General features: G+C 33.9%; 16 protein-coding genes and 1 long non-coding RNA gene across 22 annotated transcripts in view; 9 read left to right on the forward strand and 8 right to left on the reverse strand.

Moving 5' to 3' along the window:
* LOC133693378 (probable WRKY transcription factor 21) overlaps positions 1 to 28 on the reverse strand; it is a 2,463-nt gene extending 2,435 nt beyond the window's left edge. For both annotated transcript variants that reach the window (XM_062114584.1, XM_062114583.1), the window contains exon 1: positions 1 to 28. This exon is cut by the window's left edge. The gene's annotated coding sequence lies outside the window, so the exon portion shown is untranslated.
* An 8,720-nt stretch (positions 29 to 8,748) lies between these two features.
* LOC133693658 (signal recognition particle 9 kDa protein-like) lies at positions 8,749 to 12,030 on the reverse strand. The gene is made up of 4 exons (XM_062114919.1): positions 11,809 to 12,030; positions 11,414 to 11,482; positions 9,250 to 9,343; positions 8,749 to 9,078 (listed from the first exon to the last, which is right to left on the reverse strand). Exons 1-4 carry the CDS (start codon positions 11,878 to 11,880, stop codon positions 9,002 to 9,004), a joined length of 312 nt encoding a protein of 103 aa, XP_061970903.1. The 5' UTR covers positions 11,881 to 12,030; the 3' UTR covers positions 8,749 to 9,001.
* Positions 12,031 to 15,124: 3,094 nt separating this feature from the next.
* On the forward strand, positions 15,125 to 19,007 carry LOC133694120 (GABA transporter 1-like). Its single transcript, XM_062115568.1, has 7 exons — positions 15,125 to 16,366; positions 16,457 to 16,579; positions 16,747 to 16,841; positions 16,959 to 17,145; positions 17,260 to 17,390; positions 17,487 to 17,702; positions 18,351 to 19,007. The coding sequence occupies exons 1-7, from the start codon at positions 16,159 to 16,161 to the stop codon at positions 18,744 to 18,746; spliced, it is 1,356 nt and encodes a 451-aa protein (XP_061971552.1). The 5' UTR covers positions 15,125 to 16,158; the 3' UTR covers positions 18,747 to 19,007.
* A 711-nt stretch (positions 19,008 to 19,718) lies between these two features.
* Positions 19,719 to 22,023, forward strand: LOC133694271 (uncharacterized). Its single transcript, XM_062115761.1, has 9 exons — positions 19,719 to 19,734; positions 19,826 to 19,888; positions 20,022 to 20,192; positions 20,405 to 20,536; positions 20,791 to 20,930; positions 21,313 to 21,438; positions 21,525 to 21,677; positions 21,778 to 21,883; positions 22,016 to 22,023. Exons 1-9 carry the CDS (start codon positions 19,719 to 19,721, stop codon positions 22,021 to 22,023), a joined length of 915 nt encoding a protein of 304 aa, XP_061971745.1.
* Positions 22,024 to 22,895, forward strand: LOC133693750 (uncharacterized). The gene is made up of 3 exons (XR_009842177.1): positions 22,024 to 22,213; positions 22,292 to 22,371; positions 22,722 to 22,895. It is a non-coding gene; the product is annotated as an uncharacterized LOC133693750 (long non-coding RNA).
* Positions 22,896 to 23,379: 484 nt separating this feature from the next.
* On the forward strand, positions 23,380 to 24,562 carry LOC133693566 (PRA1 family protein F2-like). The gene has a single exon (XM_062114798.1). The coding sequence runs from the start codon at positions 23,642 to 23,644 to the stop codon at positions 24,239 to 24,241; it is 600 nt and encodes a 199-aa protein (XP_061970782.1). The 5' UTR covers positions 23,380 to 23,641; the 3' UTR covers positions 24,242 to 24,562.
* Positions 24,563 to 27,724: 3,162 nt separating this feature from the next.
* Positions 27,725 to 32,609, reverse strand: LOC133693273 (E3 ubiquitin protein ligase DRIP2-like). The gene is made up of 8 exons (XM_062114459.1): positions 32,383 to 32,609; positions 32,064 to 32,270; positions 31,460 to 31,559; positions 30,685 to 31,021; positions 30,089 to 30,534; positions 29,914 to 29,964; positions 28,908 to 28,980; positions 27,725 to 28,315 (listed from the first exon to the last, which is right to left on the reverse strand). Exons 2-8 carry the CDS (start codon positions 32,191 to 32,193, stop codon positions 28,142 to 28,144), a joined length of 1,311 nt encoding a protein of 436 aa, XP_061970443.1. The 5' UTR covers positions 32,194 to 32,270; positions 32,383 to 32,609; the 3' UTR covers positions 27,725 to 28,141.
* A 12,524-nt stretch (positions 32,610 to 45,133) lies between these two features.
* Positions 45,134 to 50,019, forward strand: LOC133694550 (probable galacturonosyltransferase 6). 4 transcript variants are annotated; one of them, XM_062116097.1, is made up of 9 exons: positions 45,134 to 45,560; positions 45,783 to 45,817; positions 46,091 to 46,132; positions 46,250 to 46,406; positions 46,517 to 46,590; positions 46,815 to 47,047; positions 47,221 to 47,578; positions 48,201 to 48,722; positions 49,451 to 50,019. In XM_062116097.1, the coding sequence occupies exons 1-9, from the start codon at positions 45,473 to 45,475 to the stop codon at positions 49,724 to 49,726; spliced, it is 1,785 nt and encodes a 594-aa protein (XP_061972081.1). In that variant the 5' UTR covers positions 45,134 to 45,472; the 3' UTR covers positions 49,727 to 50,019. The 4 variants fall into 4 exon arrangements, with proteins under 4 accessions (XP_061972081.1, XP_061972078.1, XP_061972079.1 ...); XM_062116094.1 differs by having other exon boundaries at positions 45,135 to 45,560; positions 46,250 to 46,433; positions 46,809 to 47,047; XM_062116095.1 differs by having other exon boundaries at positions 45,135 to 45,560; positions 46,250 to 46,433.
* An 824-nt stretch (positions 50,020 to 50,843) lies between these two features.
* Positions 50,844 to 51,717, forward strand: LOC133694552 (photosystem II reaction center W protein, chloroplastic-like). The gene is made up of 2 exons (XM_062116100.1): positions 50,844 to 51,061; positions 51,289 to 51,717. Exons 1-2 carry the CDS (start codon positions 50,962 to 50,964, stop codon positions 51,591 to 51,593), a joined length of 405 nt encoding a protein of 134 aa, XP_061972084.1. The 5' UTR covers positions 50,844 to 50,961; the 3' UTR covers positions 51,594 to 51,717.
* A 537-nt stretch (positions 51,718 to 52,254) lies between these two features.
* Positions 52,255 to 55,791, reverse strand: LOC133694551 (putative uridine kinase C227.14). Its single transcript, XM_062116099.1, has 12 exons — positions 55,612 to 55,791; positions 55,218 to 55,339; positions 55,056 to 55,099; positions 54,839 to 54,916; positions 54,421 to 54,613; positions 54,304 to 54,334; positions 54,169 to 54,227; positions 53,984 to 54,057; positions 53,777 to 53,863; positions 52,719 to 52,780; positions 52,591 to 52,619; positions 52,255 to 52,463 (listed from the first exon to the last, which is right to left on the reverse strand). The coding sequence occupies exons 1-12, from the start codon at positions 55,664 to 55,666 to the stop codon at positions 52,377 to 52,379; spliced, it is 921 nt and encodes a 306-aa protein (XP_061972083.1). The 5' UTR covers positions 55,667 to 55,791; the 3' UTR covers positions 52,255 to 52,376.
* A 2,362-nt stretch (positions 55,792 to 58,153) lies between these two features.
* On the reverse strand, positions 58,154 to 60,830 carry LOC133694455 (U3 small nucleolar RNA-associated protein 18 homolog). The gene is made up of 2 exons (XM_062115962.1): positions 60,683 to 60,830; positions 58,154 to 60,261 (listed from the first exon to the last, which is right to left on the reverse strand). The coding sequence occupies exon 2, from the start codon at positions 60,241 to 60,243 to the stop codon at positions 58,525 to 58,527; it is 1,719 nt and encodes a 572-aa protein (XP_061971946.1). The 5' UTR covers positions 60,244 to 60,261; positions 60,683 to 60,830; the 3' UTR covers positions 58,154 to 58,524.
* Positions 60,831 to 61,608: 778 nt separating this feature from the next.
* On the reverse strand, positions 61,609 to 65,510 carry LOC133694456 (phospholipase A1-Igamma1, chloroplastic-like). Of its 2 annotated transcripts, none has more exons than XM_062115963.1 (2): positions 63,970 to 65,499; positions 61,609 to 62,012 (listed from the first exon to the last, which is right to left on the reverse strand). In XM_062115963.1, exons 1-2 carry the CDS (start codon positions 65,265 to 65,267, stop codon positions 61,769 to 61,771), a joined length of 1,542 nt encoding a protein of 513 aa, XP_061971947.1. In that variant the 5' UTR covers positions 65,268 to 65,499; the 3' UTR covers positions 61,609 to 61,768. The 2 variants fall into 2 exon arrangements, with proteins under 2 accessions (XP_061971947.1, XP_061971948.1); XM_062115964.1 differs by lacking the exon at positions 61,609 to 62,012 and adding an exon at positions 63,478 to 63,590 and having other exon boundaries at positions 63,970 to 65,510.
* Positions 65,511 to 74,367: 8,857 nt separating this feature from the next.
* Positions 74,368 to 78,976, forward strand: LOC133694020 (F-box/LRR-repeat protein 17-like). The gene is made up of 11 exons (XM_062115435.1): positions 74,368 to 75,071; positions 75,458 to 75,559; positions 76,234 to 76,378; positions 76,574 to 76,758; positions 76,967 to 77,071; positions 77,166 to 77,263; positions 77,378 to 77,598; positions 77,684 to 77,750; positions 77,859 to 77,944; positions 78,284 to 78,382; positions 78,618 to 78,976. The coding sequence occupies exons 1-11, from the start codon at positions 74,479 to 74,481 to the stop codon at positions 78,681 to 78,683; spliced, it is 1,767 nt and encodes a 588-aa protein (XP_061971419.1). The 5' UTR covers positions 74,368 to 74,478; the 3' UTR covers positions 78,684 to 78,976.
* A 2,375-nt stretch (positions 78,977 to 81,351) lies between these two features.
* On the reverse strand, positions 81,352 to 84,695 carry LOC133693548 (auxin-induced protein AUX28-like). The gene is made up of 5 exons (XM_062114780.1): positions 84,193 to 84,695; positions 82,230 to 82,462; positions 82,004 to 82,139; positions 81,771 to 81,832; positions 81,352 to 81,679 (listed from the first exon to the last, which is right to left on the reverse strand). The coding sequence occupies exons 1-5, from the start codon at positions 84,429 to 84,431 to the stop codon at positions 81,636 to 81,638; spliced, it is 714 nt and encodes a 237-aa protein (XP_061970764.1). The 5' UTR covers positions 84,432 to 84,695; the 3' UTR covers positions 81,352 to 81,635.
* Positions 84,696 to 94,667: 9,972 nt separating this feature from the next.
* On the forward strand, positions 94,668 to 96,033 carry LOC133693243 (auxin-induced protein 22D-like). The gene is made up of 4 exons (XM_062114422.1): positions 94,668 to 95,060; positions 95,165 to 95,370; positions 95,501 to 95,600; positions 95,696 to 96,033. Exons 1-4 carry the CDS (start codon positions 94,837 to 94,839, stop codon positions 95,763 to 95,765), a joined length of 600 nt encoding a protein of 199 aa, XP_061970406.1. The 5' UTR covers positions 94,668 to 94,836; the 3' UTR covers positions 95,766 to 96,033.
* A 1,008-nt stretch (positions 96,034 to 97,041) lies between these two features.
* LOC133693242 (protein OSB2, chloroplastic-like) lies at positions 97,042 to 99,667 on the reverse strand. The gene is made up of 6 exons (XM_062114421.1): positions 99,179 to 99,667; positions 98,755 to 98,893; positions 98,592 to 98,673; positions 98,397 to 98,503; positions 97,912 to 98,077; positions 97,042 to 97,244 (listed from the first exon to the last, which is right to left on the reverse strand). Exons 1-6 carry the CDS (start codon positions 99,535 to 99,537, stop codon positions 97,174 to 97,176), a joined length of 924 nt encoding a protein of 307 aa, XP_061970405.1. The 5' UTR covers positions 99,538 to 99,667; the 3' UTR covers positions 97,042 to 97,173.
* Positions 99,668 to 101,913: 2,246 nt separating this feature from the next.
* LOC133694493 (NADH dehydrogenase [ubiquinone] flavoprotein 2, mitochondrial) lies at positions 101,914 to 106,761 on the forward strand. Its single transcript, XM_062116024.1, has 10 exons — positions 101,914 to 102,129; positions 102,225 to 102,257; positions 102,373 to 102,438; positions 103,658 to 103,774; positions 105,016 to 105,093; positions 105,184 to 105,289; positions 105,404 to 105,450; positions 105,983 to 106,060; positions 106,165 to 106,230; positions 106,348 to 106,761. Exons 1-10 carry the CDS (start codon positions 102,064 to 102,066, stop codon positions 106,453 to 106,455), a joined length of 765 nt encoding a protein of 254 aa, XP_061972008.1. The 5' UTR covers positions 101,914 to 102,063; the 3' UTR covers positions 106,456 to 106,761.
* The last annotated feature ends 686 nt before the right edge of the window (positions 106,762 to 107,447 follow it).

The raw sequence follows: 107,447 nt of genomic DNA on the forward strand, positions 1-107,447 counted from the left end.
CTTTTTTCTACGTAGAGAGAGAGTGAGAGAGAAAGGGAAGGGGCATTTAAATAAGAAAATGCAGAAACAAGGAGGGGCTTGAGAAATGAAACTGCCGTCTCTGTCACAGATATGAAGGTGGGTCCCATACCAAAGACCTTGGTTTTATTCCCTTTTCTTCTCCTCGGTTGCTTTTATTATTGTTACTGTTTAACAAGACCATTCACACCTACAGATTTTCAAGTGTTTTTAATTTAAAAATATTTTTTGAAATAGTATATTAAAATAATTTAAAAATATAAAAACAAATTAAAATTTTGAAAAATACAGTTATACCAGACACCGCCTTCACTTCCAGACATGCCATGTCTTTTCTTTTTCTTTTTCTATCCTTTCTCTTTCCTTGCTGTACGTTCTTGCCATTTTCGGTTACAATTTTCAAGCTCCATGCATAGCATGACTGCAGGTTTATTGGTAAATTCAAAATTACTTAAATTAATTTAATAAATTATTAAATCAACTTTGATGCCATGTCAAGTTTAATATTCGCGGTATGAAATGTGCTAAAATTAGAAGTTCTGGGCATGGCCTGTACGAGAATGTGTTCAGAGTTGATTTTTAAAGTATTTTTATTTGAAAATAAATTAAAATAATATTTTTTGATATAGGCATATTAAAATAATTTAAAATATAAAAAAATAAAAAAAACTAAGTTAAATCTCCAAGCGGAACCATAATCAAAAGCAGGAGCAAGATTTCATCCCAAGTAAACAAAATGTATTAGATCCGAGACCAGATGAACAATTACTCCAGAAATATTTGACCTCCCATGCCTGTTCGTCATAAACATGGAAAATCAAAATATTATTATAGATCAGCACAGGATCATTGTAAATGTAAAATAAATAAGATAAAATCTGTAATAATTATACAAATTAGTCAAAGATCTTCACCAATTCAAGCTAGATCTCAAGGCATGTGAGATTTTATACCGAAAGAGGGGTTGTTTCGAATCTACATTGAATATTATAGCCAATGCACTTGTTATTTGTTTGTGTCAAACCATGGTTATTAAGAGCTTTTTTTGAAATGTAGTTACGGTTATTTTTATAATATTTTTCATGTTAAAATGTATTAAAATGATGCTTTTTATTTTTTAAAAAATATTTTTAAGATTAGCGCATCAAAACGATTCAAAACATACCAAATAGATTAATTTTTAATAAAAAAAATTAAATTTTTTAAAAACACGAGTACAACCACGTTTCCAAACGCCCACTAAATCCAGTGTCGCTAGACAGATTTGATCAAGAGAAAATTTGTGATTAAAACACATTCAAGGAAGGGGTTTGTTTGAATTTTTTTTTAAAATTAATTTAACAGATTAATCAAATTGATATAGCTAAATTATATCAGGTGAAATCAGTATAATATTGTTTTAATAAAAAAAAATATTTATCTGTATTAATTCAATGAACAGCTATGAGAGTCATTTTCTAGATCAGATCCGAAGTCAATCTAGGAAATATATCCTGAACTCAATGATTTTTGGAGTTTTCATTAATGTCACTGTGAGTTATATTAAATGCTTTTTTTCTTGATATATATATATATATTATATATATATATATATATATATATATATATATATATTACACAGAAGTCTCGCAAATATATTTGCATTTACATCTTTGAATCACATGAATCATGTCTGCTGTACAGCAATTCAACGTGAAAAACGGAACCATATATATAAAAATAAAGTAAAATTAAAAGTTTATAAATTTCTCTAATCAAATAAATTTATGTCTCTATTATTTTTTATAGTATTTGATATTATAATAGCGATTAATTTTTTTAAAAAAATGTTTAAAAATATATTAATATAATATTTTTTTATTTTTAATATCAACTTAACAAAATTATTTACAAGCATAAAAATAATTAATTTTTTTGAAAACATGGCCTCTACGTGAAAACAAACCGTGCCGCTTGTATCATAATAATACAAACCGGGAGATAGCAAAGATTAATGAAAAGCTCTCACTTTTCAATAAAAACAAATTAGTATAATAATAATAATAATAATAAATAAAACCGAAGAAAGAAGGAAAGAAAGGTGCGTGACTCGGTGGCTGGCTAATTATAAACGAAACGCCAAGCCCGACTAGTTCAGCTACCCCTTGTTTTTTACCTTGCTAATCAACCTTTTTCCTCTCTGTCTGCGCTGCTTATCGATACGTCCGCCACTCGTGGGCCCCTTAAACAAAGCATCCTATATAGCCGTTGTAAAAATATTAACCAGATGGATCATGCCACGTGTGAATCTATGCCCTTAAAACCTGACACGTGCCACAAGGACTGCCTGATGAAAAACCTCCTGTGTGCGCATCGCCTTGCCTTTGCCTTTTTGCTATCCTGCGCCCGGGGAACACGAATTAGGAGTGTTCTCGTGTTCTGTTCGGTGACTGACGGGCGTGGGGCCCGTTTCCGTTGACTTTACAGTAAGCTCTCCCTTCCAAGTTACATCCATTATATTTCCTCTCTATCCTTTGACTACTAATGTTAATATTTTTTAAATTTATTATTATTATTTTTTTATTTATATAAATGTTCAGATCAACTTATATATATTATAATTAATTTAATGATTCACTAATTAGTCTGTGAATCTAATAAGCATGTAAAGCACTATTCTTAATGAGAGGCATGCAAAGTAATATTCAAACCTAGATACAAAGAAAAAAAACAAGCCCCTGTTCCAAGACCTCAATTGCAAGGTGTTTTTATTGATAATGCAATGTGGAGTAATCTTCGCAAGGTGTTTTTTTAATTAGTGGATAGAGCGCGCTCATAATTGAGTTTTGTGACGAGGGTATTTTGGGTATAACATACTTTGGATTGCAAGCCAAGCCACTGCTGTGGCAAACGACTTTTGCAGCTTTTGCACCCCCTGACTGCTTTTAAATGCCAGTATTGCCCTCGTGACAATACGACAGGTTTTAGACACTGTGACTGAGGAACTTGCTCGCTAGCTGGTAGGAGTATACAGGGTTCTTTTTGGAATTAAATGAGCCGGCAGGGACGGAATAATCAGTCACTTTTTTTTTTAAGCGTGTTTGAATGGCCTTTGAAAATACATTTTATTTAAAAAATTATTAAATTAATATATTTTTAATTATTTTGATATATTAATATTAAAAATTAATATATATATATATATATATATTTTAAAAAATATATATATATCACAAGACACCATACACTAAACACCGTAACTTAACTTTTCTATAACAAAAAAATAATAATGTTATAGTTAATTGTCATCATGTATTAAAAAACCATTTCAACCCAATAGCTTAAACTGTTATATAAAGTTACAGATATGATTTATATTATTTTCTAACACACCCCTTAAGTGAAAGCCTTTTGGATTTGAAATTTGCACAAATCCACATTACAATGTGCTTATTTTTTATCAAATAAATAAGAATGGTGAGATTCAAACTTGTAATCGCTTAGTTATTTAGGTTCTGATATTATATTAAAGAATCATCTTAACTCAACAGGTTAAATTATTAGCTAATATTCTAAAATATAATTTATATTATTCTTTAATATCACGGACATGATACATTTTTATGTGTAATGCAGTTAAAGAATTTTTCTTCTTTCAATGCATATTATTTTTTAATAGTATAATTATTTAAAGTACATAAAAATATTCAAAACACAAAAAAAAAAAACTACAAATTGATTTAAACAACACCCATGTTAAAAAAATTAATGTTAAATGACAACAACATCCATCAATTATCATCGGTTTTCGAGGGTAAATTAATTGAGATTGTACTAATGAAATATCCACTGGACATCAAACACATGCACAAGAGCATTTTCAAAACATCTTCGGGTATTCAAATTGCCAGAACAAAATGATTTTTTCCTTTGAAAAATAGTCCTTCAATTCTAATCGTTGTAGGCTCGTAGCCTTTTTATACCTTAAATTACATCGTTGACCATGATTATAAATCATGATTCAAAAAAGGGCATGTTTCTACATTGAATAATTTTACAGTTCAATAATTGAAAGTCACACATTTTCTCAAAACATAAGATCACCAGACACCGCCACAGTGTATTGTTTTCTTATTTAGAAAGAAAATGAAATCCTCAGAGTCTTGATCATGAGTTATATTACTATACAAGTGTCCGAGCAACACCGAATTATTCAGCGATTTCTCTCTAAATAATTGTTTAGTACATCACGAGAAAGAAAAGAAAAGTTGAAAAAGTAAACTCGGAGTGCTGTTATTTCTCTCGGGCACAACTGAGCAGACAAACGAAATTGCAATTTCGTTAGTTAACCTTTGCCCAGTCTACAAAAACCCTGTCCGAGGAGGGACAAAACAATGCAAGGGTCATAGTCCAGGGGTCCTCGACACTAGGATAGGCTAGCTTGTCTTTCCATTCCCGGTCATACTTTGTGTCCTACCATCAGAAATATGGCGCCCGCGCGCGCACGCATCCATCCAAAGTTCTATTTTCACGTGAGAGGAAGATGCAACCATAGGTTTATTAAATAATTCTTCGGTGAATAAACTCGTAGCTAGGATCGAGGGAAAACGTAATTCAACACGGCCCGTCTAAAAAGGACAAGATATTCAACACGGCTTGGAAATGTAAAGACAAAGTAACCGAGCATAGGTCAGATCGTTCTAGGTTTCGGACTAATTTCATGTGGCATGAACTTTCTTTTTCTTCTTTTTTATTCTTAAGTAGAGGTTGGCGTCGACTTTCAAGTCTGTTGATTGAAGGTGTAACAGAGGAAGACAATCTTTTTCAGAGCCTGGAATAAACTATAGCCACATGTCTAGCTTGTAGACTTGCAGTACAAAACTTGTCCAAGCTCCCAAAATTGTCTACCTCCGACTTTCGAGTCCCATCGAACTCTCTCGGCAACGTTCTCACCGCTCAAACTTGGAGGGTTCTATTAGCTTCGGCAATTCCTGGCATGTGCTTTGACCTCGAAATTTTGCTACTCACTCATTGCCCATTCCACTTCCAAGTTCTTTCATTTTTTAAGAAACCTCAAATTAATCCGAAACCTATTCACTAATTCTTAATTGGGTTTAAGATGATAACGTTTTGAATTTGACTTTTGTCAATTGGAAAAATTGAAAAGTTTAGATGGTATCTAATCGAGAAAAACCGGATACATTAGAAATGAAATTGATAAAATTACTTGCTTTGGATGAAATTGAAAACAAGCAATGTGTTTTGGGATGAAAATGATGTTTTCCCTTCTGCTTTATCTTTTGCGAGCATAAATTATATTTTCGTTCCTTCTTTTTTAAGCAAAAAAACCATCTGGAACCCTTTCCTGATGTTGTTTTTTTCCATTCAAACACGGATGACAAATTTTGCGCCATGTCATCCAAGTTATGTTCATCACGTCACTAGCTAGGTTTAGCCCGACAAGGCAAGGAAGCCATGGTGTCAAAGACTTAAATTCCTAAACGCATTAAATTATATATCAACTAATAGCTTCTTTGGAAATATGGCTAGTTTTTAATTTTTTATATTTAAAATTATTTTTTTTATGTTTTTAAATTGTTTTGAGCATTGAGAATAACTTTTTAAAAAATAAAATATTATTTTACTAAGCTCGTACGTGAACAGAAAAAAAAAAAAGGATCTCTTCGTGTGCTTGCAATAGTGGGAGGAAGAAAAATTCAAGTGGAAACATAAAGTTTAATAATTTCTTTCTAACAACGTTTGAATTTGAGTCATGTGTTATTTACTGCCCAAAAGAAAGCATAAAATGGAATAAAAGCAGAACGTAACTTGTTACTTTCTCATAAAGTTGCTGCATAATAATGGGAAAACAACTGTGGCATACAAGCATTAAAGCAGAATTATGCAATCTGGATTCGAGGAGTTTATACTTTATCAACAGTTTATTTCAGGATGAAATCGGAGAGAGAACTTTATCTTTATTCCCAAAAGGCAAAGCTACGAAAGCACGGGATCTTTTATAGCATTAATTGACACACACACGTATGAATATCTGGAGCTAATCATGATTCGGTCACATTGGTCCCCTTTCATAGCGTTGCTGCATGGTGAATTTGCTCGCCTTTTACTCCCACTATTTGTAGCTAGGCAGGCAGCATATTCTTGCTCCGACTCCCTTCTTTATTTCGTCCAAGCAAGTAGCAATCTGTTTTTCGGACTCGGGAAAGCAAGCAAGCTAGGAATACAACGCGCAGCAGCATTTTCCCCTTTCCTTTTGCTATAATTAACAGTCCAGGAATCCTTGGAAGGGCTTCAGTTCTCTTTTGGTCCTTTATTTCTCTTTTGAAACGGTCCGGATCAAAGGAAATAACAGCTACTTGCCCATATGCTCTCATAGGTAAAATAATTCTCTTGCGTCTTGAACGTGGTTTAGATTTGGTTGACTTGTTTTATTGTCAAGTCCAAGCATTTTAGGTCTGGTATGCATGCCAAACCCACGCTATTTTGAATTTGATACATTACTAAATCCAGGCATCTTGGGTTTAGTAGGCGTGCCAGACACATGTTATCGTGGTCATGGATCTTATATATACGTCAAACCGTTTTAAAAAATCAAATAAAATCTAAATAAAAAACTTAATGAAATTGATTTATCACTGTGGGAGGGCTTTAGTTCTCTTTTGGTCCTTTAATTCTCTTTTGAAACGGTCCAGATCAAAGGAAATAACAGATGTATATAGTTAATTTACTATGAAGCTACTTGCCCACATGCTCTCACAGGTATGAACGCAAATAAAGATGGCAGCATAACCCCGAGAGAGTAGCTTCATATCAAGCTGGAGCTTTCTCCTTGCTACTCCCTCTGTTTTTTTAACATGAAATCTGATCATATAAAGGAACAATTCACTTTGTCGTGGCTTATACCCACCAAAAGCATTCTGTCTATCTGTCCCGTTAAATGAAGAATATTTTCTCCAGGGATTTTTGCTTTCATTTCTATCCTGACGGAGGGAAGGGAAAGGGGTCGAATTTCAAAAGATTTCAGGGCACATGGATCAAACACTTTGGCGTTTTTGGGGTCTAAAGCAAAAGAAGAAAGAAAAGGTTGGGATTGCATTGGGATCTGAAATAAATGAGACACTTTAAGCTTAATGAGGTACGGCAATGATATACTGTCTCGAGAGGTCTTTTCATTTTATTGTGTACGCGAAGGATTTGGCGAGGAGACAAGGCATGTTCTATCCTTTATGTGCTGGTGTTGCGATTGGACGGAGCCCTGTAATTTTTAAGCTGATAAAAATTACTTTTTTCCATCTGAAAATCAATTTGCAAAAGCATCTTCAGTCGCCGATCACATCGCAAGAACTTACTCCGACGAACTGTTTTGTAACGTGGTACTGATTATTCAAGTATTTTTATTTAAAAATATATTAAAATAATAATATTTTTTTTCTTTAAAATTTATTTTTAATATTAATACATCAAATTATCAAAAAATAAAAAAAATTAATTTAAAATAAAAAAATAAAAAAAAAATCAAATTTATTTTTAAAACATTAAAACAAGCAAAATCTTGCATTATCCAATTATTTTCGGTTGAATTGAGAGAGGGTGAGCTTCAAATAATAATAAGAAAACACTGCAGGTTTCCATCTATCCTTTCTTCGTAGGAAGGGATGGAGGGGGTAAAGTAAGATTTTCATAAATTTCTTTCATGATTTATTTTTGAGAAATACCAAATAACAAGAAAAGATTTGAAAAAAATTATAAATTATCTGGAATAGTTTTAACGTGGGATCAAGTAATCTAATACTTGATCTATATTCTTTTTTTTTTTTCTTGTATGATCTAGCATCACTCATTGTTTTTGGGCATGCTACAAGGCTGAATTTTAATAAATGAAATGAAAACTAGTTGAGAGATATCACTCGGCTGAAAAACTAAAGGAAAAAAAATAATCGGCCGGTCTTGTACGTTTGTGGCAGGTCAAACACGACATGTGCACTTTAAAAAATGGTGGTCCTCACCTCACGCGCTTCCTTGTGTGCTAATATTCAAATACAGACATGACATCGGGGATACATGCACGGACTCAGCGCACATTAGCCAAGCAAGGATCAATAATTTAAAATGCACGCTGCCGTTTACAGACTATGGGCCTTTAAAATCCAACATGTTTTGGCAACTGGATGATACATGAATTACCAGGGCCGACATTTGATCTCACTCCTGCCTTGTAAGAAATAAGAAGAAACATCCAAAGGAGTGGCGCTTATGCCAGTTGGTAGAGGCCTCACCACCGTAGCTAAACCTGACCTGTCCTGATGGTCCACCTGATAAATGATTAATTTGATTAAAATTTAATTTATTTAATTTATTTTTTAAAAAATAAAATCATTTTTTTAAAGAAAAAATCATAAAATCGTAACCTAGACGTTACTCCGGGACCATCTTTAGATCAAGTTTAATAACAATATCACGCGAGAGCACGCCTGTGGCTTGTAACCAAAGACAGCGTTGCTGATGTTTGTTTCGAAACAGCAAATAACCAATCCCTGATTCCTTTTCAAAATCTCCACAACCAGGCACTCACTGATTGACCTGATCAGGATCTGCTTATGATAGATGTACTTAATAAATACATGCCCGGACTACTTTGTCACGAACAATCATCAAGAAGCATAGATGGAGTCCACTCATCTTTTTTCAAGGATGCAAGAGATGCTGATTGTGGGAAGCAGAAAGCGACCATACAAGAATCAAACAAATGTCAATTGGAAAAAGGGCAAAACAAAGGCACCATAAACAGCAATAGCGAAACATCAATAGACCTGAATTTTAGGAAAAATCATTGCCAGAATAAATGGGATCATCGGAGCGAACAGCAATTTTCCCAGTTTTCCAATGTATGACTGAAGGCACAGAACTCTAAAAACTCGTTTGATTCCCGACAAGTTGTGTAAAATATGTCCAAGTCCTCTTTGTTTAGCAATGGCTAGCTAGGTTATTGTTTCCTTCCCCTCCCTTTCTTCCCTGCCCGTGCTTCTGTCTGCTCTTTCCCTGTAACTTCTGAAACATCCGCTGCATCAAGATAAGAAACACAAGAAACGAGTAAAAACTTGTTAGATCAACTTGGACACATCAAGATCCATCGGTTCCTATCAAATTTAATAAAATAACTGCATTTTAAACTGAAATAGGTACAAAATACAGTGCAATTTGGAAACAAAGAAATTCAGAGATAGATTGTACCATCGGGGCCCCTAGACATCAAAGTAAAGAATAGGTTGTTCAGCTTCTCCATCTTCTTAACATCCTGTGCCTGGTCTGTCTTGAACTTAAGACACTGGCAGAAAAGCACAAACATTAATATAGAGGCATTGCTGAAAAAAATAAATAGAATTCAGATACCATGGCAATTAAAGTGAAAGCTATTTGTGATCAACTTGTTTCCAAAAGCTATGAATTGTGCATAAAGGCAACAAACACTTGAAATTGATTGTTGACAGGCCATGGAAATTATTATTATTAAATAAAAGCATGCTGGAATGTGAACAAGAATGCCATGGAAATAAATAAAAGCAAGCATCCATGGGTCCTCTCTCTCTCTCTCTCTCTCTCTCTCACACACACACACACACAATGTTAAGGTTGGGGAGGGCCGGAAGGGGAGTCGGGCAGCGGGAAAAGGATGCCTGGAATGTGAACAAGAATGCCATGGAAATTAATCATTTGTGAACATAAGAGCTCTTAGTGGGGGGGAATGTCCCTAGGTACCTTAACTATAAGGGGGCCATTTTTCAGATCACTGTCAGCTGTAAAGCGCCCTTCCATTCCAACATCTTCTCTAAGAAAAGAAAGAGCTATAAAAGCCTCTATCATGCTAATGATATGATAAGCACACTAGGTGCATCAAAAGAGAAGGAAATGCCAGATAAACATGATATCCCTTGGTTTCTGGTTAACTTTCTGCTGAGTATGCTGGTCGAGTGCATGTCTGCCTTATTAGTAGAATAATTTCTTCCAAAACTTATCAGCAAGTGCATAGCAAAACCGATATAGGCACATCAAACTCATAAAAAAGGTTGTGAGGTTGCACAGACTACTATTTAATTTGAAGTAAAACAGATGTGAATCCTATTGCACCATTCCATTCACCCAAGAGCATTCTTGATCCTAACATTAGATAAAGCAAGCCTGTCATCATCAGGGCAGCCATGAACTCACCTCAATTAAACTTTGATCTCAAACCAATTAAGGGCAGCCTAATCCAACAAACATAGGTGACAACCTCTGAATCCAATCTGATCCATTAAACAATGTAACATCAAAATTACATTTGACATCAAACTGTAGAAAGAGCCCCTTGTTCTGACACTGCTGAGACCAATATCTCACTGCATGGGTTTATAAAGTTCAAACCTTTTAAATCAGCTTCATGCACATTCTTCAATGTTTTTGATGTAGCATGACTCAACATAGTCATGGCTGAAAACAAACTTCTTAATCAAAACTAAACGCCACCTTAACAATCCACTTTTCCCCTCTCAACCATCGATATTATAAGTAATATACATATTTTACATTCAAAATCATAAAAAAGTCCACAAAATACAAACACTCAGAGTACAGGAACAAGAACCTGCCCAGGAGCCTCCAAGGAGACAGAAATTAGTTCACTGGATCAAGCAAATCAACCCAATCATGCAAAAAAAGAGAACGCTCACTCATGTGATTTATACAAGTAATACGTCAAAAAAATCAAAGCAATGAACAGTCCAACCTAAAAAGAGCTCTCTCCCATTCCATTTACATGCATCTCAAGTTTCCTCAAAAAATATCTTAGGCTTCTTTCTCCAAACTGGTCCGCAAAATTACCAATGGATATAGATTAAAATCTACTTTTTTTCATGTGCTAAATGCTTCATTCTGGTAACCAAGCAGGCCACCTATTCCCCAAAGCAATCCAAGTGAATTTTACATTCATTAAAAGAAAGCATCCTCATGCAAGAATTAAATCCATCCAAATACAGTCAACTTACAAGATAAATTGCAAATGCAAACAAGCACTCAATTAGACTGCGCAACTAGTTCAAGAATTTGCTTGCAATCTCACCAGCCAAGAATGTCATGCATAAAACGGCTAGAGGCCATAAAAACCCCTAACACACACAGACAGAGAGAAAAAAAGAGAAAAAAAACCAGCATACTTTCCGGTCTCACAAAATTACATTCTAAACCATATACAACTCCTCTCAAAACAAACACTCCGATTCTTATATGTTCTACCCTCAAATCCACTGCATTCATCATAGAATACTAACATTGCAATGTTTTATATATAAACTATGGCAAACTCATATAAAATATAAGCACAGATTTGAACATGCCAGCTTAAACTGAAACCGATAAGTACCTCTTTGTTGTCGGTGACCTTGAGAACCAACTTGCCATCACAGTGTCTGTACTTCATTACATACCGCGTCTATATCCCATTTTAATACCACAATATAAACACCCACAAAAATAAATAAATAAATAATATAAAATAAGCAACATAAAATAGCACATTCTTACGGAAAATCCGTATAGTTTGTTAAATAAAGGAGAAAATAGAATTAATTATTTCGATCTTAGAAAAATCAAAAATCAAAACGTCTTCCTCGACTACACTACTACGATGCGTTACTAATACGTCAAGCCAAAATGGGAAATCATGAAATAGGAATAGAAATTGGCTCTGTTTCCTTCAATTTTCTACGCAACCAAACAGAACGCAATCTAAAGAAAAGCAGGGAGAAAGTAACATACAGAATCGGGATCGGCACGGAACAGTTGCACGGATCGGTCAACGAAGTCGTCCCACGAAGTTATGTAAACCATTGCGTTCAGAAAATAATAAAAGTGAGAGAGAAGTGCTTGATTTTCACAAGTGGGGAACTGCCGTCGACACAGTTTTGGTGAAGAAGAAGAAGAAGAAGGCACAGAGAGATTTTGCTGGAATTTAAGGGATGGGCTTTTTCTTTAAAATTCGTGTTTATATTTAGGGCCGCTTTACAAGCCATGTAGACAGAAAGATTTTACATAGGATTTTTTTAAAATATTTTTTATTTAAAAATATAATAAAATAATATATATTTTATTTTTTAAAATTTATTTTTAATATTAATATATCAAAATAATATGAAAATATATAAAAAATAATTTTAAATAAAAATAAAATAAAATAAAAATTTAATCTTTTTTAGAAACAATTTTGAAACACAACAAAATTATTAAAAAGAACTATAAAAAATTAATTTGATGTTTTTTTAAAAAAGATGTATTTTTAAAACTCACACAAATACAATTAGAAATATAATAATATTTATATCTTGAAAAATTAACATTTATATCTTCTTCTTTTTTTAGTTTAATCTTGAATTTTATAGATGTGCTAGTGTTTAATATTACGTAGTAAAAAATCAATTAAAAAGGGCTGATTATTTATAGGACTATTATTTTTTATTCGATGACTAGGAAGCTTTGCAATATTAATATTATAACTTTGTTATCTAATTAAGTTTATATTACAAAAAAAATATAAAAATCCTCATGAAATTACCATATACCTACTCACGTATTATTTTCTTTAGAATAATATGACCACGGATTTTCCATTTATGATAAAACATTTGAAATATATGTCAGGGTAATTCATCTTTTTACTGATATACAATTATTTTCAAATTATGTGATGATATATTAGTCTTTTTATATTTTTTATAGTAAAATAATTTCATGACATTTAAAAATAAAAAATAAAAAATAGACTTGCATCCAGGGACTTTTTAGACTTGTCAATTTTTTTAGTGTAGCAAAACAAACAACTTAATTACATTTAAAAGTAAAATCTACTAAACTATAAAACTTGTTGACCTGGGTTATTATTAAGTTGATCTAGGAATTTTTTTTAATAAATATTATAAAAAAAAAACTTGTTAATATATGTATTTGGGTGGGGCATGCTTTTTAGACACTGAATGTATTGTCATTCGATAACCAAATGTTTCTTTTCACGATGATGTTTGAATCGTCTCGATAACCCTTTAATGATACTAAGATGTATGTCATCAACTTGGATCTGGTTTGGCGTCAATAATTTTTTCTTTTCTTTTTTTATTTTATCTCTCTTCCTTGATTTATGCACTAACCATTTAAATTTTCAAAGCATTCATTCAATTTGTTTTTTTTTTAGATTCAATCCCTTTTTTATTATTATTTATTTTATTTGGAATGATTTATAAAATTTAATTATTTTTTTAAATTTCATCCTCCTTTAATTTTTTTCATGTTTCAAATTCAATCCCTATTCTTTTGATTGCTACTTGTTTTACTTGAGATAAATTTTTATTTTTATTTTGTTTGCAATACATTCTTTGTATGTTTTTTTTTCTATTAGATTTGATCCTTATTATGTTGATTATTATTTTTTATTACCTTGATGAAAAATTTAAATTGAATTTTTTTTATAATTTCATCCTTCAATATTAAATTGATTGAAAATTAAGATTATTAATTGAGCCCAAGTCTAAAAGTTCACATATTGTGTGTTTTAGAGATTAACCAAAGTTTAAGAAGTTTGATAGGGTTTTTTTTAAAAAAAACTCATGTTTTTTTTTATTCCATCATCCAACATTTATTCAATTAGATTTTAGGCTATGTTATTTTTATTTATTCGCTTTCTGTAGATTTGTTTCATAAAAATAGGTGGAGGATTAACCCAATATAATCCGATCGAAAATCTAAGTTGACATGTGACCCAATCAACCTTAGAAAAATCCAATTAAAACCCATGGAATTTTTTATATTTAATTTTTAATTTTTTCCTCACAATAATGTCATTTTCACTTTTTTTATAAAATAAAAAAAATTGGTTGACGCAAGTTAACCGTGGTTAACTCATCTAACCTGGGACATGAATCTTGCCCTAGGTTCACCTCCCGTTCGGTTAGAAAAACTATGGAATTTTTCACTAATTTTAAAAATGATCAGGTTATCTTGGGTCTTTTTATTTGTTGTTAATTGTTGAATTTTCTTTGGCTATTTTTTAAAGTTGATGTTTTTTTTCCCCTGATTTCACCTTCAATATTAATTTAGTTAAGAATTGAGCCTTTTGATTTAGTTTGAGTCTATAATTTTATAAGTTGCAAGTTTTAGAGGTTAGTTTGGGTTTAGGAGGTTAGGTTTGCTTATCCTCCTCTTTTTTTTTTCAGGCTTATGTTTTTGTTGTTCTTCCATTAATATTTATTCAATTGAAGATTGGACTCTTAATTTTTTTCATTTGCTTTATTTATAATTTTTCATTAATTTTGAAAATAACCTGGGTTATTTTGAGTTTTTTATTTATTGTTTTATTTTTTCAATTTAGTTTTCTTTAAATAAATTTAGTTTTTGAGTTAAAGTTGATTAATGGATGAAATTTAAATATTAGATTCACATTTCATGATATTTTGTTTGATTTGATTTCTAAGTCGTTGCTCTAACAATGTGTGTAGTCTTTTTTAATGTTGTCATGCAATCTTTTACAATGATATTAAAATCTTATCGATGAATTTTTTTTAGTGATGAGACAGCAGAGTACCAATGAGTCTTGAATGAATTTTTTTTATTCTTCTTTTAAATATGATACTAACATCTTATTTTTTATATTTTTTCTTCCTTTTCTCTATTGAGTTCAATTTTTTGTTTGCTTTATTTATTTTCAACATATTCTTATAATCATGTTATTATATTAAACATTTATTAAATCCAGTCAATTCAATAAATTTAATCTTAATTTTTTTTCTTCTTTAAAACTGTTGGTGTTACATGTTAGGAAAAAAAAAAGACCTAGCATCTAGCGTAGAACATGCCACTTAGTTGTTCCATGCCTATTAAAGAAAACAATTCTTCTAACGGGTTATTTGGAACCTTGAAATTGAACTCAATTTTATGGATTAAATTAATTTTTGTGAGAAGAATCTATCGAGAATGTTGATTTGAATTTAAAATGAAATTCAAATTATAAAAATAGAGAAAAATAAATTAACTTATTTTTATAAATTATAAATTATATTCCAGCTCCCTTCCAGCAATGGCCTCTCTCTCATGTGGTGAAGAGTTTATTTGTGGAATCACATGCAACAACTCTCAAGCATTTTGCTTTAACTTATCAAATCCGGGTAAAAAGTTTTCCCAGAAAGTGCCCAATACAACTCTTACTCACAAATTGCTTCAGGCAAATAGCATGCTTCTGCCATTAAAGGATCTTACTTTTCTAGTGTAGAATATGGAAACGTGGGTCATTGGAAGTTTAATAAAAACATCATTTGATTCGTTTCAGAAGTCTAATATTGATAGTCTTGTTTTTAGAAGGATTGTTTCTGGTGATGGGTTTAGTTTGCGGCGTTATTAAGGAAGGCGGTGTGGTTTGTTGGGGATCAAGACCAGCTAATCCGGGAGTCTCAGCTGTTTCCGGTGAATCTGAGATTTTAGCCTCGGGAAGGGGTTCTGGTTGTGGTTTGTTCGGGTTTCGCGAGGATAGTCATGAAGTTGAGTGTTAGGGGAATATTGAACTGGCTTCGATTCCAAAGGGCTCGGGGTTTTTGTCTATTGCTTCATCAGATTACGCTACTTCTGGGGTTAGAGAAGTTGACTTTAGTTCTGAGTGTTCATGGGAAGCCCCTGCACTAGATTATAGCCTCCCTTTCCAGTTGTGTATATATGGGCAGTTTAGTCATTTTGTTATATTGGAATTTTTTGCTGACATAAAATGGTTATTTTGCAGATTGCAGCGGTAATAATATAGAATTTGGGGTGTTTTTTTTTTAATTAAAATATCTTTAAAAAAAATTATTTTTTTATATTAACATATAAAAATATCTAAAAATATTTAAAAAGTAACTTAAAATAAAAAAATATTTATTTTTAAACATTTTTAAAACAAAAAAATAATTGGTATCTTGCCTTCTCAAATTGTTCAGAAATTTCAGCGTTCAATTTTCAATGGCTTTGATCTTTCTTTATACAAGAAAGTCAAAAAAAAAGGCCGTCCATTTCACTATCAAATGGACTCCTCACTTGTTGTGCCGTTACTTGCTCCACCGGAACACCACAAAGCTGCAAGAAAAGGTTTAAAAAATGTCACTTAACTCGACAGGGAAAGCTGATGAAGACGAAAGAAGAGAAGATGTAGCTGTAGCTGCAGTAGAAAGACAAGATTCAAGAGAAGTTGATGAAGGCAAAGGCACTTGGAAACACGCAGCGTTCCATGTTGCCACAACAATTGCTACCCCTGCTGCTTATGCTCCTTTACCGTTTGCTCTCGCTTCTCTTGGCTGGCCCCTTGGTTCTCAATCCTTTCTTTAATTAATATTTTGAAGATTGAATTAGAGGGACTGATTTCTGACTTGAAAAAAGATATGTCTTTTGGGTTCAGGGGTGAGTAGTTTGGTAGGTGCAACACTGGCCACCTGGTACTCCAGTCTATTGATTGCGTCTTTGTGGAGATGGAACGGGAAGAAGCAGATCACATATAGGCATCTCGCAGAAAGCATCTTCGGTTATTCTCGCTAATTTCCTCTTCATTAATCCCTGCTAATAATAATAGTACTTGAATTCTATAACTTAACACGCGAGTGCTTTGTACTCATATCGCTTGGTTTGTTTTGTAAATGGGATTCTTTAGTTTTTTATTTGCTTCACTGTTTGTTTTTCTGATTCTTGAAGGATTCTGGGGTTACTGGTCCATTGCATTTTTTCAGCAGGTGGCTTCTTTGGGCAATAACATTGCAATTCAAATTGCTGCCGGCAGCAGCCTCAAGGTTGGTCAATATATAATACCGAGTGATCTTTATTGTGCATCATTTCCGTTAATTTTCTTCTCAATTCGGTCTCGTTTTGTTGTGGGATGGGGAAATGCTGGATTCCTTTCTCGGCAGGCTGTTTACAAGCACTATCACAAAGATGGTACGCTGACCTTGCAGCATTTTATTATCTTCTTTGGAGCCTTTGAACTTTTTCTCTCTCAACTCCCTGATATCCACTCGTTGAGATGGGTCAATGCGTTGTGCACGTTCAGCACGATCGGCTTTGCTGGCACAACAATTGGCGTGACATTGTATAATGGTAGGCTTGGCAAATTTGCATGTCCGTCTTTTTGTATCTGATTTGTCTTCATTTCTCTCGTAAAAATGGTCCTGTTAGTGACTCAAGCAGTTTCATGTTTTCTGCACCATTTAGGTGAGAATATGGATAGAAAATCAGTCAGTTACAGTGTGCAAGGGAGCTCCTCTCTTAAGAGATTTAAAGCCTTCAATGCTTTGGGGGCAATTGCCTTTTCATTTGGAGATGCGATGCTTCCAGAAATACAGGTATCAGACTACCAAATTATTTTCGATTACTCCTTCGGCCGTTTTCATTGGTTCTCTACATTTTCAACATTCATTGAATGACCGTTTTCATGCCAGAACACTGTAAAAGAGCCTGCAAAAAAGAACATGTATAAAGGTGTATCAGCAGCATACACCGTTATTATCTTGACTTACTGGCAATTGGCATTCTGTGGATACTGGGCATTTGGGTCAGAAGTTCAGCCTTACATTTTGGCTTCTCTGACTGTTCCAGAATGGACAATTGTCATGGCAAATCTCTTCGCAGTTATTCAGATATCAGGATGCTATCAGGTTATCTTCATAACTTTGCTATGACCTGGAGGGTTGAATATAGCATATAATTTCTATCATCCAGCATACTTTACCACTAAAGGACATTCTAGTGTCCTGGAAAAATACTCATGTCGGATGATAAATAGAATAAGCTCGGCCCTTCTACCAAAATATAGGACATTTTAGTACTGGCAAAACCCATTACATTACCACTAAACTCTTAATGGTTTTGTGATATGCCATTAGCATTTTTTGATGGATGTCCACGAGACTTTTTTCTTATCAAGAAACATGTTCTGTGAACCTAGGCAAAGTCACTATCTGCATCTCAAAAACACTGCGAAAAAAACTTGAGTTATAGTACTTTTTTAGCGTTGTGTATTTGTGTGTGTTATCGTGAATTTAGTAACCTGTTCTTTAGTCTTTCTGTCTTTTTTTAAAAGATTCATTTTTTTCCCATCTTGATTGCTGTTCTTTCTAACTTTCCCTGTTCCCATACATATTCTATTCAAAACAGGTTCTCACTTCTGGTGGCTGGCTTAAATTCTTTTTTAACCAGTTTAAGATCTTGGGTGATTCCTGGTTGCAGAAAATTTAAAGGACACTGATTTTCTGACCATTCTTCTTATACTATGTAACTGTTCCACTCACACTTTCTTTATTCAGATATATTGCAGGCCAACGTATGCCTACTTCGAGAACAATATGCTGCGGAGCAAGACTGCCAGCTATTTCCCTCTCAAAAACTGCCTGATTCGGCTGGTGTGCACCTCCATTTACATTGTTCTTATCACCCTCATTGCTGCAGCGATGCCCTTTTTTGGTGACTTTGTATCAATATGTGGTGCCATTGGGTTTACCCCGTTGGATTTTGTTTTCCCTGCCATAGCATATTTGAAATCTGGAAGAATGCCGAAAAACATGGAGCTTCGCTTATCAGTGCAGCTCCTTAATTTAGCGATAGCTACCTGGTTCTCAGTTGTTGCAGTATTGGGTTGCATTGGTGCTGTCAGGTTTATTGTGGAAGATATCAAGACCTACAAGTTCTTTCATGACTTGTAAGAATTGATATTGATGCACCGATACAATGTCTCGATATGAATTTTCTTGTACAGGAGCATGAAAGTTAGCCACAGATTATCAAACTATATACATTGTAATCTACACACATTTTTCCTTCTTGCCATCAGTATATCCTGTAAAACCCCTGGTTTGCCTGCTCCCTTTTTATCAAAGATGGCAGCAGATTGTTTAATATGTCTTTTGAATTGTGAACATGATTTGATATTGCTTGGACACAAGATTGATACATTTGATTTCATATTTGATGGTTTGGGACAGATGGAATGGTGATACGGAATCAAATTTTGTTCATTATGAATCGGTTGAAGGGGCTACTTGTGGATAAAAAATCACTATAAAGTGGTTGAAATTTTTCCAGAAACCCTGAAGACATGCTTGTTTGCCATCGTTTTTTGGATTTGCAATTTGAGAAAAAAAAAAAGTCATTTGGATCGATCTTTTGACTGCCTTTGATATAAATCGAATGAGACATGCTTTGGCTAAAACCTCTGTAAGAGTAAACCAAAAACAGGTCCAAACTCATAAAGCATTATGGAGGTGAATATTTTATGCAAAATCCAATCTCCGACTTTGCTTCTCAGTCACAATCCATGCTAAAATTATTCTCGGGGACCAAACAGATCCTCGTGAATTGTCTCTGTACTCGATCTCATATTTTAAGAGGAGCCAAGAAACCAAAAGCCACAGGGGTAATAATTAACCGAGGGACTGAACAGTTTGTTATAAATTTCATTTCAAATCAAGGACATCTATATGCACTGTCCGAGTCTTTTCATTTCCTTGGCGTGTTCTCCTGAATTTTTCTTTATAAAAAGCCTCCCCTTCTATCTGTTTTGCTCCCACTCACTACTCCAAAACAAGTACTTCCCCTGAATTTTTCTTCATAAAAAGCCTCCCCTTCTATCTTTTTTGCTCCCACTCACTTCTCCAAAACAAGTACTTTGTTCTCAAATGGCGTTCCGTCGAGGTTCATCTTTTAAATGATTTGATGTTTCTTTCTGCGTTCATCTGTTTTTATGGGGTTTATCTTAATTTTGTACTTCGTCTTTGGCCTGCAGATTTTGCCAGTAATTACCAGTTTCTTGGCGCTGCATTTAATGGAGACCTCAACCTACTGAAAAGTAAGTAAATATTGATTTTATAATTCTCTTTTTCTCTGTTTTGTGTTTGGGGATATAGTTAACATCGAGGTACATGGGGGGTTTTATCCTAGTTTTGGAAACATATTTCTATCTTTATGAAATGTTGGAGCAGGACAGGCAAATGAACTTGATATGGGAGATGGTTTAGAGGAAACAGTAGCAAACATCAAGGATTTGAATGGTCGAACTGCACTGCATTTTGCTGCAGTAGGAGGAAGGGCTCATGTTTGCCGGTACCTTACGGCAGAAGCTAAACTAGATGTTAATGCGAGAGATGGGAAAGGTATATGGCACAAATTGGATTGTTATAAATTTCAATTTCGAAAGAGATTGTATTTGAACCATATATCATCTCGCAGCTCCATCTTTTCAGTTTTTATCTTCATTTACGATACTGGCAAAAAGTTTGTTTCTCTGCTTTCTAGAGAATATGCTTGTGCAGGTTCTGTGTTTCCGAGAAGTCTGTAATGGAAATGTTCTCTTGCCTCTTTCCAGGTGAAACTCCTTTGCACAATTCTATTACAGCAGATCGTTATCCAACCGCAGTTCATCTTCTTGAGAATGGGGCAAACCCGAATGCAGCAACCGACAGCGGACTCACTCCTCTCCATTACGCTGCAAAGTCAGGTTTTTGTACAAGTTTCACTTTGAAGTTTATAGTTGTGGACTAGTTCTTTGTGCTTTTATGTTTTATTTTTACATGATAACCTTTCTGTTCTGTGTGGTTTTGAAATATCATTGTAGTCACCATTTGATATAGCTGCCATGTATTTATCATCCTTGAAAGTCTTTCAATGATGATAGACACTACTTAAGTCGTGGTAATTGTGCTTGATCCATATATTAGTTTTAGTTTGTGTCATGTACTCTTTTTGTTTCAGGGTTGAAGAAATTTCTATTACTGCTGATTTTGAAAGGTGCTGAAGTGGATGCAAAAGCTGATTCTGGCACGCCATTGAAGTGGGCTGCAATTCATGGTCAGAAAAAAGCTGTTAAAATCTTGTTGGATAATCATGCAGATGTAAGCGTTACTAGTTCCTAAATCTTTCTAGACAATAGATGTGTTAATTGTTTTTAATGAACTGGAAACGTTAGCTTGCAATTTTCTGTTCTTGTCTATCTTGCTGAAACGTTTTCTGATGCTGTCCCGTTCCCTTGTTGCTTTTTATCTATCAGGGGGTTATTTTTTTCCTTTTGGTTTACAAGTGAATAATTTCTTTTACAAATTGCAGCCAAACATGATTTTTTATTTCATTCATTCCCCCTTGGTGGCATCCATTTTGGCTTCGTCATTTGACTGTGTAAAGCTATTGCTTCAGGTATGATTCTGATTTGATTTTCATATCCCATTGCTTTGAGGTTTTTAAATTTTGCCTCATCATTTTACATTGTTTTGTATTTAGGCTGGAGCTGATCCAAACACTTGCTCTCTTGGGATGACACCGTTAGAAGTGGCAGCTTCTAACGGGGAGACACAAGTTATAAGATGCTTGCTGAATGCCGGATCTGATCCAAATGTGACTAATAGTGTGAGAGCTCTTTTCCTCTTATTGAGTTTCAGTAATTTTATCATATGTTTACTTGAATTGAATGCGTACAATTGACTGTCAAACAGCTTGGTTTAACACCAGTTGAAGTTGCTGCTTTAGGTGGTCATATTGAGGATGTCAGAATTCTCTTGCCAGTTACATTTCCTATTCCAAAAGTTACTGACTGGAGCTTTGATGGAATTATGAAGTATGTTAACTCAGAAAAGTTCGAAAGAAAGGTTAGACTCGATAATCTATCTTATGCATAAAGAGCTAATATTCCTGTGCTTAATTTCTAGCTGCATTCAAAATTCTAAGCTGTGCTGAATCTTCTCACAGAGGAAACTCAGAAAATTGGAGCATTTTTTTCTGTCAACATCTAAGGGAGAAGATGCATTCGTGAGAAAGGATTATGTTAACGCCATCCGTTGGTATACGGAGGTGAGCTTTGCTGATTCAATCTATATTTCTCCACACAACTTTCTTCCTGTTCTTTTACTATTATTATTGTTTTACACACGCGCGCGCGCGCGCGCACATATATCTGAATTGTTTAACGTTTTGGTTGAAATTGCAGGCTCTTGACACAGAAGCAGCTCTCTAATCTAATCAAACGTTTTTGGCAGAAGCATTTATTTTAACCAATCGAAGTCTGTGCTGGGCTCACTTGAATGAAGGTGATCTTGCCTTGAGAGATGCTATCGCTAGCCGGATGGTGCTGCCTTCCTTGCCAAAAGCACACTATGCTGAAGGAGTTGCCTGGAATTTATCAAAAGTAAGTAGATCGTCACCTTCATCCGTCTTTCTTTATTACCGTAAAAAATGATTCGTCTCTGACCATTCATCTTCTCAGGATTTCAAGCGTGCAGCAGAATCTTTTCTTACTGGTATGCGGCTCGATCGAAAAAACAGGCAGCTAAATGATCTTTTCAGGTATACTGATTGTTACAGTCACATGGTTGATTTCCTCTTCAAAATTTTCAGCCCCTAAACGCCAGTCTAGTCCTTGTAGACTCAGCCATTTCTCATCAATTTAGTTTGTCCCACAAACCCAAGAGGTTTCCCACAACTCTTTCAATATTGTAAACAAACAGAATACACAACAACAAACAAACACGGCACATTACAGGAAAACTCCCAGGTCAACAAAATTTGCTTGTATTGGGGAAAAAAAAGGAGTTAATATATGAAGGGCAATCCATTTTTCTGATATCTTTGATTGCAGCTCCACCTTTTATGATTGCCTGCTGCTGTTGAATATCTCCTATTGCTCTTTACTGCAGGGATCATAGAGAGATTCTACAAGCTCTTGACATGCCTCCAAATATGTGAAATTTGTACGCGTCCTTTCTTAGTGGTCATGCTGACGCTCAAACAATCTGTGATTCCTGTGGAATCTTTTCTTGATTGACTACAAATCAGAAGTTTACTTAAATGTTCTTTAGAAGTTTATTAATAATTGCCATTTTCTTAATATAATTTTAGTGTTTACAGGTTATTTGCCTAGAAAATTGCCTGGTTATTTGTCTAGAAAATTGGAAGCCGGATTTTTAGATCTTGGGACGTTACAATTTTTAAATTATCAATTTATATTAAACACACACTCTTTTTTTTTCCTCTCCCACGATGCTAAAAAGTTTTTATCTCGAGTCATTTTAGTTTTTTCTTGTATCAGTATATCAAAAATAAATTTAAAATATAAAAACAATCATATATTTCACACCATAATGGTAAAATTTGGGCCATTTTTGTATTGTTTAATGATAATTAGTATTTTAGCCATTATTTTTTAATTTTCTATCTCTTAAAACTTTTTTAATTTTTTTTTAAGAAAAAAGAACAAAAATGAAAAACAGCAAGCGAGGTCAAAGGAATGGAGTCCAGTAAACACGGCAATTCTCTCTATAAAGATTTACAACGTTTGTCTTCATTATTGGGTCCCCAATTTACTCCCCATTCCTTGCTGACCTTTCTAATTGGCTACTTTCCTTGTTGAGCTTTGTCTCGCTCGCACATTATTGCTTAACACGGCGTCGTCTTCACTAGCCCCTGAGCTCTGTCTCGACAAATATCTAACCATTGAAAAACCAAATGCCCTCTAAAGAAATAATACTGATCGGTTGTAGAGATCCACAAGATTGCCACTCTCTGTAACAGCGAATCGATCTCCAATCTCTCCCTCTCTCTCTCGTTCATTTCTTCAATGACTTCTCCATATCCAGCTCCAGCTCCAGCTCCGTACAATTCCCTCCCATCCGCCGCAGCTACATCCACCTTCCTCACCCGCTCCGCCAATACTACAACCAACTTCTTCGCCACGCGCCGTCCATGGCGCGAATTGATTGAATTCTCCTCCTTCACGCGCCCGCCCTCCTTCGGCGAAGCCACAATCCGCGTAAAACGCAACCTCAACTACTTTCGCGTTAATTACACTATGATAATCCTCTTTATTCTCTTTTTAAGCCTCTTATGGCACCCTGTCTCGATGATTGTCTTCTTAATCGTCTTTGTCGCTTGGTTTTTCCTCTACTTCTTTCGTGACCAGCCACTGGTGATTTTCCATCGTCCGATTGATGATCGGGTGGTGCTTGGTTTGCTTTCCGTCGTGACTATTATTGCTTTGATTTTCACTCACGTCTGGTTAAATGTCTTGGTATCGGTTTTGATTGGGGCTGCTGTTGTTGTATTACACGCTGCGTTTAGGGGAACTGAGAATTTGTATTTGGATGAGCATGATTTGGCTGATGAAGGCTTGTTTTCTGTTGTGGGGAGTCCTATGAGAGATGGCTATACTCGCGTTTAAAAGTAAGATTTCTTTCGGAATTTAATTTCACACGCACAAGTCAGGTGGAATTTGGTTTCGGCAGGAGCAGCTGATTTTCTCTCTGGTTAGTTGACCAATCTTGAGTTGAATCGATTTTTTCATAGTTTTTGCTAGCAAGTATTATTTTTTGATGAGATGAGTGTGTTGTAAATGTGGTTGTGGTGAATCAGTATAGATTTTTGTTAAAAAATAGATGGTTTACTACATGGTGTTCTGTGCCTTATTTGAAAGGTGCAGTAGTACTTCTTATGAATGATTTCTTTGAATTTCAATGCAAAATGTGTTCATTTCTTCGTTTTATTGTGTTTGTTTTCCAACTGCTATTGATGATATAAGTTGATTATATATCTATGTACACTTAAATTTGCACCGATTTTGTTAGGTTAAACTGAAGACAGTTCAGTATGTATTATTCATAGAAAAGTAAATGAACGATGGTGTTTTTTTAGATCAAGGGGGTGTGCGTGTTTATCAATCTGGGACTTGAACGAGAACCCTAGCTCGTGTAGTGCAAGAGCCCCAGTGAGGTACTAGCGCATAGGTTTTATTGCTTGTGTTCTTTCTTATGGTGTAAACTTGGCTATGATACACAAGCATCCGGATATAACATGGTTACAAGTTTGGTGCCATGGCGGAAGACCTGGATCTGGAACTTATAAATGCTGGTGGAAGGATTGGGAAGAATCTTTTTTAAAAAAAAGAATTGTTGGAAGGTGGGATTGTCTCTGAATTTCCCTTTTCTTGGCCTTAGAAGTGGCATAAGTGCGTAACGGTCTCCTATTGTCCTCCTTTTTTCATGAAAAGAGACGGTCCAGATGGTTGTTTGCCCATGTGTTAAGAAGCATGAATCTTTCATTATAAGCTATATGGTGTACAGTCTCTCGAAGTTTATCATCAGTATTAAGGCGGAATTTTCCTATAAAGGTGGATCTAATGCATTTTCCCCATGTGAGGAAAAGTTTTTCAATTGAAAAATTGACAAGGGAAAGTTAGCAATGTTGCTGTCACTGGCCATGCAAAATCAGTGCCTTGCCTGTTGTCACAATCCTTGTTTTGGTGACTTTAAAAGCTAGTTTTGGTATGGGTCTCCCTTTCCCCGTAGTTTTTTGAAGAGTTTTTGGTTCCTATCTTGTTTTATGCCAGATTGGAGGAGTGTTTCCATAAAAGCTTCAATTTATATGGGGTCCCGCGAGTGTGTTAGGTCATTTTCCTTTGCAAGTAATGATGGTTTAATGGTGTTATCGCTTGAAGTACGTTAACCATAATATCTGCCTTGTGCTTATGATCATTCCACGGAGTCTTATGTATTTTCTGTGCATGTTGTTATTGCCTTTGCAGCATTAATTCAAGAATGTTATTGCTTAGTGATTTTTTTTAATTATTGTTTATTTGATATTGACAAGGTCTCGTGTGTCTTATCTGTCTTTTTAGCAAGTAAGAAAGGTAGATTATTTGGCTGTTTACTAAATCCTTTCCTATAAAATTGATTCTTTTCGAGTAACAATACAATTGAAGATACCTCGGGATGTCGAACATTGAGTAAAATCCATGGTGAAGATACCTCTGTAGCTCGAGTCATGGAACCTCAGACTATCTTGCAATCCTTCAATCATCACGTTCTCTATTTCCATGTAATATGCTGGCCAAGTTATGCGACTTGCAAGCCACCGTAGAGGTTATCAGAATCCATAATCTTCACAGCATTTGTCTGCTTAGTTTCCTTTTATCCCATCATCCTGAGTGGACTGGTGGTTTTGTTTAGAGTTTGGATAGCTGGCTGGAAGCCTATGGCTACTACAGCTTGTACCGTTGAAATTTCACTCTTGCAAAGATGAAATTTGAAGGTTTAGGACGAGTTCATGCATATTATATTTTCGTTTAAATTCACGTCATGATATGTTGTGCAAGCAAATGTTTTTGGCAGTCTGCTTGTAAGAACTTGTGTGGCTGTATTGTACAATAGACATCCTCATGTCCGAAGCTTTGATTGCATTGTACACTGCAGCAGACATCCTTATTGTAAGGATTATATTCCTTGGCATATTTGGATTATATTTTGGACATATGCTATTCATTAAACAATTTGTATAAAAAGAAATCTTAATAAAATTCGGTCAGTTGTTGAAGTTAATATAAAAAAATAAAAATAAAACACAACATCGGGTTGAATCTAAAATCTCCTTCTTATATTTCTTGTTTAGCTCGAACTTTAAATTAAATTGTATAGAAATTATATTGATGTAATTCCGTTAACTTGACAGATTAAAAAAACTTGGATGGTTAATAAAAACATGGTGGGGGTTCAAAAATATTTTTAATATAATTTCTTTAAAAAATACCGAGATGATGACACATCGGATTAACTTGGGTCAACTTATGTCAACCCACGATTTAAGTTATGATCTTCATGAGTTTAATAATTTTTTTTAAAAAAAATTATTTTTATTTAATTATATGATAAAAAAATCTTTAAAAAAATTATTTTTATTTAATTATATGATAAAAAAATAGGTTTTTGCAAAATCGAGTACCAACTCAAAACTATAATATTTTTCTGAGACTACGATAATCTCATAAAATAATTAAAATAAATTATGAAACTTAATTCTTAATAATTATATTTATTTTTGGAATTATATTTTATTTAATTATATGATAAAAAAAATTCTTAAGAAATAGAGCATCTACTCAATACTAATATATTTTTCTAAAATCACGATAATTTTATATCAAGTAAATCAAAATCATGAAATTTATTTTATAATAATTATGTTTTTTTTAATTATTTTTATTTAACAATATAAAAAAATAAATAATCATAAAACTAAGCATCAATTAAATATCAGAATATTTCTCCAAGATTATAATAATATTATATAAAAAAACTAAAATAAATAATAAATGTCAATATCTAAAAGTGTAATCCCTATAAAAACTTTTTAATTTTGAAATGTAAAAATGAAAAGAAAAAAAACATGTCAGGGGAACAGTGATTTCCCTTAAGCTAATAATAATAATTTATTAGTGATGTCCTTCCAAGCAGTTTGCAAGAAAAATAATTTCTTGATGGACTCAGTCAAGTCTCATGATACCAAAGCTGACCCAAAGAAATTCACTTTCTTTTATCTTTTTTTTCTTTCCGTATAGAGGACGCTAAATAGCGAACTGACCGAGTGGGCAAGAGGACAGGGCGGCCCATCTACTCGATGACTAAATAGATTGAGGCCCGGAACAGTATAAAATCGGACGTTCGAGAGAGCAGCAGCCACCATTACTCAGCTGGGTAGTGCAAAAACTCATGTCAAGATGATCAAAAATAAAATAAAATAAAAAACATGTCAAGTTAGGGCAAAACTAAGATCTCAAATTAACAGAGAAAAAAGGCACCAAATATAAAACGTTCTATTGTGGAGGGCAGTCAACGAGGCAGATCCAACTTTGCATATAACCAACCACAGAAAATGATGGGAACGAAAGTCTTATTGAGCAAATAGTACATCTTCTAGCATGTAAATCGTGCAATATGCATACAAGAAAAAGGGGGATGGTCCCAGTAGAAAGTTTTGCACTAGGTGGTATATAATCATACAATAACTGAAAGAACACCCGTGAACTTGCACCTCATCACAGTCGGCTAACAGCAAGTCATGCCACACTATTGTGCGGATTACCCTGCATTTATATAACCACGAATCAAAGAATTTCTTTTCATCCCCTGTTCCCTGTAGCAGCCTGTTGTGGTTACAGCAAAGGCACTGCAAATATCGTGGAGGAACCAGTCATGAGAGACATGCTCGTGGTATACAAGCCTAGGAGAAACCTCACTTTGTTGCCATGGGGTTCAGAGAATCATATGGACATTATTGAAGAGGAGCATTGTTATGGGTTTGGGACCTTTCGAGCATAGGCCAGCACCATCACAAAATCCTTTGCCGAGGAACCAGCAGACACTGGAACCTGTTCTGGCTTTGGTGCTGCCTGTAGCCACTGATCAACTAAATTACACAATAGTAATGTAGGGATCACTGGTCTTCCCATGCATCTGATCTCAACCTGCAAGAATACCAAACAGTGGAGTAACAAGAATGAGAACTGGACAAGCTTATTTCTATATTGAAATCATTAACGAATGCAAGTTGAGGCAAATTGATAATGAAATCACTATAGGTTCTACTGCTTAATTGAGAATACTTCCTCGTGATTTAAACAAATACTTAGTTCACCCTTTACTAATGGCAGAATAAAATCCAAAACATTTGATTTCCTGAGATAGAAACAATCTCCGATTCATAGTAAATCTGCTCACATTATTGCAGGAACAAATGCAAAATCAAATTTCAACAGGAAATCAGACTTAGAAGACATGAGTAATGAGATCGGTTCATGAGTAATGTGTGTTAATGACAGGTGCAGGACTCAAAAAGTAATAAGAAGATATAAATAAAAGAGCAGGATACGCACTTACTTCAATCGTTGTAACATGACAAAACTAGTGCGCAGGAACATAAAAACATGGTTTTCCAAGGTCAGAGACTCTTTTGTAAATGCATTAAAAAAAACATACTTAACACTAAAATGTTGCAGGTTATTTTTGTTAACCCTAGCCAAAAATGATCTGAACATAAAGCTTGTCAACACATCTCACCTCAACTTCACTAGTGAGGTCTAGCTTCTTCACCAAGTACTTCTGGATGAAAGAAACAGGTACATTTCCATCCCTGCCATAGAGCAAAATAAGTGTAACAAGTCTTCTGGAATTAGCTAATTGCTTCACTTCATTCACCAAAAAAGGTGTTTTTTTCTTATTTCAAACGGTGTTCTAACAATTAAATATTTCCAGGGTGTTTCTGGGAGGATTATTACATAGCTTGAACGCGGAAAAAAACTTGTTAAACAATCCATCACAAGATAAAAGGAAACATATTAACCTGTCAATTAATATATCTACAATGGACCCTGAGTTCTGGTAGGAATTAGTTGTTTATCAGGTTCTTTGCAGCACCTTCTACCAGTTAGGACAGAGAGCAGACCAGCATAGTGTCCAGGTTCAGCTGTAAGTTACAGACTGAAATGGTCTTCACATATGCTCAGATGCGCATAGAATCTATCAAATTAGGCATAGTTGGTCAATTTAGATAACCTGTCCCTTTTGGGACTGGTAGCAAATGTCTTGAGATACACTCTCTGAATTGGATAGATCCGCAGGTTTTTCCTCTCCGCACTTTCCATACTGCAACCTCCAGACCTCTAGCTGGAATAGGTTGTGTAACAAAGAAAGGACGACTTTAGATGAGTCAGATGCATCTACAAAAAGTCATGACTCGAGTTTTCATTGTTTTCACAATCTGCACCACCTCAACGCACATTGTTTGAGGATTTCCCTACATCTTTACATCTCTAAGCCTCCAACCTAAACATGGTTAAAGGTTAATCTCACTCTCTCAGGCAGTGACTGTTGTTCTAGCATATAACCAGCATAACTAAAGCAAAAAAATTTCATTATGCTCCTAGATACCAAGTACCGCAACTTGGAGTAATATCTTTGCAATAAAAAGGCAGGTAGGATTCTTCATAGCAAAAGAAAAATAAAGTATCCAGCAAATGCGATGAAGAGTACATACAAGAATGCAGTGAAGACAAAAGAAACTCACTTTAGCCTTAAATAACTTGAAGGAATTTGTGGCAAAGGTGCATCTCCTTCCCTGGAAAAAAAAAAGAAGTGAAATAACTATATGAACACAATGAAAGAACATTTAAGTAAGCAAACACATTAGACTCCTGGTACAGAAATTTTTCTCTAGTTGAAAAGCTGGGGTTGTTTCTCACTGTTCTTCAGAAGCCAATAGTGAAAACCAAACAGGGCCACTTCTTCTTTCTTGCTTTGCAGCAGCAGTGTGCAGCACTGCTGGGGATGAAATGCCTGAAACGTCATTAAAAGCTGCCTTTTTTCGACGAATCCTGCGCAACCTTTTTGGTTCCACTGTTCCTTCAGAGACATTATCGATATTATTCTTTTCATCCTTTACTTTTGATTTGTCTTTGTTCTCCTTAAATTTGGTTTTATGCACTTGAGGTTCATTGTCACGGACAGGTCGTGATTCTAATTTAGCATCATTAACTTGTGGAATAGACTTGAATGACTTGGTTCTGTTTGCAACTTCAACCAAAAAATTTAAAGGTTGCCAGAGATCTGATTTCCCATCCCTTGGTTCGGCCCCATTCTCTGCTTCATCATCAGGAGCAGGTTGACTAGGTTCGGCAGAGGAAGAATTCTGCAATGGTTAGACAGCACTTCTGAGACTTTTTAATAAAATGGACCATTTCTCAGGATATCATAAATGAAAATGAGTTTATATCAACAGTCAATTAGAATGATATTAGGCATCCACCAAAGTAGAAACTACTATAATGGCTAATATTACCTGCCGTGTATTCTGATTGAACTTTTTCGGAGTTTCAGGTGAACTTGAGCTCTCTGGACTATCTTCAGCATGATCATGTTCCTTTTTAATGGGTTTCTCAATTGAAAAACCTGAACCTCGTAAAGCAGCAGCCTTTCTTGGAAAAGGTTTTGTTCTTCTTCCTGTTGTGGTAGTCTGTGTGGAAACTTTAGGGGTGCTGACCACCAATGATGAGAGTGACCTCTCCTTTCTTCTTATAACTGGTAATGTAACTGACTCTACAACTTCAGGTGCCTCTACCTTTCTTCTTTTGTATGGGAAAATCTTGGACCTCACATCTTGCAAATTGTGATCTGGCCTGTTTATCAATTGCCAGTGATACATATCGATTAGTTACGACTCAAACAACAAAACACTTAATTTTTTACCAAAATTTTATAGTAATCGGGTCTGTTTGTTTTTGCGTTTCAAAAACGCTTTTGAAAAAATTGAAATTTTTTTATATTTTTTGATGTTTTCAGATCATTTTGATGTGCTGATGTCAAAATTAATTTTTTAAAAATAAAAATACATTATTTTGATGCATTTCTGAACAAAAAGCAACCGCAACCACACTCTCAAACACAATGTAACTACATTATGCATGTGCATGTATTTTCAATGAACATAAGAATACTATTATTGCCTCAACAGATTGCTCAAATAGCAATTGCATTTATAGCAGTGTGTGTATGTCCATATATATCAGCTAAGCATCCTCTCAATCTCCCCCAAATAGAAACAGCAAAAATCTTACCTTAATTTTTCCAATGGAATACAACCCAGATTGATATTGCATATTGGGCAGCTATCTAGTCCTTCATCTGATATCCTCTGATATATACACTTCCTGCAAACTGGACGAAATTTGAAAAATGAATAAAAACAAAAATATATTAGAGATTTTTCATCTACCGACTTGACAAACTCAAAAACAATAATCTTCACCAAAATTTAATCTTGCATAAACAATAGAAAATTCATAAACTAGATTAATCTAACTTTTGAACTTGAGAGGATTACATTGTAACAGATAAACTACTCCACCAAGTAGCAGCAGCTAGCCCGACAGAAAGTTAAGATTAGGTTGGAAAAGAGAGTTAAAGACTTTCCAATTAACAAAATTATGCCCAACATTCAACTTTAATTTCATCAAGCAAGGAATCTAACTAGAAAGGGATAGATATCATCAAAGATCCTGGTGCAGAGGGAAGTACTAAATGCCCACATTCTTTAAACACAATTACAGAACTACCAAGTCAGAGCAAGGACAAAACCAAGACAACAAATCCAGATAAACCCAGTAATGACCCAGATTAAGGCAATAGAACAATCAAAAGGATAGAGAAGGAGAGACTGACACGTATGTAGACATTCAGATATGGTAGTGGCATCTCTAAGTAACTTATTGCAGAGAGGACATGTCATGCATGCTTCAATCGTTTCTCTCCTCACTTTCACCACCCGATGCTGATGATTCTGATTTCCCATCAAAACTTTCTCAACTCCTTTCTAATCCTTCCTTCCTCCACGTCCACATCCAGCCGCTGCATGCTATGTTTTACCAGCTGCGAGAAACAACCCCTCAGTACACCTGCTTTAATTGATTCACGTCCATCTCTCTATATCTGCATTCAACCAGAGAATAAGAACGATACATATAGAAGAGAGCTACCATACCAATTAGAGAAGTGCATGAGATTGTTCTGTTGATCGGTGGAGACGCGAGTAGTAGGGAGAGATTTCTCTTTGCTTTTGTGATTTAATTAGACACAGAGAATAAATATTATTATTAAACACAAGGCAGGGTTGGATATTATAACATTTGGGTTATAATGTTGATTTGTGCCGAATGCTCGTGTGGTTTCGGTGGATCGATTTTGAACTTGAAAATTTGACAAAAGGATGTTTATATATATATATATATATATATATATATATATATATATATATATATATATATATATAACCCGTCTAGATCTTGTTGAAAAATAGCATGATGAGTGGACTCGATGTAAGGCTTAGATCACTTGTTTTACAGGCAAAAATCTTCGTTGAAACAATGCTATATTAAAATTAAAAAAAAATCAAAAGAATCATAAATTAACTTATTGAGTAAGTAGATCAAGTGAAATTAGTTTCAAATTAATTTTTTTAGACTCGGCTTGCATTAAAGGCAATTCGTTCGAACCCCAGTTGACCGGGGCGAGTAGGGTTTAAATAACATTAATTGAATCGTGTACTTTTTTATTTATTTAAAAACAATAGAGCGTGAACCTGGTTATTTTAATTAATTAATTAATTATTGTTTGTTTATGTTATTTTCCATGATAGTAGAAAACAGTAAAGGTGTGGGTTTTTTTTTACTTTAGATGGGCAATGTTCACACACTCATAAAACACTGAGTGTTTATCTTTTAATAATTTATTTTTATTCTTAAAATTTTATTTTAGACAATTTGATTCTAATTGAAAATTAATTGTTTTTTATTTTTTAGGCAACGGTGGAATTAAAAGAAGAGAGACTGAAATAAAAAATACGCTAAATATAGACAACGTGCCGGGGATTTTGTAAAAAATACACTTATATCCTTAATATTTAAAAATAACTTGATTTATACAATTTAGATCTTTTTAAATTTTAATTATTTACTTTCGGTACAAAAGGTTCATTTGTGTTATTTTTTAATCCCTTATTAGAGAAGAAGGGTTGTTGAATCCCGGCAATAAAAAAGAAAGTCTTTATTTATGACCACTAAAATTGATTTTTTTTTGTTTCCACATGTTCAATGCTATGGGGTAAGTTTGGTGGTGGTGTTTTAGAGTTTTAATATTACATGAAAAAAAACAAATCTAAGTCAATTAAGATAAATTTAACTCAGTTTGATTTCATGGTTTTAGATTTCTTTTTGTTTTTTTACTGATGAGTTTGTTTGTGGGTATTCCAAGAGTGTTGTTGAGGTTTTTTGAAGTTGAAATAGCTTAAAAATTAGTCTTTTAGGGCAAAAGATACATCAATGTGTTTTTTCAGCCATTACGCTAGTGCCCAAAATCTAGGCTCGCTGACGACACGTCGTTCGCGTATTTTTTTTTTAAACATGTGCGTGGATGATAGATCATTCGCTCCTTTAAAAAATCAAAAATATAAAAATAAAACCAAGTTTAGGTGCATAGGGGCAGACTACCCATGCTAATTTTTTTTTCCCTCTTCTATATATACACGCGCATGCACGCACATACATACATATAAGTTAAGTATAAATTTTTAAAAAAATTATTTAACTTGCTTAAGTACATAGCTTGGATCATTGGTTTGATTAGTTAAACCACAACATCTCGGCTATTATTATGTTTTTCTAATTATTTTTTTCTTAATTAATACTTTTTTAATATGTATTTTTTTAAAAAAATTGTTTTTCAATTAATATCACTTCTTTGTGATTTTGTTTTATTTAACCCTTTTTGGATATAAATTGTTTTAAAATTATTTTGTATGTGTTTAATTTATAAAGAGAATTTTTTGATTCATTTATATTTTTTTTTATCTTCTATGTGGATGGATTTTATTTTTTAAAAAAAATATTTATTTTTAAACAATATTTCTAATACTTGTAATCTTGCATGAATTTCTATTATTTTTAATTGAATAAAAATATTATTCTAATAAAAAGATTTAGCAAACACAACTAGTTAAATGTTTATATTGTGATATTAAATATTTTGATTTATATTTTATTTTATTTTTAAAATTTTATTTTTAATTATTGTTATGACTTTTTATTTTCATTTATTAACACAAATAGGCATTGATTTATTTAAACATATACATGGATAAACTTTTTAATTTGCAATTAAATTTTTTAAAACTACAAAAAACACATAAAAAAAGTCTATATATATATATATATATATATATGATCTGCGACAGAAGGCCGGTGAAATAGATAGTTTTTTATTTATCTTCTTGTATAACGAGTCTTAATATAATGAAACAACGGTAATAATGATTTTTTAAATGTTAAGCCACACAAGCACAGCTAATAGGCTTTATTTAAAATAAAAAAAATTGACCATGTTACAACTAGACAAGTTCCACTGCTTAGTTTTGAGATGGGGAGCAAGGATAGAGTGCGCCAGGGGTGCGTACGCGAGGAAGTTGTGTACTCGGCTTGAGTTGGGTTTCGTGTAAGCGACAGCGAGAATTGCGAGGGTGTTGTGCTATTGTGCGCACAAGTGCATGTTAGCAAGGCCAGCAACACGGATCTATATCCATTATTCAACACTGCAGAAACAGTTGGATTTAACTCAATTTCCCATCTCTATTAATTAATTAATAATCAAATATAAATAACGACAACGTTTCAATCAAGGGGCTTTTACATGTGAAGGAAATTGTATTCATTGATGAGTTAGCTAAAGCACAACAGGATCCCACGCATCCCCACATGAAAAATATTTAATTAGGAGAAAAATGGTTGTTTCACAGTTCTTTTAACACTCTAATTTTTAAAAAAAAGAAAAGAAAAGAAAAGAAAAAAAGGTCGTCGGGTTGCTATTCCATGGTGGCGCGTTGTTGTTTGGAAACTTAATAAGCACGGCATGCTGGTACAAAAAGCTACTGCCAGTACTTAATAAAGGAGCAAATAAGAAGGGAAAGAAGAGTTTTATTTATTTATTTTGATAGTCAATATTATTCCCAGACATATTGTTTGATAATTAAGATTATGTTTTTTTAGATGATTTTAAAAATATAATTTTATATTGGCATGGTGTGTTTAGAGAAAAAATAATTTTAATACACGAATTTAGGAGTCATGAACGGAAGCAAGGTAAGAAATGAATAGTAATTATAAATAAATCCCACTAGAACAAGGTGATAAAAAGAAGAAGGAAGGAGCAAGGTAGAGATGATAGATAGTAACTATTCTACTGGCCCGTTTTTTCATTGTGGATCGAGTCCAGTTCTTTTTAAATGTAAAAACACATTAAGAGCATAATTTTTTTTAAATAATGTTATTAAATTTGACCAAACATGTTATTCTTGAAACCTTCCGATCTATTTCTTTACTTAACTTGAATTTCTAATTAAATTGCATGGTAGCTAGCCCAACTTAAATAAACGAGTTTTATGGATCCAAATGAAACTTTGATGATCATTAAAAAAACATGGTTTAACTTTTAAAAAAACCTTCAAGATGATATTTTTAAAAAATATTGAGACAATGACAAATTTGATCGATTCTAGTCTCTTTGCAATCCGAGTCATAGATTTTATTGGTTTAATAACTTTTTTTATAAATTATTTTTATTTAATCATATAATAAAAATAAATACTCACAAAATTGAGTATCAACCTAAAAATAGATACTTATTTGAGATAATGATAATCATGTAGAAAAAAACAAAAATAAATCATGCAGTCTATTTTCCAACTAATCCAATATTGAAGAATAAAATAAAAACAATCAAGGGACAAAAGAAAACATATTCAGTTAGTAAGTAAACTCGTCAAACACGTGAATCGAGTAACCTAACTAGCAAGCTAAACTTATGAACCAAGCAATGGACTCTATTGAGAGTGTAATTTGTTTTTTTAAAACTATTTTTTTATTTAAATATATGATAAAAAATAAATAATCACAAAATTAAACACTAGCCCAATATTAAGATGCTTTCTTGAGACCATAATAACCTCATAGAAAACAAAATGAAACCAATTATGAAACTAAATTCACGATTAACCTGATATTTATCGATGAAATCTGAAAATAATAACAAAAAAAAGTAAACTCATCGGACCTATGAATTAAGTCAATCAACCACACATGTGAACAAGTTCATGGACTTTATAAAATTTAATAACTTAGCTTTTCTATGGAACTGTTTTTTTAACCACATGAGAAAAAAATAAGAAGATAAAAAAAATCAAGTTCAATTAAAAAAAAACACCGCTCCAAACCTGTAAACCAGGGCAACCAATGTTACCATAACAAACCCGCAAAATCATGCTAACCCTATAGAAAAAAATAAAAATAAACAAATTACGAACCCAAATTCCCAACCACCCCAATATTAAAAGATGAAATTGATAAAAATAAAATTTTAAAAAAATTATAACAAAAATTGAATAAACAAAAGGTAAAAAAGAAGAAGCAAAACATTGTGATCCATAATGCAATGGATGCATGTGAATAGTAGTTTTCTCGCACCCTTTAATTTTTGTTACTTCATAAAATTTAATAATATAAATTTTCTCTTAAACTATTTTTTTAACTATATAAAAAAATAAACTACAAGAAAGTAAGTTTAATTAGAAAATAAAAAAAATCGACACTCCACCAAATTCATAAATCAAGCTAACTTGAGTTATTCTGACAAACCTACAAACTATACTAACCTTATAAAAAAAAATAAACAATTTAGAAAGTTAAAATCTAAACTAATTTAGTATTAACAAAAAATTAACAAAATTTTTTAATTTTTTTTAAAAATCATATCAATTTTTTTATATATATAAATAACGGGGAAATGTATTCCATTCACTCTAGAGTAGTTTGGAAAAGGGCAGGGAAATATTGCAGTTTGGCATCGGAAAGTCAAAAGAGAACGCGGAGTGGCTTCTTGAAAATTAGGCAAGGAAACGCATCACGTATTTAATTGACTTTAACGTGTGACTGAGGATTTTGGAGCCCACTCAGCACTCAGCAACTGTTTCAGAACATATGATTTTACATCCCTTGAAAATATATTTGCAATCTCATACTCCAATCAAATGAATTGCAGGTTCTAAGATTATTTCGAAGATTAATTGTGTGTTAGTTATCTCATGCATTATATTTTTTAAAAAATATTTTTCCCTTCAAAATGCGTGGAATAGTTTTTTTAGATTTTTTTATATTAGTATATCAAGATTATAAAATATTAAAAAAATATTAATTTGAATTTTTTAAGCACGAAATAGTATGAATATATAAAAATTATAAATTTTAAAAAAATATACACTGGAGAGTAATATAAAGTTAGGAATTTGAATTTGAATCTGAAAAGAGAGTTTGTTAGTGAGTCATGGAGTGGCTGTTTCTAACTTTATCAACTTTTCCAACTCAAGTTCCCACGCAAAGACAACCTCAGTCTCAGTAACTAATTATCTCACGCATAGCATCTTAACCGAGTACTTTTTTTTTTTTGAAAAATAGTTTTTTGGTTCTAGAAATTTGTTTTTATACCATGTGAATGTGAATTTCTGAAAATTAAATTATTTTTTAAGATTAATAGTATCATAAAAAATAAATTAAAAAATATTTTTCAGTGTTTAATTATATCATGAAAAATAAATTATTAATATTTTAATTTCTTTTCTTTAAATTTATTAAAAGAAAGAGTATTAGATCTAAGAGATAGAAAAATTAAAGAATGATAAAATTAAAAAAAATTAATTTTATAAATTACTTCAAATAAAGTAAATAATAATTAAAATAATACAATAAAAAAATAAAAACCAAATATGATAGATAAATAAAATATATAAAAATAAAATTTATTATAATCAACAAATAAAAAAATATTTTTAAATTTTTCTTGAAGAATATTTTTCACAGAAAATAAAAAAAACTTTATTAGAAACATAAAAAAAAACATTTTTGACTAAAAAATATTTTTTATTAACTAAATTTTTTTAATAATAAACAAACATATAAAAATTTTGAATACAATTTTTTAAAAACCACTTTCTAACGAACACTTAAAAATTTTAAATATAATTTTTTTAAAACTACTTTTCAGTGATTAACTCTCTTCAATGAAAATCCGCCACGTGTTATAATTCCAGCTTCCGACCCATTTACTTTCAGTCCTTCCATTTCAGACTCCGGCAACGTGAAGACCAGGTTTTATCAACTCAATACAATTTGTTTTGGTGGCTAGCATGTGTGTCGTGTTTACAAGTAGTGGGTCAGTGTGACAGAGGTCCAAGAACGGAGTTCATGGAACCCTAATCAATCGGTACCTGTAGTCTGCGATATTATTTGTTGCTAACTTGTTAATGTCAAATGTGGTACGACACATAATAAATTGAACCCTACCTGCCTATCATACACCGCAATGAATTGCATGTCCTGGATTTAAGGCAGTGCAGCCAGAATTATGAATCCCACTTTCTTCCTAAATTTCATGGCTAATTAGAAGAGGTCCCTTGATCTAATGTTTTCCACGCATTAACAAAACCTAATTCCCCTTTTTTTCAATATATCCTTCAATTTGTCTGTCTATATATAATTTCTTTTAAATAAAATAAAATAATGCAGCTACCAAGGAATGTGTATAGACAGGCAAGTAGTTACAGAGCTCTGATGTTGCTGCTACTGTTGCATGATTGATTTGGTACAGCTACATCATGAATCCACCCCGAAAACTCATTTTCGAGCCCTTCTGCGAATTACCAGACCTTCAGAACCGATCCAAATTGCTGTTCTTGGGGGATTATAACTTTTCTATTGATCTCTTTCCTCAATACTGTTTAGGTTTTGATTATTTCCAGATTTATTGGTAATTTATTGCTTTTCAATCTTGCTTTTTGTTGTTTAAAGCAGCCTATTTAAGCTACATTTGACTTTTAGCCATCGATTATGTTTAGAATATATAATATCTGCAGACTCTCTTCATCTCTACGCAAGGAGTCTAAGACTCCCCTAGGCCCTATCTGCTGCATTTTATATGCAATAGACCTTATAAAAAGAAGAAATGTTGAGCTGTGAATTATGGAGTCTGGTGCTGCAGACCACTGTCAATTTGTTCTACGCGCCACCTGTCTACGTAACAAGCCCGTGGGATGAAAGAGATGCCAGGCATGGATTGGGAGCGCCAGAGCCACTAACTGGCAAAGATCACGGGCCAGCTAACTTTCTTGACGCGAAGGGTCTGCCATATGATCTTTGTCAACAAGAAGGCATCCGAGTTCATCCTGTCTGGGGAACTGAATGCTTAATTTCTAACAGCAAATCTATGCCCTGCAGGGATAGAAAATGGACTTGTATAGCATACTATGATTTATAATCCTGCAAAACTCAACAGCTTGTGCTCTGATCAGCATTGTATACATATAGCAGCTAACTTCAAGTAACTGTCCGGATGCGATGCGTTGCTGTCTGAAATGCATTTCCCACGACGACTATATGTAAGAAAAATAAATAAATCATAATTTGGATAAATAGCAAAAATAAATTTCAACAAGTTAATTTCTGGTATTAGGGTCTACTTGATCACTTTCAAAAAAAATAGGCATAGCCAGTTATATTAGTGCTTAATTATTCACACCTAAACAGATACCTTGCAGCGAAGTTGTTCAACCTCCTTGAGCAACTTTCTTTTGTACACGAGCAATCATATCACAAATGATGGAACGTGTAAACGAAGGAATTTAATGCTCTGCTACGGGAGTCGTACCATAGTCATCAAATTGTGACGACATGTATGATATAAAATAAATTTAATGCAATTATTAGAGTTGTAGTTTAATTAGTTAAATTTTAAATTTATATTTTAAAAATTATCGGTTTAAATTTTACAAATCTAAGGTTATTAAAGGCTTACATAGTTATTCATTTCAGGACCTATGAAATTAGTTGAGGTGCGTCTAAGCTGGCCGGAATATTCACATTAATTAGGTAATGTAAAAAAAATAATGTAATAGAAAGATTTGATGTGTTGCATTCTTTATTTGGTCACTAATATTCTTTGTAATGTAATAAAGATTTTTTTATATATAAATTTTTATTTTGGTCTTTGGATTTTTTAAAAAAATACTTGAGTCTCTATTTTATTTTTATTTGCAAATGGGTTTTTATTTGAAAGGTTTTTTGTCCTTGTATTTTTAAAAAATATAGTTTATTTCTTATCATAAAATTTTTTACAATTAGATCTTTATATGACTACTCTTAATCATATCATATATAGGGTGTCTCGTGCTGGGGGCCGGGATGATTTTTTTAAAAATTTATGTTAATTCAATTATATTATAGAAAAAACGACGGTAAATAGAATGAATTTTTTTTAAAAAAATAATGATGATAACTAGAAGGAAAAGAACACTTGTTAAAAGAAAAATAATAATAACAAAGTCAAATTCCAAGATAACCCGATGATAAAGAACAAAATCAAAAAGAAAAAAAAGACAAATAAAGCATCCCGAGCTAACCCGAACTAGCATATAAATTTGTAACTCGGGTCACGATGTTAGACCATCTTCATAGAAAATAAAATGAAAAAAATAATAATGGTTAATTCCTAACAATATAAATGTAAAAGGCTGGAAAAGAGTCAACAAAGATAAGCCCAAAAAAATTAAATACTCGCGAACTAAGGTAAGACTACCAAATTTCATGAGTCAGATGATGCAAACATGATAATCTAATTAAAAAAACAAAAATATGATGAAGCTTAATTTTAAAAAGAGCCCAATATTAAAGGACAAAATAAAAAAAAATATAAAAAAAAACCCCTGAAGAAATACTTGGATTAACTGGTCAAACCTGTTGCTGAGGCTGTAAGATCGGGATACCCTGATTGAAAGGAAACCATAGAAAATAATAAAATCTATTTTTCAAAACATCGAAGGATAAAATAAAAAAAACCCTAGAATAAGGCGTCATGGCGTTTAGCTGCCTCAAGCGTTGTCTGAAGAGCGCAAATGTTTTCACTTGCTGGTCGTGCGTTGCACATACTGGCCATTTTTTGTTTTTAAATTATATTTTATATTTATTAAAATACTAAATTTTCTCTCAATCGAATCCATTATCAAAATAAAAAACCACTCTCGGGTGCTAGTTAAAGAAATTTTGCTTTTAAGGGTTAGCTGATCATTTTACTATGCTTTGAAAATAAATAAAAAACCAAGCAACCCCAAGCAAATCTGCTTAACCTGAGCTAATTTCTTATAATCCATCCGTGGAATCCTAGATCCGAATTCAATTAAGAAGATCAATTTTTAAACAATTTAATGTTAAAAGATGAAGTCGAAAAAAATATCAATCTAAAAATTATACTAAAATAAAAAAAATAACAATTAAAAGAATAATGATTAAATCTGATAAAAAAATAAAGAAAAATAATTTAAAAAAAAATCTGAAAAATTATCTCAAATAAATAAAAAAAAATTAAAGAAAATCTTACAGGTGAATACATTGAAATATAAGAGTGTAGAAGATACTGTTTTCAGTTAATCACACGGATATGTTTAAACAACAAACACGCTTAAGGTATGAACATTGAGAAATTGCTTCTACTCTTTTGGACGCTGGTGTCGACACCATTTTGCCACGGTACTGGCCTTACCTTCACCCCCCCGTCTCGTGGCATAAACAAGCCACTTTATTAAAGTTTCTCAACATGGGGAATTGCACTGTCGTCTACTGGGTTTGTAATTGGCACGAAAGCACAAATGATTAGTTAAAAATTTAAATTTTTTTATTTTTTTTATTTTAAGTTAATATTTTTAGATTATTTGAATGTGCGGATGTTAAAAATAATTTTTTTAAGATAAAAAAATATTATTTTAGTATATTTTCAAATAAAAAACACTTTAAAAAATAATTATAACTATATTCTCAAACACGCTACAGTTATCATCGTAAACCACCACAAGTAGTAGGCCAAGAAAACATTAAAAGAAAAACAAAAAGGAAATTAAAAAAAGAAAGAAGAAAAAAGTATCTAAAACTTAACTCGCCTATCAGTTTCCAAAGTTTCAAGGATTCTGTGAACCTCTTGAGATCCTATCCTATTGAGAACTGTTTTTATTCCCTTGGATTCATCAACAGGGCTGAATGTTGGAGGATATGAGATAGAGTGGCCATTGTTATCTGCTGGGTCGAGGAATTGGGCGACCATCACTAACCAAAATACGCATATCCAAACTGCTGGCAACCCAACCCATTTGGGTATGGCCCAGATGGTTAAGTGTGCATAGTCGGTTTTTACCTTCAGCTATACTGCAGCTTTTTCCCTCACCATGACTGGTTTGGCACGCGATTCATTAAAAATTCCCACGCTATCTCTGTTTACTGGCCTTGAAAACGTTGTTATTTTATAAGCGAAAGGCACGAGATTTCTTTTCCTTATGGATTACTTACATAGAAAGTTAGAACTGATAGTTACATCTTCCATGAAATTTCTTTTTTTTTAATATGTTTATATTATATCAAAAATAATTTTAAAAAAATAAAAAAATATTTTTAACAAGTCATACTCCATCATCTTTTACACTCAATGATACATGTAAAAGGGATGCCCAACTCTCTACGTCAGAAAAAACTTCTACACTCACTTGTAGTTTTCTGCACTATTAAACATACAAGATTATAGTTATTATATCCGGCTTTAATTGATTTAGAAAAATTAAAAATAAATATTTTAAATTTTAATATTTTATAATAAAAAGTTAATAAATAATTCATATATTATAAATAATAAAGTTTAAAATATTTTTTTATTTTTTTTATCTTTTATTAGAAAATATTGTTTTTTCTTTTTAAGTAGTAGTATTTATATAAAAAATATTTTTTATTAAACATTGAAAAAATATAATTTTTTTATGAAAATAAATTATATATATTAGTGAGATTTCAATACTGTAAAAAATATTTTTTTTTCTAATAATTTTACCAAAAATAACCCAATCCATCATAGTTTTTCTCTGACTTTTAGTCTTTGTGATTTAATAAAACTAATTAATTAATCTTACAAGCTTAGAAACTATATTTTAGTACTTTTATCAATTTCAATTTTCTAATTTTTTTTCTTGAAAAAAGTGAGCGAGGAAAGGAGAATTAGGTAAAATGGGAAATATAAATGCAAAAGATATTATTGAAAAAAAAAACTAAATTAAAGATAGCCAACATCAAATAAGGAATTACTTGATTCTTTTTTATACAGTGACGACTGAAGTTATAAATAACTTGGTATTCATATTGTGTGAGATTTATTACTTTGTGTGGCATTTTATTATGCAATTTTTTCTTCTTATTCTTTATCTTTCTACTATTATTGTTGTTGATAAATTTAGTGTTTTTTTATATTGTTAATAACTTTTTTTAAAAAAACAGAAATAATGATTTTCGACAACAAAGTCACCTACCAAGCAATATTGGACGTATAATCACAAGAAAAAAGAACAATACATGTTTAATTTATAATAAAACATTAATTAAAGTACATTGATATTTTAAAATAAAACAATAAAAATTGAGAGGAAAATTGTAGTTAAGTTTTTTAAAGAACAAGAAGAAAACAAATCATAAATAAGAGAACTGTATAAAACACGTGGGAAAAATTAAGGATTCCTTTCCTCTTTTTTTTCTTAATTAAAAAAAAACCTAAGCTTGATCAACCTTTCATTGTGAGTAAAACTGTAAATCCCTAATTAAAAAATATTAAATATTAATAAATAATTAGGGTAATGGGAAATAAACAAAGTAAAATTTAAAATTTAAAATAAATTATCCTAAACTTGCACATCATTAATTCTAAAATAAACAAAGTAACAACCAACAACCATCATAATTATGGAAAGGAAAAGATGTTTCTTGGTAGAAGAAAAAGAAGACCGATTTTAAGCACCAATTTCACCCAACTTGAAATGTCATTAGAGAATGAATTTGACTTGTACCTCTTATTTGGAAGTATGTTCCAAAGTGAAAGTTTGTAAAAATTTAAATTTGTTTTTGTTTAAAATTAATTTTTATATAGTTTAAAATTATTTTGATGTATTGATATTAAAAATAATTTTTTTAAAAATATATATTTTTAATATATTTATAAATAAAAACATCTTAAAAAATAACTCTTAATATACTTAAAAACAACTTCTAAAATAAATTATAAGCCAGGTTCACCTAACTTAATAATTTAAAGCTAATCAAGAGGTCATCGTGTGTTGTGATCCCAATACCATAGAAAGAAACCGATCTTTGCCACTAAATCAATGGAGAATGTCACAATAGCAACACTTGTTTGCTCCATCATTGCAACCTGGACTAAAACCCAACACTAACAGATTATCAGCCCACCCAAAAAGATCAGGCAGTCCATTGCTTGCCACGTAGCACACTTCGATTTTAACTGCATCGGAGCAATCATTGCCGTGTCCCTTAGTGCGGGTAATTCAAGCCAGATTCACACCTGAAAGCTGAGATCAGTTACTTTTATATTTATTTTTTAAATGTTTCCACGATTAAAAACTCGGGGGTCCAAAAGAATCTGATTGGACCCAAAGACAGTCACTTGGAGATTAACGACGAATGAACTTACTCCTCGTCATTAGTTTCATATGCCCCACCCTAGGCTACCATTACCTGTCACTCATCGTCGTTTTCGCGTCTCGAATCTCAAAGCACAACCCCCGAAAGTATATAAATATGTACTCTATCTGGCAAATTCCAAAATTGACCAAAAAATATAGTTAAAAATATTTTAAAAATAAAAAAGAAACCCTCACCCTCACCCTCACAGAGAGGCAGGCATGGAGCATCAAGCTCTTTAAAACTACCCCCCCCCCTCCTCTCTATATATATATCCCCGTGAAATCACAGCACCAATAAAAAGAAAGCCTGAAACCCTAGCTTTGCTCTTCTTTCTTCTTTTTTCATTGCTCGTTATTGAAGAATAGAATTTGTGCTGATTTGATGACTCTATGAAATGTGCTTTTTGGAGAATGATTGATTTCGATTCAATAAAACCCTAAAAATAGTGAGGATTTAATTTTTTTAATTAAATATAAAATGAAGAAATTCCGTCGGTGGCAGAGGATTTTCTTACTCTCTTTGCTCTGTTTAACTGTCTTGGCTCCCATACTTTTCGTTTCTGTAGGTAAAATATTTATTCACTTTTCTGTTTGTGGTTGTTAAAAATTCAAATTATGTTGATAAGGAAATGGAAAATTCACCGAGGATAGAAATGTTACTGATGATTGATTGAATCTATTGATATTTTTACTGACAATCTACATTAGTAGACTCGTGGTTTGGATGTTGTGATTTGATTGATTATTGATGTGTTTGATTAATTCTTCGTGTGGATTTGTTGTGGCAGGGCGGAAAGAGTTGATTTCGGATTTGTCAACTTTGGTAAGAAGTTTCTGTTTTAACTAGATTTTCAGTTTTCATTCTGTTTGGTTGCTAAGAAAATTTGTGGAAGGGAAAGGGTATGGATCAATGAAAATTTACTTCAAATGAATCAAACAACTAAGTTTAAGTGCGAATATTAGTACAATTAGTTATAATATCTGTTGACTGGTGAAATTTTCGCATGGCGCCTGAAATATTAGAAAGTCAAATTATACTGATAAGTTTGGGTTTTGTAAATAGAGATTTAACATTGATTCTATTTGTGTGGTGCAGAGATATAGGAGAGATTCTGTAAAGCTTAATGCCATTGAGCAGGTAGTTTCATGTTTATTTATTTTTAATGATTTTGTTTTAAAATTTACTGCTTGCTTCTGGTTTTTTGTTTTTCTTTTAGCTAATTATGTGTGTCAACATGGGTGTTTGGTGATTTAGGAAGCAGGTGAAGGTTTGAAAGGGCCAAAACTAGTGGTGTATGATGAGAAGGAAATGGGTTCTAGAGTTGGTTACAGTACTTCGGAAGAGAATAATGATTCTAAGAAATATGGAAATATTGGAGAAATAGATCGAGGTTCAAAGAGATCTCAAAGAGGTGGAAACACGTCAATTCCTTTGGAAAGTAATGCTCAGAAGTGTTCTTTTAGCCTTACTGCTATTCCTTCTATTGTTGATTGTAAACATGTCATCTGTAACCATCTTCAGGAACTAATCATGAAAGTAGAGAAGAAAATCGGCAGATTCCACAGGAAACAGTAACTTCCAGGTCAGAAGCAAAGGTAAGTGTGCATGTCAATATTCTATACTTCACAATGATTCTGGGCCTGCAAGACCAAAATCATTGTTAGTCAGAAGTGGAAGCCAGGGCACTGGTTATGAGAATTTTTTTGGGAAATTATTCATGCTTGTGATTCTGATTTCTGTAACATATATGAGATACAAGCATGGGCTGCTGTTCTTACCATCCATTGCATGTTTTTACAACTTCTGGTTTTAGCTGCAGGGGCAGTCCAATCAAACAACAGTTCGACATGATCAGAACATGCGATCTCCAGTCCGGATATTTACTGATGAGAAGGTAAAGCAGATGAAAGATGATCTGATTAGAGCAAAGGCATACTTGAGCATGACACCACCAGGCAGTAACTCTCACTTAGTAAAAGAGTTGAGATTGCGAATCAAAGAATCTGAACGAGCTGTTAGTGCAGCCAACAAGGACTCAGATTTATCAAGGAGGTATCTTCATCACCAGTACATGTTTTCTTTTGACATTGATTCTTTAAATATGCAGTCATAAATAAAATCTGATGATTGCTTTTGCATGTAGTAGAATTATGAAATGATGTCAGATTTTTTTATCTGGGAGAAGGAAAAATTGGTTTAAAATCTGAGCATCCATTCATTTACAGTGCACTACAGAAAAAGAGATCCTTGGAGGTTACCTTATCAAAAGCCAGTCGTGTTTTCCCGGACTGCTCGGCCATGGCTTTGAAGCTCCGTGCCATGACTTACAATGCTGAAGAACAGGTTCGAGCACAGAAGAATCAAGCAACATATCTTGTTCAGCTTTCTGGAAGGACTACGCCAAAAGGCTTACACTGCCTTTCTATGCGGTTGACAGCTGAATATTTTGCCTTGTCACCTGAGGAAAGAGAGCTCCCTAACCAACAAAGGGTGCATGATGCAGATCTTTATCACTATGCTGTTTTCTCTGATAATGTTCTAGCCTGTGCTGTGGTTGTCAATTCCACTGTCTCCTCTGCCATGGTAAACTGCCTTTTCCCTGTTATTATTGTTTCTTAGCCTTTGTGTACAGAGTTCGCTTCAGGCTTCTGGTGAGGTTATTATAACTTGCATAGCTCACACAGAAAAGCATAATTGGAATAAATTTACGGGGCCATCTCCAGCAAGGGAACAGGCCTCCGTCATGGCTCCTGTGTGCAGACTGAACCTGTTCTCTTTCCAACAGTAAAAAAAAAAGTGTGCAAACATGTCTATCGTATTTTTCATAATATTATACCTTCTGTCTGAGTTGAAACAACACTTTTTGTAAGTCAAAAACTCTAGCAAATTCAATAAGCAAGCTTTTGGCTGTGTGAGCATAGTGCCACTAAGAAAAGAAAAAATCCGTGCTACTTTTCTTGAGTCATGTGGCTTTCTAGTTGTAGCGTTTCTACTATTTCTTGAAATATACCAGTCTTATTCTTGGCCTTATACCATTACAAATCATTAAATAGGGTAGTAGGACTCTGGTACTGATGTCATTCCCTGTTGGTTGGGTTAGATACTTGTGGAAAAAAGTTTTTCAAATTGAGTATTGTGCCATGGCTTTCTTCTACTTGACATGAGCAACAATGCTGATGACTTTTTTTGCTTTAACTACTGACAGGAGCCAGAGAAAATTGTTTTTCACATAGTGACTGATTCTCTCAATCTCCCAACAATCTCAATGTGGTTCTTATTGAATCCTCCTGGCAAAGCTACAATTCAGATCCAGAGCTTAGTCGATTTCAAAGGGTTGTCCGCCAATTACAATTCAACATTGAAGCAACTAAATTCCCGTGATTCAAGATATACTTCTGCACTGAACCATCTTCGTTTCTATCTACCAGATGTCTTCCCCCAGCTGAATAAGATTGTTCTGTTTGACCATGATGTGGTAGTGCAAAAGGATCTAGCTGGCCTTTGGAGTCTTAATATGAAAGGAAAAGTCATTGGAGCAGTGGACACGTGCCGTGAAGGTGAACCTTCATTTCGCCGGATGGATAAGTTCATCAATTTCTCAGATCCATTTGTGATTAAGAGGTTTGATGCCAAGGCATGCACATGGGCATTTGGAATGAATTTGTTTGATCTGCAAGAGTGGAGGAGGCATAAATTAACTGCTCTCTACAATAAATACTTGCAACTGGTAAATAAATTTCTCCTATTCATATTTGCTTTTGCTTGCATGCTGATATATGCTTTCTGGATTTATGATATCTCTGTTGATCTGAAAACATGTGTGCTGATTTAGTGTTGTTCTACTTCAAAAGATATTTACACCCCTCAATTTTTCTATGTTTTGATTAACTTGGTCTTGAGATCACATGTAGAGCATTAACGAGCATCTGCATGTATTAGTCCCATGGATTGCCAAGGGTTCGACTCCCAGTCTTGCCATGTTGAGATTATACCATGGATTCACCCAGTCCATGGGATAGGAGCAGTTCATTAGCTTGGGGTGAGCCGGAAGGGCCTGACCTATGTGATTTCCCCTTTCATAAGAAAAAAAAGCATCGGTATGTAATGCAGAATCTAGCATGCACTTCTATTGAAGGCCAGACTTTGTGGTAAAGCGGGTGAGAGGGCTTTTTGGCACCCGCAAGCATGGTTTTCACTTCTAGTTTCTGGCTCACGAGTCAACACAGTTTCAACAAGTGTTTATTCATTTTCATGGGCATGGAAAGTGGCTTAATGAATTGAATACCAGATGTTCAATGAATTCATACATTAGCAGCATATGTGCAGGCATCATGCAAACATGCAGGCAGACACACTCTTGGTGATAGGTGCTTGGATGAATCTATAATTATCCTGCACAAATCTATAATTGTCCTGCATATTTTAATGCTTGTTTTGCCCCATTATGTTTCGCAGGGCCACACAAGGCAATTGTGGAAAGCGGGTAGTTTGCCTTTAGGTTGGGCCACTTTCTACAACCGGACGGTTATTCTGGACAGGAGATGGCATAAACTCGGACTTGGCCATGAGGCGGGTGTTGGACACGACGGTGTTGAGCAGGCAGCGGTATTACACTATGATGGAGTCATGAAACCATGGCTGGATATCGGTATTGGAAAGTACAAGAGTTACTGGAGCAAACATATCAACTACGACCATCCCTACTTACAACAGTGCAATATCCACGAGTAACTGAAATCAGATTATACCATTACCTCACGCATCATTGGTTGCTTCTTGTTCTAGGGATTTGACATACATGTTCACTTGATTCTTTCACTAATTTCTTTTGTAAAGTTCCAACACATTTTGTCTTGAATGCGGCAGTAATCTTCTAGGAGCTGAGCCTAAGCGATAAAAGCTGAAATCAAATAAGTCCCCGGGGGCATGTTCGAATGCTTCAAGTTGTTGTGTACATAACTCAGATATTCTCTTTAGATGCAAACACCAGAACTGAAAAGAATATAGCAATTTTCTTTGGTATATTCGTGGGGGTTTTTGTGCCGTTATTCTGGGGATGCTCCGTGGTTTCCTGACGGACGGCTCTTCATGTGGTCGACTTTCAACTTTATCCAGATGAGTCGTGGTTTCAAGGGAGTTTGCTTGTGTGTAATTTCCCATTTAGATGAAGAAAAAGGCTCTAACCTATGGATTCGATAAATATGTTTGCGTAATTAGAATTGAAGGATTTTTTTTACAGATACAATTTTACTTTCTTAACTAATGGTCGAATAAAATAAAATATTCTCGCCTACTTCATACCATTATTTTTTTTTAAAAAAAACCTCATATTTTATGGTGATCACAGAGTAATAATTAGTAATATTTTATTAATTATTTCTAGATTTACTTTGAAAAAAAAAGACATAAAAATAAGAAAAAATAAAACACATAATAATGAGAATATTTTTATCTATGTTTTTTCTATCTATTTAAAAAAAATAGATTAAAAAAATAACTAATAGTATATTTTTAATTATTCCTTGAACAGTATTTTTCTTTTCTATTTTTATCTATATTTTTTTAAAAAAAACTTAAGTGATATAATATTATTAATTACCCCTTATAGAAAGTCCCACAATTTTTACCGGCTAAAACGAAATGGAATAATGGGACTTGAAGCCGGCTCGACGACGTTAACTAGGGAAAAATCTGGCTCGGTTCATGTGGTCACTGCCTATGGTAATTTGCTTGGCCTCGTAAATGGATCATGTCACACGTGGAAGAAGCTGGTTGGACTCCTGAGGATAGCGGATATCAAAGGAGGGGCTGCCTATCTATCCATGTTATGTGGTGCGTTGGACACTCATGGTTTGGATACATAATATTAATTTGTAAAATCTTGTGGTACACTTTGCTACGACTGCTTTGGTATCCTTTGCAGCAGTGCTCAGTCCTGACTCAAGCTTCTTCCAAATTGAAGAAAGATGGCCACCATCACTGCTAGCACCACCACTACATCATCACTCGTCCGTGCAGCTCTTGTACACAAGCCATCACTAGGAGTCTCATGCTCACCTGTTCTTGGTAAGACCATTTCCCCCCTCTCTTGAATTTCATGCTTCTGAGTCGTGGGGTGAAACTATTGTCGTTTGTATCTTATTTTGTTCACGGTATAGTTTATGATTTTCTCAGTAAAAAATGATGCAATCACCAGACCTATTTGATAGGAATCAACTCGGATCAGAGTTGATTATCATCATTTGACTGGGCATTCAACATTCTTTTTTGTTTTATTTAATTTATGGTTCCAGGCTTGCCAGCAATGGCAAAGAAGGGGAAAGTGAGCTGTTCCATGGAGGGAAAGCCCAGCGTGGAGGAAAAATGCAAGGGAATGAGTGCATCTTTGATGGCAGCTGTGTGTGCTGCATCCATGTCAAGCCCAGCCTTGGCTCTGGTGGATGAGAGAATGTCCACTGAAGGAACAGGACTTCCCTTTGGATTGAGTAACAACCTTCTTGTTTGGATCCTGTTGGGTGTTTTTGCCCTCATCTGGGCTCTCTACTTTACCTACACAGCCACCCTCGAGGAGGATGAGGAATCAGGATTGTCCCTCTAAAGCCGAACTCGTTTCATTATTGACAAGGAATGTAAAAATAATGCAAAACGTTTGGCTTTTTTCTACCTTGTACCAAAACTTTCATAATTTATCTGTGCAATTTATGTGTTGTCTTGCTTCTTAATCGCTCCTCTTGTTTAGCTCGCATACCGTCTCTGCTTTTTAGTGTGTGTATGGATACGTTGTGGAATTATATTTTGAATAGTTTTTGAGGTGCTGATGTTGATTTTTAAAAATTAAAAAAATATTAATTTAATATATTTCTGAGCCATAAATAGTTAAATACTACAATCCCAAACACCCAGCTTTTGATTGATGAAAACAAACAGTGCAAGTGCATCTGTACATGAGGTTGATAACGGTGAACAGTTTATCAAAATAGGAAGCATTCTGCTTACTCTCGCATCCAAATAAAAAGATTTCTTCTAATTTAACAATGACACTGTTTAAGTAAGGAAATATGTTTAATTAATCTGTTATCTCTTGGCGCTAACAGAATAATTAACCAGAATATAATTTCCAGTGTAGGATGGCTGAACAAACTATAAGAGAAACTAGGCATTGGCTTGCTTCTATAGAAACTGCATCTGAATAACTTGGTCAGTCCGGTTCTTGAACTAGCAAATATAATACATACGTGAAAAAAATTAAATGCAAGGAATAGAAAAAAGTGCCATATACTTTATTCATTCACTCTTTCAGTTTCCATTAAGTTGATGCAAAACAGATAAATTCATCTGATCTCATCTCTCTTTCTCCATTAGGTCATCGCGTCAAACAATTTCAGAAATCGATAGACCTGATTACTAAATCTGCATTTTTCTTCGACTTGATAATGAGCTCTGCATTAGGCTGGTCGTTATACTCTATCTGCAGATGAATGTAATTCTACATTGAATTTACACTAAAGTAGGACTGGTGTAGTGAAAACAGCAACGACGAAAAAAGAAGAAAAGAAGCAAGAGAAGTTTGAAGCTGACAACAAAGTAAAGCTTACCCGCCACTTAGCAACATCTGGAGGCTTCCCTGTTAGATGACATAACATTAAATCGTAAGATTCCTTTCCTTTCCCTGGCAGAATTGTAGAAGCAGTAACTAGCAGAAACAGGAGAGATGAACCTATACCTGTTGAAATATGTCTCTTTAAAACTCGCTGCATTGCTGTATCAATGTCCACATCAATAAACCTTCAAAAAAAAAAAAAAAACAGTACAATTACTCAGGCTGTTACCACAGAAAGTTTTAAACTCAAGTTCGCAATACAGAAGAAAGATTGAAAAGGCTTTCTAAGAAGGTGGGGCAGGGGTTCAAGATGGTGCAAACAGTTCACCCAACCTCAAACATTTAAGCTGAAGATATCATCTGCTCATAAGCCTATACAATTCTATCCTTAAAGAAAATACAGTGTTAAAAAAGGGGAGTTGAAAAGGGGAGACAGGTTAACTAGTTGGACATTTTGTAAAGAGTATGACCTGTAGAATTAAGTGCCGATTGCTCACGTATGGTTTCATAAAATAGCAAAGGAGAGGAAACAGCAAAATTACTAATTGCAACGGCGGTACAAACTTTAAATGATTTTAACCAGATTGAACAACAGGGTTACAACAAATAGTGATCTCAAGACTACATCGCAGCCCAATGGTCCTAAATCCATTTGAATCTTTTTGGAGATTTCCATGATGGAATTGAGCTGAAAGAATTTTTTTCTCGAGATAAAAGTATCTAGAGGATTGACAGTTCAAAAGGCGCACCGGGTAAAAGGAAAGCATAAACAGTATATACTGTGATGTATCTGACTTCGAGGATTGATCTTCATTTTCTTGTACATTTTTAACTCCATATTCTAACATGGCCAACTTCATGAGAGGATAATCCTATAAGGTTCTAAGTGAAGTCTGGAACATTCTCCATCTCATTCCAAGTGAGCATATTCATAAAACAGATTTTATAGCACCAATTTAAACATGATAAAAGCTCTAGGAAGCAAAACTTAAAGAGTGTAACGTTGTCCTTAAGCATGAAACAGCCCTCAACATTGTTGCTACATGTCCAGCCCTGTCAGATGTATAGAAACTAGGCAAAATAACACTAGTGAAAAAAAAAATGATGAATTCTCAGCATCATATATTGCTCCACGACAAGATAGAGGAAGAAAAATAGCCTTGTCAGAACATAGTACTTACCATTTCTCATCAAACACTGAAGACACATCCTTCCAAGCCCCATCTTCCAACAATAGATAATTTCCTTCAACTATGACCACTTTATGCCTGCAACGAGTGTGAAAATAGGATTCATAGATGAAGCATAGGCTACGTGTTTAACCTTCCATTCAAACAAATCAGCTTCCTTTGAAAGGATTTTGCATGTTAAAGTATATGATTACTTACTGAAGACTCACAAAGATATCATCTTCTACTGGATCTCCAACACCATGATCAAAAGATGGTGCATAAACTGACCCCTGAAAAGTTTATCATTAATTGAAACACATACCATTTCTAGATATGGTATCCTCTACTAACCATTTCCAAAGAAGTTAAATTTCAAGTTTACAACAACAATGGCCACTCACCTCGTTCCTCAACTTCTCCAGACATCTAAGCAGTAGAGATGGGGAAAATGTCCATGGAGCTGATTCATCAACACAAGAATCAATACTTGAACACTGGGCTTCAATGTAGAAAAAACAAAACAAAGTCAAGCTTACCTCCTCTTCTGGCATGGGCTTCCTCTGGATTCTAAAATGCAAGAATATTAGCGTACACTGAAATACATCTGAAAAGGTTTCAATAACTAAAGTAAACAAGCATGAAGCAAGCTTAACCTCCATTGCATCAAGCTGGGAACGATATAGATGAAACCCATCCATGGGAAGAACTGCAGCAACATCTGGAGGCTTGACTTGCGAATCAAATGAAGAAGCTTTTTGTGGCCATAACCTATTTACACGATGCACTATTTCAGAAGCCAAAGTGCTCTTTCCAGCACCAGGTGGACCAGCCAACGCCACAATATGCCTGCATACATTTTAGTCACAAAATCAACCAGAATAGCAATTAGCATACAGAATGACCAAAAATAAGTCTGGAAAGAATGATGCTCTTCACATAAATTCAACCCCCCCCCCCCCCCCCCCAAAAAAAAAAAAAAAAAGTCCACTGATATTCTTAACTATCTTGTACAGTCTGGTTCAAATTTATCAAAGTAAACAACATTCCTACATTGAAGAGGCTAGAACTTACTTGAAATTAGGATTCGACGCTGCTGGTGCTGTAGGAAGAAGCCGTATAGCTAAAGCATCATATATCTCATCCATGGAACTATAAATGAAACAGAAGCAAAAATAAAAATAAAATACCACTCGTCAACACAGCAGAAGCAAGGCTAATAAGAAAAAAATTGTTTGTTCACTTCAAATTCAACCATAAGAATGACTGATCTAATGTGAACTAGTCATACCCGGCCTCAACAACAGGAATCTCTCTCTTTTGACTACATAAGACCTGATGCCACAGATCACGAAATACAAATCAACATTATTAAATCATAAGCTTCTTTTTTTAACTTTCCAGGAAAAAAATTGTTCAAAAAGACAGAAGAAAATAGCAATTTAAAGGCAACCTTTATAGAGTTTACTTTGTGAACCAGGCAACAAGGTCGCGTCAACAAAGACAGCGAATCTCTTCTATTCAATGAAATTGGAAGCTCCAGATGAAGTTTAATCCTTCTAAATAGCAATGCCTCTGGAAAATCACAACATTTTTACTCCGTAGACAACATAAAACAGATAGAAATCGAACACAGGCCTGTGCTTAAAACATATCGACAGCATCAGAGAGGATTTGCACGTTCAATATTTTAAAATTAAAACAAATCGAGCTTTTCCAGTGCTATAATTAACCACGAATAAGTTTTGGAATAGTACAATTTTTTTTGTGTTTAATACAAGAATCTGTTTTTTTTTTCAAATTTTTTCGTGATCGCAAAAAGGAGACAAAAGGTGTTAGAGAGAGACCTGTAGATGGACGCAGATAGGTGGTGGAGGTTGATAATGAAAAAGATACCTCCATGGCTGCCACGAATCACCAAACAGAACAGGGAACTATAACAACTTGTGCTTATGTTTGAGTTTGGAGTGAAGGAGATTATGCTGTTTCTTCGATCTTCTTCTATTCCTCCTGTTCTTTTATCCTGTATTCGGTAATCGGTAATAGGTAGTGTGGTGGTAGTTATTTTATAAAATATTTTTTTATTTTAAAATAATATTATTTTAGTTTTATAAATTAATTTTTAACATTGTTATATTAAAAAAAATAAAAAATAAAAAATAATTTTCTTTTTAAATATTGCTACCACGAAAACAAGCACAACATAAGTGTATGCTTAGAAGATTTTTTTCCCAATTATTTTTTATTTAAAAATAATTATTTTTAATATTAAAATATTAAAAATGTATTAAAAAAAAAATAATTAAAAAAAAAAACAAGACGTAATGAGCAACAGATAAAACATCATTAAAATTTAAATAATATAAGTCATTAGTTAATTAATACGTTCATGTCATCATTTTAAGTCAGCAAATTATATATATATATATATATATCGGGAAATTAATGAAAATAAATTTTAAATAGTTAAATTAATATAATTATTATGAATTTCTTTTTAAAATACTTTATATCTTTACTGGGTACATCAACATAAAAAGATTAGCAAAAGCTTTTTGAGTTATTGAAATGAAGCACTAAAAAGAAATTTTGAGTTTGATTATAAGATTTTTTTCATAGTTTTAAAGTCATTGTTTTTTATATCAGTTTTATTTTATTTTATGTAACTGGATTATATAAATATAAATATAAATATAAATATTATTTTTAAAAATAAATTGATCATAATAATAACTCTATTATTATTATGAAAATGAGAAATAAAAGATAAAAAGTATAATCTTCTGTTTATATTGCTAATTTCTTGCTTTTCTAAATGAATCAATTTTGATTTACCTTCTTATAAGGAGACAATATTTTAATATACAACAAGTTAGCTTAATTATATTTTAAGTTTGAAACTTGTATTGATAAAGAAAAAAAAAGTTAATTGACAAATTCATTTACAATCAGCATCAATGTTAATCTTTCCGCACAAAAAATAGTTACATTATTTTGACTATTTAGAAAAGTGATTGTTTCTATTTAATTTTCCATATTAGTAATTGTTTTAAATAGAAAGTTGCATATAATTAATGATTTTTATAAATTCGCTGAAATAGACTAATGACATGGCATATCAGTTAGTGACTTAAGTTGGAACTTATAGAATGCTAATAGTTACAGTGTAATTACTATAAAATATCTCTATGATGACATGTTATATTAGTTAATAGTTCAAGTTGTAACTGACATCGTCCTATAAATTACATCTTATGCACTATAAAATTTTTCACATTAGTGGTAGTGTTGTTCAACTCGATTTTTGAAAGTGTATTTTAAATTTTTTAATCTAAAAAAACCATAAAATTAATATTTTTATATGTTTTTTTTAATGGTTTTAATGTACCGATATATAAAAATTAAATAAAAAAACTTAAAAAAATTGTTTAAATAAAGTTTTTATTAAAAAATACTTTTCAAAAATATTTTACACCATATTACTAAATACACATTTATTCTGCACTACTTATTATCTTACATGGTTAAAATTGCCCCTCCAGTAATATTCTCATAAAATACTGAAAAAATTATGGTATCCGATCATGATGATGATGTTTTCTTTAAAAACATTTCCAATGATAAAAGCCATTTATAAAAAATTAATGAAATAGCTTTTTAAATAGTATAAATATAATTTTTTTTATATGCAATCCAATGAAAAAAAAAGTATTTTAACAACTTATTTGTAGTCTAATATATATATAATATTTTTTGTTTTTGTTTTAGAAAAACAAAAAATAGGGGAGAAAAGCTAGAAAAAATAGTTTTTTACTGTTGGCTGTTCATTTGGCTCTCTAAGATGCCCCAATAAAACAACATGAAGCAATAAATTTATAATTAAAAATAACATTTTAATAATTGAGTACGAATTGTTTTGGATTAATTGAAGAATTTAAAAGAGAGAATAAATTCAAATCCAATTTTTGAATACAAGGTTGATATACACCCGAAGAACTCATTCAACTCCTTTTGAAAGGTAAGAAAAATTTGTATCATGAGTTCTTTGTTCCCGTTGGATCAGACATAGTGCCTCGATCTCTCTTTTTTCTGTATAGCAGGCTAGCAGCATACATGATCGGCAAAGAAAAGTTAAACATGCATGATCTCGTGCAATGCATGTGATTGCAAAGACTGCTCTTGTGAGCTGTGAGAGATATTTTACACGAATTCCTCATTTGCATTGCAGGATATTCTTTAATTGTTGTCAAAATTGAGCAAATTCACAACCCAAAACTCCATCACAGGCATAACAAAACAGTTACATCCAAGGCATTTGCAACGAATCAAGCATGCAATAACAGAATTCATTATTTGAGAGGAGGGTATGTTGTCATGAAATGATACATCTATCCAAAAATTTGAGGCTTCACCATTATAACAAATTTATCATCAAGTGAAAGTTCTACATAAAAAGTTTCTGCAACAGCTGATGCTATAAAAACTATGACCTTGCAATTATCAAATGATTCTGAAAATTGCAGTAAAACAGAAAACTTGGATGGTTGGTCAATTACCTTGCCAGATCAAAAGATACCGCTCTTTGCAGAAATACATGCATTCCCCGTCTGTGAATTCCCTAGGAATCTCAATCAGGAGAACTGGTAGACAAAAATGATACATTGCTGAGCGCCCTTCTAGTCATAGAAAATTAAGCTTCATGAAATGCAGCAAGAAAATCACATCAAGGGAATCAAGAATCCCAGTGTTTAAGATCTCCTCTATGCATGGTCATAATGATGCAACTTGTATAACAGAACTTTTCCAGCAGCATTTCCCATGGCCATGAAACCTCCACCAGGACTGAAATCCAAACAACGGGGATAATGTATGGCGTTGTTTGCTGGAGGCCAGTTAGAAAAGACAGTAAATGATGGGACATGTATCAACTTTAAACTGTTCTTCTTCATGTGGGAACAAACGGCCAATATTTGAGCATCATTATTAAATTTCAAAAAGTCCACCTTGGTGGTCAAATTCTCGATTGTCTTGATAGGTTTTTTCTTCCCACCTAAAAACTCATCTCTATTGTAGATATTTACTATACCACTGTCTGAACCAGCAGCAAACAAATTTCTTGTTGGTGAAGTGCAGAGAGCTGTGCCATGAATACAACCCTCATCAACAGCCTTGTGGATGCAAGCCCTTGTCCTCAAGTCCCAGTGGTAGACCTGCCCATCACCTCCATGGCTCAGTAATTGCTGCCCATCGTCAGCAAAAGCTAATGAACGAACAGTTCCATTCATCTTTAGAGTCCCAACTAGTTCCTTTGTTTTGGATGACACCAGAAGGATATAACCTTCATTGCCCACAAAAGCAATCATACTAGAATCAGGGGAAACCTCAAAAACTTCCAAGCTCTTCTCCTCCCTTCCAACAAGTGGGCCAATTTTATCAACTTTAGCTTTTACTAAATCAAAGCTATAAAAGAACTTTCTTCTTCCAGCTATGATAACCTTAGAACCATCAGGTAAAAATGATGCCTTTCTAATGGGGCAATCATCAATAAATATACTTTGTATTTTGGTATTCCGTTTACCATCAATCTGAAAAAACCTAAGCCTCCGGTCTAATCCAGCCGCAAGTAACAACTGAGCATTCTGATGGAACTGAACCGAATTTATTGGACCATTTGAAGGATCCTCAGCATTTGCATCCACAAGTCTTGAGTACTCAAGAAGACCAGGCAACAGTTTTGCTCTGCTCTTCACCACAAGATCTTCATTAGTTCGGAGAATATCATCATAAGCATTATCATTCTTGTAACCACGAGCCAAAACTATGCCATTTTCTTCATCGGACAGTTCATCATCGGACAAACCATCATTTCTAGACTGCGAATCAAGTCTGGCCCAATCAGTGCCTGGATTCATCTTAGCATGCTGAGCCCTTAACCTTGAAACATACTGTGAACCAGAAATCAAACTCTCATCCTCATCCTTCCTCAGTTTCCTTAATCTATTAACCTTAGCAATGTTAACTTTGGTCTTCTCCTCTTCCTCATCAAGCCACACAGCTTTCCGTTCCTCTTCTATATCGCTTTCCTTCATCAATTCCACATCTTCTTCACAACCAGGCTCTACACTGCCCACAGACCGGTCTAAAAAGAATGAAAGAGAATCCTTTTTCTCTTCCTCTTTCCCGAATTCAACAGGAGAGTATAGGGAACCAAACAAAAAGTTCTCCAACTTCTTCATTTCCTTTCCTTCTTCAATTTCCAACTGCTTCTCTAGCAGCTCATCCCTTTCTTTTCGTTTCTTCTTTGTCTTTGACAAGACCAAATCAGATTCTATTCCACCCTCATCATCTTTATGCACCCCCAAAAAAGCAGGCTCGTCAGCATCGGCATTTGAATTATTCACCCCCAAAAAAGCAGGCTCGTCAGCATTTGAGCGCTTAACTCTATTTTTTGAGCCAACATTTTGAGATATCAAACTCATTTTTCCGTAAAATATATCCTGATTGTGCAAAACAAAACCAAATTTCAAACAAATTAATTATCTTCAGCTATGGAGGTCATACACATGAATTCGTGTATACTTTTTAACGATAAATACGAAAATCCTTACCAAAATCAGAACTACTGCATATCTAACAATTCCATGAGATTATAAATGCACAAAAATCAAGTACCAAGAAATCCCCTGTACGTAAATTCCAGGTGGCATCACTACATGCACTCCTAAATTTACTAAAACAATTCGAGCAAGATCTACAATTCGAAAGATAAAAGAGACCCGGAAAGCCACGGAAGCTTTAATACAAATCAAATTTACAAGATGAGAAGCCTAGTTTGGGATTTAAGGGGGGAAGGGAATTGCAAATTAACTCAGGAAAACAGAGTGCGATTCAAATATCAGGTAAAGATTTCGATTTTACCTTAGGAAAGTGAAAGAAGCTGTCAGCTTCCACGAATAGAGACGGCGAGGAGAGGCGGGAGGAGCTAGCTAGGGTTTAAGCTTTTTCAAAGGTTTAGGGTTTTCTGCTTTAAGTTCGGCAATTTGGTTGCTTGTCCGGGTCGACTGTTGAGTAATACCCGATTTTAATAATTAGGTGTGCCCGTTTCACTAAATCATAGGCCTAGTTTCATTATTTTAGTTGAGCCCGGCCCATTTATTTCTTTTTTTTATTAATAAAAAATAAAATAAATCCTGATACAAATTCATTTGCTCATCCTACGTGATAACATGCATGAAAAGAATATTAAAATTGAATTGGGAGATTGAATTTTCTTCTTTTTTTTTAATTCTTATTTTCTTTTAAATAAAGGAGTTATTTGATAAAGATAACAAAGATGGAGTTCATCATACAAAACAAATACGTACCCACACACAAGAAGAAGAGAAAAAAAAAAAAAGTACGTGATGGAAATTGAAAATATTATTGGTTTGATGGATAAAAACAAAAATATGAAATAAATATATTTTTTATAATGATTTTTAAGTGAATTTACGATATTTTAAAATACAAGATATAGAAAGCCTTATTCCCTCTATCTTTATTATACAGTCAAATATATACAATTAATTTTTTAAAACTGTAAAGCACTTTATTTATTTATTCCGCAGGCCAGTAGCCAACTCTTTGGCTGAGGTTTTTGTTTTTCATCGTCTCTTAGTATTAATTATTTTTTAAAGTATTTTTGTTTAAATATATTAAAATAATTAGTTCTTTATCTACCTTGCATGCTTTTTTTACATTGCATTTTAATTAGTTCTTTTTGTTACAATATTAGATTCAGTTTTAAACCATTGTATAAGTTTTTTAGAAATTTGATGAATTTTAAGATCGGCTCCAAGTAAATATACAGAGTAAAAAACCATAGATTAAAACCACCAATTTACTTATTGTTTTTTACAATATCTCCGCTGGCTGTCCAGAAATTCCTCCTTGACACGCTTATAGCTAAAAATAACCACACCAGCCAACCCATTGCCTTGCTGTATGTCAGGTAAGTGGAAATTTTTAGTGATCGGATGCTAGGCCTAATTTCCTGAGATGGTCGTGCGTGTCGAGAGGGTGATCATCGAGTTTTGGGCGTTCAGGTTGCACCCAACGGCCGTCGTTATTCCTTATCATACCCTTGTTCTCATCTTGCCTCCAGTTTGGTGGAACCAGATGATGATCTTTCAAAAAATCGCATGCCTTGTTTACCAACGCAGGGTCCCTTCCACTTGCTAGTACAAATCTGTGCCCCTTTCCATGGTACCTGCAACACGTAAACCAAACAGAAATCGGTGAAATCTATCAGCTTTTTCCCAGGATACTTTCGCCTAAGTTAATTGTTTATCATCACTTTCTCCGTTTTGCAGATAAATTCAAAATATAAACACCACTAACAACAAGACATACAGACAATAGCAACGATTCCAGATGAGATGTATCACTGGGAAAGAACTTGGAAATTAATGGAATGGAAAACGTGTTTGCGTAAAAATTAGGTCAGTTGGGCTGCTCGTGATTTTAACAGGCTACCAGGCTAGAATTCCTGGCAAGGGTTAGACCTCGAATTCAAGTGTGAAAATTAACAAGTTGCTGAACGTGACTTGTACAGAATTGGAATTCAACAGCTTTAAAATCTACACGTTACACGCCTCTGGTCTTCAAAACTGAAGCCCCTTTTGACGGTGTCCATTCGAGGACGATGAATTGTCTCGATGTTGACTTTTAGCTGCTTAACATTAACTAGTCAACTGTTTTGGTTTCTCATAATTGTACACTGAAAGACTAGCTGGCTAAAACAGATTCAGATTATTGAAGCACTCTGTCTGTTATATATCGGCAAGCTTTCATTTTTAGTACTGTTTGCCTGCTAAAATTTTTTTTTTAGGTGGCTTATTTGAGAAATAAATTTATGAAAAGTAAATAATTTTTTTATATTTGGTAGTGTCATACAAAATAAATTGAAAAATAATTTTTAATATTTGACTATGTAATGAAAGATGAGTTAGAAAATAATTTATTAATATTTTATTTTTTTCAAGTTTATTAAAAAAATAAGAAACAAATCTTACAAATTTAAAAGTTGAATAAGAATGAAATTAAAAAAATTAAAAATTATCTCAAATAAAATAAATAATAATCAAATGAATAAGGATCAAATCTAATAAATAAAATAAATTCAATTAACAAAAATAAGAGAAAAGTAAATAATAATAAAAAAATAAAGACCAAAATTGATATAAAAATCAAATTAAATCAAATTATAAAAAATAAAATTGAAAAAAAAAAGATTTAAAACAAAATATATAGCAATCAAAAGTGTGATGATCAAATTTGATATAATCAATAAATAACATGATATTTATAAATTTTTTATAATTTTTAAAAAGTATTTTCCTTTCAAAATAAAAAAAAATTCTAAAAATCATGTCAAATTAATTTTGAACTAGAAAATATTATTTACTAATCAACTTTTCTATTACCAATCAATAAATAACTAATTTCAGCAAAACACTTTTCATGATGCGTCTTCATCTCTCCCTCTCTATCGGGAAACTTGCATTCAAAAGAAAAGATGAAAAAATCAACATCTTTCATCCTAAGGGTCCCCTTTTTTTAATGCTACTAGCTATCAGTACTTGTCATCATCGTGGCCGCCATTGATGGCAAGTTACCTGAATCGTTAACAATGGCTAGCTGGAAGCAAGCAGATAAGAAATTGGCTAGGGGCATGATGTCAACATATCATCTTCTTTTATGCATCTTCCAGCCGAATCCTAGTTCTTAAAACAATAAATTGCATGCCAATAATATCAACAGCAGTGGTTCGGCACGTTATGACAACCTAATAATATCATGTAAACGTAAAATTTAATTACAAATTAAAGCAACCGACATTGAACTTTAACTTCATAGCATAGAAACAAAACAACAAAACAGAGAATGGGTGAACGTCCCATTTGATAGAGAAGTTGAATTGATTTTTAAAAATACATCTTTCACATAATGTTTTTATACAAGTTTCATGATCAGAAACAACGAAAGGTCAATAATCAAGGAATTTAAATTATTTATAGGCTCTTCCATTAAAGAAATCCCTGTGGATAATATATTAATGTTGTTGATATGAGTTGATAGAAAAGGAAAAGGAAAAAAAAAGAATACCATGATGACCAGAAAACATAATCAGGCATCAGCAATGAATAAGAAGAAGAAAAACTTACCCATCAAGCAAGTGCAAATGAGCCTCCAAGTTATGGGCACACGCCGGATCGCTCGTTTGTTTCAAGAAAGGCGAGTTCCTGTGATCAAGAGCCAGCTCCACTCCAACATGCGAGTAAGCCCAAGGCAGCCCCTCAGCCAACTTCATTAACGGAGGCGGCACTTGTTCATTAAAAAACAATCCAGGTGATTTAGGTACCATATCCTGCACGTTAACCACCCTCAAAACCTTGACCCCCAATGACTCGATCCTTTCCTTGAACCTCACATTCCCGACCCGAGGACCTGAAAAGGAAAACACAGAAACGGGCAATGCCCGGCCATCTTGCATCACATGTAAACCCGTTTCCGCAATATCGTACGCACTTAGCATAGCCAAAGCACTGCCTAAACTGTGCCCGGTAATTGTAATGCTCATTTCCTCATCAGCATACATCTCAGTTAACCTTTTCACCTCCGATAAAATCTGCTCTCTAGCTGAATATTTACAAAATCGACAATTCTCATCTTTGTCCGTGTAAAGATCCAAGAATCCGTATTCGACTTTGACAGTCGGATCCGGGCAGGGGATTTTATTACCATTAATTGGCTTGAGAAAGTCCATTAAGTCAGAAATCCACTCTAGATGTGTCACCGTGCCCCTCCACGCAATACTAATGTCACGGCGGCCTAAACATTTTGTTGTTTCATCGTCAGAAACGGCTACGTATCCAATCCAATTGGCCTTGTGGCTCCAGACTTTAGGCCAACGAGATTTTTTGAAAAAATTCGAAAGGTCGATGTTTGATGTGGCATACAAGTACCTGGTGACCTCGTATCCATGGTGTGCCATTCCTAGTGACTCCAAAAACCTGCGACGTATAAATCTGCAGCTGCCACAATATTTTGAGAATGGATCGAAATCGAAAGCATCGTAGCAAGCTTGCGCCATCTCGCCATATCTGATTAGTTCCGATCGTAAGAGTGGGTCCATTGGGTCAAGAAGGCCAACCCAATCATCTTGACCCTGGATTTCTCTCCACACATCAGCCAGTTTTCGCTCTGGTTCTTTGGTGTTCGTATTGGTTTCGTGGTCTTGTTCCTTTTCGAGCTCTGTGATTATGGAAGTTAACGACTCGCTTGTTTTGGACAGGACACAAGGTATGGTACTGTTGGATGTTTTTCCTGTGATATCTATGGATCTTGATCGGCCGAGTTGGGAGTTTTGGCTTGGAAGTTGCACAGAGGAACATTTTCTGGATTGGAAAATGTCTTGTTTGAAAGGAAACTGAAGAGTGCTGGATAGAGAGAGGTTGGCCATTGTTGTTGAAAAGGAGGCCTGTGAAGCAAACTCAAGGTGGTCAATAAATAATATATATGCAGGGTGTGGCCTTCTGGGTACCTAACAATGACAAGTCAGAATAGGGCGTGGTCTGGAAGCCAGCTGAGTTGAAGATTCCAACTTGAAGAACTTGAATTGTTTAATGCATGTGTCGGAGTCATGGCATTGGCTATTTTTATGTGGCTAGTTCATGAAAGTTCTGCCTAGGTGTGGCACTCCCGTCTTGTAATTGAAACCTTGCCTGTTTAGTGAGAGATCTACAGGCAGTGAGCAGCTGTCGTCTAGCAGGAAAGTAAGACGTTTATACTTATGGTCGGTGGTCAATTTTACTTGATTAAATTGATGTCGTTTTGCTGATAGTTACCGTGTGAAATGGTACCTGCTACTGAAATTCTGCCATGGTAGATCAGCACTCATATCATATCATATCATATCACACAAGGGACTGGGGACACTTGCACGATAATGCTGGCTAAAAAACACTGCATTTTTCGGCCATCTTGATAAGATAAGTTTAAGTGAGAAATTAAAAGAAAAGAAGGAAAAAGATTGAAGAGTTACGTCATAGAATAAAATTCGGAGAGACGTTCTCTTCTGGATAATGACCATCTATTGCAAGAATATTGACCCAGCCGTAGCTAAGGACAACAGCGTTTTATAATCAATTAACTTGTTTAGCAGTATGTTATGAGTGTTTTTTAAATAATTTTTTATGTCAAAATATATGTTAATAATTTTTTTTTATTTTTTAAAAATTATTTTTGACATCAGCATATTAAAACGATCCAAAACGTATAAACCATATTAAATTTTAGCAAAAATTTAAATTTAAATTTTTTGATATTGAGATTACTGTTGTGGTTGTAATTTTAAAAAAATTATTTTATAAAAAGTATTTTTAGTTGAGGTTGGTTTGAAAAAATATATGTTTGGTTAAAACTGTAGTTAAAATTGAGGTTGAACAAAAAATAATTTAACGTGTTTGGTTTAAAAAAATGCTTTTCAAATTGAAGTTATAACATAATTAAAAAATATATATATTAATATTAATGATTTTTAATTAAATATTGTAGATTTAATTACTATTATGACATCATGAAATAAATAATATTGATATCAAATATTTTTTATTATTTCATTAAACTATATGCAATATCATCACATACGAAATCTATCTAACAATGACTATATTTTCCATGGTTTCTTAAGCGCGCAACAACAAAAACTGAATTTTTTGTTACGTCATCAAGCGATCTCCTTCTAATTTTTTGAATAAAACACAATTAAAATAAAAATAAAAACTGAATTTTTTTTAATTGGGTTGGACCCGGTAAGAACATAATTGGAATTGCAATCAAATTCCACAAATGCTACGTCATCATGCAATATTCTTCTAATTTATCTAGTATTATTAAATAGTATTAAATACTTTTTTTTCAAGTAAAACTCAATTTTTTTTAAAAAAAATTACAATTTCATTACATACAAAATTCATTCGACAAGAACTACAGTTTTCATGATTTTTTGAGCATACAATAAAATTAGATAAAATATTATCAAGAATAAAATTGAGATTACAGTACGAGTAAATTTAATTCATCTTAAACTAATTTTTTAAAAAAATTATTGTTCACGTCACGTAAACAGTGCGAGTGGAATCAATTAACTGCACTGGTTTTTTTTTAAAAAAAAAAACTAAATTATTCATGTGAACAGTTTGAGTGAATTAATTCACTCGCACTGGTCTTTTAAAAGAAAAAAAAAATTATGTATTTTAGTAAACAATACGACAGTGGAGCCCTACTCCACTGTTGTGGTTCCTTCCTCACGAGTTGCTTCTCAAAAACCTGCGGTACAATCTTTGTTTTTAGTGGATCCTATCAGTATTCAACATTTTTTCTTTTAACTAAATAATATTATATGTGACTGCAGGTAAATCTCATCAATGATCACGTCAACAAACCGGCACTAAGAGATAGTGGGATAAGTGGTGAACTAAGCGCAGGATTTTTATAAAGCCAGATCCCTCACATGTCATTTTCTCTCGCGTCTTTGAGATGAAACATCATGTCGCATACTAGTTAGAATGCTAGCGGAAGTAGTAATCCTTATCTAAAAGGAATAAAAAGAATTGGTGTTGCATTAGTTAATTAAATTTTTTTTTGAATTAGTTAGAATTTTTATTATATCATGGTAGTTAAAGGTTATGATTCTCCTACAAATACAAAAGCTAATACATTCAAAATTCCAAGTGTGTGTATAAAATAATATTGAATATCAATGAATAAGAGTTTGAGAGCTTAAATACTTAGTATTTTATATTTTTTTACAATTGATGACGTGGTCATTAAATTAAAAAAAATGGATTCTAATATAAATTTCATGGACTGTTCAATGTTCAAATTTGATGAGAAAAACAACCTTAAACCCTAGAAAATTCAGAGACAATCTTTCGTTGATTATGTCAATAGCTGAGATATTGTTGAAAACAGAGTTTCAAAGTTAGTGGATGTGCAGAGACAAATCAAGCAAGTAAATAAAATCAAGAAGCCTGATATTACTATTGAACAAAATGGCTAAATAGCCTTCATAAAAGGGTGGTCAGATAACCCTCGAATGTAATGATAAAGATTAAATTAAGAACCTTGCGATAACATTTTATTATTATTATTAATGTTGCACCTCGACTAATCTCATATACCTCGAAATTAACGACCATCTAAGCTTCCAGCGATCTTGAGGTTTGTAAGACTCGAACTAATAATATCTGAGGAAAAAACCTAAAGCCTGACTAGTTGAACTATACCTCCTCAAGATTGCAATAACATCTTCATATTAGTAGTCTTGGCCGAGTTGATTGTGTGGAGTTCGACTTGATCAAATTAACTGTTAAGTGGTTACACCTAATTAAATAGAGTTTTATATGTGAGTATGGACTGTATAAAATACAAGGCAGCTAGTGTTTAGGAGCATAAGCATTAAAAATAATAATAATTCATTATATAGGTAACAAACTTCTCTATAAATATAAATAAAAGCTACAGAATCAAGATAGAAAAAACTACTAGATATTTTACATGGTGGATTAATTTAAACTAATTTAAATTATTTTTTTTTAAAAAAATTTGTCGTTTAATATTTTATTATTTGATAGTTGAGTTTTATAGTTTTATATAATTCGATTTTTTTAATGATTTTTTCTTATCTTTTATTAGCACATATAATTATTTTATTAGATAAAAAATATATTTTAACAAATAAAATTACCAAACACAATTTAGTATATAGTTTGTATTACAAGATTAAATATTTTAATTTTAGATATATCTTTATCCAATATTAATTTATTTATATATGTGAACATATTAGTTTATAATTAAAAAATTTATACTAAAAAACACATGTATATTTTTTTTTTTCTGATATTTGACTTGCGATATACATGTCAAATAGTAAATAATCATCATTTCCAAGAATATAGAACTGTAAATAATACTGCTAGTTTAACATGTTCTCACTAAAACCTGTCCTGATCCGGTGCGTCATCTGAACAGAGTTGTAATTAGCAATTTCACTCCGTGCCAAATACAATATCAAGAATACTAATTAATGGCTGAGATCCAGTTCAAACTTGTCTGCCAACTGTAAAGATGTCAAAAATTTATTTATATTTTTTTTCTTGATGCAAGAGAAGTAAATTAAATACACATGGATGTGATAAATTATTTTAAATAAAAAACATTAAAAAAATACTCCCACATTTTAGTATTGCTTTCGTTTGGTCAGTCCTCTTAAAGGATGTGTATGGGTCCCCATATCCTGTAAACCAGAGCCATCTCATATCGTTTTCTCTCGATAAAACATCACTTTCTGCTAAGTTTTGATATGTTGTTTCGGTTAATTTTTTTTTTTTTTTTGAGTTCTGTGGTTTTTTTTTAAAGTATTTTTTTATTAGAAAATATATTAAAATATTTTTTTATTTTTTAAACAATATTAAAATAAAAATAAACTAAAATAATTTTTTAAAAAAATACACGAGTATAGTACCCAATAAGTGAGGTCAAGTTATGGTTAGCCAAACGACACCCAAGTAGAGTTTACAAGGTCTATTTATTTTTGTATTTTAGAAATGTTTTAAAAAAATTTATTTTTTATTTTTTATTTATTTTAAATTTATTTTTTTTTCATATGATTTTGATGCGCTGATATCGAAATTTTTTTTTTTAAAATAAAAATATATATATTATTTTGATGTATTTATAATTAAAAACATTTTAAAAAATAACTACAACCACACTTCAAACAGGCTATAGTCTGCTAGAAGATCTACTCTTAATTATCCATATTTATTTCTGATAAGTATATCTTTTATATAATTTTCTGATCCGTTCGAATCAACAACTTTGATTTTTTTTGCATTTTTTATCTGAATGAAATTGCTTTAGCTGGATATTATTCTCTGAACTGAATCGCTACAGATTATCTTGCACGGTCCTGTCTTCTAAGTTCCCACTCCGTCAACCGCAAATATGTAGTCAACCAGGCTCGTGCTGCATCTTGAAACCGAGTATTTTTGTACTAGCGTAGTGGAAGGGGAAAAAAAAAAGTGTAAAAAATATTTTAAAAAATAATATAATTCAAAGAGTAGTAAATTACATATGTAATTTGACTGGTGAGTCGGGGTATCATATGTAACTTTTAAAATTACAAAATTAATGGACTCTGAATTTAATAAAAAGAGAGGAGAGGGTTTTAAAAAAAAAATCTTAAACACATTAAAATTTTAAATACATCACTAATATTCTTGAAAAAATCTTAACAAGACAAATCTAATAATATTAAAAATTATCATTAATGATGACCAATCATCTGAATAACTTAAAAGTAAATAAGTCTCAACTTGAAAACACGGTGTAAACCATATTTTCAAAAACTTTTAATAAAATTTTTTTGCTAAAAATATTTTATATATATATATTTTGAATCGTTTTGATACGTTGATCTCAAAAATAATTTTTAAAAAATAAAAAAAATTATTTTAATACATTACGGCATAAAAAACACTTTAAAAAGCAACCGTAAACACGCCTGTATAGTTTATATGACCCATTTCATTCATTATCTATGACTTTTTTTTTTATGTTATTGAATTCATTTTGTTAAAAAAAATAATAATATTGATGATGTCATCATTTAAGCTTTGAAGTGATTTAAAAAAATAATAATTTATAAAAAAAAATAAAAAAAAAATAATTTTTTGTCATTAAAAAAAATCTCAAAATTCGAACTAACAACAGACAGCCTTCGTAGCTAACAAATGACACCGAAGCATGTTAACTTTATAGGCTTTTGAACTAATGAATAAAAAAAGCTCACGGACTCTTTTGTAATCATGTAGTGAGAACTACTCCAAGGGCTGAGTCCTTGTTGCTAGCAAGAGAAAGGTAGAGTTTGTTTTTTTGGCTTACCTGTATTTTTTAAAAAAATTAAATTTGTTTTTTTATTTTAAATTATTTCGATATACTAATATTAAAAATAAATTTTAAAAAATGATAATATATTTTTAAATAAAAATATTTTAAATTACATCCTCTACTGGAATGTGAAATAAATTATCGTGGTCTATACTGCCACGTGTTAGATCATTAATTAATTGTAATACTGCCAATTGAGAATCATAAACAAGTAGATGCCAGCTCAAGGCACAAGGCACAAGTCACAGTGACAATTGACCAATCCCGTAGCCCCAAACTCGTTTTTCTTTTTTTTAGTCAACACAAGCTCGTTTCGAGGCAGTGAAGCTTTCACAACTTAACAGTCCCTGAGATTTAAAATTGCAATGTGATTCATTTGTGTGTTTGAAAAGGCAGCTGTTATTGTTTTTTTAAGTATTTTTTATTTAAAAATATATTAAAACAATATATTTTTTATTTTTTAAATATTATTTTTAATAACAACATATTAAAATAATTCAAAAATAAAAAATAATAATTTTAAATAAAAAATTAAAATTTATTCTATCTTCATTTAAAACACAATAATAAACAAGGGTCTTCCATCGCTTTAATTTCATCCTTGTGTTTAAAACATTCTTTCAATTAAGCCCCTCTGAATTTTTTTCTAATTGCACGTGTGATCTCATAAATCTTCCCGTGCATCCATCCTCTAACTACCGTCAATTCGTGGATTGATCTTTCAATTTATTCACCGACACGCGCGCGCGCGCGCGCAGGGGTACAGGGAAAATCATTTCTTTTATGTTTTCTAACGACCAACGCCCGCAGAGGCCCCGGATCACTAGTGTCAGGCCGGACAACCCAAAGTACGAAAAATTGTGTCAGAATGATATGATATTGATAAATACAATAACCTCAACCCGTGGGAAAAGAATTCAAGATATGCCTAATATTATTATTGTGTATTTTAATAATAAAATTACCTTTCTATTCTCGACTGAAAAAGTAGATGAACTGGACTTCACTGTAAAAGTGTCTTTCCATGAAGTTAATTTGTCATTCATTATTTATTTTATTTGATAGCTACATGGTTTTTTTTATTTTTTAATAATAATAAAATAATTGTATCAACCTTAAAAGATTAAATATCAAAACATTTAGTTTAGAGATTTTATAAAAAATTCATTTTTAAATGAACAATGCTATATTCTATTGAGCTTACCATCTAAATTTTTTATCCTTGATTTCAGGGGTTTGATAATAATTTTATAATAATAATTTTATAATAGTTTCTTTTTGCTATTATTCTTTAGTTATAAAGGTATTTTAGTTTATGTATAAATAAAATAAGATAAGATAAAAAGTTGTTAGACATTTTGTTATCTTTGGACAGCGTGTACTGCTAATTACAGTGATATTAGTTGTACTTTTACTGTATTATTTGATTCGTCATAACATTATTTTCCCTCTTGAGTGACACATATGTGTTGGTTTGATCTGATTTGGAATAGATTTGCTTTTTTTTTCTTTTTTTTTCTCTCTTTTTCACCTTGATTTGTGTGAAGAATTTTTAAATTTAAAAACGTTATTTTATTTTAAAAATTATTTTCAATTTCACCGAACTTTAATTTTTTTATCTCTCAAATTTGATTTTTATTTTTTTATTTTAAATAATTTATAAAATTGATTTTAATTTTCTTTAATTTTTTTTTATGAGGAGTGACTATTGGGGAACATTGCTATATCATGATCTGAAATCTACCTAGCTATTTCCATCTAAAAAATCAGATAATGTCAAGTTAATGAGTAATTTATAGAAGAAAAATATTTCTTGGTGTAAAAATGATGTTTAGGCAACACCAACATTTTTTAAATTGGAAAGAAAAATCTAAGAATTGGATTATTGGGTTTGCTAGATTGAATAAACTTAATTGATTTGATAATATGATAAAAAAAAATGTTAACAGTAAATAAAATAAAAATGACAATAATTAACTATAAAAAACCAGTAGCCAATGTCATGTTCGGAAGAAGAAAAAAAAATCACGTTGAAGACTCACTATCACTCCACTGTGTACACCATCGCATCACCATAAAAGGATCACCAAAATGATTCCAATGTAATTGTAAAAGGCCACATGAGGTACTTGAAAGAGACTGCACGTGCCACCAGAACAATAACTCAAATTCAAGCAAAACAAAATATCATGAAATGAACATCTCATACTTATATCTAATAAATTAATTAAATTTAATTAAAAAACAAATTCATTTTAAAAAATTTAAATTCAATAAAAAAACAAATAAAAAGATTCAAGATAACCTAAGTAATTTTTAAAATTAGTGAAAATTTCATATAAAAAAGAAAAACAAAGCCTAATCTCTGATGAAATAAATGCTAAAGGATGAGACTGGAAAAAACGAGCTTAAAAGATTAAAAAAGCATCTTGGACGAATCTTTTAGACCTAGGTTAATAATAATAATAAAAAGAATGAGGATTATATCTAATAGAAAAAAATGATGATGAAATCCTAAAAAAAAAACAATTTTAAAGTTTAATTCAAGCAAAACACATAACAACAAAAAGAATGGGGACAAAATCCAATATATATAAAAAATGATGAAATTAAAAAAAAGTTATATAAAACAATTAGTAATTAAAAAAAATAGTGACCATATCCGAAAGAAAAAAAAACAATTGAAAAAATGCTTTGAAACTATAGAGAGTTAGGCGTTGAAATCAATGAGAGATAAAAAAAGATTGTCCATGTTAATTCAGAGCTTGTTGTCCATGCACGTCACTCATGGATGAAAGGACCACCATTACGAATCGAAAGGTATCGCAGAAACCATTGTTTAGCCACCAAACACTTATTCATACGCTTTTTAAATAGTGCAGTCACATCCTAAAATCTAGAGTTTGCGATACACTTGCCAACTATTTTTTTAAATAATTTTTATATTTATTAAATTATTAAATTTTCATTCAGTCAACTTGATTGTAATAAAAAAATTAATGTGAAAATACAAAAAAATCCATAGATGCTAGCTAAAGAAATTTTATTTACAAGAGTAATTTAATCATTTTAATATGCTTTAAAAAGTAAAAACTAAAAAAAAACCCTAAACACTAATTAAACAAGTTTCGTTTTAAAAAGTAGGATAGAGTATTTAAAATTTGAAATTAACGAGTTGTTTACTGTCAATATAGAACTGACGAATTAAACTCAATGAAAATATGTAACCAAGATTTTATTTTCAGAGAGACAAAATAATCACCACATTCTTCACATCCATAATGCATCATGCCTTCACAACCCTACCCCTTGCTATCCCGGTGATATGATGCAAGGGCAATGCAACAAAACAATCACCAGAGGAGAAGCATCAAAAAGGCATGCATGTCCAAAGTCCAATCCCGCCGAAAAAGAGCATATTCATAAACGGAGACAAAAAAATATCTCCCACAAATAAAATAACCTACCATAACCGGAAACAAACAAAACGGACGCGTTTTACACCCGCCCACGAAGGCTAATACCGTCATTACGCTCACCAACCCTTCCTCCACCCATTATTTTATACTTTAAACAAAAATATCAAGGCGCGAAACCATGACAAATCTCCCGCCCCTTCTCTGACCAACCCTCTCTCTCGCTACCCAACCCCGCGCCTCTCTTTCCTTTATTTCTCCGCCTCTCACTACCTCCCTCTCCCCGTTCTCACTCGTACAATGCACTTCGAAAACCAACCACACATTCCTCCAGCCACTCCCAGCGGCTCCATCGCCTCTTTTACCTCCATGGATACCCCCCACCGTGCCAAAAAACACCGCGGCAGTTACAACTGCGGCCGTTGCGGACTCCCTAAAAAAGGCCACGTCTGCCATCTCCCTCCCAGCACCACCACCACACCAACGCAAACTCCCACTGACTCCTCCGTTTCAGTCTCCACCTCAACTTCTCGTCCACCGCCGCCGTCACGTCAGCAGCACTCGAATCTCCGCAGAGCGTTGTCATTTGATGACACTGACTTACGATGTGAATCATCGGATATTGAAATCGATGAATCGGAGTTGGATCTGTTTGATTCAGGTTCCGGGAAGTTGCCGGTGAGCTGCATGTGGGAGATTTTGAGGAGGTTGCCGCCAGAGGGGTTGTTGGCGGCAGCTAGGGTGTGTAAGGGCTGGAGAGAGACAGCAAGGAGGTTATGGAGGGCGGCGGAGGAGCTTAGACTCACGGTTCCACCTAGGACTCAACTTGTGTTTGTTGGATCTTTGTTGCGGAGGTGTACTGGACTCAGTAGACTCAGTCTTAGATCGGAAAGGTTAGGGTTTGTTTTCGAGAGGGTTCTCTTTCTTCAGATCTACAGTTTCATGAAGTGGATCGGTTGGGGATTATCGACATTTGGGATTTAATAACGAAAACGGGTTAAATTTACATGATCTAAACAAAATGCGATGAAGTTTTTAAAGGATTATTAAAAAAATATAATTAAATTGTAATTTGATTTATGAAGAGAAATGCTAAAATGATAATTAACCGTTTAATCTATGATTAACAATGAATTAATATAATCAAAGCACTGCTTGTTTGAGTTTTTTACGAACACAAGTTTAAACGAGTGTGATTTTCTATTTTAGCTGGCCAAATTTTAAGAAATTGTAAATGCTGTGACTAGTTAAATCGATTCTATATCGTTGATTGTCGCAGTGATCTGGATGCGACGATGTTGGCTTGCATTGCGTTTTCTTGCCCTAATTTGGAAGTGATGGAGTTTTCTACATCCGAAACTCTAGTCAATAGGATTACAGGGTACGGGTTCTTCCCTACTTTTACTCATTATTGGTTGATCTGATGTGCATGGTTTCATTTTCTTTCTATTTGGCTGAGTCTTTTACTTATCTTTTGATTCGCCTTTTTGATTTATTTATTTAGTGATGGGTATTCATAGTGAGCCATCCGATAACTGGCAGAAAATGATTTCATGCTAGCCATGTTGATATACTGCTTGCTGGCGGCGGCAATGATGTATAAATGAAACATTGAGTAATGGATTCGGGGGCTGATTTGTGATATTGATCACAGTTTTACTTGGAATGGGATAGTAGGTTCAATTTTGTACATACTACTTTGCATGTCTTCTTAGTCATAGACTGTGATTAAGCATTTAGCTACTGCCTGCAGAAATTAAAGTGATGCGTATACAATCATAGGCTTATAAGGTTTTGTTTTTCATTTTTAGGTCTTCCTTGCACAATCAGATTGCAAAGCTTTATGCTTTGCAATATGTTCCCAGTAGACTTCTCTGATTGTTTAGGAATATAATCAGTATCTTTGTTCTGTTTCCCAGTTTTTCAAATAGCATATTTGCTGGCTAGGGTCTGCATCGTATAATTTCTCGTTCCTCGCCCAATTAAATGTTATGTGATGAAAGACTGTTGAGAAATGACTGCTAATTGGATCAAATTTCTGATTTTTCTATGCAGTGATGAACTGGGTTGTTTTGTTGCTAATAAACGTTGCCTAAGAAGCCTTAAGATGGAAGGGTGTTCTAATCTGGGGGGATTCGTCCTCTGTTCCTCTAGTCTTTCTACACTCTGGCTTTCAGATCTGTATTGCCTATCTAAGATGGTAATTATTTTTTTTTATTTGTTTCATCTCACTTGGTGTGACCAGTCTTCTAGCTTGAAGCTCTTTGTTGTTTAGACCACATAAGGGCATTTAAGGGTGGTCTTCTGTTGTTTCATGCTCATATACTGTTTGGAAGAAAATATGTTGGCATTTAAGATGCATCAATTTTTACATATCCGTGGCTCTACTTTGTAGGTCTTTAACTGTCCCAATTTGAAAGAGATTTCCCTAGATTTTTCTCGCCAAGAAAATGAGAGTACTGATCTTATTGCTATGGTTGATGGTTTGGGAAGGAGTTGTCCTCGGCTGCAAAACATACATGTTGCATCATTTCGGCTTTCTCATGCCACAGTGCTTGCTCTCACAGCTGCAAACTTGAGGTTTGTCCAACAATCCTATTACCAGCTTATATTCTCCACAACAGAGTATCTTAACACCATGTAATGCTCATAATAGTTGTTAACACTATGAACTTCATAGAGTTTTCTACTTCTTTACTCTTTACATGTGAAGCTCATCTTATTGGATGCCTGCATATATCTAATACAACATTTTTGTGATAAATGTTTGGTTGCTCCATGATTTTAGGGGGTTGCGAATGCTTTCACTTGTTTTTGGAACTGAAATTACCGATGCATCTGTTGCTGCCATTTCTCAAAGCTATTCAAAATTAGAATTGCTTGATCTGAGTGGGTATGTTTTGGAACAAATGCCTATTAAAAATGGTGAATTCCTTGAATCATTTTATTTTCAAGATAGCATTTTTAACACTACAAGTTGTTTTCAGGTCTAGTATCAGTGACAGTGGCATTGGAATGATATGCAATGTATTCCCTGGAACACTTTCGAGACTTCTTCTTGCACTCTGTCCCCACATCACTTCAAGTAATCTACATTAAAATCTCTCCATCTAAAAGAAACCTAGAGTCTATATTTGCAACATGCTTTGGTCCTGCAAAAGACTTTTATTAATTATCTTGTTTTTTTTACTCCTCTCAGGTGGAATTCAATTTGCCACAGCTCAATTGCCTCTTCTTGAACTCATGGACTGTGGAATGACAATATGTGATCCGAGCTCTCAAAATCCAACCTGCGATGAAAGTGGTGATTTTGAGTTGCAGATGACATTTAAAAATAAATTACACCTTATATACCAGAAGCTTATCATTAAACATAGCCGGTTGAAAAAGCTCAGCCTATGGGGCTGTTCTGGCTTAGATGTAAGATTTTGGTATCTGAAATATAGTGCATGGCTGCATTGATTTTCTATCTCCTGCAGTTCTCAAAATGTGAGTTTAAATGCAGGCTCTATACTTAAACTGCCCAGAACTCAACGATTTGAATCTGAACTCCTGTAAAAACTTGCATCCAGGTCTAGAATTTTGTGCCCTTCTGCTGATAATTTGTTTAAGCTGTGTTGATTCTGCATTTTTCCTGTTAGCTACGTGTAGTTAACTTTTTTTTATACTTGCATCCCCAGAGAGAGTGCTCCTGCAGTGCCCCAGTTTAGAAAGTGTGCATGCATCAGGATGTCACAGATTGCTGACTGGGGCTATTCAGAGTCAGGTGAATACTGAACTCTATTCGAGTTCAGATTTCTTTCTGTCTTTTCCTTATTGTACTGTACAAGGCTTGGTTGTTTTTTAATCTCCAAATAATTGATTATGTACAAACTGTTTATGATGTTTGATAGCAATCAATCTGGCAAACCAAGCAAGAAAGCTCATGCAACCAACTATAAATTGATTATAGTTAATAATCAGTTGGTTATCAAATAAGTCCTATTCTATATTACTGGCAGTCACATCATAGTTTGATTTTCGTACAACTTTCAGGGTTTTAGTTGAATCATTTAAGTTTCAGCTATTGTGTTCGTACTCTCATAATTGTTGAACATGCCTGCAGGTCAGCAACAATCTTGATGCAATGGAAAACCAATCCCCCCATAAACGTTTGGCTGATGGCTCAAAGAGGGTTAGGGTCCCGCTATTCCTGAGTCAGCAGGTAGGTTGGCGACCTTGTTTCATCAAAACTATATCATTCAACTGTCCAAGCAGACTTGTAAACCATTTTATGTAGTATATCAACATTACATATTATGATGCAACTATGCATCGACATTATGCTTTTCTTAGATTCTATTATAGGAAAAGTGGTTGTATAAACTGTAAATTTCTCTTGGTTCTTGAGAAAATAATGTTTAGCAAGCTCTTATGCTAATGTTGCTTCTACCTTACAGCCATATGATGAGGATAAGAAGCGGAGAAGAATTGGGAGTCGTCCATGTAAGGTGCTTGTGGACTGATCAACATGCCCATCATACATGTTTCATACTGTACACATTGTGTAATCCTTACGCATGCTGTAATCTCTCGATTGTCATCCATTTCATTTGGCCATGTGTCCTGTGCATGCAAAATGTTTGCAGTCGTCCAGAATCATGGTTAGGGCCATCTGCCTTGTATATTGCCATTACCTTGATATCAGTCAATTGTTTCAAACTAAACTCAATACCGGGAAAGATTGATGACGACTTCAGAGTTCTTTCAGCCTTTCCGTTATTTAATAAAAAATCATGTTTCCATTGTTCTTGTCTAAGCTCTACTTTCTGGTGTCCTAGATGCTTTCCTTATTTGCTAGTTGAACAGATTAATAAATTCTGTCATAGTAGGTTTGCAATGATGACCTTCAGAAATTTGGAATTAAATCGATCTTGCACCCTAGAAGGGTTTGCAATGGAATCATCTTGATATTTGTTTAATTCAAATTAAAAATTATTATGAAAAAACTATATCATCAATTCAAAAAATCTTTTTTCTAGATTTATAATGAAAATTAATTATGTTATAGTACAAAAAAAATGCAATTTCTTATCTTATTAAAAAATGCGTATTTATAAAACAAATTGTATCATTCATGTGTTTTCTTCATTTAAAAAAAGAAATTATTATTTTTGAATTTTTTAAATAGAAAAGTATTGCCTTTGAATAAGTTCCAGTTTTTTCGTAACTCTAATTTTCAAAAAAAATCAGAACATTACCTTGTTTCTTTACAGCTCATTAATCTTTGATATTCTGATAGTTTGCTGCCTCATTTTAATGAATGAGCTGTCGTGGAGTATTGTTCTAGCCGATGCCTTGCTGACCTTTTCTCAAGGGGGCAAAGACATCTAAAATAAAAATGGTAAAAAGACAAAACTTGAATGTGTTATCAAGTATGCTAACGCTTTGCAAAACGAGGCGTACGTGTAGAAACCTGAATGCGAACGTGTTAGCAGCCTCTTTATGCTTAAGCGTGTTGTTCTTCCCACCTCTCATGATCTCTGCTCTTTTAGACAAGTCGTCCACCTTTAACATGCTACTCGACATCTCTCTCACCTGTCAACACCGTGGGTGGATTTTCACCGTAAAACTGGGATTTCAAATCTAGCGGAGGTAATATAATATATCAAAATTATTCAAAAACACGAAAATAAAATAAAATTTAAATTTTAATAAAAAAACAAGTTAAAATTCATTACCAACACCCCGTAGTTAATACAACCTCCATGCACATGGGTACTAGAATGGACTAGGTCCTCGTAAGCCCATGTAATCTAGACTCAGTTCTTGATATTTTGTGCTCTATTATTTTTTTATTTTAAAAAAAACCCTTTTATGACCTCTCTCAAGAATTTGAATAATAATCTAATACCTAAACCTTAAAAAATAAACTACTACGAATCAGATTTCTATTTTTCCCCTTAAAATTTGTATTAAGAACTTGACCAGTCATATTAAATCTTATCATTTTCCCATTATTTTCTATTTTTTTGAAAAGTTATGAATTTTTTTCAAAGCAAGAACGATACCGAACAAGCTGCTGCTGTTATTCCATCCATGTGTTCTCTATACAATTTTAAATTAGCTTTGCACTAATAAAAAAACGCTCACTTGTGATCTCCATAACTTCGGTTGCAAATTCACTGCCACCTGAACAGATATTCGTGCATGGAGAGATTCACGAAAACGTCCCTACCCTAAATCTCTTGAGCAATATTATCATTGTTCCTAAAATAAGAGCACTACTAATATCATATTACAAGTGCCAGAAAGCATCGGCCGTACGTGTATGATGTCGATCACAAAATTCGAATCAATGATCGATGAAATCGACATATATAGGGCTGGGACCAAAGTCATGACTGGTTAAAATGTTCTCATAATTTTTTATGTTCAAGGGATCCACTTGTTTCCTCTACTTCCACCAATCCTCTTTGATTCTCATCAAAGCACGAAGGGTACTCAACTATGTTACTGGCTATAGCTAGCTTAGTGTTTTTTTTTTTTTGCAAATCGAGGTTTAAATGCTCGAGCTAAATGAAATTAAATGAGGTATAACAGACTTGTTAGATTATAATATAAAATAGTATATAAATCCAAAAGAGGGCTATTAACAATCCAATATTCTTCCCTGTTAAGTGGGTTGCGAGATAAATCAAAGTTCGCCAACCAGTGCAGCGTTAGCCTCTCGGAAAGAGTGTTGAACCTTAACCTCTCAACTTCTACTAAAAAATATACGTGCTCTAGTTATTGTCCATTTTCTAGCTCAGCCTGTTTATAAAGAGATTCATTACCGAAAAAGAGTTGGACTTTAGAATAAAATGAAATATTTCAAGCTCTCATGTAAGTTGAAGATCGGTAATACTTAGCTAGTTAGTTAGCTCGGAAGAGGAAATTGCTTTCATACTATATGGAAGCCCAAAATAATAAATCAAGAAACTTGTACAAATGGACATGGATAATTAAATGCTCCATAAACATGCACATGTTCTTGTTCCCTTCCTACAATAACTTCCATATGGGAACATTTCCTTGATCACTCACACCTATTCCTGCCCCTTGAGAATTACGTCTAACACTAAAAATAACATTTATACGTTTGTATGACTTGTGAATTTTGTAATAAACTAATGAATTTGAACACACAATGACTTCAAAAAAACAAAAAAACATGGCTATAATAATGAATAATTAAGCAAGCCATTCAACTGAACAAGCAAGACATATGACCGAGTCTTTTGGAACATATTTAAGGGTTATTATCGTTCTTGTCCATGATAAATATTAACATTATTTAACAAACCACGTACAATTAATATTAATGCAGAAACACCCTCAACGAAGAGCCTGCTCAATCCATCCAGCGCGCTTTTACCATCTTAATTTTTGGTCCCTGCATGCGACCCTGAGATCGAAGGAGCAGGCTGTGGTGCTCACTACTTGAAGCTTCTGTTCTTGCATTTCTCCATGGCTCTTGGAGCTGAAATGAGAAAAGGCAAAACAAAACTTGTATTAGGAGGTAAACGAGAAGGAATCAGTTTGGTGTTATTTTTATGCTGTATACTCATTACCAAGTCCAGTCGCCTCCGTTCCTTTCATTATTCGCAGCCGCTTGCAAGATTCAACAAACATGCTGGATTTAAGATAAAGTAAACAAAATGTTAGCTCTAATAAATATAGTTAATGAGAACAGGATGGTTTTTTCTGAGGTTTACTGCTGCAATTGATTTATAGCACACTCTCTAAGAAACAATCCTTAGTTTTTAACGTTAAGGTTTTGTCGAGGGATCAATGAAGAACTTACTCCCATGGGACATCACCGACGAGCATCCAGTCACCGTCCTTATCTTCATAAGTTGGAACATAGTCGGTGCCATTAAGAAGATCTATGAGCTTGCTTTCATTCAGGAAATCTTTCATTCCATGGGATCCACAGTTGCCTTCAATGCAAAACGATTTATGCAACAGATTATTACATATATAAAAATTGACACAGCTTCTATTTGCTAGACGTTAGATTTTGATGTTACCTATGGTGAAGGAACTGAACATTTTGCCCAAGGCATCAGAGAGCTCGTGGTAGGCCTTGTACATCTTCAGGTCCACTTTACGGAGGTAAGGTGCGCCATCCATGCTAACCTTCACAAAGGTTGCATTGCCCCCAGGAACCTTGTCAGTACTCTCCTGATCGGTGCTGCTTTTTTGGACAGCTAACATGTTCTTTCGGAAAGATCTGACTGGAGGCCAACCCACAACCTGTGCCCTAAAATTTTGTTTGGAAGTACATGTCATGATCATGAGTTAAGCATAACCTTCGTTTCAAATCACCAACAGGATATAAGTAGAAGGTTTTAGACTTTAGAGGATTATCGAGGCTATGGAAAATGAAGAACGATGCAGCAAGCTGGTCATCTAATCACGAGTTAGGGAAAAAATTGGAGTGTGATTCATGCTAGGAGCTGGGTGTTAATTGTATTTTCCTCATGCAAGTGAATTCATGGAGTTCTATATAGATACTGACAATGATTTTCTTATTTCCGGCACAGTTATTATTATCATTGTTTTCCGATTGAGATCAAGCTACGTGGCTAGTTTTCTCTTACTTTTGGATTAAAATTAAACTATCATATCAAATCCAAGATGAATAAACATGATTAATTTAAAAAATGTGAAAAATAACACATTATTTAACTATTTATAATTAAGGATTAATCTCATTTTGCCCTTTTAAAGTATATATTAATTACTCAAAGTTTGTTATCTATCAATAACCCTCTGAATATTTTATCTATTTATCAATAAGATATATTTTTTTTACATAAAGTAAAATGAAAATATAACCAACTCAGAAGATAATTGATAATGAATAAACTTTTAAAAAATATAATAAAATCATATACTTCACGTACGTACGGGGCAAAATAAAATTAACCATTAATTATATTAAAAATAAAACTAATTATGCTCTCTTCCAAAAATGATTAGTAATAATTAAAAATATGTTCAGCTGCTTTTTCTTTCTTTCTTTCTCCTGTATATATGTTCAGTAATTCCAAAAAAATGTTCTCGTAATTAAAAATACTTCAGATAAATATACTTGAACTGCCTTAGCAATCTAGCAAAAGCAATTTAAGAACTCATGATCATATAATATTTTTGCGAGCACTTCTCCTTGAGCTGCACCTTGTAATACACAGGAAATAATGTTAGTATAAATAATTAAGCTTTTCCACTTGCAACAAATCTAGAATTATATGTCTTAATTATGGGTCTTTCAGAATCACCGAGCACCTTTTATTTATTTATTCACTCATTTATTTATATAGTTTTTCTCTATTTTCACTGTTTACACAATACTTTTTTAAAATATATATATATTTACATTGTACTCCGTGGGTTAGTGTCCACTTGACATTGAATTTGCAACCATGTTTAGGTGCGTTTTCAAAATTGTGTTTGCCCCGGAAATATTTTAAATTAATTTTTTAATGTTTTTTTAATTATTTTACTGTTTTTTAATTATTTTAATATATTAATATAAAAAATAAAAAAATATTTTAATATATTTTTAATATTTTTATTTTTATTAAAAATATATATTTACATGGTACTTCGTGGTTTACTGTTTATTTAACATTGAATTTGCAAAACAGTATTTGAGTCCGTTTTAAAATTATATTTATCTTAAAATATATTAAATTAATTTTTTTTTTAATTTTTTTCCAATAATTTTGATGTATTAATATAAAAAATAAATAAATAGTTCAAAAATAAATTATTTTAATTTATTTTGAAGTGAAAATTATTTTAAAAAAACACAAAAAAATACATACACTTGTTACTCCTCTATCTCTCATATATGTGAAATATGCTTATCAAACCTAATCATGGACTAGCTATAATTATGCACTAACATTAACGCAGAAAGGTTAGAAGAAAAAAATAGACTAGATCACAAAAGAAAATAATCAAAAAAAAAAACATGCAACTTACTTAGCTGGAGGTTTTGCTGGATCAGTGGCCAGAAGGTTCTTCTCCCTTTGAGTCTTCTCATGATTTGGATCAATACCCCCCTCCTTGGAAGAAAGATTGAGCTTCAAGTCCACAGTCTCAGAGAATCCTCTCTTCCTTGCGAACTCCCCTCCTTCAGTACCCCCTCCACCATTCCCTGGTAACCCTAGCCTTAGCTCTGTCTCCTCAAACCGCATCTTTGTTCCCTTCTCTACTTCCATGATGAGATTACGTTTTGCCTCAATAATTTCCTCTGAGAAACTGATCGCTCCCTTTCTCTCTCTCTCTAAAACCTACTTTCTTTATTCTTTCTCTATGCTTATAAATGGCATGTAGTTGTGTGAGAGCTTGGGTTTGTGGTTCTTGGAAGGTATGAGAAATTAAGTGAAGGGTAAACTTTTTATGCAAGAAGGTTGTAATAATATATATGGGATTTTGGGGAAGAGTTTTGGTGTTTGGGTTTCATAGGTATTAATGCACGGATTGGGGCCTTTGTTTGAGTTATGGTTAATGGGAGTTCGACATGTGGAGAGTTTGTCTGAAACTGGTTTTTTAAACTTTTGTTGGGCCAGGTGACGAAATGGTGATGTTTTAGCTTCCGATAATTGTCTGTGGCGCTGGTTGGCAGCTATTTGCCATTTCGACTAGGCATTGGACCACCTATTTTTATACCTCTTTCTACTGCCGTTCTGCGCTTGTCTACAGGAGAAGCGATAGATCGCTGCAAATGTAAAATGAATGAGCCACCCGGAACCATTTCATGGAGCTTAAAATTAATCTTCTATTTATAGGAAAATAACATTTTCATTGCATTTCTAGAGATGTGCACAAAGCAAGTTGTTGTGGTTTTCGAGTTTCAAAACAACCATAAACGTTATACGATAGCTTGAAGAAAAGGGAGGCCAAAAAAAGAGGATACATTAAAAATTGATTCGAAGGCAATTCATGTTAATTACTAATGCTATAATGCAAAGTTAACTTAGTTTATAAGAGTATATAATGATTTCTAAACAATTTTATTGGCACTCATGCTCAAATTGAGAGGAAATTATCAAATTGTCAGCATCCACAGTTAATTGATTATTGGATTTCATATTATAGAAACACACAATAAACAGAATTGAAAAGCTCTAAAATCTGAAAGTTCCTCTTTGATTCTTGGTGTCTATATCTGCAACATTATCAGTGTAGGGAAAAAATTGTTTAGCACAGAATTTCGACACAACAGAGGCACTAATGGACCGTAAAAGTCATCACATGGTACTTAGAAGGAGTGAAAAAAAGACAGTAAAACTCCAATCTCAAACTGGCAACATTCAAGAAACAATGGAAAATCAAGAGGAAATCTCTTCAGAATCAATTGGAATCAGATATTAAACATGGAAATTCCAGGTTTGCTCAACATAAATATTTATGGAGATCATTTGACCAATTCTTGATGTTGTTGGGAAATCCGGTGGTGTTTTAGCTTTATGGAATGAAAACAATTTCAAAGTTGATTCCATAGAATATAGGAGACAGTGGATTGATTTGTTTGGTGTGCATGCCTCAACCAAATTCTCTTGTGTTATCGTGGGAGTCTATGCATCTACTTCGGTTTCAGAACGTCAAACCTTATGGAATGAGCTCACTCTCTTAAAATCATCCTTTGAAGTGCCCATGTTCCTAGTATAGGCTATTTTAATGAGAATTTACACCCAAGTGAAAGGAGTAGTGGGAACTTGAATGTTTCTGGCTCAAAGGCAATATTTAAGTCATTTCTTTCAAATTATGACCTGATTGAATATCCTCTTGCTAAGCATCATTATACTTGGTTTCGAGGCAAATCAATGAGCAGAATAGATCGAGATTTTGCACCTTCTTCTTCTAGTATTTTACAGTACCCTTCATTGACTTTAACCGCATATATATCCTAGAGGCTTGTCTGATCACTGCCATTTAGTTCTTGGTTAGATTAGTCATGATCAAGGCTTGGTAATGCTCGTGGTACGTACCCCTAATCTTAGTTGGATAAGAAAACTACAGCGAGATTCTGATCAGCTTGCCATCCTAGGCCAACTCATAGCTGATCTTGAGGGGGTGGTCTTAACTGTTAATGCTGATGATATCCGACACTAGGTGACTGCATGAAAAGTCTGGAAAATACATGGTCAGGTCTGGAGGTTTGATTCATGACAAGGTAATGTTTTCAGATTTGTTTCCTTACTCTTCAATATAGTGCATGCCGTATACCATTGATCAAGTTTTGTTTCAGTGGAAGTTTTTATTCAAAGGGAGATTTCAATGACATGCAACTTAATTTTATGCTAGCCTATGGTATTTGTTCAGGGGAATCTCTGATTGCATAGGAATAATATAATACTTCAAGATAAGCTTCTAAACTGCTAGTTAATTTCCAATTTATTTTACACCGCTTAGCGTTATGGTTGAAAACTAATAATCTCAATTTCAATTGTACATGCATGAATTTGTGTAGAGATTCAAAGGGCATTCTAATGTGGTCTCAGTAGATGATATTTATTTTTATTTTTTCATTTACTTTGTACTGAACTCTTTTTTTCTATGTTATTGTCACAATGGCTCTAGTTTTCATATTAATACATACATACATACATACATACATACATACATACATACATAACAAAAGAAATTGGATGTAGGTGCAAAAACAGAAAGATGTGCAATTATTTGAGAGGCAGTAGTCCTTCAACTGCGTGTTCATAGTCAGGCACATATATAGTTACTTGTGTGATGGCCGCGTGCTTGTCTGGCCGTGTGATCGATGGTGGTCTAAAATTTCATGCACACATGCAGGCCATGTTGACGATCACTTGCAAAGGGCGGAAAATGGACGAGCAACAATAAGATATAGCACTTGTTGCCAAGAACGTGCCAAGCACATTACGCTAGGAGAATGGGAAATTAGTGAATTTGGTAAATCTAATTACTAGCAACTACAGAAATGGTCTCGATCAAGGAACAAGAAATGAAAAAATCAATTAAAAGAGGAAGAACAAATAAAATTAAATAAAAAAATGAGAGAGTTGGAGCTCGGGCTGGTTGAGAGAATTAGAAGGTACGTGGGACCTGAATATGTAAAGAAAAGCATGTGCTTAGATGCATTGGAGGGAGCCATGTGAACTTGTTTGGCTCATGGGGCTTGTGTCGACCAAGTGTCAAACCCTATCCCATGTGCGCCGCTGCTGGGCATCCCACTTACCACTTCTTTAATTTGTTTATTTATATTATACTATCATGTCTTTATGCCTATGTATTATCAACCAACCATGTACATTTTCTGTAATTAACTAATCAATTCTCTACGTTCCTCAAAGGAAAAGCAGACATTGGATCCTATTTTATTTCGAACCGCCTTTAAGATCAACATCTTCGATCGATGAAGATCTGTGTATGGTTCCTATACAGTAGTAAGATTACTTCTGTTATATCTTGACACTTGTTTCCCCTACAGAAAATCATAGAGAAAGGCACAATTTTCAGCAATCATCAATCACCAATAAACGGTCTGTGATCATAATAATTATTAACCTGCTAGCTGCCGCATGCTCATCAGTTTTTTTTTTTCTTCTCGTTTTTCTCTAGGGAGACTGAATCATGATTCAATGATTATTGATCAGAGATGTTGTTACTTATTAGGTTATGATCAGTGGGCTGTGTTTACATAAGAGACTAAATAAAGTATGGGTCAAATGGTCTCGAGGCTATAGGTATGATCATATGCAGAAGTGCGGAGAATCCAAAAGAAAATATTAACTGGTTATAATACTAATATGCATGGTGGACTACTCTTGGAGCTCTAAACCAGCTCCTATGGTGGAAAAATTCATCTTGGATTCATCTTTTGAAACTAAACGGCACTTCGAGAGCGGATCCAAATTAAGCGCGAGTCCTGCTACATATATGCACGTACAAATTACTGGAACTAATCCCATTAAAGCATTATTGGTGAGCATCTATGAAATATTAGCCTGCCCTTCCCTTAATACCGCTAAAAGTAGCATAGGTTATTGTGATGGTGGCGTTTCTTTAAGCTTAATCACCTTATAAACAATTAAATACCAAGTTGAATCATTGCACCCTTTTGCATTGACACGCTTAATTCAGTACTTGATGCATTCCGAATCTAAACTTTGGGAGATTTATTCCAGATTTTAGAAGGCTGCATACATTCCAAATTAACCTTATGCATTGACACAATAATTCTTGGGAGGTCATGGTTCCAGGTGCTAAGGCCATTTGGCTACAAGAGCAAAGGCCGTATATATGAATCAAGAATATCTAAAGTATATATAAATTAAGAATGTAGGAATTTCTCGCAATCTTCATATATAAATTAAAAATGTAGCTTGCGTTTCCTTTTTCTCTGTGGGAAACACTGGAAAATCCCATCTACTTATTGATAAGGTTTTTGCCGTACGTGTTTTCTAAATTATCTTCAAAACGTTCCCACCATAAGCTTGTGAAAACGAACTCCTTGCATCACCTAGTAGTAAGCTTCAAGCTCCAATTTGCAGTTTTCATGTTCATCTGCAGCCACACACATGTACTGCCAAAAACTCGTCGTTCCTGTAGAGTTAGATATATCACCGAACCACGTTAAATGTTGTATTTTTTCTATTACAATTTATTGATACTTGCTGCACAGCATACCTAACTTGCTATGTAAGTACACGCATGAACGCGTCCTATTATAAATTCGCCTTCAATGAGAACAAATTCTCTCGGGCTGTAGGGACATATAAATGCATGCCTTTCAAGTATTAATTACATCTTAATTCTACCTGATAAACATTCGATTATAATTCATATCTTATGAAAATTCCTTTGGGAATGGTCATGCGGGAGGAGAAACTTGTGGTCATGTGGGAGGAAAACTTTGTGGCCATTCTTGTGGCCAACAATACCATTTGTTCTATACACGATTATCGGCTTTGAGTCGACGGAGACTGATTCGTTGATTACAGAAAAAAACTTGCTGGGATAATGAATGATTAATGGTGATTTATTTAGTCACATAGATACCAAGCATGACTTAACTGGGCCTCGTGATGCCGGAAATCATGTCTCACTGTTTGATATCAATATGGACCAGACCCTGGTTATTTCATATGAAAGAGGCCGAAACACCACTCACCTACACGGTAATTGTCAGTGTTAGGTTTGGGCCTCTATCGTCTTCAATGTTGGACTATTATTAGCCGTCCTTAATGGGGTCCAGAGTGGAACGAGCTCAGCCTCACGTGTAGTTCAACAACGCTAGTGGATAAACTCTTTCCTTCCGAGAAAAAAACGAGAGATTTTGAACATATGACTCGATAACTTTGCAATTAAAAGATTCTTAACTCGTCATGATCATTGAACAAGATTAATAATTTTTTTTTTTTTTAAGATTTGCAGACAAGCAATGATCTCGGAGCTCTCTCGCTCTCTCTCTCTCTCCCCCCCTCTCTCTCTGTGTTTTAAGATTTGCAATATAATAGTGCCTTTTCTTTATATAGCTTTTCAAGAATTAATGAAGTGGATGTCCACAGCAATGAAATGAAAGAGAGCATTTGTTGTGAAATTAAATTATCAGAAAAGAAAAAAAAGTCAGTGGTCAGAGTGTTTTGGGCAGTACAAGAGCAGATAAGAGAGGGAAAGAGGGGTAAAGACAATGGCAGTACAGCAACCTAAGAGCACGCCATAAAGAAAGAAGGATAAATAAATAAGACAACAGAGGCTAGAAGGTTTGCTAGGCTTAAACAGGAGAAAAGAAAGGCACCCATAGGAGCTTCTGTTCACTGATGGAGGATACAGCAGTCCACAGTGCTTAGCGAGATGAGCTACAGAAAAAAGGCCACGCATTTTACTCTGAATCTGTAATGTAATATGTGACATGTGACATGTAACATGCAACATCCCTCTCGACTAGGCATGTCATATGGACATGTCGAGCGACATGGTGTGCGGGCGTGCAGGGCATTTGGACCAGACAAGGGAAACAAGCGGGAAAGAAGGGGCGGGTGGTGGCTCCTGCCTTTCTGGTGTTTGGGCCTTAGTTTCTTGTAGGCCCAATAGTCCAAATCCCAAAGCACTTGCTACCACGTGCGGCTTCAGGCCCACATCTCACATTCACCATTTAATACGTCACACGTGTGCCTAATCGATTTGAGATCTGAAATCCTTAGTATTCCTTGCCCATTTATTGCCCTTAAAGCTACCGGCAGGCTAGGGAGCCAAGGGATCTCCTTGCTATTTGGATTTTGGAGAGAAAAACCGATCTTCGGTTAAATAAATTATATTAAATTAATGTATCCATTAATAAATTATTATTTAGAATATGGAGAATAACAAATGATTGATCAATCTTGAAAAATATCATTACCGCGTCTGTGTTTCCACAATGTTAATTACTCAAGCAATGATTGATTCACAAATATAACATGAATTATGTTTCATTTTTAATATAATATATTTATTGTAGCCAATGACTACTAACTCATGTGATGATTAATTAGCCCTTTAAGTAATTAATTAATGAGATTAATTTTTAGTAAGATGAATTTTGTATAATTTAGAATGGTTTAATTTTATCCCCCTACGGAAAAATTGACTTTATTAATAATATTTTCTTAAGAATCATACTGAACGCTATTGTAGATATGTTTTATAATCGCTTCTTACACTTGCTATCTTTTTATATATATATTGTGGGTAAAATTATATCATTTTTTATTATATTTACTATCTTTGTTGTAATTGTCCTAGTTAAATAAATGGCTCGTAATATCATAGTTTTAAAACTTGGATTGGCTCGGCAGGTCAACCCGGGCCTGAGACCGGTCCAGGTCTAAATAAAAACCCGCCGGAAAGTTAGCATGGCAAAACCCGGTCGATCCAGTGGGTTAACCCGGAACACAAACGACCCGGGTAAACCTGATTTAGACCCGAGTTCTTTTTTTATATATATACATGGATGTGAAACGGTGTAGGTTTTTACTCTCATTTTTTTTTCTATATTTTTTTAAAAACCAAACTGAGAATATCCAACAGAACAGAGGATTTCAAAGTAAATCAGGAAACATTTAAGTACCAATCATTTAATAAAAAGATATCTTCGCACCAAGAGAAAGAAATTGTAAAGCCCTTAAATTTCAATTCAAAGAAAACAAAAAGAAGAAAAAATCATAATTTTAAACGGGCATGAAAAACATATAAAATCTTTTTTTGAGCATCAAAAACTCTGTTTCTTATGAAAAACATCATTTTCTTGGAATATCTAAGAAGATATTACCCCTCCAGGTTCGCTTACAACGTTCCTATCATCCGTGTATCCACTCAACCACAGAGCTCACCTCAGCTGCCATATTCACAAAAAAAGAGCTCATTTTCTTCTTCTTCACAACAACAGCAACAGCAGCTAGAGAGACAAAGGGACAGTGAGTGATCCGTATATATGAGAGGGGAGTTGGAATATAAATGAAGGGATAGATATATGCCACGTTATGAAAAGTTAGAAAAGTGGCTAGTGTTGATTATTACTGTGTGCATTTTGAATTTCCCAATACTCCTTTCATTAATTGTTTCATTAATTGTTTTTATTTAATTTAATTAAAGTGGTATACGAATGGAGCTGGGGAGGAGAATTCAAAGAAAGGGAGGCCCATAAATAAATGCTAGCATTTAATGCTTTGACTTAATACTAACATACTATGTGAGGTTTCGTGGAGGATGAGAATGCCTTAAGTAGACCTCTGGTTTAGTAAATGGTAGATAAAAAGAATAAGTTTGGCTTCTTTTTTTTTTCTAACCCGTGACCCATTATTAGATTAGGTCGATCACCGGGTCAGGTTTCAAAACTATATATAATATATGTAATGAAGAAAGTTACGTACTTTTTTTTTTTACGTGGGTGTCCGGACCAGCTTGCGCGCACCACGACTAATCTCACGGCCCACTGAACACCCTGCAAACCTAGTAGGCATATAAGGTACCACGGGGATGACAAGCGTGCACATGAGGGCTCGAATCCAGGAGCAGTGGAAGGAAACAAGCCCCTCCCACTACCAGGCCAAGACCCTCAGTGCAAGAAAGTTACGTACTTGAAATGCTATTATATATATAAAAAACAAAGTGTTTATCATAATTAAATAAATGTTATTATTTAATTATTTTTTATTAATATAAATATTCAAATCAACTTGTATCTTAATTAATTTTATAAATTTTAAAATTAATAACTATCTAAATCTCTAATATTTCTAGATTTCTGAGATTTGTAAAAGATACTATGATGTGAGAAAGGTGGTAGACCCCTTTTGGTGACCGGCATGGCTCATTCAACGAGTGATTAATTGGGCTTCAAATGGATTGCCAGCCATTTTCTTAAAAGATTGGTTGGTTCCATTACCGGGACCCCTTAATTTGTCTTTTTCTCATCTATCTTGCATGAATACCCTCCTCTCTGAGGTGGTTTTTCGCTGCGTGTGGCTTGGTATTGGCACCGGCAAGTATGAATTAGGGTGGCCGATTTCCCACCACACAGAACTGCCAGCTACTTTTTACTCGAGTGCCAGAATGAAGCTAGCAGCTTCATATCCCAGGCTGCTATCCCCCAGATTGGAAGCATTGCTCAAGATTAAAGCAAAAGGCACCGATTAATTAACTTTAATTTGAAGCAAATATGGACTAGAAAACGCCACCTATCTAGGTAGAAATATCATCATCTCTAGAAGAAAATATCAGATAAAAAACTTTTCCTGGGAGGTTTTTTCTCCTTTATTACAAGTTCATTTTGGATTAGGGAATGGAGCAATATCGAAAACATTGCCCATGAAAAGATGGAGGGCAAAGGCTAATTAATGATAAGAGCGAAGATATGATAATCCGGATGTCAATGCCAAGTTCAAGCAGTGAAGCTCTCCACTATATCGAAAGGAACATTAATAATTTGGTTGAAGAAATTGAAGTCGATAGGTACAGTCGGAGCATTATGCAGGGACGAATATCTTGCTACCAAAATACTTAATTTCAAACCTGCCAAGACAGCAGAGGCTGTATGTGTTTACACCTGTGAAGCTCTAAGTATCATGGCCAAAACAAAAAATTGTGGATGAGAATTACAAAAGTAACAATCAGATAGCACTATCGCATTTTTATCATACAGAGAAGCAGCAGGTTGAATTTGTTATACATTCCTATCGTTCAATTAATTGCAAAAATTGAGAAGATTTTGTGAACCATCTGGGGCTACTGGCTGGCTAGGCTTGTGAATTATGCACCACAAGATTTAGCCAACAAAAGATCTTGCCTTGAGTAGAGTTTGGTCGTGGGGCTTCCAAATATGCAGGCATTTATGTGTACTCCATGCCTGACTAGCTCGGAGATGGATTCGAAGTTAAAAAGGCGGCATCTTTCCTTGTAATAAATGTGTGGCAGGCACATCCTGATGTTGAATTCCGTTTACCTACATTGCCTTGGAGTAGAGAGTAGAAGCCAAATTCTATTTTAACAATGCCTTTACAAAGAACAAGAGATTGGCATTTATTTTTGTACATTGAACGCCAAAATTCTGAAGAAAGAAATGATATAATTTCAAGTTGGAACATGAACCCTAAGCGTTGAATAATTAATGATACACAGATTCACACGAGGATGATTCATTCCAAAGTCATGTTACCGTTCGACAAATCCTCTTGTGAATTTGTCAAATGTCAATGGAGGCATGCATGCTACAATTTTAGATCAAGGTTTAACTCGTAGAAAATTCTGCAAATGCACAATTCATTGCACTTTTTGACTCGAATTCCTCTTGTAGGTCATTTAATTTTTTTATTAATTGATTGTCAACTAACAGTAAACAGATTTATTCATGGTGAAGTAAGTTGATTAAAGGTAGACAATCTTTAAAAAAAAAAAAAAAGGAAAAAAAATAATGTATGACTCAGCAAGGCAAGAGCTGACCATGCCACATGTCATGTACCGTCCACGAGACCAAATCAAGTTCGAAAAAATTAGAGGTCCCACATTCACGTGGGACCCTCAGTTCACATGGGGATGTTCCCATCAAGCCCTCAAGAGCCAACGTTCCTTGATTTGCCTCTCCAATAACCAAATCTCAGCCGTTCAGTCCTGGTCCAGTGTCTTCAATACCATCGGCTGTGCTTGTCTCTTCTTTGTCCCCCTCGCGAGCAGCACCAAACTCCAATGTGCTTCTCATTTGACAAGCAGCCATATCTGTTGCTGACTTTCACTTAAATGATTCAGCTCCACGCGCATAGCTGAAGCGTGTTCTGTGAGCCCCACCTGGAAAACCCCACTTGGAAGTATATGATTGGTTTAGAAGGTAGAGCGTGTGGCTCAGGTTTGTGGGGTTATCATTTCTGATCGATGAAGTTCATGCACGAAGAGAACGAGTCACCTGGATATTGTCCCTTGTTAATCACCCCTATAAAACTATTCGTACATCCCATCTTTCTCATCAACACGCCAACCGTTTCATTTCATTTCAAGAATTAATTAGTTCTTTCAACTCTAAGCAGAAAGTGTCGAGAAGGGAAAAACACAGAGAAATAGAGATTATCTGGTTTGCATCAAGTTAGTGTTCAAGAATATTTGTGATAAGCAATGCAGAGGTCAATGCCATACGAAAGCGATCTAAATCTAAAGGCAACAGAACTGAGGTTAGGGTTGCCTGGAAGTGATGAGCCAGAGAAACCATCAACTACTCCTAGTGTTAGGAGTAATAAGAGAGCCTCGCCAGAAATATCAGAGGAGTCCAGGTCCAAGGGCAGTTATAGTGTGTCCTCCAATGTCGAAAATGGTGAAAGAGACATTGCCCCCCCTGCCAAGTACGTTTTTTCACCTCTAACAGAATATTGATAAGCAACTATGATGTTTTGTGTCAATCTATCCGGCATGCATTAACATGGTTTATGTTGGCTAATGATGGCAGGGCACAAGTAGTGGGATGGCCACCAATCCGATCTTATAGGAAAAATTGCTTGCAACAAAAGAAAAATGATCAAGTGGATGGTGCTGGCATGTACGTAAAAGTGAGCGTGGATGGAGCTCCTTATCTCAGGAAGATTGATCTTAAGGTGTACAAGAGCTACCCAGAGCTCCTCAAAGCCTTGGAGAATATGTTCAAGCTTACCATTGGTAAGATTATATGCAATTCCCTCCCTCACAAATATGAAAACAGTACTGATAATGCACCACTTTTTATTTTTTTCTAATTTTTATTTTTATTATTGTATTGGTTCTAATGGGAGTCCATGCAATTTTTCAGGTGAATACTCAGAGAATGAAGGGTACAATGGATCTGAATTTGCTCCTACTTACGAAGATAAAGATGGAGACTGGATGCTAGTTGGCGACGTTCCATGGGAGTAAGCTCCCCTCTTCCATAGTTTTCCTTTTACGAGAATTTGAAGTGCTTCGTATTTGTTTCCCTAAACTTACAAATGTCTTACTCTTGCTGCAGCATGTTTATCTCCTCCTGCAAGAGGCTGAGAATTATGAAAGGATCAGAAGCTAGAGGATTGGGCTGTTGATAAAACAAAAAACAAAACTTGAAACCTGTCAGCAAAAGGAGATATGGTGATTTAGAGGAAGAGTAATTTGGCTTGGATTCTCCAAGAGATTAGGTCTCTTAGGAACAGAAACAAGTTGATCAGATCTTCTTTTTTTGGCTTCGGTTCTCCCTCCTTGGTTTTGGTTTCCAAGATCTGGATATGTATCAATTAAACTGTAGAGACAGAAAGACCACACTTTTTTATCTGAATTATATATAAACGAGCGAGTCTCCAATATTCAGTGCTAGTTACAGAAAAAAATACATTCGTGTTGCTTTTACATAGTAATCCAGGACTTTTGTATTCTTAAAAAGTAGTGAAACCTAGTATCATCACACATGAGGCATAAAATTTTCGAAATCTATCTCGATCACTTCAAAAAAATGGGTTGATTACCAAGATACTTGAGTCCTTTTTCACTAATGAAGTTCAGACGAAAGCAATTCCAACAAGGATTCATACCCTCTTCATATCCACAGGAGGTAGGGTTCTATCTAACACTAGCCTTGATTATGTATAAACTTGAGACAATATGGTGAATAAAATTGTGAAAGTGACCTTCAGCACTCTATGATCTGTATGATTTCGTCTATCAAATATTGTTTCCAGCATATTCGAGAGAATGGGGGTTAAGTCCAAGCAAAAACACCCGTTCAAGCACTAATATCCGAGATGATCATTTATAAAGAAGTTTGCATCCCGCTTCTTTCATACAGAAAACAACTGAAACTGGGTTTCCATGAATGTACACAATAATTAATTGCAGAAAACTTTTCCTCCTGTTGCCGGAGAAAGAGTTCCATCCAAGCCAGGTTGCTTCAACGGGCATTACCCAATAATATAAGCATGCATTACTAACATTCAGATTGAAATTTCATGTTTGTCAGACCCAGAAAAAAAAGGAAGGGAATGCGCATGTTTATTGCTTGGCAAGCTTCCATTTTAGGTGGGTAACAAAATCGAACTAGATGATGTGAGAAACACATTTCAGTATTTCTAACTCGTCATCAACCATGACTAGAGAGATTGTTGATAGGAGTATAAAATTCTCTGATGCACTCCCATTCTAAATGATGGCTTAGGAAGACACAACAGAGTTGCTGCCAGCTCCAGTATTTCTGTATTCTTAAAGACTTGCTACCTCTATCATACTTCACATATGATGAAAGAAAATTGCAATTAGAAAAACAGAGGCATCTATACATCAGTAATGATTCTAAGAACTGGCTGCAATAAATACCAAATAAGTCATAAATTAACGAAAATTTCTTGTGTATGTTCTAATTAGAAGCGCCACCTTGCATGACAGAATGTGAACGATCCATACAGAAAATAAAGTAAGCAACATGGATACAGAATATAATATAATCGTAGATACAGAATCTGATCATAAAAGGGGGTTGATTTGATAAAACCCACTCAAAGCAATCAAGCCCGGTCCTCCACAGATATCAATCCCTACTAGAAAAAAAAACTAACTTAAACAATACAAGATGCTAAGCACTTCTGTACATACATATAGTCAAACACAGCTAGACAGCTTGGAGATTTAAGCGATTGTGAAATGACTACCTGGAGGCTTGGAGAACAAACAACACTTTGGGACTGCAGTATTGAAGTACAAAATGGCAGGAAATGAATCTTACGATTATTGTTGTTGGTGTTATGGTTAACTTCACTTCAAATTCTTTGGAATGTTTTCATAGAGAATATAACACAGAAATTTCATAGCTCTACATCATACTCCTACACTTAGCCCATGGTGGTAATAGATCAAGTTGAAACCGAGTTGGATGGATTGAGGTTCAACAAAGCACTCTAGCACAAACACTAAATAATCTCATCTTACTTAGAAAATGCTATATGATGCTCCTGAATAAATCCCCAGGGAATTGCTTTTCCATGTTGGACATATTTCTCAAGACCAAAACAAAGAGCATTTTATATTGACAAGAACGTTAATTCATGTTCTAAATGGTTCAAAAGCCACAACGAAACTTGCAACTCTTGACAACATAGATTCTACATTACATAATATACAAACAAAACCTATTTCAGCTCTTCCAAAAATCACATCAAATGAAGAGGGAATCACTTAATTAGGACAAGGAAATGAAATCATCACCAGACATTGAACTTTCATGCAACCTAGAGTCCTGATCTTGAAGAGATCCCATTTGTTCGTCCAATATAGCTAATTGGGACTTCACCCAAGGAGGATTGTACCTGCCTTCAACCCACAAAGCTTCTCCAGTGTCTTTGTGCTTGAAATCAGGATACTTTGGGTTCCTCTGCAAATCAAAGAAATAATGTTAATCATATAGGAATATATAACAGCTAACAATCAATTTCAGGTCCTCATTCACTATTAACAAGGGGCAGAGTACTTTTGGCCTCTTGATCCATTTGCATAAATGATTATGAAATATAACATAAACTAAATATGGATTAACAAAGCAAGATCCTAATGCACGAGGGAATTTTTTTTCCAGCACATGCAGGCACAAAATGATCATTGCATCAAATGAGCACTCGAGAACTTTCTAAAAATAAATTGGCAAGAAGCACATGTATGCATGCATTTTCCGATTCATTAGCCGAGACGATTACCTTATCTTTCCTGTTATCCCACCACTCCAAAGGATTAGAAAAAAATGCTTGCCACCGTTCTTCCATGGAACCCATGTCATTTGCAGTGTTGTTACCAAACTTACTACCTGCAGGCAATTATATAGCAAATAACATTACCATCCAAACCATAAATTTACATTCAAAATCTTGTTTCATAAGAGATATGTGATTTACCAGCTGCCGTGTTATTAAAGTCGGAGTCATATAATCCTCTTGAAGAGCTTCTTTCAATAAAATTCAGCTGCTGGACAACTACCTGATAGAGGTTCGAAGAGGTAAAAAATCCATTTTGACAAAAAAAAAACTAGCACAAAAACATATATGACCATCACAGAACCTTGTAGTAGGTCTGCAGCTTCCCTTCATCATTTTCAACTGAATCTGTGATCAATCGACCAGACACGTATATTTGGTGGCCTTTCTCTACATGCTGAGAAGAAACTTGCGCCAAATCATCCCAGAATGTCAAATTGATCCTGCGAAACAAGCATTGTCGTTCTCATAAAATGTTTCTGAGGCACTTTATCTGAATTCTGTGAAGCATTTAGAACAGCGTGAAGCAAACTGCAAAACTAGTAAAATCACAGGAAAACAGGAAACAGATGTGTGACAGAATCCTAAGATAATTTTTTTGTTTTGTTGGCATGAAAGAATACTAGGCTACGCAATCGCAACGATAAATAATAAAACTACAAAATTGAAAATGTTAAATTTCAAGACACCCAACTTTATTTATGTTTTAGACATGAGCATTTCCTTACCAGGAGGTGTCATTTGCAGATTTCTTGACAGCAAGTCGTGTCCAAGCGACTACCTTGCCGGAGGGGAGGTGCTTGATTTCTACAGGGGTCCCAACGATCCCGATGAGGTGCACCGAGTTACAGAGCTCCTTGTTCCATTGAATCTCAGCCGGTTTAGCATGCGTAACCGCTTGACTGTGCTGGTTATCTCTATAATGAACGGAGCATTTCAAGCTGCGTTGGAAATGGGATCTCTTCGAGGAGTAGGTGAGAGGGTTCAGGGACAAAGCAGGAGTTTTGGTGTTTGTGAGGGAGGGGTTCGAAATTGAAAAAAAGAGGTTAGTTGCTGGTGATAGTGCTAGTGCTTGCCCTAAAGCCATTGATGAAACTCTTAGGTCTTAGTAGTACTTATGGTAATGGGTGGCATTGAAGCGGTGGGTGGGGTTTTGAAAGTGCCTGATTGTGCAAATGGGAAGTCTTTTAAAAGGTTTTAGTGTTTTGCAACAAAAATATATTTCAAGGGTTTTTGGCTCCTCTTTTAACTTTTGGATTCTGGCCATCCCCTTCTGTCGAGAAACAAAAATAAAAAGGGATGGGATGGGCTGGGCTGGGATGGCTGGGATGGGCTGGTCTTGTATGGGCTGGTGTTAGTTTTTGTATTGGAGTTAGGCTTTCTCATGGATCCATGTCTGTAAGGTTTTTCTTTTTCCATCGCGGACCATTTTTTAGCTTTTAGCATTTCACTAAAGCGCGCGGGTTGGATAAAGTTTTTATTCAATAAAAAAAAATGAAAACATTTTATATGTTTTTTACATGGAAAAAAATAAATTCTAAATTAAAAGGTTTACGTGTGCATTTAATTAGATAAATTAAAAACCAACTAAATATCAAACCAAAACAAATAACTAATCAAAAATTAAAAAAATATTAAAAGATAAAATTAAAAAAAAAATAAGAATTTTGAAATGTCCAAATAAAAAAAAACAGAGAAAAAAAAGAAAGAAAAAGGGTTAGGGACGCCTAGGCCTCCAAAACAAAAGGCTCGGGCTTGTAGATCCATATCATCCAACGCTCCTGAACCTGTTTAATTTATTTATTTATTATGGGGTATATGACTTATCATTCACCCTTGGATTTTAAAAAAAAAATAGCAGGCAACTTTACCGAGATTTCATCGACTAAAATTTGTTAGAAAATCAAGACGAGAGTGTTTTACACCTAAAAAATTCAATTTCAATCTTGTCTTACCTAAACAACAACTTATTCATTCTAAAAAATCTTATTTAAGGTCTTAGACAACAACAACAAAAAAACCTGAAAAACTAAAATAAACCTCAAACAATAAAGATTTACAAGCTCATATCTATTGTCTAAAACAAGGTTAAATGCAAGAAAACATGTAGATAAACTTATATCATCGAAAAAAACCCATTAATACCAAAATATTTTTCTTTTCATGGGCGTAATAGATATCAATTGAGATTTTCTATCTCCATCACTAGAATTCAGTAACTTCTTTAATATACTCGGGCTTGTAGACACTTGTAATTTCAAGCATATGGGGGGATATAACATTATTAGATGAGGATCTAACCTGTATAAACTATTTGGATAACCTAACAAATGCTTTTATGAACCAATAAGATAAATTTAGAAGTAAAAAAAAGGTCTGTGATGGCCAAACCTAGTTAACTCATTAACAATGTAATAGCAATATATTTGATTGTTTGATTTACTTAAATTCTTACACGTGATTTTATAAGCATTTCTCCTCAAGATAACCATTACACCACTAAATGGATCATTAGACCTTTTAGAATCACATTTTGAGCATTAACACTCGCGTTTGGGTTGATTTTATTATTTCCCGTGTTTTTTCAGATCAAATATTTTAATTTGGATTTCTTGTTTATTTTCTTTATGTTTTTTTTTTATTTTTTTATTTATAGTTCTTTAGAGTTAGGGGTTTTTGACATGTTTTAAGGGTATTATAAACATTTTAATATGACCTTTGCCATGTATTTTATTTTTTAGAAAATAAAAACTACAAATTAAGGGTTCATATCTACAACTTTTTTCGCTCATTAAACCTTCTATGTTTTTTCTTGTAATTTTTGTGTTTTTATTAACCTACTTAGATCCTATATGCATTGTCTTCTCTCTTTTCTTTAATCAAGAACCGAAAAATAAAAGTGTTTTTCACAATCTTACTTTACAAATAATTTCCCATTATTTTATAAATAAACGAAACACATGAATAATATATATTTTTCTTTTATATTCAAATACTTTATAGCAAGGTAAATGACTAAAGTTATTTTTTTATATTTAGTTAGTATCATAAATTTAATTTTTATCATGAATATAATATAAATATTTTTTCTTTAGTTAAAACTATAACTTTTTCATGATCATTTTTATTTTAATGAAATAATATCAATATTTTATAATTATATCATCATAAATATAAACTATCAAGACGACTATTATAATTTTATTTTTTTACGAGTTATAGTTGCAATATGTTTTATTAGTGAAAAAAATCATTTTCATTCTCAATAAACAATTAATTTTTTCATTTTTTCATTAAAAAACAGAAAAAGAAAAAAATTAGAAATGTAAAAAAAATTGTTTTATGGCACCAAGCACACATTCTCAAGTTTATGTCCTCGCATGGTTCATGGGCCGGGCCTTTAAACAACCCGTATCCAGTAATGTTTGTGCACCCTGATTTTAGAAGAGCAGGGCAGGTAATGGGCCAAACGAACTCGCCTACTACACGCTGATCGTCTCGTACACGCACCATCCTGTCTCCGTTCATTTATTCTCTCCGTTTTCTGGTAAATATTCCCCCCACCCCCAACCAAATCGTCTCCACACTCCACTGAGCTCAGCGTCCTCCGAAAATGCTAGCTCGTATCGTAGCCACGCGTCTCCTCGAGATCCGTCAGTCTCTCCGCTTAACTCCTCAGGTTTTTTCCTTCGATTTTTTTCTCTCTCGTTCTCTCCGCATCCAACCACTCGCCTCTTTTGATCTCATTTCTTTCCGTTTCTCTCATTTCTACAGGCATCTCGATCCTTATCCACTTCATTGAACTACGTAAGTACCAGTCCTCGCTGCTACGAAATCATTGATTTTCTCTGCTTTTGATTCTTACAGTATATATAAGTTTTTAAATTACTGGCGTGCTTAACGAAATTGGGGTTTGGTGCAGCACATTGATACTGCAGATAACAATCCGGACCTTCCTTGGGAGTTTTCGGCCGCGAATAAAGAAAAGGTAATGTGATATTTCTAATAACATGAAGATTTGCTCTTATTTTTCCGCTGGTCTGTGTAAATGTATGTTAATTAAATGAAATTTCATCTCATTTTACATTTATTTCCTGTAAATCGCGATCCTTTATGCTCTTAAACTATTAGCAGTAATCAGCGCGACAATTCTGAATTTAGTGTATTATAAGCTTTGGCCTGGGTTATTTAGAAACTATCGGGAGTGGTGAGATGAATAGCCTTGTTAAAACTAGAGCCAGGTCACGAAGGTAATAAATTCGTAAAGTTGCCAAATCCACCATTATAAAGACGCTATAAGTCTGGTCATTGAAATGGGAGTAATAGGTTATAAATGCAGGCTCGGAATTAAATGCATTGTGCATGACATTGGTTGGTTACAGGAGACTTTAGCAGAGATGATAAGTTGTCGGTATGTGATTGGCGATGCAGCATATCATTTTGTGGGACTTGCTGGCTGCCTTTGCTATATCTTCTTTTCCTCTTTGGGAATAGGCTAATCTCTTTAATGAATTTTTATTACTAGGAAATGACCCATCAAATTCGCATTTTTCTATAATCTATGGTACGCGGTTCCACAGTGACAAGAAAATGAAAAGATGTGATCTCTCAAGAAGTTGTGTTCTTTCCGTTTTGGCATATGCTGATGCAACTACCTTTTTTTAGAAGCCAAAACTCTGCATTACTGGATGATAGCGGATTATTTGCATTTAATGGAAGCAATTTTGTGACCATGCTGATAATGATGTCATCCTTGTTACAAGGAAGAATGAAAACATAACATCAACAGCTTATACCTAGAATTCTGTATACCACAAAGGCAACTATTTACATTCTTCACTTATGTTGGGAAAAAAACACTCACCAATTCACCAAAAACTTTGCTATTTATAAGGATGCAACTTTGTTTCCTTAAAGCAGCAGTATGAACCCAGCATAAAGTGGCTACTAGATGTGAGGGTTGCACTATTAGTGTCAATGGGTGAGGCATTAGCCTTGTATTCCTGTACTGTGGTACCAGGGGCAGTCAAGCAAGTACATATGCTGGCTCTTATAACCCTGGAATCTCGATTAAATAGTTTGTCTCCTGCAGATCTTGAATTCTCAATAGAGAACTTCCTTAACCAAGACATTGATAGTATCTCTTAGCAGGTTTTCTTTTAATGTTTAGATGTTAACATTTCATTGTTCTTAACCTCTGATGTCAGGTTAAAGAAATAGTATCTCACTATCCATCCAACTACAAGCAATCAGCAGTTATTCCTCTGTTAGATCTTGCGCAGCAACAGCATGGAGGGTGGCTCCCTGTTTCAGCAATGAATGCGGTAAGTGGACATGGTGCTCGAAAATTAATGATTTTAATTCACATTATAAACTTCTAGCAGTAATTTTGAGCTAGTTTAGTCAAGAGCAGGGAACTTAATGGCACATTTGATATGTTTGTGGTAAACAAATTATTAGTGGTTAGAGTTGGATACATACACATCATTGCACCTTTCTGTTTTGGTAAAATGCTATATAGTATCAGATGATGTTGAACAGTTTGTTGGTTGCTTGTCTGTTGTTGAACCATTTAGGGATTACATTTGGTTTGAAGCTGGGTTAATCTGGTCTCAGTAATCTTTTTCTTCTTTTTTCATTTTCTCAACATAAAGTTTCCAACTGCAATCAAGCTAAAATAACCCTCCAAAATCAGGTTTTAGCATTATTTTCATGTTTAATGTGCTATGTTGTCATTTAGAGACAGATTCCCCGATGGTAAGCTAATGGAGAGCTAGAGAATGCATTCCTTAATCACTGAAGCATTTGGATAGGAGTGTCCAAAACTCATAACTGATCATATTCTGTCATATCAACTAGCTATAACCTTGAGGGTTGGTGACCTGGTGGGTATGCTCCTCGCTTTGTCAAGCATAGTTCGATTCCCAGCCAGGCTATGAGGATCTATTTTCTAATAATTCCCTAGTCCTGGCCTTGATGGTTGATATTCACACAAGCTAGCCTAGGGATACCATCAAACAAAAAAAGGGAAAAGAAACCATGCATACCCATATGTTTTCTTGAAGGTTATACCTAATATTACTGTATTGAATTGGAAAAAAAAAAAACTACTAGAATAGGCATTAAAGCTACTCTATTTAGTTTGAGGGTATTCTGTGCTTGGCACTTTGAACAGTATTCTTGTTTCAGCAGGTCCAACTTTCTCTCCGTCCCTCTGTTCTTATTCCTGGAGTAAAACATTATATGACATGCAAAAAAGGTGGTATCTTGAACATAAATGGATAGATTGGTAAAAATCCAAGTTGGCCATGTATTGTATCATTTGACATCAAGTAGTATACAATTTATCATTCTAAGATTTAGAGATATCTGGATTATTCTGTTAATATAATCAGATCTTGTTTGGCCAACATGTATTGCCAATTTCTTTTTGTTAGTTTTTAAACTTTTTTGTTGTAAGTATCAGATTTTCAGATATCTTCACATGGCTAAAAGAAAGCTAATCTCACTGGAGTGCAGACCAATAAATGATTAACAGTATCCAAATGTTTCGTGGATCCTCTAGGTGGCTAAGGTTATTGAAGTTGCTCCTATCCGTGTGTATGAAGTCGCAACATTTTACTCAATGTTCAACAGGTCTCCGGTGAGAAAATATATCTTTTTCTACACGTTGCTTTCTCTTCATATACCTAATGCAAATTGCAGCTTACTGCCTCTTTAATTGGTTTTTCAGGTGGGCAAATATCACCTATTGGTTTGCGGCACAACACCATGTATGATACGAGGTTCACGGGAAATTGAAGATGCATTACTGAAACACTTGGGAGTGAAGCGCAATGGTGAGTTCCAAATAACATGCTAGGCGTCTTTCACATTACGGTGGATCTCATGCTATGTAGAATTTGACTTGAGATTTGGAGAATAGGCCCTGACTTTGAACTTTTAAAGTGCAGAAGTAACCAAGGATGGTCTTTTCTCTGTTGGAGAAATGGAATGTATGGTGAGTATTTCTTCATCCATCTTTATTAAAATGAGCATTGTTTTCCTTGGGTAGTACTTGAATCAGGACTTAATAATTGGAAAGAACTACATCCATGCTGGTAGCTCCAATGAAATTTTTGGAAAATGGATTTCAATGTGGTAATTACTTGATGTACTTGAAATCTTCAATATCCAATTTAGCAAATACAAAAAGTAAAACTAGCACCAGAGATTACCGGTATTTTGTGATGGATTATCCGGTTCTATTGTTACACATATTACTGTTTGAGCGCTCCTATCCAGTGTGTTAACTGCATGCCACTGTTTGCCACACTATTATGTAAGGGTACTAAAAGAGATCAAATGCAAACATATTGATTAGCTTAGATTGTAAAGTCTCTTGCCATCTTAGCAGAGAGATTGAACCCAAATCTTGCATGCAATTGGGGGTCAAGGTGAACATGAATGGAGAGATACAGGTCTTTTATGATACTCTTGACCATCTTTTGTTATCAATGCATTGTGTAATATCAGTTGTGTCGTTTCTGCAGGGATGTTGTGTAAATGCTCCTATGATTACAGTAGCCGATTACTCCAATGGATCTGAAGGATATACTTACAATTATTACGTGGGTCAATTATAATCCCTTTGTTTCCTTAAAAGTTGAGAATCTGTGTATTCAGATGATGTAAAGCTTTATGAATTTTATGTTGGCTTTCATTTTAATTGCAGGAAGATGTTACTCCAAAACGAGTTGTTGAGATAGTTGAGATGCTAAGAAAGGGGGAGAAGCCACCGGTAAGACTACTGGGCAGGGGATGAATTCTAATCCTTACTTTTTCCTGGGTTTTTTTTTCTCTCTCATTTGATTAGCATTATTAGTGCTGTAAACTAAATTTTTGTTATGCATTCCAGCATGGCACACAAAACCCAAAACGCATTAAGTGTGGACCAGAAGGTGGAAATACTACTTTGCATGGAGAACCAAAACCTCCTCCATGTCGGGATCTTGATTCCTGCTAAAGCTACGGTAAATGTTGTCTCAAATAACACAAAGCTTGGAGTTTTTCAGGCCTCCTTGAGTTCTTGTTTTGTTAAGCTTAACCATTTTTTGTATTTTCCTACCAGCATGGTTTCTGGTGGATGTTTAAATCCATACAACCGCTTATTTTAAGTAGTGAAATGGTATACAGATCATTGTTGTCCTTCGATTCTCATAAATTCTGTAGGTGGTTGAATACTTGCCCTTGTATGGCGGCCACTGAAAATACAGTTTGTTGTTAACGCAGGGTATGCCAAGGTTCATAATAAAATGTTATTCTGAAACTATCTCTAAGATGTTTCTTCAGCACTGCGAAAAATAAAATAAAATCCTGAAGATAGCACGAGTCAGATTTTGTTGATTCTGAAGAAAAAGGGGAACCCAGATTTCCCGAGTTTACGTCATCCAGAGGTCCATATTTTTTGACACGAGGATCTGTCGCTTGTCCGCAAGCATTGTATCTTGATTTCTGAGCTATCGCAGTGCCCTATGGTAGGCAACTGGATACGCCCATGGGATGGCTGTTTGTTCTCACTGACGTTAAAATATCCTTTAGCTGTAACGGACGCTGCCTCTCCTGCATCTGGAGGAAACAAATAGTATAAACGATCCTAAATTATTATTTTGTCAGTTTCGCTATATCGACATATCTCCTCCTTAAGTGCTGATAGCGTGACTCTGTATTTGATTGATATCTATCCATTTTCGTTGTAGGATATGGAGATGCAGATGACCATGTGAGGTATGAAGCGTGAATGACCAAAATTCGGATATAGAACGATAGATATGAACACATATGTAGAAGTTGGATATAACGTGCAAGTGGTGGCTCGCTTCATCCGTCGCAATTGACCAACCCTCTTCTGGTTTGGGTCAGAGATGGATGGATTATGGTCAACGAAGGAATTGAGAACTGAACCCGACAAGCTCTGTAACCACAACTCTTTAGTTCCAACGAGGAACGAATGTTGCT

This window comes from Populus nigra, chromosome 5 (genome assembly GCF_951802175.1).
Source record: "Populus nigra chromosome 5, ddPopNigr1.1, whole genome shotgun sequence".
Lineage (NCBI taxonomy): Eukaryota > Viridiplantae > Streptophyta > Magnoliopsida > Malpighiales > Salicaceae > Populus > Populus nigra.

Bases quoted from the DNA above. Each gene is read 5' to 3' on its own strand.
- LOC133693658 (XM_062114919.1), bottom strand. From the start codon at position 11,880: ATGGTTTACATAACTTCGTGGGACGACTTCGTTGACCGATCCGTGCAA. The intron at 11,483-11,808 runs GTATGTTACTTT...AATGGGATATAG, and splicing joins TCCGTGCCGATCCCGATTCT to ACGCGGTATGTAATGAAGTA. The intron at 9,344-11,413 runs GTACTTATCGGT...CTTTTCTGCCAG, and splicing joins AGGTCACCGACAACAAAGAG to TGTCTTAAGTTCAAGACAGA.
- LOC133694120 (XM_062115568.1), top strand. From the start codon at position 16,159: ATGTCACTTAACTCGACAGGGAAAGCTGATGAAGACGAAAGAAGAGAA. The intron at 16,367-16,456 runs GTTCTCAATCCT...TTTTGGGTTCAG, and splicing joins TTCTCTTGGCTGGCCCCTTG to GGGTGAGTAGTTTGGTAGGT. The intron at 17,703-18,350 runs GTTATCTTCATA...TTCTTTATTCAG, and splicing joins AGATATCAGGATGCTATCAG to ATATATTGCAGGCCAACGTA.
- LOC133694271 (XM_062115761.1), top strand. The intron at 19,889-20,021 runs GTAAGTAAATAT...ATGTTGGAGCAG, and splicing joins AGACCTCAACCTACTGAAAA to GACAGGCAAATGAACTTGAT. The intron at 21,439-21,524 runs GTGAGAGCTCTT...ACTGTCAAACAG, and splicing joins ATCCAAATGTGACTAATAGT to CTTGGTTTAACACCAGTTGA.
- LOC133693566 (XM_062114798.1), top strand. From the start codon at position 23,642: ATGACTTCTCCATATCCAGCTCCAGCTCCAGCTCCGTACAATTCCCTC.
- LOC133693273 (XM_062114459.1), bottom strand. From the start codon at position 32,193: ATGGGAAATCAGAATCATCAGCATCGGGTGGTGAAAGTGAGGAGAGAA. The intron at 31,560-32,063 runs GTCAGTCTCTCC...AATTTCGTCCAG, and splicing joins ATCTGAATGTCTACATACGT to TTTGCAGGAAGTGTATATAT. The intron at 28,316-28,907 runs GTGAGATGTGTT...GTATTCTTGCAG, and splicing joins ACCTCACTAGTGAAGTTGAG to GTTGAGATCAGATGCATGGG.
- LOC133694550 (XM_062116094.1), top strand. From the start codon at position 45,473: ATGAAGAAATTCCGTCGGTGGCAGAGGATTTTCTTACTCTCTTTGCTC. The intron at 46,434-46,516 runs GTAATGCTCAGA...AACCATCTTCAG, and splicing joins CACGTCAATTCCTTTGGAAA to GAACTAATCATGAAAGTAGA. The intron at 48,723-49,450 runs GTAAATAAATTT...TATGTTTCGCAG, and splicing joins ACAATAAATACTTGCAACTG to GGCCACACAAGGCAATTGTG.
- LOC133694552 (XM_062116100.1), top strand. From the start codon at position 50,962: ATGGCCACCATCACTGCTAGCACCACCACTACATCATCACTCGTCCGT. The intron at 51,062-51,288 runs GTAAGACCATTT...TTATGGTTCCAG, and splicing joins CTCATGCTCACCTGTTCTTG to GCTTGCCAGCAATGGCAAAG.
- LOC133694551 (XM_062116099.1), bottom strand. From the start codon at position 55,666: ATGGAGGTATCTTTTTCATTATCAACCTCCACCACCTATCTGCGTCCA. The intron at 54,058-54,168 runs GTGAGTGGCCAT...TAAACTTTTCAG, and splicing joins TGGAGAAGTTGAGGAACGAG to GGGTCAGTTTATGCACCATC. The intron at 52,620-52,718 runs GTATAGGTTCAT...GTCATCTAACAG, and splicing joins AAAGAGACATATTTCAACAG to GGAAGCCTCCAGATGTTGCT.
- LOC133694455 (XM_062115962.1), bottom strand. From the start codon at position 60,243: ATGAGTTTGATATCTCAAAATGTTGGCTCAAAAAATAGAGTTAAGCGC.
- LOC133694456 (XM_062115963.1), bottom strand. From the start codon at position 65,267: ATGGCCAACCTCTCTCTATCCAGCACTCTTCAGTTTCCTTTCAAACAA. The intron at 62,013-63,969 runs GTAAGTTTTTCT...TACGTGTTGCAG, and splicing joins CATTTGCACTTGCTTGATGG to GTACCATGGAAAGGGGCACA.
- LOC133694020 (XM_062115435.1), top strand. From the start codon at position 74,479: ATGCACTTCGAAAACCAACCACACATTCCTCCAGCCACTCCCAGCGGC. The intron at 75,560-76,233 runs GTACGGGTTCTT...TTTTCTATGCAG, and splicing joins CTAGTCAATAGGATTACAGG to TGATGAACTGGGTTGTTTTG. The intron at 77,264-77,377 runs GTAATCTACATT...TACTCCTCTCAG, and splicing joins CTGTCCCCACATCACTTCAA to GTGGAATTCAATTTGCCACA.
- LOC133693548 (XM_062114780.1), bottom strand. From the start codon at position 84,431: ATGGAAGTAGAGAAGGGAACAAAGATGCGGTTTGAGGAGACAGAGCTA. The intron at 82,463-84,192 runs GTAAGTTGCATG...ACAAAATTTTAG, and splicing joins CCAGCAAAACCTCCAGCTAA to GGCACAGGTTGTGGGTTGGC. The intron at 82,140-82,229 runs GTAACATCAAAA...TTTGCATTGAAG, and splicing joins GTTCAGTTCCTTCACCATAG to GCAACTGTGGATCCCATGGA.
- LOC133693243 (XM_062114422.1), top strand. From the start codon at position 94,837: ATGCAGAGGTCAATGCCATACGAAAGCGATCTAAATCTAAAGGCAACA. The intron at 95,371-95,500 runs GTAAGATTATAT...GCAATTTTTCAG, and splicing joins TATGTTCAAGCTTACCATTG to GTGAATACTCAGAGAATGAA. The intron at 95,601-95,695 runs GTAAGCTCCCCT...CTCTTGCTGCAG, and splicing joins GTTGGCGACGTTCCATGGGA to CATGTTTATCTCCTCCTGCA.
- LOC133693242 (XM_062114421.1), bottom strand. From the start codon at position 99,537: ATGGCTTTAGGGCAAGCACTAGCACTATCACCAGCAACTAACCTCTTT. The intron at 98,894-99,178 runs GTAAGGAAATGC...CTTGTTTCGCAG, and splicing joins TCTGCAAATGACACCTCCTG to GATCAATTTGACATTCTGGG. The intron at 98,504-98,591 runs GTAAATCACATA...AATTGCCTGCAG, and splicing joins CTTTAATAACACGGCAGCTG to GTAGTAAGTTTGGTAACAAC.
- LOC133694493 (XM_062116024.1), top strand. From the start codon at position 102,064: ATGCTAGCTCGTATCGTAGCCACGCGTCTCCTCGAGATCCGTCAGTCT. The intron at 105,451-105,982 runs GTGAGTATTTCT...TCGTTTCTGCAG, and splicing joins TTGGAGAAATGGAATGTATG to GGATGTTGTGTAAATGCTCC. The intron at 106,061-106,164 runs GTGGGTCAATTA...TTTTAATTGCAG, and splicing joins GATATACTTACAATTATTAC to GAAGATGTTACTCCAAAACG.